This window comes from Cydia amplana, chromosome 26 (assembly GCF_948474715.1).
Source record: "Cydia amplana chromosome 26, ilCydAmpl1.1, whole genome shotgun sequence".
NCBI classification, from domain to species: Eukaryota; Metazoa; Arthropoda; class Insecta; order Lepidoptera; family Tortricidae; genus Cydia; species Cydia amplana.
This window is the reverse complement of record NC_086094.1, coordinates 5,201,814-5,326,674: the sequence shown is the minus strand read 5'-3', so window position 1 is coordinate 5,326,674 and position 124,861 is coordinate 5,201,814. Positions and strand designations below refer to the sequence as shown.

General features: G+C 38.5%; 6 protein-coding genes across 6 annotated transcripts; 3 read left to right on the top strand and 3 right to left on the bottom strand.

Moving 5' to 3' along the window:
• Window positions 1-12,563: 12,563 nt before the first annotated feature.
• Window positions 12,564-89,289, bottom strand: LOC134660234 (RNA exonuclease 4-like). The gene is made up of 4 exons (XM_063515979.1): window positions 88,974-89,289; window positions 60,668-60,796; window positions 59,500-59,678; window positions 12,564-12,574 (listed from the first exon to the last, which is right to left on the bottom strand). Exons 1-3 carry the CDS (start codon window positions 89,256-89,258, stop codon window positions 59,526-59,528), a joined length of 567 nt encoding a protein of 188 aa, XP_063372049.1. The 5' UTR covers window positions 89,259-89,289; the 3' UTR covers window positions 12,564-12,574; window positions 59,500-59,525.
• Window positions 29,152-47,220, bottom strand: LOC134660069 (uncharacterized). Its single transcript, XM_063515769.1, has 8 exons — window positions 47,167-47,220; window positions 45,887-46,000; window positions 43,487-43,588; window positions 43,191-43,286; window positions 41,100-41,216; window positions 30,653-30,878; window positions 29,955-30,078; window positions 29,152-29,698 (listed from the first exon to the last, which is right to left on the bottom strand). Exons 1-8 carry the CDS (start codon window positions 47,218-47,220, stop codon window positions 29,152-29,154), a joined length of 1,380 nt encoding a protein of 459 aa, XP_063371839.1.
• LOC134659945 (phytanoyl-CoA dioxygenase domain-containing protein 1-like) lies at window positions 82,508-86,520 on the top strand. Its single transcript, XM_063515642.1, has 5 exons — window positions 82,508-82,707; window positions 83,134-83,245; window positions 84,314-84,464; window positions 85,157-85,396; window positions 86,333-86,520. The coding sequence occupies exons 1-5, from the start codon at window positions 82,508-82,510 to the stop codon at window positions 86,518-86,520; spliced, it is 891 nt and encodes a 296-aa protein (XP_063371712.1).
• A 574-nt stretch (window positions 89,290-89,863) lies between the features above and the next one.
• LOC134659924 (mitochondrial ribosome-associated GTPase 2) lies at window positions 89,864-101,329 on the top strand. Its single transcript, XM_063515616.1, has 8 exons — window positions 89,864-90,152; window positions 90,746-90,872; window positions 92,491-92,618; window positions 94,254-94,332; window positions 95,252-95,359; window positions 97,711-97,797; window positions 99,364-99,509; window positions 101,170-101,329. The coding sequence occupies exons 1-8, from the start codon at window positions 89,883-89,885 to the stop codon at window positions 101,326-101,328; spliced, it is 1,104 nt and encodes a 367-aa protein (XP_063371686.1). The 5' UTR covers window positions 89,864-89,882; the 3' UTR covers window position 101,329.
• Window positions 101,330-106,922: 5,593 nt separating this feature from the next.
• On the bottom strand, window positions 106,923-117,785 carry LOC134660321 (uncharacterized). The gene is made up of 2 exons (XM_063516069.1): window positions 116,923-117,785; window positions 106,923-107,147 (listed from the first exon to the last, which is right to left on the bottom strand). Exons 1-2 carry the CDS (start codon window positions 117,745-117,747, stop codon window positions 106,965-106,967), a joined length of 1,008 nt encoding a protein of 335 aa, XP_063372139.1. The 5' UTR covers window positions 117,748-117,785; the 3' UTR covers window positions 106,923-106,964.
• A 728-nt stretch (window positions 117,786-118,513) lies between these two features.
• LOC134660305 (UDP-N-acetylhexosamine pyrophosphorylase-like protein 1) lies at window positions 118,514-120,249 on the top strand. The gene has a single exon (XM_063516051.1). The coding sequence runs from the start codon at window positions 118,757-118,759 to the stop codon at window positions 120,227-120,229; it is 1,473 nt and encodes a 490-aa protein (XP_063372121.1). The 5' UTR covers window positions 118,514-118,756; the 3' UTR covers window positions 120,230-120,249.
• Window positions 120,250-124,861: the final 4,612 nt, after the last annotated feature.

The following is a 124,861-nucleotide window of genomic DNA, read 5'->3' as shown; positions in this document are numbered from 1 at the left end:
TACGCCGCAATGAACTGGGTACAAAACGATTCACTCAATGAGAAATTTTCTCATAGTGCAGCAGCGATGTGTTCCGCTTGGATAGTGCTGTGCGGCACCTATAACACGTATCGATAAAACCAGCCCAGATGGTTACTGTCTTTAATATAATATATTATTATAATATTATTTAGTATACATTTTGTGCTAATAGTGATAAAAAACTTCGAGTGAATTTCGATATTTTAAAATAATTTTTAGTGCGAAATAATCCCTTTTCTATAGCAACGTACTTTAATTTAGTATAATAGGTACTTATCTATTGTGACGGCCGGTTTGGCGCAGTGGTACATTGTCTGCCTACTGTGCACGAGGTCTCGGATTCGAATCCTGGTAAGGTTGGACATTTATTTGTGTGACGAGCACAAATATTTGTTCCTGAGTCATGGGTCATGGATGTTTTATTTATATTTATCTAGGTATTAAGTATATCGTTGTTTAGTACCCATAACACAAGCCTTTCTGAGCTTACTGTGGGACTAGGTCAATCTGGTCAATTTGTGTAAGAAATGTGCCAAGATATTTATTTATTGCTATTTTAACCGTTTATTGAACGTACAGAAAATGCATCGTTCTTTAATCTCAATTGTGGAGTTATTTTTATTTTTTTAGTCTTTTATTTTTATTTTTATCGTATGCCTAAGGTTACCAAGGGTATGTATCTGGTATGTATATATGAATTGTATGGAATGTATATATTTTCCCGCGTAGAAATCGTATTTCGCATATCCCTCAGGAAATCCCCTATGTGTTAATAAAAAAATTAAATGCTGCACATTTAAAATTTGAACAGTAGATCGATAAGGTTAAGTTGGATAGCCAATAGGACCCATGACGTCGAGTTAGTATAGCGTTCTCTCTGTTTAATGACAATTAGCCGCTTGCCTTTACCTGCAAGTAAAAATGCAGATAAGAGTAAAAGATAAAGTAATAATTGCATTATTTGGGTTGGACCAGGTGCAAAAATACCACGTAACAATAATGTCCAATATCTAGTACTAACTCGATATCGTGGATCGAGTGTAATCTTAACTAATAATAAAGTTACTTTATATATATTCATAGATTTCCAAGTGATCCCACAATTAAAGAAAAATGGATAGCAGCCACATGCAGAGGACCTGTTTGGTGGCCATCAAAAAGAAGCACAATATGCTCCATACACTTTACAGAAAATCAATTTCGACCGTTGCCAAAAAGTCGCAGGCTTTATGACTGGGCAGTGCCGACGCTGAAATTGCCACAAAAGCCAACCGTATGTTAAAAATATGTAATTGAATTTAAATACGATAAGTACACCAAACTTCAAATGCCTTAACCATAACCATTTCTTTTCAGTCATCTCCGAAACATGAAATGGATTCGGAAACTGACGTACCCATAGATGCCTTAAAAAAACCATTTGATGTCGACCAACCGATTTTGCCTATGGAGATCGACTCTAACAAAACAATAGTTAGTGGTACGGTGAATCCCCCAGCGAAAATAGATTTGGTGAGAATATAGTTAATTTATTATACTACGTACTATATCTTTAAAATATGTCATTGAGTTTAAATACGATAAGTACACCAAACTTCATTTGTCTTAACCATAGCCATTTCTTTTCAGTCATCTCCAAAACATCAAATATATTCGGAAACCAAAGATGTACTCATAGAAGCCTTAACAGAACCATCCGATGTCGACCAACCGATTTTACCTGGGGAAATCGACTCTAACAAAACAATAGTTAGTGGTACGGTGAATCTCCCAGCGAAGATAGATTTGGTGAGAATATCGTTATCGTATATTATCGTTAGAATAAGATCGTAGTTATGTAAAGCGTAAACTTATTTCTAAAGCTTATTATACCTACCACAGTTACCACACAAGAGTACATGAATGATAAAACAACGTGGGGTTTATTTGATTAATAAAATTATGAGGAAATTGATATTCCGATGTATGTACTTCTTTTGTTTTTTTTTATTTATTTGTCATTCAGATTTTATTCTAGAAACATTCTAGACTAGTATTTTTTATACAATTTTTTTTCATGTTTGACGATCCTTTTGTGAAATTCTTAATTTTATGTTAAATTTGATTTGTATAATAATCCAATATTATTATGGAATAATAACACCAATAAATTGCTCTGATAATTAGCTTAAAATAATATATATAGTCCGTCAACCAAACCTTGTCAGTAGCAATGTAAAGCAAACTAAAGTAGGGCAACACTCAAAGAGCAGTATTGCGCTAAGAAAAGCAGCAATGTACATCGAACCAACAGATTTTTTTTTTCCGCTGAGCGCGCCCTGCGTACGTCAATTCAAATTATCACTCGCGGTTTATTGAAAAAAATTGAAACATGGACGGACAATTTAAAAGCGATGTTAAAACAATGTTAATCAAAATGATGAACAAATCTGAAGATATCAAAAACAACTGCTTATAATCTCTTTGTTCCCTATCTATGTCTTCTAAGTTTACTAAAATAAAATCATATCAAAATGCAGATAATTAGATAGTGCATATATTTGTTATTTACAATATAATATGCCACTTGTTAATGTAAATTAGTGTACTGTTCTGGATGAATATGACATACCTGTGTAATTTTTTTGATTGGTATATATTGTACAATATACATATTAAAAATAAAACAACTGATATTTGGGTGTTTATTTAATTTAAAGGTAGGTAAATAAGATAAGGGTCACTTTTCGACTTGGTTGCGTTGTACACGTACATAAACCGCCATAGGTAAGTATTGTCTGAAAAGATACTACCTACTACGAACGCCTTATATTGGGCAAGATTTAATCCTGCAACAAACATGTATGGATTAGGTAGATATTGCGAAAGAACGGCGATATAATCAAGGCTCTTAATACTGTTTAAAAGGTTTACCTTTGTAAATAGTCACAACTGATTGCTGAAAATATTAGACATGTGGGCCTATGGACGGTTTCCAGTACACAATTTATGGTCTTGTTGGATAGATTTAGGCATACGTTTTAATTTTATTTATGCCTTTTAACCCTAAAACAAACATAATCTTAAAAGTTCGAAAGAGTTCTTCCAGTACTTGTCATAACCTCAATTTTTAGTAATGTTTACCATCAACGAGCATGATTGTACATTGTAGGCCCCTTAGCTTTGCTTACTCTTATTTAATGTATTGGAATTTAATGGTGACAGCAGAAATATCTCTTGAAACAGAAACGATTCAAAATGAAAACCAAATGAAAACAAATAAGGTGACGGCTGTCATTCACGATCCACATTCCACAGATAAAACACAGATGACACGCGTTTTGGAATTATTTGAACACAGTGTTGCTAACCCGCGATTTTTCAAATTTGCCGCCTTTTACTACTGACAAGATTTGGTTGACGGACTTTATGTTACTATTCATAAGTGCTTGTCTAGGCCTACATGAATAAAGTATATTTTGAATCAAATCAAATATCGATATCACGGTGTCCCGGCTCAGAGCGCCTACCGCGAACCACGTTCAACGTGTTGCCTCTCTGTCGCACTTGTAAATTCGTACGTAAGAGTGACAGGGAGGTAACACGTCGAACGTGGTTCGCGGTAGGCCCTCAGTTCCCGTAATTATTGTTGTGTGCGTGCGTGATGACACGACTTACTGGCCTTACTGGTCGTTCGCATCCACGCATCAGGCTGACGCAACTAGGAACAAAACATTTTTTTGTATGGAAGTTGGTTCCCCGACCATAGCCAACAAAACAAAATAAAACATCAGTGCTATTTAGCTGTCAAGCAAGTCAACTGTCAGTCATATTGCTTTGCTTGTCATGGCGCCTTGCATGTGTTAATCGCGTATTTCTTGGAGTTTAATTTTCAAAAGCCTTTACCATCTTCAAATACAATCAAATGTGATAAAAACATATCGTGACTCTGACTCCATAGATTTTGTGTAAAAGCCACCGAAAATCAAAGTCTTTAAATGCGAAATATGTGGCAATCGCTACACTCGCGATGTTCCCAAAAAAAGAAAGTTCATGGCGAAATTTCCGTTGGATGAAGACCGGTAAGTATTGCTTTAGATACTTTTAGCTTTATTTTGGTGTATATTTCATATCAATTTTCCTTGTCAACTAGGGATGTACTACAAGTATCGATAACTGCAGCTTTATTTGTTTATCAATGTAAATAATATAAGTAGTAATATGAGTGAAATTTCCTGACAGAGTTTGGCCAAGAAAAGTCTGCAGCGATTTTGATAGCTCATTCGGTGCAAGTATTATTTTAAACGTCATAATTTCAAAGACGTTTGACGTTTAAAATAACACATGCACTGCGTGGGCTAGGTATCAAAATCACTGCAGACTTTTCTTGGACTAACTCTATCTTGCATGCGATATGACTATAACAAATTCTCCGAAAATTTTCCCAGATGCATATCTTCCTTGCAGGAAATTTTCCTTTTGCCATTATACCTTGTCACATAATTTCCTATTTTAAGAATCTCCCTTTTACGCTACAGTTTGCTTATATAACACATTTAGATGTTTTCTGTATGTTTTCAGGTGCAAGCAGTGGGTCAAATTAATTGGGAACGAAGACCTGTAATACCATGGATTGCGATTAAATGATTATGATTATGATTATGACCTTGGAAGAAAAGTTACATGTATTAAAATTTGTATGCGGAGACCATTTCGAAAATAAAGCTTTTAATAAAAAAAACGTGTCATTTTGCTCCATCCTACAAAATATTTCTGGTCCACATTTAAGTCCAACCATGTATTAGTCCACTCAAAGAACACTATATATAACGTAATTAACGTACGACTTAAATGTGGAGTCGATCCTAACCAGCGGGCTCAGCACGGTTCCATTTTTATCGACTATCACTATGCCCGTCACTTTCGCACTTACATACTTGTTAGAACGTGACAGGCATGGTGATAAACGATAAAAATGCGACCGTGCTACTAGGGCTGAGTACGAAATTTGTTGACAGGAGCCTATGTTACAATCATCCCCACATTATCGATATCGATAAAATATGCAATCGTGTAGGATGCTACACTATTTAAGTCTGTTATGTTGGTACTATTGTTCTTTAAGAGTTCTTTGCTGTACATGTTGGTAATGATTGGGGAACCAAACACACACAGGCTGCAAAAACTGATTCAAATCGCTAGTATGGAAGTTCCGTCTCTTAAAACGTAGTGATTATATTCTCTTTGGTCGAAATGAAATGACAAATGAACAATGATGGCGTCGTTTCGTTGTAGCGGCATGTAGAGTAACGTAGCAAGTTTTCTTTAATTTTTTTTACGTAATTCTCTTTAATGAAACTACAGGAAACAGCAAGAATGGAGAGGTTCACAATATCTAAGTCTGAAAAGCAGACAATTTATGAAATATACCGGGCGTGTCGGCTTTGTGGTGCCGGCGGAGGCTATCGAATGCCTATCATCCAAAACATAATCGATGTAGACAGTTCTGAACTAGAATTGAGGCAGAAAATACAGGAATGCTTACAATTAGAGGTAATCTATTTTATTCTAAATTATTAAAGAACGTTAACAAATTAACTTCTCACGTCTGAATCATAATACCTGTATTCTGGTCGCATTGTTATTTGATCTGTATTTACATTCAGAGGTAGTTGAAATCACGTAAATTACACGCTTTTACAATTCATAATGTCTATTCACTGAAATGATTTGTTTCTTGAAATTTGGACAAGCCTCGTAGCCCCAATGTACACTCAGTTACAATCTAATTAGACCCTTTCATAAACCGAAAACGAAACATCTAAATCATATACAAAGTTCTTACCCTTGACGTGTACAGTCAGCTGCAATAATATATCACACAACGAATGTTGCAAAAATATCTGACATGATCTTATTTGTAGAGCCATAAGAGCGTGTCACATATTTTTGCGGCCTTCGAAGAGTAACATTATTGCAGGTACTGTACAGTCAACATCAAAGACATCTGTTTAAATTTTTCGCCCTATTACAAAGGAGTAAAGTGGAAAGGAGAACATACCTTTGACGTCGACTGTACTTTACAATGTTTTATAATTATACTTGGTCAACCAGATCTTGACAGTAGAAAAAGGCGGCAAATTTGAAAAATGTAGGCGCGAAGGGATATCATCCCATAGAAAATTTGAATTTCGCGCCTTTTTTACAAGGTTTGGTTGACCAGCTATAGTATTGTTCATTCTAGGTGCGTCCTGATGACCGCATGCCTCCGCTCATATGCGAGCTATGTGTTGATAAAGTGAATGACTTCTACCAATTCTTGGAGTTGACTCGTCAGACAAATATCAAGACAAGGACCAGGCTTGGCCTTCCCATAATGGACACTAAAAAAGGAGAAGTATGTATGATCTGTACCTACACACAGACCACTTCAACTATAATAGAAGCGCTCCCATACAAACTTAGTTTCGATTTCAAAGCCTTTTATTATCAAAAATACAGTTAATAATATTTATTTATGTGGGAAGATGGACAGAAGACCTAAAAAAGTTTGCCAGCGACGACTGGGTAACAATAGCCCAAGACAGGGAAATGTGGAGTAAAATGGAGGAGGCCTTTACTTGTCAAGAGGTCCTTAATAATACAAACTAAATTATTGAATAGAATTTTACAATTTAAACTTGCATGTACATTAGTTTGATAATATTTAATTTAATTTAATAGTTTATTATTATTTAATTTAATAATGAAATATGTATATTTTTTATTAAGGAATTAAATGGCTTAAATAAAATAAATAAAATGTGTTTGCAACAACTGTCGGCTCGACGTGTCCTTTTGACACAAAGGCCTCCTCAATTGCCTTCCATGCCTCTCTGTCTCTGGCTAGTCGATCGATAATACAAGAGATGGTCAGATGATTTAAACTTTAAAGAAAACCACTGGTCCACTATGGACACGACTAGCCAGAAGCAAACTTTGTACGGGAGCGCAACTGCTGAATTCACTTCTGCCCTCAATTGTGATCAGTACTTATGTAAGTGAATAAAATGGTGTAGAACATAACTTAGTTTTGCTGCTTGTTAAATTAAATGTAAAAAAAAAAAAACAATGTATTAACCATTTATTTTTTCTTTTCTAGCCTGAACAAAGTAACTGTATCCTTGGCGTCACAGAGCCGGTATATACAAAGGATGACGAGCCAAGAAAGAAGAGCAAAGCGGGCCCCAAATGTACCAAGAAGATTAAGAAGGAACCGGGTGTTAATGTTAAGGTAAATTTATATTAGTCGCAAATTATTAGACAGATCTCTAGCACGTGCTGAACTTCCGAAAAATGTTTGCAACGATTTTACGTGACAGCTACTTCATGTAAAAAGCGGCCAAGTGCGAGTCGGACTCGCCCATGAAGGGTTCCGTATTTAGGGGATTTATGACGTATTAAAAAAAAAACTACTTATTAGATCTCGTTCAAACCAATTTTCGGTGGAAGTCACAGACAAGACATCCTCTAGACTGAGCATAGTAACGCTACCCCCTCTGCCACTTATACGGTAGTTTTACTCCATCTTCGAGTCAATACATAATTTTGATTTTTATGAGTAATCAAATATTTTTAAGCGACGCGATGCGATATTTATGTGGATACAGACTAACGATATTTTTGCCGGCCACAAAGCATCACATATTTTTACCGAGGTAGTGTCATATACTTATGGCTCCAATGGAGCATCAGATATTTTTGCATGGCTGCCCACTGTCATATATTTATGCTGGTGACTGTACATAGTTCATTTGATCACCGAGTGTCAACCCTGGCATAAATGTATGCGTGTGAGCTCGTCTCGTGTTTGTGTCAACAGTCAAGACCTCGCTGGAGTAATAGGTATATTATATGAAGGAATTTAAACCGGTCTCCTGTTGTGACTTGGGTCTAAAGTTCCGTATATACATATAGATGGTCAACCAAATCTTGTCAAAAAGGCGCGAAATTCAAATTTTCTATAGGACGATATCCCGTCGCTAGTGTTGAGTCGCTCACTCGTGAGGCACCTCATTTGTACCACTCATTTTGTTAATTTGTCGCAGTACTTCGTACCGCAAAAATGTCTTACTTCACTCCTCTATTCATTTTACTTGATTCTAAAATAATATTTCTCCTAAAAGTTCTATTCTTAACCTCCAGAATTGCACTCCAATTAAATGTTACTATTTATTTATTTATAAAGGAAGTTATGAATACATAAATATGTATATACATTAAATATTTTTGTCGCCGTTGGAATTAATGGAATAGTCGACGCTGAAAATATGCTAGTACCTCACCTCATTTGAAGTAAGACATTGTAACACCTCATATTAGAAAATGAGGTACTCATACAAACTCATTTTAAATTGATGTCCTACCCATCACTACCCGTCGCGCCTATATTTTTCCAATTTTCCGCCTTTTTCTACTGACAAGATCTGGTTGACCAAGTATATAAACATCATTCGTTTTCTTTTCATCATTTACAGATAGAGAACACCTCGGACTCATCCTCCCGCTCATCGAGCGTGTCCTCTCACGCCCCGCGCCCCTCCCGGCGCGCCCCCTCCCCCACCCCTGCCCCCGCCCCCGCCCCTCGCTCATCCCGTCGCGCCCCCTCCCCCTCCCCCCGCCGCGCCCCCTCCCCAGCCCCCGCCCCCGCTCGCCCGCGCCGCTCACTCCTTGAAGAAGCGCTAGGGGGCCGTAAGCCAGACCCGGCTAAAAGTAAAGACGCTAAGAATACGGAGACGAAACATAAGACTGAGGCGCCTAAGAAGGATACACAGGTATGACGTTTAGATACAGGTATTTTAATATAAGTACTTAAATATTGAGCCTCTTAGTATAATGCGTTATAACATTTGTTTTTTAACTCAAGGCAAAATCTATCCATAATACAAAGGACAACAGGACCGCAGTAAAATTTTAAATATAATTTTATGAAAATTTACAAAGAACATTTTTATACTCCATATACTGATAAATAATTAAATACATTATTTAGGGGTCACCAATAAATTTCTTCAGGGGTCCGGTACTTAAAATAACAACTCTGTCCATAGGACAGAAAGAAAATGCTTTTTAATTAATTTTTTTTTTACAGACACCTAAAGAAAAAAAGGCTACTCCTGCGAAGAAAAAGGGTGAATTGGAATCTTTACTAGAGGCAAGTACTTTCATTATGTATCCCCTTTGGCATAAGGATGTCTAAAATTATGCAGATTGAACCCTATCACTTTAAAATAAAGTTCAAAATCATAGTGGGAAATATATTCCCTCTGCCTTATAAACGTTGGTCGAATCTAACAAACCATTACTATTGGTCTGTCCCTTTCCTTCATTTATACACTTCTATTTGTTAGACAGAGACAAAATTTAAAGGTTACTAAGTTTTATGAATAAGGGCAGGCAATAAGGAGGTTAACCAATAAATATTGAACTTTTCTAATTAGGAAATACATCGACTTTTATAATACGTAGTTTTCGAAGACACTTAGCAACATTTGTATTGTATTGTTGTTGTTATGCAATTTTTTGTAACCACAGATTTGACAGTTAAAGTAGATGGCGCAATAGCAACCAGGGATGTTGCGGATGCAGATTTTTTGACATCCGCGGATGCGGATGCGGATATTTAAAGGCTCACATCCGCGGATACGGATGCGGATGCGGATGTCAAGATTGGGTACTTAGAAAACGTCAAATATTACATTTTTAGTATCTTTTATTAAAAAAAACGAGTCGTTTAGTATTTGAGCAAGAATATAGGTGCGTTATATTTAATAAACAGTAACTTCGCCGAATTTTCTGGATCTAGGCGATTTCGTTATAGGTAATGACGAAATTACCTAGCACTTACGCCACTGCTAAGACGTTCCTGTACCGACTGGTTCGACATCCGCATCCGCATAAGCTCCGCATCGATTTTATGCGGATGCGGATGCAGATGCGGATGTTGAAAATAATGCGGAAGTTCCGCGGTTGCGGATGTTCGCAACATCCCTGGTAGCAACCTAGAAAAAGACTGTCCAATTCCTATATTTGAACGTATGTTTGTTCATCCAGGACAGTATGAAGTTTGATGACAACACTTTGCTGATGCCTCGGTCATTAAAGAGGACTCGAGAGGAGCCCCCTAGGCCTGCGCTGCTGCCCAAGAGGGCTAGGTAAGTCTAAAGTAGCGGGTTAGGTTTTTATGGGTCGAAACTTAAGTGAATGGAAAGCTAAGTTTTTAGCTTAGCACTACTACAAACTAACCCCCCATATTAATATATATATGCAGGGGATATACATATTAATATGGGGGGTTAGTTTTGCTGACTACGTGGCCTTTCTTCGTGGAATACTTATGTCTATAGTTCGTTTTTTTTTAGCATTAGATATAAGGTAAACAATCTTGATGTGTCTTTTAATTGAAAAACACATTTTAAAAATAAGTTACGGCAAATATGTAACAATTATGAATCTAATACGATCATTTATATTCTTCTGCTTTCATAAGTAATAATTTTTGATTTTTAAAAAGCGTTTTTCAATTAAAAGACATGTCAAGATCGCTTACCTTCTTGCAAGTTCTTTCTAATGCTAAAAAAAACTAATTACATAACTTATCTTTATTTGTATATTATTATTATAATATGTAAACGTAAATGTATTACTTAACTAACTTATGACTTGTTTACCAGTCTTGCAAGATATTTAATGGATGCAAGGATAAGGTAATTAACTAATTACTTATTATTTTATAAAGAAATATATTTGTGAGAAAGAATCTTCTGCTTTAAATTCCATATTTCGATTCCTTGCTTGTTATAATTATATATTTTTTTTAATATTGCTACTGGGGGCTGTCCATAAATTACGTCATCTATTTTTGATGATTATTGCCCCCCCCCCCCCCCCCTAAAATCATCCAAAAATCAAGCTTCGAATGGCCCCGTTTCCTCCTACGTCTTGCTACCATCATCCGATGTCTAGACCCCCCCCCCCCCCAATTTGAAATGACGTAATTTATGAGTAGCCCCTTGGTCAAGTTTAGATCAATCTTAGTCTTAGTTTTTTATATGGCTAAGTATCTCAAAAACAATGAAAACTGGTCTTATAGCAATTCTATACAAAGCTCCATTTTAACTGCTCTTTTGTGTATTTGTGTATTTTCCCAGAAATTATCAAATAAAAACTTAAATTCTCTTTCAAAATCCACCAGGCCCATACCAACCAGAGAGCTCCTAAAAGAGCCTTCACCGCCCCGCAGACCAGGCCCTAGGTCCAGACAGCCGGTGAGAGAGCCTTCCCTGAACCCCAGACCCGGACCCAAGTCCAAGAAGGCCAGAGTCGAAGAAGTAAATATACCTGTACCGCTCAAGGTGCCTAAGTCTAAGGCTAAGCCGGAGACAATCAAGGTATGAACAGAATCACAGACTAAAAAAGAAGAATACATGTTTTTGCACCGCCTACAACTTATCTGCTTTGCCTAAAGGTTGATTGGTAGAGAATGCCTTAAAGCATTAAGTTCGGCCTTTGTACAGTGTGTTTTCTTATGTGCAATAAAGATTAAATAAATAAATAATAGTACTAGGTACAGAAGATTCACTCTAACAAAACGCGTCTATTACGACACAATGACCGCTAGGCATTGACATAGATATCTAGGGACTGGCTTTACGGGCAATAAAAATGAGGCATGACAGGGGCCAGTACAGCGGTGTGAAATCGCTACAACGCGATTGGTTGATGAGTTCGCATCACGCGCGCGATTGGTTGACGAGTTCGCAATACGCGCGCTATTGGTCGCAACTGGTTGCGTTAGACTGCACGATTGGCTGGAATTCGTGAGTAACACCGCTGAACTAGTACCATTCTTAGTGCCCCATTAGCCCGTCCTTAGATATTATACGTCAATGCCGCTAGGTGGCGCAAGCGCGAGCAGGCGTCCGTTCCGTAGCGGTGCGCGGCAACTACTATGGCTAGACACCAAAATTGGTGTGGGCCGCATGTACTTGTAGGTACTTGTAGCAACGCGACGAAATCGCGGAGTGAGCCACGTGTGACAGAAGTACCCGACCCCAGACCTGGCCCCAAATCAGTTGCTCAACGTTTGGAGCGTCATTGGATCGTTTGCGGCATTCTATACGCGACTCCCCCCGACCGAATAGCGCCATCTAGTTTAGCTGTTAATATCAGAATACGTTTTTTTCTTTGACTTAAGAGCCCATCGACGTGCACACTAGCGCCACTGCTAAAGAATCGTGATTATTTAAACTTAACGAAAGATATTTAAAAAGAGGGGGCCGCTACGTACTGTATCTTGTATTAAAGTACCTTTTGAATACATCAAACTAGTTTCCATTTTGCTGGATTCGTCAATCTATAAACTCAAAACTGCTACGGGTTGGCGGTGAGAATAAATGAAACTGTAGTTTTTAAAATAACGAACTAAATTTATTCTCCCTTAACTTCCGCCGCAAGCACACGAATACGTCGTAGGGTAGGGTACGTTCTAGGCCGGTACTGATTTTGCTCCGAGGACAGTTCCACCACGCAAGTACTCCCCTGAAGCTGCCGGAGCCACTGCGGGTTGGGAGACGGAGACGGACGAGCTGAGGGACGTCAGCTGGGGCCGCTCAGGAACTGCCGGACCGGTCTTCTCGGCTACGGTTCTAGCCGTAACTAGGCTCCCTGGAATTTATTTCCATTGTGTGAAGAAAAGTTCTTAATATGTCTCCGCTGACTGTACCCGGCACGGCAAGAAACAAAGCAAGAAGCAGTACTGCGTGATGATGATGGTGAAAGTTTGGTGATGTGCGGAATGGTACAGTCAGACGGAGTTTACACTTTGCACTGATGTTAAATTTAAAATAACAAGTTATAAAACAAAACTGAGTATAGGATCTAACGGTCAAATTTTGAATTTAATAATTACTGGAAATTAAATTAACTTATAGACTTTAAAGAAACACAATTTAGCAATTAAACAAGATGTAATAAGAGTGAAATGTATGCAAGAGTACTAGAATTAAGTGGCAAGAAAAATCACACAAAGAAGTAGCATAGCGAAATAGCCGTTACAAATAACATTTAAATCTACCTGCTTAGAATAAGCATAAGAAATGTTCAACACTTACCCAAAGGGGATTTTAAACACTAAAAAATGATTCCATTTGCACTAAACGAGTACAGTAACGGAATGAATAAATACAATCGAACATATTAATTCTCGCCGGGCACGACAGACGTCGCTGCGCGAAGGCAAGCGAGCGTGCGCCGGCGACGAAAGCTAGATCTGTCCTCCATCGAATCGCGCGCGGGCCCGCGCGGAGAGAGGGTCCGCGGGACGGGAACGCCGCTAGCCGGTTTACTTCGAACAAAAGAGTGTTGCACGAAGTACAGTGAGTCTCAATTAAAAGGAACAGTTTTGTATAAATAATATTAAAGTGTTATAAGTTATTTATAAATCTAATTTAATTTTATAAATGTAACCTAGGTTACGTAACGTATCTACGTTACAAAACAAAAACGGCCATTTTAACTTTGGACGCATAGATTGACGAATCCAGCAACATAGAAACTAGTTTGATGTATTCAAAAGGTACTTTAAAGATACAGTACGTAGCGGCCCCCTTTTTAGGGTTCCGTACCCAAAGGGTAAAAACGGGACCCTATTACTAAGACTCCGCTGTCCGTCCGTCCGTCCGTCCGTCCGTCCGTCTGTCACCAGGCTGTATCTCACGAACCGTGATAGCTAGACAGTTGAAATTTTCACAGATGATGTATTTCTGTTGCCGCTATAACAACAAATACTAAAAACAGAATAAAATAAAGATTTAAGTGGGGCTCCCATACAACAAACGTGATTTTTGACCGAAGTTAAGCAACGTCGGGAGGGGTCAGTACTTGAATGGGTGACCGTTTTTTTGCTTGTTTTGCTCTATTTTTTGTTGATGGTGCGGAACCCTCCGTGCGCGAGTCCGACTCGCACTTGGCCGGTTTTTTTTTTAAATATCTTTCATTAAGTTTAAATAATCACGATTATTTAGCAGTGGCGCTAGTGTGCACATTGATGGGCTGTTAACGTCTCTTCCGTAGTAACAGTAATTTTGAAACTAAGCCGTTTCTTTTTGCAGACTAAAGACCCGCCTAAGACCCCAGAAGAGGCCGCGGTAGCGTCCACGCCACCGTACAAGTGCATAGTATGCGACACGCAGTGCAAGAATTCTGGCGCCTTCGCGAGGCACTTGAGCGTACACGTGCCCACCTTTACTAAACCCACGTAAGTGTACCGTACACTTTGATTGTTGATCCATGTAAGGTATGAAATGTTCTAAGAAAAACGATAAATTCGGTGACTGTACAAGTAAAGATATAACTTTGCCAGGGCATTATTTGACGTCGAATGACAAATTTTAAAAAGTTATACAAATTTGACTCTGAGCAACTGTGTCTACAATAACTTTGCCTAATTTCGCGGTAGGTGGGCGTTTTTTTTTTGTTGTCCCAAACACTTTTTTTTCAAATTTGGGATTTTTTATGTTATTTCTACTCAGAATCACGAGCTCTTTCTATCCTAATAGGAGAAAAAAAAGTGTCCTAAGGTTTTTTTTCCATTCCGTCACCATTTTTCATAGACTTTGTATGGCGGTCGCGTAATGGAAAGATCGAAAAATGTATGGAAATTTTCGGACACTTTTTTTCTCCTATTAGGATAGAAAGAGCTCGTGATTCTGAGTAGAAATAACATAAAAAATCCAAAATTTGAAAAAAAAGTGTTTGAGACAACAAAAAAAAAACGCCCAGGTACCCTGCGTTTCTGTCATTCAAATACTCCAAGGATGTTAGAGATAGGTATCTACTGAGTTCTCTGGTTATCAACCTGGTTTTTAGGGTTCCGTACCTCAAAAGGAAAAAACGGAACTCTTATAGGATCACTCGTGCGTCTGTCTGTCTGTCCGAATATACCCCCGCCCCCCTTTAACTTGGCCGGTTATTTTTTTGCAGACACGCGTGCAACCCGTGCGGTAACTGGTACGTGACCGCCGAAGAGGCGGCGAGTCACCACCGCTACCACAGCGCCTCCACTTTCCCCTACCACTGCCGCCGCTGCTTTGATGACTTCCGCACTCTACAGCTGTATGACGAGTAAGTACCAAAATATGCTAAAGATAACGCGTAGTTACCAAGAAAAAAGTTGTCAATTGGCACATTTCGCCTTATAAGTTGCTATATTTAGCGAAATTATGACCTTATGCTTGGAAAAGAGTTGCCAATTGTCACATCTGGCCTTAAAAATTGCGAAATTTGGCGTGTATTTGACGTACTGCGTGAAAAAAGTTGCCAATTGGCACATTTGGCCTCAACCCGTGCGGTAACTGGTTCGTGACCGCTGAAGAGGCGGCGAGTCACCACCGCTACCACAGCGCCTCCACTTTCCCCTACCACTGCCGCCGCTGTTTTAATGACTTCCGCACACTACAGCTGTATGATGAGCAAGTACCAAATGTGCCAAAATACTTCTATGAAAAAAGTTGTCAATTGGCACATTTGGCTTTAAATGCTGCTAAATTTGGCAAAATTATAGCCTAATGTGCGGAAAAGAGTTGCCAATTGGCACATTTGGCCTCAACCCGTGCGGTAGCTGGTTCGTGACCGCCGGAGAGGCGGCGAGTCACCACCGCTACCACAGCGCCTCCACTTTCCCCTACCACTGCCGCCGCTGTTTCGACGACTTCCGCACTCTACAGCTGTATGACGAGTAAGTACCAAAATATGCTAATGATGACGAGTAGTTACCAAGAAAAAAGTTGTCAATTGACACATTTCGCCTTATAAGTTGCTATATTTAGCGAAATTATGACCTTATGCGTGGAAAAGAGTTGCCAATTGTCACATTTGGCCTTAAAAATTGGGTGTCAATATTACCTATTGCGTGAAAAAGTTGCCAATTGGCACATTTGGTCCCAGGCCGTGCGATATGTAGTTCGTGACCATTTAGTTAATTTGTGTAAGAACGTCCTATAATATTTAATCATGCAGAAACGTCTGCGAACGATACCATATACGAACGAACGATATTCGTTTGCATATATGGTGGAAATATTCGCTGTATTGGGTACTTGATAGCTCAGATGGCAGAGCACTGGGCTAGTGATCCAGTGGTCGTGGGTTCAAGTTCCACCCGAGACAGTGAATTTCTCGTATTTATTTCTAAGCTATATTTACTTTTATTTGAACCAAATTTGAACAATGTATTATTATTGTATAAACGTAATACTATGATTATAAATATAATTCAATATCATCATCAATCGTCAAAAAGAAAACAGATTATTATAATATTATACAAAGAAATAAGAAAACTTAAAAAATTAAACACAAATTACACTTTTACACTTGAACTAAATTAAACTAGCCGATAAAATCGCTCCGCGACCCCCCCCCCCCCCCCCCCGATGCAAAAGTGCCCATCACGCTCGCTGATTTCTAAGCTTAATATTTATTTATTGTTATTAAATTATACAACGGGACTTAATCGCCACTTAATCGGGGCTTTTTTCTCCGAGACCACGGGGACAACGCCGTCCTCGAAACGTCGGAGGTAAATCTTAAAACTTAGATACGCGATTAAGTCCCGTTGTATAATTTAATAATGTGTAAAAATCGTGAAAGTTTAAATCAGTGTTATTTGTTGTTTTTAGTCACATAGAGTCGGGTCTGTGCGTCGGAGACGAGCCGCCGAGCGTGAAATGCGAGGACTGCCTGGCGCTGTTTGCCGCGGAGGCGCTCAAGACGGGACATAAGTGCCCGGGCCGGGGACAAGGCGCCCGACCTGGAGGTGAACACATTTTTACAAGCTTTTTAGGGCTCCGTACCGACCCCGTAGCAACTTCTGCTGCTGACTGTACTAGGGACCTTACATTCTAACTATAGGTCCCGGATAACTCCGTTCAGGCGCGAAATATGACCTAGAATCACGTAGCAATACCGTATTTTTAGGGTTCCGTACCCAAGGGTAAAAACGGGACCCTATTACTAAGACTCCGTCCGTCCGTCCGTCTGTCACCAGGCTGTATCTCACGAACCGTGATAGCTAGACAGTTGAAATTTTCACAGATGATGTATTTCTGTTGCCGCTATAACAACAAATACTAAAAACAGAATAAAATAAAGATTTAAGTGGGGCTCCCATACAACAAACGTGATTTTTGACCGAAGTTAAGCAACGTCGGGAGGGGTCAGTACTTGAATGGGTGACCGTTTTTTTGCTTGTTTTGCTCTATTTTTTGTTGATGGTGCGGAACCCTCCGTGCGCGAGTCCGACTCGCACTTGGCCGGTTTTTACTAACTTGCAATGTACCTATGTATAGCTGGCCAAGCAAATCTTGTCAGTAAAAAAAGGTGCGAAATTCAAATTTCCTATGGGACGATATCCCTTCGCGCCTTTTTCTACTGACAAGATCTGCTTGACCATCTATATTCTATACATATATTACAGAAAGTTACGTACAGTCAGCAGCAGAAGTTGCTAAGCGGGCGAGGTGTTCAAAATTACGTTGACACGCTCTTATTCTCTCAACAGTAAAGTCGCGTCAAGATCATTTTGAACACCTCGCCCGCTTAGCAACTTCTGCTGTTGACTGTACTAGGCCAAATTGCATAATGAAACAGATTAGAGGTGGACCGAATATTCGGTAATTATTCGATATTCGGCGTATTTTTCAACTTTCGTATTCGGCCGAATAGTTTGGTTTGACCACCGAATATTTAAGATAAGATAAGATAAATGTTTATTTGCAAGAATGTAGGTACATACTTACAAGATGTCAGGGTGATAATTCTGGTCTCCATTTACATTCAGCCATTTATTGGCGTGCAAAATTCTGTCGCATTTTATACATATAGTAGAAATGTCAACATATTACAAAAAAAAACTAATTGGCAATCACAACCCTATCTTATACAAAATACATCAAATTTAATCTCAATTATACGTCAGAACCTGGTCAGAACACCAAATTTCAATTAATATAACCTTATCATAATACAAAATCCTAAAAATAGTCACAAAATATAATAATCGTAATCAAATATAAATTAAATGTAATAAAATGTTAATCTAATAGGAATTCCTTTACACTATAAAAACACTTATTAATTAACCACTTACTAAGTTCTTTCTTAAAGATTATTTCTGGTAATTCTTTGAATTTGTCCGGTAACTTATTATAAATTTTTATGCACATGCAGTAAGAATTTTTCCTGTAAATGTCTGTCTTCTGTAGACACAGTTACCGAATAAACAATTTTTTTAAGGGCGTCCGCTAGTTAGCGCGGATGCACTTCGCGATCAGGTATAGAGTCCGACCAGTGAGTAGTGTCACAAAAAAAAACGCGGGGATTTCAGTAAAAACCGCACCTGGCAATAAAATTACTATGAAATTAAATGACAGCTTATTTGATAGGAAAAAAAGGGGTCTCTATTGTTTCCCAAATAGTTTTAAGCCATAATGTATTGTTTGCCCGAATTTTCGTTAGTCATAATTCATTTGGTTCAGAAACGCGTCACTTTTCAGAATTGCCATAAAACACACCTAACCTAACCTATCTACAGGATAACCTAACGAAAATCCTGAAATGTTAACGCTTTCAGTTTTATGACTAATGATAATATGACAATACATTATGACTTAAAACTTTATGGGAAACAACGGGACCCCGAAAAAAAATGCCATATAAAGAATTTTTTCTACTCCCGTACTTTTATTTGTCATTTAAAGGGTCGTGCACACACCTTTAAAACCCTACCTTATAGTTGTCAAGACAAGTCTTTAGTCTATGCCCCAAAAAAGAATTTGTGCATACACGCAGTATCTTTTTGGCGATTTTACGATACTTCGTGTAATGACCACTTTAAAAATATTGAATGAAATACAGTGTTGCCAACCTTATTTTAAATGTCATCTCTGACAAATAAGTGAACCATAGACATGTTTTTTTTTTAATTTCATTTATTCATTCATTCTTTTCCCGCCCATACCCTCCATTTTTGCTACTTCTTGAATTAAAAATATTTGTTAAATTTACAATTTTATTTCAAAGTAAGTGCTTGGTCGTAGAAAAAGTATTGTATGCAACGTTGTTTAACAGAGTCAAAAAATACTCGTGGCGTCTTTATTAACAATTTTCGGCTTCGCCTCAAATTGTTACTCACGCCACTCGCCTTTTTTGACCCCTCTTAAACAACGGTTGCATAAAATACTATAAAAAAATAGCTTGTGACACGACTCACTGGTCTCCATTTCCTTTACTTTTCATAAACATATCCCGGTCGGTCGGGAGAAGGGTAAAACAACACGTTATGGGTGCAGACAGTTTTAGCCCAACCGAATATTCGGCTGAATATTCGGTTCGGTATGAGCTGAACCGAATATTCGGCCGAATGTTCGTATCCGGCAAAGTCCGTATTCGGCCCATCTCTAAAACAAACCTTTCTATTAACAGGCAAGTGCTCAAAGTGCTCCAAAACGTATGCGACCGCGAAGACCCTCAAGAAACATGAAAGCCAGTGTGGCCAGAAGAGAAAAGGTCAGTTTTTGACGCCAATTACCACCGTTTGACGACCGGTCTGGCCTAGTGGGTAGTGACCCTGCCTGTGAAGCCGCGGTCCTGGGTTCGAATCCCAGTAAGGGCATTTATTTGTGCGATGAGCACAGATATTTGTTCCTGAGTCATGGTTGTTTTCTATGTATTTAAGTATTTGTATATTATATATATCGTTGTCTGAGTACCCACAACACAAGCTTTCTTGAGCTTACCATGGGGCTTAGTCAATTTGTGTAATAATGTCCTATAATATTTATTTATTTATTTATTATTAATTACTGATATATCCGCACCATAGGTCACTCACTCCATACATCAGTTCAGACTATTAATTTCAGTGTCTACATCCAGCATCGAGTAGCGGAACTATCAGTACTGCTACTTGACAATAGATGTAGCACCGACCGGAAAGTCTTATCTCAACAGCATAAGACTTTCCGGTCGGTGCTACATCTATTGTCAAGTAGCAGTACTGATAGTTCCGCTACTCGATGCTAGATGCTAATAGTCTTTTTGGTACTAAAACTGATGTATGGAGTGAGCACTCTATGTATTTTTTTCTCTATGACTGAGTACTATTATTTATTCTGTGGTGATGTTTTGAATGGCAGGAGGGGAGTTGATAGCGGACCCTGACGTGCTGCGGAGACTCAAGCCGATGCAGGTCCGGATCACCAAGTGCGATGGTCTGCTGGCAAGGGACCACCCCGGGGACCATTACGACATATCCAGGGTTAAACCGGTAACTACTGTTGCCTACATTATTATAATAATAATATGAGCCTATGTCAGGGATGTTTTGAACATCCGCATCCGCATCCGCAACCGCGGAACTTCCGCATTATTTTCAACATCCGCATCTGCATCCGCATCCGCATAAAATCGATGCGGAGCTTATGCGGATGCGGATGTCTAACAAGTCGGTACAGGAACGTCTTAGCGCTAGGTAATTTCGTCATTACCTATAAGGCTATAACGAAAACGTCTAGCTAGATCCAGAAAAGTCGGCCAAGTTACTGTTTATTAAATATGATATAACGCACCTATATTCTTGCTCAAATACTAAACGTGTCGTTTTTTTAAATAAAAAAATACTAAAAATGTAATATTTGACGTTTTCTAAGTACCTAATCTTGACATCCGCATCCGCATCCGCGGATGTGAGCCTTTAAATATCCGCATCCGCATCCGCGGATGTCAAAAAATCTGCATCCGCAACATCCCTGGCCTATATGCGTCCCACTGCTGGGCACAGGCCTCCTCTCATGCGCGAGAGGGCTCGGGCTATAGTCCCCACGCTAGCCCAATGCGGATTGGGGACTTCACATACACCTTTGAATTTCTTCGCAGATGTATGCAGGTTTCCTCACGATGTTTTCCTTCACCGAAAAGCTAGTGGTAAATATCAAATGATATTTCGTACATAAGTTCCGAAAAACTCATTGGTACGAGCCGGGATTTGAACCCGCGACCTCCAGATTGAAAGTCGGACGTCATATCCACTCGGCCACCACAGCTTGCCTACATTAACTGACCATTTTTAAACATAATTGTAATTATTAAATTGTACAACGGGACTTAATCGCGTATGTAAGTTTTAAGATTTACCTCCGACGCAAATCTAAAACCTTAAAACTTACATACGCGATTAAGTCCCGTTGTACAATTTAATAATGTGTAAAAATCGTGAAAGTTTAATCAGTATTATTGTAATGACATTATATAAGATGAGATAATCTTTATTGGTACAATACAGGTACACGTCGGATACAATTATGTACAATATACAAAATACACATTACAGAGTATTTAGACAGAAATATACATGACACCGTAAGATTGTGAACCCGTTAGTTTATAATCTAACGTAGGTTAGGTTAGATTATAATCTCCCTACCGTCAGTTTATAATGTAACTAGCGAGATTATAATATGACGAGTGTTTACAATTTTACGGTGACATACACATAGTATAGAAAATTAAATAAAGATATACAATTATATTAAGTTACATAATACATAGTCATTGGTAGTTCCATTATTTCATTAGAAGTATAAAAGCTTTTTGTGAGCAGCCACGATTCTAAATTCCTTTTTTCTACTCCAGCACTTAAATGTGTCAATTAAATGACTGACAGTGATATCTAAAGCAATGTCATTTGAATGCTTTGTCTATAGGCTCATAAGATGACTGCTAGCAGTCATCTTATGAGTATAATACAACTGCTTTATTTTTTTTAAAGATACAAGTTCCGATCATCTTGATTGAAAGAGGTATGTTTTCATTTACAATAATAACTCTTTTTTTTTTATTTAAATAATAACTCAATTTTTTTTAAATAATAACTCTTTTTTTTTAATAATAACTCTTTTTTTTTAATAATAACTCTTTTTTTTAATAACAACTCTTTTTTTTTTTTTTTTTTTTTTGCTGCAGCTGTCATAGAAAAAGTAATGTATGCAACAGCTCATAATTGGTTCTTAAAATTCTCGGGTCTTTTTTTACAAAACTCGACTACGTCTCGTTTTGTAACTTCGACCCTTGAATTTTAAGAACCCTTATTATATCACTGTTGCATAAACTACTATTAAAGGATTGGTGAGACGGGGCGTCTCTTATGCTATCTTAGAGGTGAATTCGTGAATGCTACAGATCGTAGGTGTTTGTGGCCCGAACCGAAGGTGAGGGCCATAAATATGCGATCTGGGGCTTTACGAATTACCACCCGTTGTTTGTCTAAAGTTGTACGTCTTGCATTGACCAGGAAGTAAGATTTTCTCCTCGCGTAGCGCGTAGGGTGACGTAAAATATAAAACGCTCACGCCCCGCCCGAAAAACGCGCCTGTGTGACGGATCAAAACTTCTAATACACTCAATTTTTTCAGAACTACGGGCTAGCCAAGAACTACATCTACCCATACATGAAGATACCTCCAGTCAAGAGCGAGCCGCTCTACCGCGACAGCATGGTCGCCATCCCTCTCGCACTCAAGGAGGAGTTCTCTTTCACACACTGGGACAGCGACACTGATGTCGAAGAATCCATCATCAGAACCGTACCTACCCTCTCAACTCTAGCCATCAAAAAACTATTCTCTAAAAACCTCCTAGGTAAAGTACCTAGAAAGAGAAAGAAGGTTAAAAATGAGGCGTTTGATAATGAAAACGACTTCAATGACGTTAGTAAGGACATTAATGATATAATAAATAGTTTAGACGATATGGGAAACGGTAGTTTAGATAGGAAAGATTTGACAGCTAGAATTAAGGATATTATTGGGTGTTTTGATAGTGAAATGAGTGAAAGTGTAACGAATGAGGTCAAGACAGCTAATGAACAAGGCGAGATTGAAAATGTGGATGCTAATGTTAATAAAACGATTGATAATGATGGTGAAAAGGATAAAACGACATCTGATGAAAGTCGTTGTGAAACTGTTGATGGTAAAGAAACTGATGAAACAATAGCTGATGACAATCAAGGTGTACATGATACAGTAACACATGACGATAGTGCTAAAATGGATTTAGGAAATAATGAAAATTATGAAAGTACAAAAGAAAATGTAATAGAATCTAATGATAATGGTACTTGTGAAAGACACATAGATAAAGTATTAGAGAGTAACCAATTAAATGATGAATCTAAGGAAAATGAAATAATCAATAGACTAGATAGTGAAACTTATGATCATTCGGTTAGTTATAAGGAAATCGACATAAGTTTGCAAAGATCACAAGATGAAATCGTATCTGTTAATACTAATGTTCTTGAAAATATACCAGTTAATGGAATAAATACACAAAATGAAAATGAGAATGATTCTAAAATCAATCAAAATGAAAGTTCGGAAAAATATTCAAAAAACAATGACGGAATGAAGTCATCTATAAATAAAGAAAGTCCAATTAAGCACAGCATTGAAAACTTAATAGGCGAAACCGATAAGAATCCAGAAAAATTAATAAACGAAGTAATATCAAGTATCGAAGAACTGAACAGATGTCATGAACAGATCATTGGGCGGAATGCAAATGAAATTAATAATAGCAATCTAATGGATGCATTAGATGAACAAATTGGTGAAAAAAGACTCAGTGACCAAGATAAAATCACTTTAGAAGATCTATTGCCTAAAGGAGATAAGTGTGAAGAGTTGGAAGATATATCGGACGATGATTTTAATTTTGATGCCTAAAATGGTATATCTCACTAAAACGATTGACATAATCGTGACGAACAAAATAGTTATTTTCGATACAAGTGCGAAAAAGAGGAAATTCGAAACAAGTGGCGATAAATTAAAACACGACCGAAGGGAGTGTTTTAAATCGACACCAGTTGCGAATTACCTATTCGCACGTGTATCGAACAACGTTTTACAGTACATATGGTACTTTAAAGTTTCGACGTCGCACGAAAAGTGCTATTTTACGCACTAGTGCGGAAAAGTAGCGCCATATGTACTGTAAATAACTATTTCGCACGTGTATTGTACAACGTTTTACAGTCTGGCCCTTTAAATTTTCGACGTAGGCATGTATTGTGGTAATTACCGCACTAGGGCGGTAAATTAGCACCATATGAACTGTAAAGTAACTTATCACAATCAGTGTAGTTTTGTTTTTGTATATTCGATATCTTTTTAGGGTTCCGTAGCCAAATGGCAAAAAACGGAACCCTTATAGATTCGTCATGTCTGTCTGTCTGTCTGTCCGTCTGTCCGTCCGTATGTCACAGTCACTTTTCTCCGAAACTATAAGAACTATACTATTGAAACTTGGTAAGTAGATGTATTCTGTGAACCGCATTAAGATTTTCACACAAAAATAGAAAAAAAAAAAACAATAAATTTTTGGGGTTCCCCATACTTCGAACTGAAACTCAAAAATGTTTTTTTCATCAAACCCATACGTGTGGGGTATCTATGGATAGGTCTTCAAAAATGATATTGAGGTTTCTAATATCATTTTTTTCTAAACTAAATAGTTTGTGCGAGAGACACTTCCAAAGTGGTAAAATGTGTGATGTAACTTCTAAAATAACAGAATGATAAAAACTAAAAAAAAATATGATGTACATTACATATTACATGTAAACTTCCACCGAAAATTGGTTTGAACGAGATCTAGTAAGTAGTTTTTTTAATCATCATCATTTATTCAATAACAATATTGCATTGTGTTTGAAATCTTAAATCTAGGCACATGCATACAATAGTACATTATTGTCGAGGTTCGGAAGTAGCTACTTGCAGGCTGAGGATTCGTTTTAAACGGACGACCTTGGGAGTCCGTTTAATTGAATCCGAAGCCAGCAAGTAGCCTTCCAGCCGAGTCATATATAGTGCTTTTCTCAAAAATGGTGCAAGAAATAGAAATATTTTACAGAACTTACAGAAGCAACGTTCTAATTTTCCATTAATTTTCACAGAAAAAAATACAACCATTAAAAAAATTAGCTTGCCGCCTTTAAAAAAAAAGAAGTGTATTTTTCTGCTGAAAATACGCCAACCTATTTGAGACACGTAAATAGTCGCGGTACCAACATTAAGCCTGTAACAGACTATCGCACCGCACCGCGACCTTGGAGCGTCGCACCCATAAGTGAGAGCGAGAAAGAGATATCTGTTTCTCGCTCTCACTTATGGGTGCGACGCTCCAAGGTCGCGGTGCGGTGCGATAGTCTGTTATAGGCTTTATAATAATAAGTGCTGATCATCTGTTTGGCTGTTTAAGGGACCTATGCCTTCATTTGATATGGCCATTTGAAGTTTTAAAAAGTTTGGAACTCGTTAAATAATGGAATTTGTATGCGACATTGCAGTCCCGAAATCGAGACTGCAATGTTTTTAACTTTTTAATTTTTTGAATGACCATAAACTACGCACTTCGCGACCTATTTTTTAACCGGCAACGTCGACTTTGCCGTCCATTTTTGAGAAAAATATATTTACAAAACAACATCCACCAATTTAAAAATAATTAATAATACATCATCAAATAAAAATAAAAAGTCAAATAAATTAAAGTAAATGTCTCCGAAATTAAATAAATATAAATTAATAAATTAAACATAGTAAAGAAAAATGTCAACAAGTAAAAAGTAAAATTAAAAACCATTAAAAATCAATTACATATCGGAATAACAAGAAAAAAAAAATTAAGTAAGAAAAAAATGTCAATGAGTAAAAAGTAAATAAAAAATAATAATTAAGGTATGTCAGCATTAAAATATTATTATTAATTCCCTATATCACAATGAAAAAATTCTTCAAGAGTATACAAATATTTTTGAAGTAAAAATACACGTAACTTAACTTTAAATGTGTCGGGGCATAGAGAAATAAAGACAAGAGTGCTCACTCCATACATCAGTTCAGACTATTAATTTCAGTGTCTACATCTAACATCGAGTAGCGGAACTATCAGTACTGCTACTTGACAATAGATGTAGCACCGACCGGAAAGTCTTATCTCAACAGCATAAGACTTTCCGGTCGGTGCTACCATCTATTGTCAAGTAGCAGTACTGATAGTTCCGCTACTCGATGCTAGATGCTAATAGTCTTTTTGGTACTAAAACTGATGTATGGAGTCAGCACTCTATGTATTTTTTCTCTATGACGTAACTTAACTTTAAATGTATCGGGGTCACAAATAGATTTGAGCTCAACTGGTAATTTATTAAAAACTTTAACAGCTTGGTAGCGAGCACAGTATTCTGCTACTTTAATCTTGGGAGTAAAAGGGCGGTTTAGGTTCTTTGTCCTTGTTGCCAGCCTACGTATCCTAGCATCCTCTGTTTCACTTATTGCCAGAGATTTGACCAAATCCGTACAAAGTGTTAAAATGCTTGGCTTGGCACAGTCAGAATTTCCATTTTTGTAAAATATTCTTTCATAAAATACGTCATAAATCGCCTAAATACGGAACCCTTCATGGGCGAGTCCGACTCGCACTTGGCCGCTTTTTTAAATTGTAAGTTTCGAGAAGAATATTTGTTTTTAGTTTTTCTCGCATTGTATGCATTCTAAAAGTGTTGTAAAGCAGCTGAAATAGATGGCGCTGTACAGTTCTGTGTTTTTTGGTACTAACCGGATTTTCAAACGTTAACTTTGCCGTACGGCACCATTTACATCAGCTGTCAATTTAAAAATACTATTTGGGGCATTATCTATGAAAAGGGACCTTATTGTCGATGGCGCTTACCCCGCACGGCATCGCGTGGCCGCGTATTTATATCGGAGCATCGTTAAATATGGCGTAAGCGCCATCGACAATAAGGTCCCTTTTCATAGATAACGTCACATTTTTTCTTAAATTTTACATGTATCATACATTCAATGTCTCTTGTGCGCAATAATGTACAGTCAGCAGCAATAGTTGCTAAGCGGGCGAGGTGTTCAAAATGATCTTGACGCGACTTTATTGTTAAGAGAATAAGAGCGTGTCAATGTAATTTTGAACACCTCGCCCGCTTAGCAACTTCAGCTGCTGACTGTACCTATAAACATTATTAATTGTATCACATATGATACATGCCTTTTGAAATACGTTCTTATTTGGCATGTAAGTATTATAATTATGTATAATTAAGTGGTTAAAGCATGTACATAGTCATACTTAGAAATATACATATTACCTATGTTTATAAGAAAAATTGTTTTTTTTTCAATGTTCCATTATTACCTAAATCCATTCCATCGAAGCGTAAGCGGTATAAGCGTTAAGAGGTAACAGACAGACAGACTTACTGTCGACCGAGAGTTAGCGAAGGTGTCTGTTTCAGCTTGGGTAAAAATGCTTTCGTATGTCCGGACGTTCTCTACTGCAGGGTCATTTTTAGAGTTCCGTACCCAAAGGGTAAAAACGGGACCCTATTACTAAGACTCCTCTGTCCGTCTGTCTGTCACCAGGCATGTGTCTCATGAACCGTGATAGCTGAAATTTTCACAGATGATGTATTTCTGTTGCCGCTATAACAAAAAATACTAAAAAGCACGGAACCCTCGGTGGGCGAGTCCGACTCGCACTTGTCCGGTTTTTCTGTCTTAGTTTTTTTGGAAAATGTTAAAAATAGTGGAATTTCGCATAAAGGGCTTAAGTCACTTAAGTGCCAGTAGGGTCTATGGCACTTGAGACCATTGTGAGTTCGCTGTGATAATGACTCAAGGTTTTTTTTGTTATACCACATCGGTGGCAAATAAGCATACGGGCCGCCTGATGGTAAGCAGTCACCGTAGCCTGGACGCCTGCAACTCCAGAGGTGTTACATGCGCGTTGCCGACCTTTTTAAAAACCTGTACACTCCTTTTTTGAAGAACCCCATACTGTAGACCCTCGGGAAAACCTCGGAACGGAGCTCATTCCACAGCCGGAGCGTCCGCGGGAGGAAATTCCTCTTAAACCGCACAGTACGCGACCATTTAGGTTCTAGGGTGTGTGGATGAACACCCTGCCGATGGCGAGCGGTGCGGTGATAGAAAGCTGCCGTTGGCATCATGTCAAACAATTCTTCAGAGCACAGCCCATTGTACAAGCGGTAGAACACACATAAGGAGGCATCTCCTCAGACTTAAAGGTTCAATACCGCTTGTGAGTTTGGGATCATCGACGATTCGTAAAGCGCGCCTTTAGATTGAGTCGAAGGGTCCAAGCTGGCATCCAGGTGCTCCTGCCCAAAGGTGACAGCAGTACTCCATATGGGGTCAAGTATTTTTATTTTTACATAACTTATCACGAAGCCTACAGTTCACAGAGCCACTAGTATTAGTAGGGTTGAGTACAGTCAGCAGCAGAAGTTGCTAAGCAGGCGAGGTGTTCAAAATTACCTTGACACGCTCTGTCCTTAGTCCTTAACAATAAAGTCGCGTCAAGATCATTTTGAGCACCTGGCCCGCTTAGCAACTTCTGCCGACTGTATGTTGCAAAACCATAGGAACTAAAAAAAACTATGAAACCAACGTTTACAAAGGTCGTCGACTCGTCGATACAACTGGTGACCAGACCAGAGGGCTGGCAGCTTTCTCTCGCAGAGCATAAGTATTGCCATTCAGCGAGGGAATGCTGCCAGCATCTTTGGCACAATGCCGCGGGGGCCTTTAATAGATGTTTTTTTAATTTAGATTTAGAGAAGCGCTGGTGGCCTAGCGGTAAGAGCGTGCGACTTACAATCCGGAGGTCGCGGGTTCGAACCCCGGCTCGTACCAATGAGTTTTTCGGAACTTATGTACGAAATATCATTTGATATTTACCAGTCGCTTTTCGGTGAAGGAAAACATCGTGAGGAAACGGGGCTAATCCTAATACGGGCCTAGTTTACCCTCTGGGTTGGAAGGTCAGATGGCAATCGCTTTCGTAAAAATAGTGCCCACGTCAATTACTGGGATTAGTTGCCAAGCGGACCCCAGGCTCCCATGAGCCATGGCAAAATGCCGGGACAACGCAAGGAAGATGATGAATTTAGATTAGTTTAGTTTTTAATTTCATTATAAGTAGGTATTTAGTTTATTTTTAATTTTACATTTACTCATAATCATCATCATCAACAACACTTTCAGCAACATCTTCGACCAGTTCTCTTATCTTCTCCGACCGTTCTCTATACTTCTGCGCCCCCCTGTATACATTATTATACAAAATATTCAGCGTTTCTTGCACATCAACTGCCCCCCCATCTTTCCATATCTCCAAACGTTTCGCAATCTCCCCCCACTCTGATTTATTAGCCTCAGTAGGGGGCAAAGCGTCTTCTATAGCATCTAAAAGAGCGTGGAAAGATACCGTCCGTTTGACTGAATGTTCTTCAAAAGCATTTGCTTTATTTACTATCAAAGGTAAGTGCGATTGGCTTAAAACGCTGAACAATACTTCTAAGTTCTTTCTCAATGATCTAGCATCAATGTTTTCTAAAGAACGTATTGCTTTTTTGACTCTGTGGAGGGTGGCATAGGATGATATGAAGACTAATAAATCGGCGTCTTTTAGTATTTCTGTTGCTGCGTCGTTCGCCTGAAGTAGCTTGCTGTCTGGGAGTGAGAGGAGTGTTGATATGATGTTTCGTAGTACGTTTCTGAAATGGATATTAAATTTTAGGCTCCCATAAGCCGTGGCAAAACGCCGGGACAACGCGAGGAAGTGTAAGGCCTGAGTGGACGCTCGCTCGGCGGGGCGTGCAGCGTGGCTGTGGGCTCACGCGTGATGTGAGCAGCGTGCACTAAGGCCGCTCCTATACGTGCGCATTTGTTTAACATGCACGCCGCGCGCCCCGCCCCGCTGCACGCCCAACATGAGCGTCCACTCTGGCCTTACACTAAGATGAATTGTACCTGAATCCATTAGCACTACGGCAGATCCCAAACACTTTGCACGCATGCTCGTGCTCCAGCGATTTCACCCTGTCCACTTCTTTTTGGAGCTGGGACGCGCCGCCTTGCCTCAGCGCACTTGTACCTGTCAATATATTATTAATATAGGGTTAGACCAAGACAAGTCTGCAACGATTTTGATGGCACATGCAGTGCAAGTGTTATTTGAAACTTCAAACTTCTATGAAATGACATATAAACATTGACTTATATATACTTGGTCAACCAGATCTTGACAGTAGAAAAAGGCGGCAAATTTGAAAAATGTAGGCGCGAAGGGATATCGTCCCATAGAAAATTTGAATTTCGCGCCTTTTTGTACTGACAGGATTTGGTTGACCAGCTATAGCAGGACTGGCCTTACGGGCAATAAGAATGGAGCATGAATGGGGCCAGTACAGCGGTGTACGTGACAACGCTACAACGCGATTGGTTGATTAGTTCGCATCACGCGCGCGCGGCCTCGCGATTGGTCGCAACTAGTTGCGTTAGACTACACGATTGGCTCGAATTCGTGAGTGACACCGCTGAACTAGTACCATTTTTAGTGCACGTAAGGCCAGTCCTGTGATTTATATATGTCAATGCATTTAAATAACACTTGCACTGCGTGTGCTATCAAAATCATTGCAGACTTGTCTTGGTCTAACTCTACGTACCTTCGCCAAGCATATCAGTCTTCAGAAAATTGGCAATCCTCTCCAAGATTAAGTTGGACGTGTCTATGGTATGCAGGATAACGTTATGGGTTCCCTGTCTAGTTTTAACGTCTACATTTCTGGTATTTTCCACGAAATCCGTGAATTTCTGCTTGTAGGTGTCGGCCAACGCGTCGATCTTGGTTGCCGTGTAAGGATCCGTTTTCTTTTTCATCGATTCGAAAACCTGCAGTCAAATATGGTCAATAAAATCGGCCAGCGAGGACTTGCTAACTCTAACATTTACTTGATAAATATCTTGATAGTAATTTGGAACACGAAAGACGATTTCTTGAAATAAACTGATTTATTATAACTTGATAGGTGTGCACACTTATAGAGTAGCGAACGTGAATATATTGAATGCATGAATAGGTACTTATTGACTAATTACGAAACCTTTATATAAACAAATGCTGATGGGACAAATGAACAATATGATGCATGTGCAATTTACTTGTACATATTCCGGGGGGCGGTTGAGATGAGAGAAAGATGCTGCGTGAAAACTTGATCATACATTAAATCTAAGTAAAAGTAACTACTTTAAACGAAGGGGAAGTCGCTTTATCTACTCGCGAAGGATTTGTCTTCTCGCAGTGATCTTCGTCGCTGTGTTGGCGAGTCTCGCTGACTACTGCGAAGCGCGGAGACGCCCGGGGCGGGGTCGGCGTGGCGGCCGCTGGCTCCTCGACGACGGCTCGAGACGGCGTTGACGGCACTCTCCATTGAACCCGTCGTATTATGATAATCAGTGCTGTAGTTCCGATTACTCCGAGGATCACGTATATCATAGCGTAGTGATGAATATCGTGATATGATATGCTCTCGGAGTTAACTTCGGTGTTCTTCAACTCCTTGATCTTTTCTCCAAGATTGTTAGTTTCTGTTTGCAGATCTTCAGATTCGTTTTTGTGCTGTAGGTGAGGTATGGTGATGTTGATAACGTGATTTATCGGTGCCATAACTGGGTTGTATAAATCTGGTTTCATTTTAATTTCGGACCAGTGAGGTTTATGCGGGAACACCGAGAAATTATCGGTCTTAATAATGCAGCCATGACCTACATTTATAAGCCCGGCATTCGTCAGCTGGTGAGCGGTTACTTGATCCGCGCACAGTGTTCGAACTTGACACTGCTCACAACAAAAGTAAATATAGGTATTTAGTTCATTGCTCTCTATCCAGTCATTTATGCATGTTGTTGTGCTGTCACAACCAGACTTCTTCAGACGTCTTGTCTTACAGCCTGATTTGTCTGACTCACAAAAACTGTTGTCGCCTTTCAGTTGATAGACTGGTTTCTTGATGTAGCAAAAATAAGAGTCCGATGATATTGTACATGCTCTAATATCAGTTTCCGAGATAGGAATATACATATCTTTTTTCATGTTTATGGAGACATAATCTGATACAGGTATTACAGCGGTTATCCTGTTTCCAGCTTTTTTGGGTATCGGAATGACTTTTAGAAGTTCATAAACATCTCTGCTAATGAGAGGCAGCCTTATCTCGAAAATAAGGACGTCTTCCATCATCCTTGTCTTTACTTTTAGCAGGTTATATATCTTGCGGAGATCTGTGTGTAAGTTGTCGATTGGCAGGGAAACGTCTCTTGGTAGAATGCTTGATATTGTACTTAACTCATTAATAAGTTGTTCCGGAGTTAGCATGTGCAAATTGAAACGTCCTTGATAGATATCGGTGATGGTGTCTAATAACATGTCTTGCATTCCTTTTAGGTTGTGGAGCATATTACTTGCTATAGTGGCTCCTAAGTTGAAGTCGTTGATAATGTGGTTAGTTTCCACCTTTTGTTGTAACTTCTTGAAAGCGTCGTCCAAATAGTTCATATGTTGATGTATCATTTTATGTTGCTGATTCATAGTGTCCTCGGTACGTTTTAATAAATTATATTCCACTTCGACTATGGATGTTTGATTTTTCCAAAGAGATGCCATATGTTTAGCGTTGTCTCGTATAAGTGTAATATCTTTCTTATATTGTTCGGCGAACCTTTCATCCAATACGCCGAATAGACTATTAGCGATGTAACCGACACCGTTGGCAAGGCCGCGTCGGTGTCGTAGTACTTGTAGTGAGGTTTGTCGCGTGCTCGAATGCTGACTGAGTAACATCTGGTTATAGTACTCGAGTTCGGAGAATCCATGACGTAGTTGTAACGATATTATGTCACAATGGACTTGTGTCTTGATAGTTTCGCAGGTATCTTTTAAAAATCGGGTGTATTTTTGTAATGCGTTCGTTGCGTCCCAATAAGGCTCCATGTTATAATAGACGACTAGCTTCCATTCATCCCGAATTAACATCATGTCTGCTAATTTATCGAAGTATAGCCCCTGTGTTTCACGAAATGGTATTATGTTGACATCGCACTGACCGGTTGAGAGGCATGATAAAAATAATAACAGTGCAACGAACATTGATGACAGTGAAAACTTGGCCTTGTTTGCCTTTGGTTTTTGCGGACTCCTTGTTGAGTTTTGCTTATCGAGTTCTCGGTTATGTGGCGGCTTTCTCTGATGCATCTTAGGTAGTTCTTCTTCGGGGTGTTCCAACAAAATAGAGAGCTTGAGTACTGGACGCTTTAATGTGCCGTTTTTTGTTTTAAATGTAACGACCCTTACATATCCGTCTTGTCCCGGATGTAGCTCTATAACTCTGCCCATTGCCCATTTGCCCGGTGGCAGGTTATCATCATGAATGAGAACGACGTCATTAAGGCTGATATTGGCTAGAGGCTTTTTCCATTTACTTCTGGAGTTTAATAGTGCTAGGTACTCAGAACGCCATCTTTTCCATAAATCTTGAAATATTTTCTGAGTGAGTTGCCATCTTGTACGTAAGTCTCTTTCTGTTTCTATCAATGTTAGAGTTGGCCCGCTGCTTAGAAAGTGCGAAGGAGTCAAATAGTTGATGTCATCAGGATCTTCTGATATAGCGCACAGTGGTCTCGAGTTCATACAACCTTCGATCTGTGCTAATAAACTGCTGAATTCTTCATAAGTGAGTTTTTGATCTCCGATAACCCGTTTTAAATGGTATTTGAACGCTTTGACACAACTCTCCCACAAGCCTCCTGCTGTTGGCCATGCGGGTGCATTGAAGTGCCAGTAGATTCCCATGTCGGATATCGCACCCAGACACTCTGAATTCACGATGTTCTGGATTTCGAGGTATTCTTCCTGGAGTGTCTTGCTTGCTTTAAGGAAGTTTCTCCCATTGTCGCTGTACATGTGTAAGGGAGTACCTCTTCGAGCTGCCATTCTGCGCAACGCCGCTATGAAAGCTGATGCAGTCATGTCCGATACCAGTTCGAGATGTACAGCTTTAGTGGCCATGCAGACAAACACGCAAACGTATCCTTTAGTAGTCTTAATGCCACGACCCTTGTTGGCCTTGAGGAACACGTGACCTGTGAAGTCTACGCCAGTGTGTTCAAAGGGACGAGATGGATTGCTTCTTGATGCAGGTAAGTCTCCCATGATTTGATTTTTCATATTAGCTTTTTGTTTTTTGCAGGTCACGCAGTGCTGAATAAATTGCTTAGTAGCGCTGTTGCCTCCGACGATCCAATATTTGTTTCTTATGAAATTTAGGGTTAAGCGTGTACCGCCGTGTAGAACCATTTTATGTGCGTTATCGATGATAAGGCTAGTTAAGCGATGCTTGTGTGGTAAAATGATGGGGTGTTTCATGTCATACGCAATGTATGCGTTTCTCAATCTTCCCTTAACTCGTAGGATGCCCTCTTCATCTATGAATGGACACAGATCAAGTATGTTGCTTTTAGTCGAAATAGGTCGACCCTTCTTCAAATCTTGATATTCGTCTTGAAATTCTGTTTTTTGGACCCACTTGATAATTAAGGCCTTTGTTTCTCTTATTTCCGATAGATGAAGATATTTGCCAGTTTTTCTGTCTTGCTTTTTCGTGATGAATCTTCGGACCCAGGCTAGTACATGCACTAGTTTTGATAACGAACTATATTTGTCAATTAACTGGTCGATGATATTGGCTTCTGTTTCCGTGTTTACGGCGACGTTAACTTGTATAATTTTTTGCTCTTCGTTCGTAGTGTAGGTAATGGTTTTATCTTCACTTTCTGCTTGAAACGTCGGAAGCCAGGTGGGACCTTCCCACCATAAAGTATGTTGTTTTAGTTGTGACGCGGTAAGTCCTCTGCTCGCGCAATCCGAAGGATTCTCTGCCGATTTAACGTAGCGCCAGCACTCGGGGGGGATGACTTCTGTGATTTGTCGCACCCTGTTGGCGACGAATGTATTCCAGCGGCTAGGATCACCTTGTAGCCACCCCAAGACGGCGGTCGAATCCACCCAACCATAGATCTTGATATTATGGTCGGTTAAACATTGTTTTACCTTGATCGTCAGTTTTGCAAGAAGATGGGCTCCACACAATTCTGCTCTTGGTAGCGAGATAGTTTTGCTATTCGGCACCAATCTTGATTTTCCGGCTAGTAGTACAATTTTTGTTTGACCTTCTATATTTATTTTGCAATAGATAGCGCATGCATAAGCTCGCGGCGTCGCGTCGCTAAATGCATGTAACTCGATATCGCTGACAACGCCGGTACCGATCCATCGTTGTATTTTAAATGTGTTTATATTATTGTTTATATCTTGTTTAATAATTAACCATTCCTTATGCATATCGCTTGGTATCTTGTCATCCCATTTCAGAGGGGTTTTCCACAAAAGTTGGAAAAGCAGCTTCAAGTTGGTGGATATGGGGGTGAGCCAGCCCAAGGGGTCGAATAATTTGGAGATTTCTGATAGTAGTTGACGTTTGGTAGTGTTTTGCGGGACGTCCGAAACTATTTCCATTTTTGATTCAAAATGAAATATATCTTGAGAAGGGTCCCATTGGAGTCCTAATGTTTTTCTTGATTCCATTTCTTTAAAGTTGTAGTTGTTTTCATCAGACGTATCTTGATTGTCTGTTCTGGCCAGGTCTTGGTGATTTGACATCCATTTTCTTAAGTAAAAACCTCCAGACTGTAATAGCTTTTGCAATTCTTGCTGTAATTGCTTGGCTGATGAGACGGAATGGGAACCGTGGAGAAGGTCATCCATGTAGAAGCATTCTTCTAGCGCTTTTGTGGCTTCAGGATAGTTTGACCTTTCGTCATGGGCTAATTGCTTTAAGGTCATCATTGCTAGGAAGGGTGCCGCTTTTTGACCGTAGGAAACTGTTGTTAGTTGGTATTCTTGTAACCTTTCTTGTTGTGAATCTCTCCAGATAATCTTCTGCAAACTCTGATCATCTTGATGTATCCATATCTGCCTAAACATTTTCTCGACGTCGGCGATGTAAGCTACACGGTGCTGTCTCCACTTCAAAATAAGTGATAAAAGGTCCTTTTGAAGGTTAGGTCCTTTGTGCATGATATCGTTGAGGCTGACTCCTGTAGAGGTCTTTGCTGATCCATTGAATACGACACGAAGAGCTGATGTGCTTGACTCTCTTAAAACACAATGATGTGGTAAGAAGCACTCAGTCGTATCATGTGCCTCACGTGCCTTATTCAATTGTTTAGTCGGCGATATTGTCATATGACCCATAGATAGGTATTCGTGTATAAATGACTTGTATTGTTGCGCAATATGTTTATTGTTGATGAATTTATATTCCAATTGCCGGAATTGCGCCACAGCTTTACTTTTGGAGTGGCCTAGTTTCTGTAGACCATCTTTTTTCAGAGGAATCCGTACTTGATATCTTCCGTCTGCTAACCTTGTCGTTGTTTCCTTGTAGTATTTGACACACTCATCTTCTTCGTCGGCATCGAGTGTTTGTGTTGGTATATCTTCGATTTCCCAGAATTTCTGGATGTCTTCGATGTCATTTAACACCAAATTGCATTGAAAGCTTTGTGGTACTCTCCCGCATACAATCCATCCCAAGTGAGTCTCTTGTACGACAAGGGATGAGTTTTCATGCTTGTACATTCCATGCATTAAAATAGTTGCGTAAACTTCAGCGCCCAATAATATATCGATTTTGTTGTTGATATTATAATTGGAGTCTGCCAGAGGTAACGTATCCAAAATATCCCATCTTGGTTTGGGAAAGGTGAAATTGGGTAATTTTCTTGTTACATCCTTCATAATAAAGGCCTCGGTGTTGAAGGAATATTTTTCATCCGATGATAAACAGGTCACATACAGCCTGCCTTTACATGTGCTATCCGTAAGGCCCACTCCTGTGATCACTCCCTTTCTTTGCTGTCGTGGCAACCCTAGTTGTTGAGCGGTGTTTTCAGAAATCAAACACATCTGGGCCCCTGGATCTATTAAGGCCCGCATCGTACAGGGTACTCCATCATTTCCCAGAATCTTGATCATAGCTGTGGCTAAAAGGATATTTGGGTCTTCATAGTCGTCTTCACGTTGTTGTGCCACGTGAGTCCCAAATCCTTGTTGTCGACTTTGATTTCCGACCGTATTTAGCGACGCTGCATTTTGATTGTGAAATGACTCGTGCAAAAGTGTATTATGATACCCGTTGCATTCTTGACACCGTTTAGTAGAATGGCAAGGCTGGCCATTATGATTGTATAAACAATTACTACATAGATTAAGTTTTGTAATTGTTTTTCGTTTAAGTCCTGGAACCATGTTTTTGAACTCAGTACAAAAATATATACCATGATCTTGCTGGCAAACTGGGCACTTGCGCCGGTATTCGAGGCCTGTTTTGCTGGTTGGAGTCTTGTTGCTTGTAAAATACTGATTAAAACGGCTTGATTTGTATTGATTACTTGATGTAGATGGAGTATTGAAACTTGTTCGATTAACAGCAGCTTCTTGCTTGCGCCGTGATGACTCCATAGCGGTAAATTTGCCCTCCAAAAATGACAAAAATTCCTTTAATGATGGTAACTCTCTGGGCTGTTTCAGAGCCGTCATATATTCGTTGTGAGTCTCGGTGTCCAATTTCTGTTGCAATAAATGGACTAATATCGGATCCCAGGTGTCAATGTTGACTCCTAAGTTTTTTATACCGTTTAAACTTTCTATAGTGACGTCATGGAGTCGCTTGACGTGACTTGACGTAGCTTGTTGCATCACAGGAAGGCTTATGACGTTGTTTATGTGAGTCGTAAATATTAGCTTCTTGTTGTTATATCGATGGTTTAGTATTTCCCAACACGTATTATAATTTTCTGAACTGATGGGTAAGTGCTGTATGAGTCTTTCTGGTTCGCCCTTGATCTTGCTCTTCAGAAATTGCATCTTTTGTGCGTTAGATAAACATGGATTACTGTGGATAGCTTCGGTGAATAGATCTTTAAACGAAACCCATTGTTGATAGTGACCATGAAATACGGGGATGTCTAGGCGTGGGGTAGACTTTTCTCTGTGCGACGTTCAGAGATGCGAAAAATACTTTATAAAAAGTATTTAAATACAAAATACAAATACTTCCTTGATAATACTATTTCAAATGCAAAATACAAAATAGTTTTTGAATTTGTATTTAAATACAAAATACGAAATAGGTATTTTCAAAATACTTTTTTAAAATACAAATACTTTTCAATAAAAGGTATTCTGAGTAGTGAATACCTAGTCTGAATTAAGAAGTATTACTCGGAATTTCCGAGTTGAAAAGACTCTCTTTATTCTTTGAAGTCAATCCCATATCTAAAGTGCAAATTTCTAGTTGCTCATATTAACCGGTAGGATGTAGGTATGAATTGTTTTATATCGGCCAACTTTTAAAAGCATTACTTTGTAATGTTTCACAGCTAGTATAATGCCTCTCGTTAGTGTGATGAAAACGTCTCGATTGTGTTTCACCAGGGCAGAAAAGTTTGTTCTCCTCTCGTGCCTTGAAACCCTCCCAACACTCAAGATTACACTTTATGTGCGACGTTACTAAACAGATTCAACAGTTCCATGTTAAAAGAATGAGAGAGTTGCCAGGATTGTAACATCAGAAGAGATTGTAACTCCTACCTACATTACCTACCTACTATAAAGTATTTTGTATTTTGAAAATAGAAAATAGGTCCCAAAACTATTTCAAATAAAATACAAAATAGTTTTCTTCAAAAGGTATTTAAATACAAAATACAAAATAGGTATTTTGCATTTTGTATTTGCATTTTAAATACAAGTATTTCAAATAAGTCACATCTCTGGCGACGTTGACCACAACTTGCTGTTAATTTGCTTCTTCATTGCTGCATGCTCGTTTTCGTATTTTGTAAAGGTATTCTCGTAGTCTTCATCAGTTCCCCCGAGTTCACTATCTATTTCCCAGTGCAGCGAATCGATGGCAGCCCAGCGAGAGTCCAGAGATTTTATGATATCTTCAAGCTCCCATTTCTCTGCAACACTGTCTAGCTTGATATTAGCCAGTGTTCGGGCTAATGCCTTGAAATTGCTACTTTGCTTGCGTAACATTTCATCTAGCTTGCTGTTATTCCCTTGCGACGTAAACGAGGGTTCGGACTGATTTATCTCGCTTCCGGATGCTGGCAATGTCGTCTTGGCTGCTCCAGGTGGCTGTCTTGGCGTCGGTTTAATGTTGAGAGGGTTAGACTTGATCGGTTCCGTAGGCGCGGACGTTGAGGGGACTGACTTTTGAATTAATTCTCTTGTTTGCATGTAATTGTCATATGTATCGTCATAAAGATTGTTGCAGAAGTAGATGTGATTAGGATTGTCAAACTCACGTAACTTTTCGTCATTGTTGGTGAACTCCTCCCAGTGCAAGTCTAGAGAAGATAGCTTCCTCTTGATGTAATCTTCAGTCTTACGATCTTGGCTATCTTTCTTGAAGTTTATTCTTACTTGTTTGATTGCGGTTTGCAGTTGAATCTGATTTTGATACAGATCCTCCATTCTTGATAATTAGTAATATTGATAAAAAATAACTTGATAATGATAACTTGCTGGTTCTCCTCTCTTGATAAGTCGTGTTCACTTTTCTTGCTTTCTTGATTGTTCGCGTATGTATATCTGCCTTGTTGCTTAGTTGACCTTGTTGTCTTACTTGATACCTTGATGATTGCTTGCTCACTTGCTGGTTCAATGTTCTTCGTGCACTCCGCTAGATCTTCCTTCTCAACCCAGTCGGTGGAACCCGCTTGTGGGAAGCCAACTGAGTCGAACTGACCTCAAACTAAAGGAGCACAGAAGACGGAACTCGAAGGACCAATAATGTTAGAGTACTTGCTAACTCTAACATTTACTTGATAAATATCTTGATAGTAATTTGGAACACGAAAGACGATTTCTTGAAATAAACTGATTTATTATAACTTGATAGGTGTGCACACTTATAGAGTAGCGAACGTGAATATATTGAATGCATGAATAGGTACTTATTGACTAATTACGAAACCTTTATATAAACAAATGCTGATGGGACAAATGAACAATATGATGCATGTGCAATTTACTTGTACACACGTCCCTATTGTTCATTATTCACACCGTTTTGTACCGACTCACGCTTGGCCATTCTAATAGGTTTTCCTTTAATGTATGGGCACAGAATAAATAATAGTACTAGGTACAGAAGGTTCACTCTCTAACAAAACGCGTATTAAATACGATAGATATTGACCGCTAGGTGGTGCAAGGGCGAGAAGGCGTCCGTTCCGTACCGGTGCGCGGCAACTACCAGCATGGCTACTGGCTAGACACCAAAATTGGTGTGGGCCACATGTACTTGTAGCGACGCGACGAATTCGCGGAGTGAGCCACGCCTGGTATGGGTGGGAAGGAATCATCTATTTAATGCATTTTTGTTCCAAATTTTAGAGAGTATATATAATGCCTATATTTCATCAGAATTTGATTGACCAAACAATTTAACCTATTATCCTGTCACATTCTTCTGTTGTTTCTCCAATAAATAAAATAAAGATATACTTATTATACTTACTATATTTATTTTTCACCACACCAGCTCGGAAAGGCTTACTTTGCACTTCAAAAACGGATAGCAAAGTTGCACTTTGCTATCAGTAATTCACAAGTAATCAAATGCAAATTTTGAGTTGTTTTCTTATGTTTACTGGTAGAATTGACTTTTAAATTATGATTTTGGATGATAAATATTTAATAACATTAATTTGAATTTGATTTGGTTTGATTTTCTTTGATATTTTACATTTAATATTTGCTTCGGGTTGCTGTGGTGAAAAATTTTGTGTTTTACTCGGGGGCAAATTTTGTTTAACCGCTCGTGCCTGATACCCGAGCAAGCGAAAGATTCCAAAATTGAACCACGAGTGTAGCTTTGCCCCCTTGTAAAACAAATAACTATTCTATATTACCTTTCTTTGTTCTTTGGTTGTCAGGTGCAAGTAATTAGTCAATTTAATCGCTACAAGCGATTTACTGACCTTCAAACCTTGTTCGTACACATGCGCAGTAAACCTCTGTATCCTCTCATCGTCCCGAACCTTGTGCCTCTTGAATTCGGTCGTTGTGGGGCTGGTGACTGCGGTCGTGAGGTGGAACTAAAGCACAGTATAACTAGTAGTTCGCCCCGAACTGAGAACTCGCGGTTCGCCAAAATGTTAGATCATTATTTTAAAATTGTAAATTTAAAAACTATATTATAAATGTATAAGCCGAGCACTTTCATTTGATACCAAACTCGACCATACTTTCTTGCAAAAAAGGTGACCAGAATAGCAAGACCCCTCACAAATAGCGTTTTAGCCTTCTAAACTCTTCTAGCTCAATAACCCCTTGATCGAGCCTGCTCATAATTTAATGACTAAAATATAATGCCCTCAATTACACGTTTACCCAATTTCATTTAAATTAGAACAAATTTACTTAAGTTATTGTGTATCAAACTATCCTCTGATAGTTCAGCTTAAAAACATCGAAATGCCGGGACGTGCCCCTAGCCAGCCGTGTGCTCCAAGTTGAATGTAAGAACTTCGCTTCGCTTCGCTCGCTCGTTCGATAAAGAGTACTAGCATACAGTATGGACGCTCCCTGCCTCCCGTTGAAAGTGCCGCCCACCCGCTGAGACCCGCTCTCGGTTACCTCACAGTTACCCTACAATGTCTTATCTCACCCACACAAGCATGGTACGCGTTCACCTACACGAGCTTAGGCTGTGTGCGTAGGAACGCGTTTGTTTCATACATTTGATCGCCAGTATCCGAGGTGTGGCTAAAGAGATTAATAAGTGGGTCGTTATATTCAAAGTAGTACAGTAACTAGCGACCCGCCCCGGCTTCGCACGGGTTAACAAATTATACATAAACCTTCCTCTTGAATCACTCTATTTAAAAAAAACGCATCAAAATCCGTCGCGTAGTTTTGAAGATCTAAGCATAGGGACAGGTAGACAGCGGGAAGCGACTTTGTTTTATACTATGTAGTGATAATGATAATATTGAATTATTATAAGTTGTTGTCGGCCGACAACAAATTAATAATGGAAGCGGAGCGTGGATCTCGCGACCTTATCATGTAAGCGCCATTAATTTCACGGCGCTTACGACGTTTTGGTCCGGTGGTTGACGCCCCCATTGCGACTTCATTGTTTGGTATCGCCACAGAATAAATAATAGTACTAAGTACAGAAGACTCACTCTCTAATAAAACGCGTCTGTTACGATCAGCACAGATATGGCCGCTAGGTGGCGACAGCGCCACGCGCGGCTTATGGCTTTCCCCAAAATTGGGGTCGGAACGGATGTACTTTTAGCTACCTCTAGCAAAGCGACGAAATCGCGGAGTGAGACACGCCTGCTCGAGGCTTAATGCCTCAAAGGCGGCAAAGACGATTTCTTACATCCATACGCGTAAAATAAATAAATACAATTCTCAAATATAGTCGAGTCTTGAAGACTTACGAGTCTTCTTGAGGGCTCGAGTCTTTAAGCCTAAAAATAAGCGTTATTCACAACACTGAGTAACAAATAACTCAATAATGGGTAGAGTAGTTATTTCGGTAGTATCAGAGCGACTTTTGTATGATTCAAATTCAACATTGCCCATGCCCAAAAACTATGACTATATTTGGTGTTTATATTTATTCTGCATATTATAATTAATAATGGATTAAAGTAATTTTATTTAATAATTTTCCTGAATTAGCCGAATTAAGTTAAAAATAATAGTAATGTTCCTCTCTCTGCGGTCCTGACCACCGGTAGCTTTTGGGCCCTGCCCCGCTGCCGACGGCATCCTAGGTTAGGTTTTTTATAATGTGTTTATATGTGTTTTTTATTGTTGTGTAAGTGTTTTTATATTTTACTTTTATATTCATTTCATATTATAAATCACCTAGCCTAAGAGTTCAAGTAAATAAAGAGGTAATAAAAAACAGGATCCAAAAAAATGTATAGTCTGTGGTCTATTTCTTTGGTTTTGGAATATGTAACGGCACGATTTTAAAACGATTGCATCGCCATCTGTGTTGAGCTTTGTGCTATCCTCAGTAAATATATTATTATTACTTGAAATACCTGGGCTTCGGCAATATCGGATGTCTCATTTATACCGATTCTTAATGGATCACTGCTCTCTTCTTCCAATGTCGAATTCATCAAAGGGCCGTACATCTAAAACACAACATAATATAATATATTATCTGAAAAGCACTTTTATAAGATTCTTTAGAGAATTTAGAGTTATTCAAAATTAAGATTCAAAACACTCGAGTTCTTACCACTAAAATCCCCACTCTAGTTTTTAATAAATTTACTTATTTCAAACTATATTTTGCCATAAAATCCATAAACAATTAAACGTAAATACTTACTTTAGCTTGTATATCCTTAACTCCTATATTTAAAGAAATGGCCACAGGTTTGTGCTCCTCGTTTCTCACTTTACTCGTATTCTCAGCACTGCCGTCATCCATCTAAAACACATTCGCACATCTTGTAACTTTGCCCACCTCATTACAACTTTGCCCACCAATCACCACATTTACCATGTTAATATAGCGGCCCACTATACAAGGGAAATTGGCAATCGAATTTGAATCAATGGTATTAGAAAATAGAGTTGTTTTGTGTTGTTTTAAAATCGAACGAAACAAAACAAAAGCAACTCTGTTCCATTTACTTAAGGTTTAAATTTCATTGGAGATATTAGGACATTGAGACAACTCATAAAAGGGTCCATTTTTATTATGTAGGTAGTATTTTTACTTTTGTCTGATTTTGATAAAATTTGGTAAGTTTAAAGATGTTATTCTGAATAAATAAGTAATCTCAACTTGGGACAAAAAACTGTAGACTTTGTAATTTCCCTTGAGTTACAAAAAAAATCGTACGTTTTCGTAACTAAAAAAAGCGGCCAAGTGCGAGTCGGACTCGCCCATGAAGGGTTCCGTATTTAGGCGATTTATGACGTATAAAAAAAAACTACTTACTAGATCTCGTTCAAACCAATTTTCGGTGGAAGTTTACATGGTAATGTACATCATATATTTTTTTTAGTTTTATCATTCTCTTATTTTAGAAGTTACGGGGGGGGGGACACACATTTTACCACTTTGGAAGTGTCTCTCGCGCAAACTATTCAGTTTAGAAAAAAATGATATTAGAAACCTCAATATCATTTTTGAAGACCTATCCATAGATACCCCACACGTATGGGTTTGATGAAAAAAAAATTTTTGAGTTTCAGTTCGAAGTATGGGGAACCCCAAAAATTTATTGTTTTTTTTCTATTTTTGTGTGAAAATCTTAATGCGGTTCACAGAATACATCTACTTACCAAGTTTCAACAGTATAGTTCTTATAGTTTCGGAGAAAAGTGGCTGTGACATACGGACGGACAGACAGACGGACAGACGGACAGACGGACAGACGGACAGACAGACAGACAGACAGACAGAGAGACAGACATGACGAATCTATAAGGGTTCCGTTTTTTGCCATTTGGCTACGGAACCCTAAAAAGATTTTAAAATTGCGCTTATATTGTAGGTACCTACAGAATAGGAAATTCTATATATCCATGAAATCTTATCTAATTCTGATGAAATAAAACTCGGCCCAAAAAATAAATTACCTACCGTCTTTATTTATATTTTTATGAAAATAACCTGTAATTCTGACGAATCTGATGTCTCAATAGATTCTGCTCTTAATGTTTTGAGTGAACCATTTCTCTCCCGCTCCGACGATGGCATATGAAGCAATTCCTAAATCACAAAAAACAAATGTCACTTTCTCATCGAATAGTACATTTTGATTAATATACTATGTCAAAGTTTATCGATATCGACTTTTGCTTATTAACTTTTATTTGTCCTAGCACTATTTAACGTAAAACTACAGAATAAATAATATTAGTGGGTAAAGAATTTTCACTCTCCAACAAAACGCGTCTATTATCTATTACGACATATATGTCCGCTAGGTGGCGCAAGCGCGAGCAGGAGTCCGTTCCGTAGCAGTGCGCGGCAACCACTGGCTAGACACCAATATTAGTGTGGGCCGCATGTACTTGTAGCGACGCGACGAAATCGCGGAGTGAGCCACGCCTGGCTATGTTACGCTAAAATACAGTCAGCAGCAGAAGTTGCTACGCGGGCGAGGTGTTCAAAATTACCTTAACGCGCTCTTATTCTCTTAACAATAAAGTCGGGTCAAGATCATTTTGAACACCTACCGGCCTAGCCAAGCTGACAATCGCTATCGCTTCGACAACGAAACGCTTTGTGTCTCTCTATAACTCTTCCATATTAGTGCGACAGTGACAGTGCGACAGTGACAGTTGCGTTTCGATCGCTACGGAGCGTAAGCGATTGGCACGTCGGCTACGCGGCCTGGCCCGCTTAGCAACTAATATTGCTGCTGACTACAATGATTTATAACTCAAGATAGGTTATAGGCGTTCCAAAATTGAAGCGCTTACCTTGTGACAAATTGGACAAGTTGCCTTTAGTCGCGGCTGGACAAGCGAGAAATGTGCACGTGTTAACGAGCTCCCGCACACCGAAAGAGAAAGGATGAGCTTATGTTTAACAACGAGTGTGACAAAGATGGATGGAATGAGAAAATTAATCAAAAATAACAGATTTCTTCGTAGGCACAGAAATAAATATGGAAGTATTTTTTGTGTTCCTCAAGTATGAGTATAACCTATCTATGGTTATATAATATCATTGGCTGACTATCATAAAATACTAAAATTATACCATTACCGAAAACTCTCTGTTGTTCTCTTGTAAACTTGTGTCTTCTCTTACTGACTCGGTAAAATTATTGTCCTCCCTCTCCCTCACCATCTCAAACTTCTCTTCACTGCCATTAGGTATCTAGAAACCAATAAGTTTTGGAAAAAAAAAAACATTTTTGGTACAAGCGTTTATCGCTGACTGTAGCCGTAGCCAGACGAGCTGCGCAAATCGACCGATTTGATCAGGAAAATAATTGGCGCCAAACTCATCTAGCGTCCATACGTACACAATTTAATCACCAATTTGCATTCCATAGGTACTAACTTCGAAAATTGGCATTTTTGTGTCCGCACCTGCTGATTTGATCGGGGAATCAAATTGGCGTTTGCGTCCGCACGGCCTGATTCGATCGGACAATTTCATCAGATTGGCGAAAAATTGTCTCGTCTGGACACCACTTGTACTTTAATTATATACCACAGGCAACTAATACTCATCAAGACAATTCTATTAACAACACAATTAGTTTGTGTTGTTTTATCACAATTGCCACCTCCTGTCGCAATCATCAGCACCATGTCATCATAATATTGCTCATCCGATTCACATATGTAGGTATGCAAAATTTCAACTCATTTGACCCACATTAACTAACATGGCGAGTTAAATAAAAGCGTATAATAAAAAGCATGCAGCAACTTTGCACAATATAATGTGGCAAAAGATTTTAATAACTATAAACTTCATTCCGTGACACACAGGTGTAAAGTAGTTTACAGTACATATGGTGCTCCATTACGAAACCCTGTGCTACAATAAGGACATTACATAACTACGTCGAAAATTTAAAGGGAAAAATTAATAAAAATACATGAAAACAATTAAACAATGCCGAAAACGAGGGTAGTTTCTCGCCTCGCCTGCCGCCGCCGACGCCCGCGCCGTGAAATCGGCCGCTAATAAAGGTTACGGCTCGCAGTCAGCGGCGATCCGCCAACGCGTGTGGCTCCTGTGGAAGCTCCTCCTTATGGAGCAAAACATGTCTAGCAATCTTCGTTTTTAAAAACGTGAGTTACTTACCTTTTAGCGCCACTTGCACCATCCGATCCCACTTACCCTGGGTTAACCCGTTAACCTAGGGTCAAATTGTACTGGTAACCATGGTAACTCCAGGTTTAACCGGTTATTAACCCCGGGCACAGAATAAACCCCGGGTTAGTAGGATGGTGCAAGTGGCGCTTAATATATTGAATATGGAAAAAGTTATAAGAGTTCTGGTTTTCGGAATTGTCCGCCGTCCTTACTTCAGACACTTCAGTTCCTTTTTCACTCACTATATCGTCGTCTCTGTCTGGCATCGCATAGTCTAAATCACGAAATGAATTATATTAAAATGAGCTTCCATTCCAACTTCCAAGTATAATAATCGTAGAAGTAGGAGCGGGAGTCGAGGCGTGGCGTGGATAGTGGGATTAGTGGGAGACTACAATACAACAAGCGCGTTTTCCGGGCGGCGCGTTAAGCCGGCTTCCCACGGCCCGTTTTTTCACAGATCTGACCGCGCCTCTACAGGCCGAAGATCGTCGGAACGGTCGCATCCGACGAGGCCTGTCGTCACCCGTCCGATCCGTCGGGAGTCGGTAACTTCAAAGGCGCGTCGCGGCGCGGCGCGACGGTGCCTGTAGGGGCGCGTCTGCGTCGGTTCATTTCACCTGAAACAGCGCACAGGCCTCGTCGGATGCGACCGTTCCCACGATCTGTCGGCCTGTAGAGGCGCGGTCAGATCTGTGAAAAAACGGGCCGTGGGAAGCCGGCTTAATCAACCGCACAGGCATCCACAGGCGTGGCGCGATCCGGCCTGGCCTGTAATAAACACGGGCCGTGGGAAGCCGGCTTTAGCGGGGCGTGAGCGTTTTATATGTAAAAGCGGCGCGCCCCGCTCACGCGCCGTCCGGAAAACGCGCCTGTGTGACGAAGCCTTTATATGTAACTAGCTGTGCCCGCGGCTCCGCCCGCGTGGAATTCGGTCTGTGTCAGTAAGCTAATTCATCCCTAATTTCTCTTTCTCTCCCCTGGAGGCGGAACTTGAAGTAAAGTTGACAGATGGATACGATTAGCGGACTGAAGTCCAGATAAAATATTTTACAATTAGGTAGGTACTTACCACTAAACAAAACTACACTCCAAAACCAATAGTCCGCCCTTAGTAGTAGTAGTTCGCCCTTATTCCAATATTAGACGTGATTTAAACGACACAGAGTTATAGTAGGTGTATAACGGACCCCTGCGTGGGCGGGCGCGATGTGTAGCCAACGCGCCCAATGAGGTGAAGGGGTGATTTCCCCAAGAGTCGGGTCCGAGTCCGGACGGCCGCTGGCGAGGTTGCGGAAGAGTACTTCGGCGTTCCTTATAGCAGCGAGGCGGCAACAGAGGGGTTTTAGTGGGTAAACCTGGGGTCTCATTAGCTCACAACAGGGAGTCCCACATAACCATCCCGGCCCGTCCCCGCGCCGGGTGGTATGCTTAAAGCATTTCCCCTCTTAAAAAAAAAAAAAAGGTGTATAACGGACAATACAGTACTACTTTTGTATTTTTACGTTCTTGAGTGTACCTATCCAAAACATGTCCATAGCAAATATCATCCAATTCTGTCCTCCAGTCAAATCATTCTGAGCATGAAAAATTAAGATTTATACACATAGAAATCCATACTTCCTAACAAACTTTCGAATTTAGGTCTAATATTATATTAGTTAGAAGTAAGATTACAGGAAAGGAGAATATTATAAATATCAAAAACTTGAGGCCGAGTATTTACACTTTATTTACAGTTATGTTTATGTATGCACAACTAAATATCTATATATATAAATGCAAGTGTCCTGACTGACTGACTGACTGACTGACTGACTGATTCATCAACGCAGAGCCGAAACTACAAAAGCTAGAAAGTTGAAATTTGCACACTAGGTTGCATTTATAAAGTGTACAAGAGATAAGAAGCGATTTTGAAAAATTCAACCCCTAAGGGGGTTAAAAAGGGGATGAAAGGTTGTATGGGGTACAAGTTTTATTTTAAGCTAGGAATTTAAAACTTTGTAAAAATGTATTATATTAAAAAACAAGAAAACTAATTTCAGCGTTTTTGAAAATTCATCCCCCAAGGTGGTGAAAAAGGGGTTGAAAGTTTGTATGGAGATCAAATATTTTTGTGAGTGTGGGACTTGAAACTTTGTATATGGGGATATTATTATAAGACAAGAAAAGTAATTTCAGCGTTTTTGAAAATTCATCCCCTAACAGGGTTAAAAAGGGGTTGAAAGATTGAATCCATTACAAATGCTTTGAAACTTCTTAGAAAGGCATAATAGCCGATTACAAAATAAAGTAATTACGACGTTTTTGGAAATTCAACCCCTAAGGGGGTTAAAAAGGGGATGAAAGTTCGTCTTGGGGTGCAAATTTCATTTTAAGCTAGGAACTTGAAACTTTGCAAATAGATATTAAATTTAAATACAAGAAAACTAATTTCAGCGTTTTTGAAAATTCATCCCCTAAGGTGGTGAAAAAAGGGTTGAAAGTTTGTATGGATATCAAACATTTTTTCGAGCGCGGGACTTGAATCTTTGTATTTGGGGATATTATTAAAAGACAAGAAAAGTAATTTCAGCCTTTTGTAAAATTCATCCCCTAACAGGGTTAAAAAGAGGTTGAAAGTTTGTATGTGGTTCAAATTTTATTTTAAGCTAGGTACTTGAAAGTTCGTAAAAAGATATATTATTAAAATACAAGAAAAATAATTTCAGCGTTTTTGAAAATTCATCCCCTAAGGTGGTGAAAAAAGGGTTGAAAGTTTGTATGGATATCAAACAATTTTTCGTGCGCGGGACTGGAATCTTTGTATTTGGGGATATTATTAAAAGACAGGAAAAGTTATTTCAGCGTTTTGTAAAATTCATCCCCTAACAGGGTTAAAAAGAGGTTGAAAGTTTGTATGTGGTTCAAATTTTATTTTAAGCTAGGTACTTGAAAGTTCGTAAAAAGATATATTATTAAAATGTAAGAAAACTAATTTCAGCGTTTTTGAAAGTTCATCCCCCAAGGTGGTGAAAAAGGGGTTGAAAGTTTGTATGAAGATCAAATATTTTTGTGAGTGTGGGACTTGAAACTTTGTATATGGGGATATTATTATAAGACAAGAAAAGTAATTTCAGCGTTTTTGAAAATTCATCCCCTAACAGGGTTAAAAAGGGGTTGAAAGATTGAATCCATTACAAATGCTTTGAAACTTCTTAGAAAGGCATAATAGCCGATTACAAAATAAAGTAATTGCGACGTTTTTGGAAATTCAACCCCTAAGGGGGTTAAAAAGGGGATGAAAGTTCGTCTTGGGGTGCAAATTTCATTTTAAGCTAGGAACTTGAAACTTTGCAAATAGATATTAAATTTAAATACAAGAAAACTAATTTCAGCGTTTTTGAAAATTCATCCCCTAAGGTGGTGAAAAAAGGGTTGAAATTTTGTATGGATATCAAACATTTTTTCGAGCGCGGGACTTGAATCTTTGTATTTGGGGATATTATTAAAAGACAAGAAAAGTAATTTCAGCCTTTTGTAAAATTCATCCCCTAACAGGGTTAAAAAGAGGTTGAAAGTTTGTATGTGGTTCAAATTTTATTTTAAGCTAGGTACTTGAAAGTTCGTAAAAAGATATATTATTAAAATACAAGAAAAATAATTTCAGCGTTTTTGAAAATTCATCCCCTAAGGTGGTGAAAAAAGGGTTGAAAGTTTGTATGGATATCAAGCATTTTTTCGAGCGCGGGACTGGAATCTTTGTATTTGGGGATATTATTAATAGACAGGAAAAGTAATTTCAGCGTTTTGTAAAATTCATCCCCTAACAGGGTTAAAAAGAGGTTGAAAGTTTGTATGTGGTTCAAATTTTATTTTAAGTTAGGTACTTGAAAGTTCGTAAAAAGATATATTATTAAAATGCAAGAAAACTAATTTCAGCGTTTTTGAAAGTTCATCCCCTAAGGTGGTGAAAAAAGGGTTGAAATTTTGTATGGATATCAAACATTTTTTCGAGCGCGGGACTGGAATCTTTGTATTTGGGGATATAATGAAAAGACAGGAAAAGTGATTTCAGCGTTTTGTAAAATTCATCCCCTAACAGGGTTAAAAAGAGGTTGAAAGTTTGTATGTGGTTCAAATTTTATTTTAAGCTAGGTACTTGAAAGTTCGTAAAAAGATATATTATTAAAATACAAGAAAACAAATTTCTGCGTTTTTGAAAATTCATCCCGTAAAGTGTTAAAAGTTTGTATCCATAACAAATGCTTTGAAACTTCTTAGAAAGGCATGATAGCCGATTACAAAATAAAGTAATTGCAACGTTTTTGGAAGTTCAAACCCCTAAGGGATTTAAAAAGGGGATGAAAGTTCGTCTTGGGGTGCAAATTTTATTTTAAGGTAGGAACTTGAAAATTTGCAAAAAGATATTAAATTTAAACACAAGAAAACTAATTTCAGTGTTTTTGAAAATTCATCCCCTAAGGTGACGAAAAAGGGGTTGAAAGTTTGTATGGATATCAAAAATTTTTTCGAGCGCGGGACTTGAATCTTTGAGGATATTATTAGAAGATAATACAAGTAATTTCAGCGTTTTGTAAAATTCATCCCCTAACAGGTTTAAAAAGGGGTTGAAAGTTTGTACAGGGTACAAATTTTATTTTAAGCTAGGAACTTGAAACTTCATAAAAAGGTATTATATTAAAACGAAAAAAAAAAAAAAATTCAGCGTTTTTGAAAATTTATATCTCAAGGTGGTGAAAAAGGGGTTGAAATTTTGTATGGAGTTCAAACATTTTTGTGAGAACGGGCTTGAATCTTTGTACAGAGGCATATTATTAGAATACAAGAAAAGTGATTTCAGCGTTTTTAAAAATTCATCCCATAAAATGGTTAAAAAGGGGTTGAAAGTTTATATAGGGTTCAAATTTTATTTACTTCAAACTACGTAAATAGGTAGTTAGGTAGTAGGTCTTATTAAATAGAGGACATGAAAATCTTCTAAGGGGGTTGAGAGGGATTATGTCGAGAACAATTTTATTTAGTTAGGGGCTAGAAACTTCGTGGGTTGTGAAAGACAAATCTCATGCGTTGTATAATATTAATAATTAACCGTCCTACTGCAATATTTTGCTGTAGAATATATAACCACCAATATACAAATCCACGCGTACGAAGTCGCGGGCAACAGCTATCTATCTATCTATCTATATATATATATATAAATGCACGTGTCCTGACTGATTGACTGATTGACTGACTCATCAACGCAGAGCCGAAACTACAAATGCTAGAAAGTTGAAATTTGGACACGAGGTTGCATTTATAAAATGTATAAGAGCTAAGAAGCAATTTTGAGAAATTCTACCCCTAAGGGGGTTAAAAAGGGGATGAAAGTTTGTATGGGGTTCAAGTTTTATTTTGAACTAGGAATTAGAAACTATCAAAAGGTATAATATTAAAAAACAAGAAAACAAATTTCAGCGTTTTTGAAAATTCATCCCCTAAGGTGGTGAAAAAGAGGTTGAAAGTTTGTATGGAGAAGAAAAATTTTTTTGATTGCGGGACTTGAAACTTCATATATGGAGATATTATTAGAATACAAGAAAAGTAATTTCAGCGTTTTTGAAAATTCATCCCCTAAAAGGGATAAAAAGGGGTTGAAAGTTTGAATCCATTACAAATGCTTTGAAACTTCTTAGGAAGGCATAATAGCCGATTACAAAAAAAGCTATGGGACGTTTTTTGGAAATTCAACCCCTAAGGGGGTTAAAAAGGGGATGAAAGTTTGTCTTGGGGTTCAAATTTTATTGTAAGCTAGGAACTTGAAACTTCGTAAAAAGGTATTATAATAAAAGAGAAGAAAACTAATTTCAGCGTTTTGGAAAATTCATCCCTCAAGGTGGTGAAAAAGGGGTTGAAAGTTTGTATGCACATCAAATATTTTTTTGAGTGCGGGACTTGAATCTTTGTACAAGGGCATACTATAAGAATACAAGAAAAGTAATTTCAGCGTTTTTAAAAATTCATCCCTTGAAAGGGATTAAATAGGGGTTGAAAGTTTGTATGGAGATCAAAAATTTTTTTTGAGTGCGGGACTTGAATCTTTGTATAAAGGCATATTATTAGAATACAAGAAAAGTAATTTCAGCGTTTTTGAAAATTCATCCCCCAAGGTGGTGAAAAAGGGGTTGAAAGTTTGTATGCACATCAAATATTTTATTGAGTGCGGGATTTGAATCTTCGTATAAGGGCATATTATAAGAATACAAGAAAAGTAATTTCAGCGTTTTTGAAGATTCATCCCCCAAGGTGGTGAAAAAGGGGTTGAAAGTTTGTATGGAGATCAAACATTTTTGTGTGCGGGACTTGAATCTTTGTATAAAGACATATTATTAGAATACAAGAAAAGTAATTTCGGCATTGTTGAAAATTCTTCCCTCAAGTTGGTAAAAAAGGGGTTGAAAATTTGTATGCAGGTCAATCATTTTTTTGAGTGCGGGGCTTGAATCGTTGTATAAAGGCATATTATTATAATACATAATAAGTAATTTCAGCTTTTTTAAAAATTCATCCCCTAAAAGGTTTAAGAAGGGGTTGAAAGTTGGTAGAGAGTTCAAATTTTATTTAAAGCTAGGAACTTCAAACTTCGTAAATAGGTAGTTAGGTAGTAGGTTTTACTAAATAGTGGACTTGAAAATATGCTGGGGGTTGAGAGGGATTATATCGAGAACAATTTTATTCAGTTAGGGGCTTGAAACTTCGTAGCCAGGTTGTGTATAATAATTAACAAAATTAACTGCAGTCCCTACTGCTATCGTTTTCTGCATAATGTTCTAAGCTAATATAGAATATATAACCACCAATATACAAATCCACGCGTACGAAGTCGCGGGCAACAGCTAGTCTACATATATGTATGTACCGGGGATTACTTTTAACAGTGTAAAAAAATGTTTAATTATAAATTGGCCTAAGTCGTAGTCGCTTGGTAGGGTGCCCAGAATGCCATCTTTATTAAAGTAGGGCTTAACCCTTAAAATCGTATTAAAAACGCGAGCGCAGCGAGCGCGAATTTTTTTTGATAGAAAAATAATTGAGAGATGGGAGTAATGTTGTCAGGGACACAGCCGCAATGGTTTACGTGAAACGTTGGTGTGGATATCTAATGCGAAAGCCGAAGGCCGAGCTCCATGTAGGGCCGAAGGCCCGAAGCGTCCAGGCTGTCAGTACTTAAGCACAGAACAATAGTATCAGTATCTAAATGCGAAGGCCGAAGGCCGAGCTCCGCGTAGGGCCAAAGGCCCGAAGCGTCCAGGATGTAAGTGTTTAAGTCGTAGTAGTAGTCGCTCGATAGGGTGCCCAGAATGCCACCTTTATCAAATTAGGCTTAACCTTTAAAATCGTATTAAAAACGCGAGCGTAGCGAGCGCGAATTTTTTTTGATAGAAAAAAAATTAGAGAGGCTATGTCAGGGACATAGCCGCAGTGGTTTACGTGAAATTTTGGTGTGGATATCTAATGCGAAAGCCGAAGGCCGAGCTCCGCGTAGGGCCAAAGGCCTGAAGCGTCCAGGATGTCAGTGCTTAATCACAGAACAATGGTATCAGTGTCTAAATGCGAAAGCCGAAGGCCGAGCTCCGCTTAGAGCCGAAGGCCCGAAGTGTCCGTCGTAGTAGTAGTCGCTCGGTAGGGTGCCCAGAATGCCACCTTTATCAAAGTAGGCTTAACCTTAAAAGTTAAAAACGCGAGCGTAGCGAGCGCGAATTTTTTTGATAGAAAAAATTGAGAGAGGCTATGTCAGGGACACCGCCGCAATGGTTGAATTTTGGTGTGGATATCTAATGCGAAAGCCGAAGGCCGAGCTCCGCGTAGGGCCGAAGGCCCGAAGCGTCCTGGATGTCAGTGCTTAATCACAGAACAATAGTATAACTGTCTAAGTGCGAAGGCCGAAGGCCGAGCTCCGCGTAGGGAGGAAGGCCCGAAGCGTCCAGGCTGTCAGTGCTTAAACACAGAACAATAGTATTAATGTAGGTTAATGTGTGTGCTGGGCTCTCCAGTACCCGCTGATGCACCGCAGTACTTACCGTCGAGCGCGTCTGTCGTGCGAATCCGCTGAGCGGTCAACCGTTCTTCGCACTGCGTGAACGTCTCCGATTCTTCCTCAGATTCCTGAGACCGTGCTACCTTGTAACCTCAATACGTTGCGAGAATTTCGCGAAAAATTAGTTTTTTTCGGATAGGTATGGTAACGCGTTTAAAATGCAAGTCCCAAATTGTTTGACATTTACAATTACTTAATACCTATTTAAAAACTTTCGCGTTTCGAACACATATTAACTCACATTTATAGACGGGCGGGCCTATCTCGAAATTTATTTTATTACCTTTATTTACCGACGTTTCGACACAGGTTTCACTGGTCATGGTCGCGGCTAACTGATGTCCCAACAAAATGTCAAAACAGAGATTTGTGCAACTACCCGACGAAAAGTGTATGAAAAAGTTTGGGGTAGACATCATATTTTCAAACCACCCACTTCACATAATGTTAATTATTGTCAATAAACCCGCGCTAGACCCGTCTATAAATGTGATTTAATATGTATTTGCAAAGACGTTTGACATTGACTAAGAAAAATGTTGTTTTTTTTACAAAGTACATTCACAAAAAAAAGTGTGCACCACTTTCTTAAGTTAGCGCCATAAGATTCAGGTGCAAACATAACTTAATTGAGTGTAGTGGCCACCCCCCCTTTTAGGGGTTGAATTTTTCTAGCCTAAAATAGGGCCAGGGAGTTTCTTGACAGATTAGTAAAGTTTGCATCAAAATCCGTTCAGCCGTTTTCACGTGATGCGCGGTCAAATAAACAGACAAACAGATAAACAGATAAACAGACAAACAGACAAACAGACAAAAATTCTAAAAACTGTTGGAACGTGTTCTGTTATCGATTCTAAGTATCCCCAACCAACTTTTTTTCGAATATCTTCCATGTACAGACTTTCGACCCTCTTCAGCTTTATTATATGTATAGATACATGGTAATACATACGATGTGGTTGTACTTAAAAATAAAATAAAAATATGTCAATTACGCGCGTGCGATAGACATAGGAAAAGAGGGTTAAGTAGTACGAAATTCTTCGTTTTAAATAAAATACTTCGCCGAATATTTATTTTTGTGAAAATTATACTAAAACTTAACGGCGAATTTAATTTTCAATGAACTGCAACATTGGGGTTTGTTAATGAAGGCATTATTACTTTAAGTTAATGCCGGCTGTACACACTCGTCGAGAGCCTCTCAGTGAGAGTTTTGACAAATATATATACCTGACCCAATCGGAGATGGGAGCAGTATCTATCTATGTAATACCTACCTTTAAACGAGCAATTCTTGTTTATTTATTTATATGTACTTACATATATATATTTCGGGGATCTCGGAAACGAAACGGCTCTAATTTCGATGAAATGTACTATATGGGGGGTTTTCGGGGGCGAAAAATCGATCTAGGTAGGTCTTATCTCTGGGAAAACGCGCATTTTTGAGTTTTTATGTTTACGAGCTCGGTTGCCCAGATATTGTATGTTACACTCGATCTCGGGGTCTCTCGACGAGTGTGTACAGCCAGCATAATGAACCGCTCACCATTTTGAACTTCATTAATAACACCAAGGAACGGTTGACGGTCGAGTTCTTCTGGCAAAGCGTTCTGCTCGTTCGATCCAGACAGCTCAATCGATCCGCCAAACTTCAGTTTCAAGTGGTGATCGTCCGCTGGAGGGAAATTGAGGCATGGAGACCTATTATTCCAACAAATAACGCCTGTGCACACCGGATGCGTGTGCGTAGAAGTGCACGTGCGCGTTGTAGTATACAGGTCCTTATGAGAGACGGCACACCGCTTGCGTGACGTGTGCGTGCACGGCTCCAACATTTGGCGCACGTTTCATAAAATAAGTAAAAACAAATTTCTTTTGTTTTGACTTGTTTTCTAAATTCTATTGCCCTATCTCAAATAAACTAACATTTAGGTAATACCCATGATTTAATTTTTCTCACTATATTTTTAATTGCTTCAATTTGACATGCTTTTCTTTTTGCTAGTATGTACTCATTCGTTTTGATATTATCAGGGCTGTAGTCTTCTTTAGATTAAGTAATAAAATAATGTAAGTAGATAAACTGTATAGGTACCTGAACGAAATATAGTGTAATTTAACTCACTCCTTGTTAAAAACAAACACATGGAAAATATATAGTAATACACGATAACCACTCCATACATTGTGGCTTATCAGTACTATAACTTTATGTTAGTATAGGTATTGACCGCGACTTCGCTTGTGAAATGTGAACATACAAAGATCTCCCTATCTACGTTTTCCCGGTTGCATCCTGAGTCGTCTAATTATCTTAGTCTGTTCCAGCGATATTCTTCACCAATTAGACTTCTGCTCAGGGGGCCTACCCAACATGACAATCGTTTGCAGGAAACTATATTGTCTCTCTATCACTCTTCCATATTTCTGCGGTAGAGAAAGCTATAGCGCTTTGTTTCGTTTTTCTGCGAACGATTGTCATCTTGGCAAGGGCCCCTGATCAAATAGCTCAACGGTTCTTAATATGGGAGTAAACGCGACTTTATAATTGTATAGATAATGTCAGTCTTCTGAAAAAACCAGCATACAAACTTTTACAGCCCCTTGCCACCGTTTTATAATATAACAAATTTTATGGTTTATATTTTATCGATATCCGTAATTTCTTCAATGTAAAGCTATGCTACTTTTTATCAAATAATATCAAAATAACTTACCAACTGCACTAGTGGCTCAACGGCTCCGCCATTTTGAAATTTTTCGAAAAACTGTTAACAAAAATAAATATATAATTATCCAAAAAGGCTCACGAAATTTCACGAGAAACGGTTGAGAAATGCGAGCTGTAGAGGATACTGAGGACAGCCAGACATATGAAAATCATTTTTGCTCTGGCTGAAACGGAAGCCTTTGCTTCGCTCGGTCAATAAACTGTATTTTTTTTAAATAAATTATCTTCTTCAGTCGGTCCCTCAATACTGAGGATCGTGACATCATGTCCTTTTGTTGAAGACCAGCCAGCCTATTATGGATAGCTTTATCCATCTTTATCCACGTGATAAAATAACTGTCACTGTTTAACACCGTGGGAAAGAAAGTGACGGACACCGTTTTATCACGCTGTCACATAGACAAGAACGACCATCATATCCGTACAGGTTCCTCCATAGGGTTCTGTTCCCCGCCAAGCGCATGGCCTTGTGCAGACAAAATTATAACATAGTGTCTAGTGAGACAACTTACCGGTAACCGTAACTTTATTAATAACCGCAACCCTACTATTACTATGCTACTATTATATTAGATTAGGTATCCCGGCTGTTATTATAAAATAAATTACCTATAGATCAAATCAAAAATGACCTATAGGTCAAGCAAAACTTGTCAGTAGAAAAAGGAGCGAAATTCAAATTTTCTATGGGACGATATCCCTTCGCGCCAACATTTTTCAAATTTGCCGCCTTTTTCTACTGACAAGATCTGCTTGACCAGCTTTATATATTATTATTAAACACCCTCCCCGAAATAAAGCACTAAATACAGTAAAAACTATGGCAAAAACGTAAAACGCTTTGTCAGTAGATAAAGGCGGCAAATTAAAAAAAAATGCGTAGAGGGTAGGTATATTTTTGGGTTATAAGTTATAAAATAACAAAATAAGTTCACATATTACAACTTTATTTATAAGATAATAAAAGTTAGGATAACATACCGATAGCTTATAACTAACACATAAAACATTACTATATTTTTACTATATTGGTTTAAAAAAAAGCAATCCAATTGAGATTTTTGTATATAAATGAGCATGTAAAATAAGCGTAAATTCAAGTGTCGCTACTGACGAAAAATGTAGGTACTGCTAAGGAGTTGAAAATAGAGTTCCAGCAAGCGTGGCTCACTCCGCGAGTTCGTCGCGTCGCTACAAGTACTACATGTACAATTTTGGTGTCTAGCCATAGTAACTAGACACCACACACCACTACGGAACGGACGCCTGCTCGCGCTTGCGCCACCTAGCGTTCAATATCTGTCGTAATAGACGCGTTTTTTAGAGAGTGAACAGTCTGTACCTAGTACTATTATTTATTCTATAAAATTGTTGAGCATTAGAGTTTTCGTACCGCCGCGACATCTATTATCAACTAGTAGTACTGATAAATTCCCCTACTTGACGCTAGATGTCGACTACGAAATAACTCGCGTTTTGGTAAGAAAACGGACGTCAGGAGTTACCACTCTTTCTTTACTTATATTTCTCTATGCCAAAACTGATGTATGGAGTGAGCATATGCGTAGGTACTACATTTCTCTATGGCAGTACAAAGCTGTCGAACAGTCTAGTTTAGACTCTAAACTAAATGCATGGGGCCTGAGTAATAATATCATTGCGATACAGTCTTGTAAAATTTTAACTTGTAGCTTTATAAAATGCGGCTGTGCGGGTTTCGACTTTCGCTTCGTTTTCTCGAAGTAGCATTAAAACGCCATTTCTTTCTCCCATTCATTTTCAACCAGGCGGTAAAGGTCCATGGCTGCGCGCGCGTCCGTAATCGAGCAATGGTTGCCGACTTGTATATCCCTGTTCAGGTATTTCTTCGCTAAATACTTTAGACTAGGTTTAGTTGTAGTCTGGAACAAAAGATTTAGTTAAGTCCTTCTGCTAAAGCCACGGCTTTCAACCAAGCTTCCGACGGTCCACGGTCACTCTGACCTTGGTCGGATGCCTTGTAAGTTGGTGACCAGCCAACTACACGGTCGGAAACTACTTTAGGCTGGTTTTAGTGTCACGCGGACCGTCCATGCGGATCGCTCCGCACCGGACCAACATGTATTAAGTTCAGGGAGCGTTTCTGTGGTCCGCACGGACGGTCCGCGTGACACTAAAACCAGCCTATGGTCGAAAGCTTCGTTGCCGGCCGTGTAGAAGGCTCTTAACTTGTACCGAGTTGGTAAGCAACGGTGTGGTAGCGGCACCATAAACATTATTGTTGTATGGCGTGTTACAATTTTTTTCGACTTTACGTCACAGTAATATTTCGTCATCATCATTAACTTAAGAGTTAATATCTGGGTGACCGAGCTTCGCTCGGAAAACATATAAAAACTCGAAAATGCGCGTTTTCCCAGAGATAAGACCTAGCTGGAACGATTTTTCGCCCCCGAAAAGACCCACATACCAAATTTCATCGAAATCGTTAGAGCCGTTTCCGAGATCCCCGAAATATATATATAAATAAATATGCAAGAATTGCTCGTTTAAAGGTATTAGATTGTCTTGTCGGTGGAGTATCTTCCAGCATTCCCTATCTTGCGCCAGCTCTTTGACTTTCTGATACAACACGACCCCCACTTTCTCTTTCACTTGGTCTAGAATATTTACATGTACAAAATTTTAATCCGTTACCCACATAGGTTAGGAAAAGAAAGTATAACAGTTTTAGAGTTAGGTAAATGGGTCTTGTGACGCCCCCATAGGAAAGTAGGGGGGCAAAGTCGTGCAGGGTATTATATCCCTATAATAACTCATGATTTGGTTATAGTTTCAAACTTTAAACCTCGAGGGCAATTTTTCCATTCTATTAAGCGGATTCTACTGAATAAATAAATATGTAACTTACATATCTAAAAGGCTCGTACAAAGAGGTATCCCTAATATCCTTAGCTGGATGGGTCAAATCCAAAGCTTTCAGGTCAAACTGCAAATCATGGCCAACCAAAATGTAATCGTGAAGAATCCATGCCACATCCTGAAAGTATTTAATTGATTGTTATACACTTTTAGATAAATAAATAAATATTATAGGGCAATTTTGCACAGAGCAACCTAGTCCCACAGTAACGTCATTAAGGCCTGTATTGTGGGTATGAGTAAGTACTAGACAACTCCCTAATGCATGGAAAAGTACATAGTATAAAACAAAGTCTCTTCCTGCTGTCTGCCTGTCTGTTTGTATGTATGCTTAGATCTTTAAAACTATGCAACGGATTTTGATGCGGTTTTATTTAATACATCGCTTCCTGCTGTCTGTCTGTCTGTATGTATGCTTAGATCTTTAAAACTATGCAACGGATTTTGATGCGGTTTTATTTAATAGATAGAGTGATTCGAGAGGAAGGTATATGTATACTTTGTTAACCCGTGCGAAGCCGGGGCGGGTCGCTAGTGTAATATATAAGATTTAGCTGACTTTGCACCAGATTAAACAGGACAAAGTAAGGGAGTGTCATCACAAACATTCTATTTTCGACATCGCCACTCTGCCATTGCAAATGCCATGCAGAGTTAGCTTCGTCTGAGTCTAACATGGAGCCGGTCTGATAATCAGAGCTTGGAGGGGTGAGCTATTTACCTTATAATTTGACATGTCTCACGTCAAATTATAAGGTAAATACCCCTGCCGAGCTCTGCATTATCATGCATTGAAAGGCTGACAAGAAAAAATAAACACAACGCAACCACTAATTCAGGCTCATTAGATAGAATTGCCTTGGGTCCTTAAAAGATTCATGTGCAAAGGACTGTACAATCAAGGTAAAATGCAATGCAATACTTTAACATTTTCAAGGGACTAAGGAGAAAAAAAATGTTTAGTAAAGAAACACTAACCTTCCTGACATCATCAAATGTCTTATAAGCCTCAGCGAGATGATCTTTACGTATACCACTCCATTATTTATTTTATTTATTTATTTAATTAATAAAGTACAGTGATATTCTTAACTATAATCATAGCCCCGCAAAACTCAACAATGAGTTTGACTGTGGGGTCATCAGTCTCTGGTTAATATGTAACTTAATGTAACTTAAAGTAGGTAAATTAATTACTACAATGTGTCATGGTAATGTTTTTTTAACATAGATTTAAATTTGGACTTCTTGTTTTCGCGTCTTATAGCTTCAGGCAAACTATTGAGTAAGTATGGAATTCTTTTTCTAAGTGTTCTATCCCCGTAGTAGTTATTAATTCTAGGAACGGATAGTTTGCCTGTAGTCACAGCCTTTGTGATGTATGTATGATTAACTGGTGTTAAGGAATCCGCTGAGTTAGACTCTTGGTAGCTATGGTTATTGATCGCGAGTAAGTATTTATGTTTTAAACTAACTGGTAAAATATTGCAAATTTTAAATAGTAGTCTGTAGTTACCTTTACATTTGAGTTTAATTTTATGGTTGACAAGTAATTTTAAAAATCTGATCTGCATAGTCTCTAGTTTATCGATATTGGTCTTAGTTGTGAGCCCATAGCTGTCAAGAGCATAACTCAATATTGAATCTACAAGTGACATGTATAGACATCTAAGTGTGCTAATAGGAACTTTGAATTTTAAGTGATAGAACTTACCTAATAAGACTCTAAGTTTTTCATAAATAGAATTAACATGATACGACCAGGATAGGTGCTCGTCTACTTTGATTCCAAGGTAAGTAATACATTCTACTTGTTGAATAGGTTCACAGTTACAGTTATAGTTGTTAAGGTGAAAGCAATGGAAAGTATGGGCATATAGTTTGGAAGGGATATTCTTAATTGGTAAGTACGGTGAATGAATTAGCAAGAACTTGGTTTTATTGGAGTTGAGAACTATTCCATTGTCGTGAGACCACTTAATGACCGAGTTAATGTCTTGCTGAACTAGACGGAAAGTGTCCTCAAGGTCAGTGCCCGCGCGCAAGGCGCATAGGTCGTCTGCGAACATGTGCGCTGAGCAATGCTGCAGCACACCGCACAAGCTGTTAACGTGCATCAAGTAGCAGACAGGACCACAGCCCGAACCTTGAGGCACCCCACACTCCACGGCGCACTCACGACTATAGGAGTTCCCGACCCTGACCTTGTAGGAGCGCGAGGCGAGATAGTCGCGGAACCATGTGTTCAGCGGCTCGCTCACTCCGCACTCGTGCATGGCCTTCAATAAGGTGTTCGATTCTAAAGTATCGAACGCCTTTTTGAAATCAAAGAATACGGCTAATACAATTTTTTTATCATTCAGGTAGTTATTAATTTCATCTGTGAAATTTGACAATAAAGTTGAGGTACTTTTTCCTCTTTGAAAACCGTGTTGACTGGGAGTTAAAACATCATTTTTACTAAGATAGGTACTAAGCTGGTCGGTTATACATTTTTCCATAATTTTATCAATGCTGGATAATATTGCAATGGGTCTATAATTAGAAAAAGATTTACGATCTCCTTTTTTGTAAATTGGACGAATTATAGCTTCTTTTAGCTTACTAGGGAATTTATGATGTTTGACAGATAAATTAATCAATCTGGCAAGAATAGGACTTATTTTGTCTGCGACGAGTTTTATGTCAGACATGCGTATCAGATCGCTGCCCGGAGATTTGTTTGCGTTCATGTTTTTGACAGCTTTTCTAACTTGGTGACTCTTCACGGGCTGCCATCTCATGCACACGTCTGACTTTTTAACATAATTATCCCTATCAATCCAGGTATCATTACACATATGTTTAATCTCTTTGCTATCCTTCCATTCCTAGCATGGCGTTCTGTAGTCTGTTACCGGCCTAAATGGTATAACATATTCATCATAAATAACTGATCCCTGTTTATCGACAATTGATACTCTTGCAAGTATATTCACAGAGCCCGTAGGGCCCCCGCCAACACTTTCTGTATCAATGGCTATAACTTGTTTGGCCGGTTTGGCCCTCCTTATGCAAGTTTGCCTGTCTCTCGAAGAATAATAGGAGCTTTCATTAAAATATGTTTGTGTAGGAACATAATATACTTGTGGAGCACTGAACAAACAAGACCATATGCTTGACACACATTTCATGAATAACCAAATCACCGTTATGACTACACTAGTAACTATGATAAGAGCGATATTTTTCTCAAATTCCTGATTCGTCATTTTATTTGCGTTGCACTGTCCAGTTGCACAAAACTTAAAATTTCGATTTTACTATAAGGTAACAATCTTTTCAGTCAAGTCCACGTTTTGACAGCAACAAGCATGAGGCCTTGAGGCCAATGAGTGACGAGTGACCGAAATAACTTTTTAAATATCAGTTTGACCCATAGAAATAGAAGGTAGGATCGTATAGAAGTGGTGTACGCGTGCCTCCGTGATGCCGGCACAGACTACATATATACAGACGCTGCTATCCCATACATTCAAATGTGACCGCCTAAAAGCGCACCATTACCAGATGGCGTCACTGAAAAAGCACTGTTGCCTATCATGGATACAAGATGGCGCTGTGTCACATCCAAATCATAGAATTCCTAACGACATCTATACGTCTTCATTGAAAGTTAGTAGACATATGTCGTTGCCAACGATTAGAAGTAATCAACAGATGTCGCTTTATAGCGTATTGAATAAATCATGAATCTAGTTTAAAACTGGATCAAGCATGAGGGGTGGAAGGAAATGACCGAACAGGATAGTCTTATGTATCTTTCAGTATGAGTAAAGAGAGTTCGGGCACTTAAGGAGTACAGGGAGGGAAGGGAGAGGCAGGGTACAGAGAAATAGCGTAGCCAAACGGTATAACCATAAAGTAATTTCGGAAAACGATACTGTGGTGATGATAATATTTATATATTATAAGAATGCTACATAAGTCTTGCCGAAACTATTTAAACCGGCTGAAAATAAATACCTGTCATAATAATTTTGCGCATGCTACCATTGGTGCATGGCAAAAGGATTAGACATTACTACTGGCGTAAGTCCGTCTATATGCCACCATGCCACTGGTACTTGAGCGTTTCTTTATATTTTTTTAATCCAATTGCTCAAAAAGTTTAGTTTTTGTAGCTGCAAATCGTGCGTAAAGTTTGATTTTTTTACACTAGTGCTAAAAAGTAATCTGATTGATACATTTTAAATAAATGAGTATTATGCGAGACCCGCTTATAAATGACCCACCTGAACAACGCGCGATTGGGCATAAAGGAGTATTATTCGAGACCCAATAGTATTACTTGAACAGCGCGCGACAGAATGAAGCTGACGTTCGTACAATACACTTTATACACTTAATATAAATGTAATTAATTAGATATATATCAATATAATGAAATAACAAAAGATTCATGTTTTTTTACATATAGCTGGTCAACCAAATCTTGTCAGTAAAATAAAGGCGCGAAATTCAAATTTTCTATGGGACGATATCCTTTCGCGCCTACATTTTTCAAATTTGCCGCCTTTTTCTACTGTCAAGATCTGGTTGACCATGTATAATTATATGTTCTGAAAATTAATTTTATTAATTTTAATAATACAATTTCTCTTCAATTGGCATAATGCTGACAACAGTGACAACAGAATCCACATTGAAAAAAATGGCAATTAAAAGTAAAACTTTTTTTATTCCCTTCCCGCCTTTTTTATTCAACATTTAAAGTGATTTATGTTTGTAAGTAATTGCCAAGAAAGCATAAGTTATTAAATAAAAATGAGTGATTCAGACGATTTTGGAGTTAATTTAACGCCACCAGATATCAAAGCAAAGGCATCCGTTGTAAGTGACAGGGCTATAACCGCGAAAATCGAATTTTGCAAATTGCGGGCATTTTTCTCTGTCACTCTAATTACGCCTGCATTGGAGTAAAAGAGAAAGATCCCCGCAATTTGCGAATTTCGGTTTTGGCGGTAGCCCCTCAGTATATTTCCGGAAAAATCGAAAGCTCGGTACTCGTGCAAAATGACATACTTCTCGCACTTATATCGAAAACTACTATTTTTTGCCATTTTTTATATTGTGATCTTTTTTGCCACTTTTGTGTTATTTGTACTCAAATTCACGAGCTCTTTCGATCCTAATGAGATAAAATACCTCAATTCATGCTCAATTCACTCTTATCGTGCCTTCTAAAAATTTACGATACAAGTTGCATTGCAATAACTATAAAAAAGTAACTGATTTGACTAGTACGAAAATACCCTATTGTAACAATACGATGCGACGTTGTCGAGTTAAACTGGACTCGCTTCGCAGTAACTCATAGCAGTTTGGCAACGTCGCGTCGTGCTTTTATTTTTAAGCAACAGATTTGTACATGATTTGTACCATCTTAGTACCTATACATACAAAGATATGTTTTCATAACGTTCCTTTTCAACTTCTCCCATGGCAAAACCCGTACCTATCAAACCTGAAATTATTATACAAAAGCATTTAATGTTTGTTTTAATAAACTTTTTCTGTTATAATTAGAATAAATATATCTAATTTTGCGTATATTGACCAGGCAGGTGTTTGTATCACTAATTATGTGACCTATAAGTATAGACAGACAACAGCGTGCACAGAAACGTCAAAAACGGCATCAAGTAATGATTATTGCTATTTTAAAATTAGTCCCCTACTTCAGGGTAATGTTATACGCCTGTTCCTTAAAAAAGCTGAGGGCCTACCGCGAACCACGTTCGACGTGTTGCCTCCCTGTCACACTTACGTACGAATTTACAAGTGCGACAGAGAGGCAACACGTCGAACGTGGTTCGCGGTAGGCCCTCAGAAATGGACACTGAGGCATAATTATCATTATTTTGGAATTTAAGTACTATATAATATTATTTGTAGTCTTTTGGAATATCATATTTTATTTGAACTAATAATATTGTATAATAATAAATCATAAAAGCTCTATTTAGGGACAAGAAAGAACTTTCAACGGCAACACTAAAAATAAACTGTCAAATAGTCAAGTCGCCACAAAGCGGCACCGCGTTTGTTGGTTGCCTTTGCTTTGTTTCTGTTTATACAAACTTATTAATTTCATATTATAGCTTCATTTGAACTATAGTACAAGTACGTGAATAGAATACCTAGACGTGTCTTGCTTGGTGTAGTTGCGTAGGTATGCTAAAAGGAAAGTTGGAAGACCGATGTGGCGCTTTAAAGACTGTGCTAAGCGTGACATGTGTCCAAAATGTGGGAGGTCGTGCCGCTCACGCATCGGCCTCCACAATCACCAAACCCGTTGTCTAAACAGCAATGCATAAATCGTCTGCAATAGACGAAAAGACCTGTGATGATGACGTGAATTGCCGATGTAGTAACGGAACACTACTAATGGTAAAACCTACATATTAATCTGACAGTGTCTACTGTTTGCCAATAAATGATAAAATTGATAAAAAATTAACACTTCAGGTAAGTTTGTTTTGAATACAAAGGTTAATTAAATAATTTATCACCACACCAACTGGTAAAGGCCCCCTTGATTGTTCAAATACTAATGAGAAAATTGCATTTATGATTTATCCCACATGTGGGGCAAAGTAATCAGATCTAAATTTTGAGTTTCCTTATGTTAGCTGGTAGAATTTACTTTTAAATGATGATTTTGAATTATAAATTCTTTATAATGTTCATGTGGATTTGATTTTTTTGGTATTTTATAGTTGGTATTTTCCCTGCATTGGCATGGTGATAAATTCTGTGTTTCATTAGGTGGCAATGTTTGTTTAACCCTCGTGCCTTGAATTCTCACAACGCTCAAGATTCCACTTCTCGAACCACTCGCTACGCTCATAGTTCAAATCTTCTGCTTGCCCTGGAATCAACATTAGCATGAGCGGTTAAACAACTGCTTTGCCCCCTTGCCCACTAATAACTATTGTCAAGTTTTATTTTAACCCCCCATGCTAATATTGATACCCGAGCAAGCAAAAGATTCCAAAGTATTTAGAGTTAGAGCAAGAAAGAAGAAAGGTACGTCATAATTTCAAAGATGTTTGACATTTAAAATAACACATGTACTGCGCAGGCGATCAATATCGCTGCATACTTTTCTTGGTCTAAATCTATACAATGGTTAGTGTTTGCAAACAGACTCCAATGTGAAGGCAATGTGTATTAAACTTTATTGTGATATTATTACATTTTATATATAAAAAATATGTTTCTGATTTCAGGACCCAGCCTCTAGCCACTAGAAGTTACAATGTATGCAACAAGAGAGTGAAGATGAAATAGTCAATGCATCTCTGTACAGTCGCCATCAGATATATCGGAACGGCCAAGGTGTTCACAATATCTGAACACGCACTCTAACGCCCTGACAATAGAGGCGTGTTCAGATATTTGTGAGCGCCTTGGCCGCTCCGATATATCTGATGGCGACTGTACCACAAGTAAAATATTTTGAGTGGAAGATGGTTGAGATTGATTCCTGTTTCAACGGACAGACACATGCTATGAAGATTCTCTTAAAAATAATAAAATACAATTAATAAATTCAATGTTTAACATGATAGTGACTTTATTTTGTCTACCCACTAACAACCAATTTGTTCAATGCTGGCGGGCAATGGCGGTAAACTTAAATATTTGATGTGGTATGAAGCTAAATGTTTTGAACATAATGGCAAGCCACTAAAAAGTTTTAATCCTAGATTAGCCATTAAACTGTGGCTGCCAGTCTGATTTGTTAATTGTTATATAAGTACAGTCAGCGTCATATAGTAGGTAGCATCCAAAGTATTCAAATAGTTCGGTACACCATATTATTTGTATGGCGTACTGAACTATTTGAATACTTTGGATGCGACCTACTATACGACGCTGACTGTACTTAATTTAAATATATATAAATTGTATATTATTTCTACGGCCTCCTAGCTAGTCAGTAGTGACAGTGACCCTGCTCTGCTATGTGCTATGAAGTAGGAGGTCCTGGGTTCAAATCCTCATAGGACATTTATTTGTTTTTTAATTGTGTGTGTATATATTAATGGTCTATATCTATTCCCATCTGTCCACACCTCTTGTATGGCGGCGGGGACAAATGGGCCACCACCATGGGACACCATATTAATACACTTTTAGGGGGATCCGAACCTAGGACTTCCAGCTTTGATATGATCATAAAATATAAGATATGTATGTATTTACATTTACACATTGTATTATTGCTCTCATACATATAGGGATATTTTTTTAAATGTCGGATGTCTCTTCTCTTTTGAGCATGAATAGAAGCAGGGGATAACTGACAGAACGGGATAGTCTTATGTATCTTTCAGTAGGAGTAGCAGCGAAAGCGCTATTATTGTTTGTCCTTGTCACAGTCTCACATCTTGTTTTATTCCCCACCGTAAATTGACCACCGTGATTGGTCGAATTCATTTGTTGCCCACCATAACAAATAAATTCGACCAATCATAGCGGCGCAATGCGACGCTATGATTGGTCGAATTTACATGTTTTGTCCCTCACGGAGGCACGCGTACACCACTTCTATAGGATGCTACCTTCTATGCTTTTGAGCAAGTTTTTGTCACCTGCCCTGCTATTCAAACTACTCAAGAATTTACAATGTTTTGTTACCAAGTAGGTCGATTAGTGTAAGACTGTCCTAAAATATATGTATAGCTATATGAGGACAATTTTGTAATGCGTAAGGTTAAGTAAATTAATATACAAACAGCAACACTCCTAACTGTACATCGGTACAGTTAACACTTAACAGTGTGGCTGATGATACCATGTAGGTTTAATATATTTTAATTATTATCACGTTTCTAAGAACAATAGTACATTATTGTCGAGGTTCGGAAGTAGCTACTTGCAAGCTGAGGATTCGTTTTAAACGGACGACCTTGGGAGTCCGTTTAATTTAATCCGAAGCCAGCAAGTAGCCTTCCAGCCGAGTCATATATAGTGCTTTTCTCAAAAATGGTGCAAGAGATATTTTACAGAAGCAACGTTCTAATTTTCACAGAGAAAAGTAAAACCATTAAAAAGATTTGCTTGCCGCCTTTAAAAAAAATAGAAGTGTATTTTTCTGCTGAAAATACGCCAACGTATTTGAGACACCTAAATAGTCGCGGTACCAACATTATATTAATAATAAGTGCTGATCATCTGTTCGGCTGTTTAATGGACCTATGCCTTCATTTGATATGGCCATTTAAAGTTTTAAAAAGTTTGGAACTCGTTTAATAATGGAATTTGTATGCAACATTGCAGTCCCGAAATCGAGACAGCAATGTTTTTAACTTTTTAATTTTTAGAATGACCATAAACTACACACTTCGCGACCTATTTTTTAACCGGCAACGTCGACTTTGCCGTCCATTTTTGAGAAAAATTATATTATTTATTACTTAATAATGTTGATATGTTGTCTGTGATATGATCATAAAGTATGAGGATTTACTACAGTGACATCTATTGATAGTCTTTCTCAAACAATCGAGCTATTTAGTGTGTTACAACGGCAAGAAACTAACTGTCTAGTAATGCGATAGATGGCGCTTAGAATAGTTCATGCCATTATTTATTTATTTTTTTCTGCGTCGATTTACTATGTGTAAATGGATGTTTTAAAAGGTTTTTGTTGTAATATGCTAAATAAATTAGAACTATACATGTTAATTTAAAAATTGGCAAGATTTGAAATAACACAAATATATATTTAGGCCCAATGGTGCTCTGAGTGACATCTCTTGGATTTTTGTGGAACTAAGCGAGGCTTGTATGGGCCGATTACTCTATACTATACTTACTTTATGATGCCGGCTACACACGTAACTATAAATCGTAGCGATTAAACTGTGCAGTCCGACTGTGCAGATAAATCGAACGTTCCTAGTGCCTCCACACGCCTCCGATATCGGCGTCGATCGTCAGTTCTCCGCAGAAGCTCACGCAAGAAACATGTTATCCATGTCATGAAAGTTAATATGGTAGTTAAGTTTTCTTAAATTTTCTAATGTTCCGCGCAACTTTCTTATTTTTTTTTCTGTTATAAGAAACTTCTCCTGACAATAACTAACATATAGACAGTAAAGCAAATCTATTCAGTAGAAAAAGGCGCGAAATTCAAATTTTCTATGAGACGAAGTCCCTTTGCGCCTACATTTTTCAAATTTGCCGCCTTTTTCTACTGACAAGATCTGCTTGACCAATTTTAAGACAAAAAGAATTAGCGAAATTGGTCCAGCCGTTCACGCGTGATGCCGTGACCAAGAGAAATATGGATTCATTTTTATATTTTTCATTATTTACTTGAGGAACGAACATGCGCACACAAGCAAGCTACATGAAGTACTGCCGAAATGACCGATCGCCATCCACACGCAACGATAAAACTGTGCAAACGCATCGACAACGATTTTTCTAATATAATTTGCAACTGCCACCGATCAACGATTTATCGTACGATTTGTCATACACACGGTTCGATTTATCTGCACAGTCGGACTGTACAGTTTTATCGCAACGATTTATCGTTACCATAAAGTAAGTATAGTATAGAGTAATCGGCCCATACAAGCCTCGCTTAGTTCCACAAAAATCCAAGAGATGTCACTCAGAGCACCATTGGGCCTAAATATATATTTGTGTTATTTCAAATCTTGCCAATTTTTAAATTAACATGTATAGTTCTAATTTATTTAGCATATTACAACAAAAACCTTTTAAAACATCCATTTACACATAGTAAATCGACGCAGAAAAAAATAAATAAATAATGGCATGAACTATTCTAAGCGCCATCTATCGCATTACTAGACAGTTAGTTTCTTGCCGTTGTAACACACTAAATAGCTCGATTGTTTGAGAAAGACTATCAATAGATGTCACTGTAGTAAATCCTCATACTTTATGATCATATCACAGACAACATATCAACATTATTAAGTAATAAATAATATAATTTTTCTCAAAAATGGACGGCAAAGTCGACGTTGCCGGTTAAAAAATAGGTCGCGAAGTGTGTAGTTTATGGTCATTCTAAAAATTAAAAAGTTAAAAACATTGCTGTCTCGATTTCGGGACTGCAATGTTGCATACAAATTCCATTATTAAACGAGTTCCAAACTTTTTAAAACTTTAAATGGCCATATCAAATGAAGGCATAGGTCCATTAAACAGCCGAACAGATGATCAGCACTTATTATTAATATAATGTTGGTACCGCGACTATTTAGGTGTCTCAAATACGTTGGCGTATTTTCAGCAGAAAAATACACTTCTATTTTTTTTAAAGGCGGCAAGCAAATCTTTTTAATGGTTTTACTTTTCTCTGTGAAAATTAGAACGTTGCTTCTGTAAAATATCTCTTGCACCATTTTTGAGAAAAGCACTATATATGACTCGGCTGGAAGGCTACTTGCTGGCTTCGGATTAAATTAAACGGACTCCCAAGGTCGTCCGTTTAAAACGAATCCTCAGCTTGCAAGTAGCTACTTCCGAACCTCGACAATAATGTACTATTGTTCTTAGAAACGTGATAATAATTAAAATATATTAAACCTACATGGTATCATCAGCCACACTGTTAAGTGTTAACTGTACCGATGTACAGTTAGGAGTGTTGCTGTTTGTATATTAATTTACTTAACCTTACGCATTACAAAATTGTCCTCATATAGCTATACATATATTTTAGGACAGTCTTACACTAATCGACCTACTTGGTAACAAAACATTGTAAATTCTTGAGTAGTTTGAATAGCAGGGCAGGTGACAAAAACTTGCTCAAAAGCATAGAAGGTAGCATCCTATAGAAGTGGTGTACGCGTGCCTCCGTGAGGGACAAAACATGTAAATTCGACCAATCATAGCGTCGCATTGCGCCGCTATGATTGGTCGAATTTATTTGTTATGGTGGGCAACAAATGAATTCGACCAATCACGGTGGTCAATTTACGGTGGGGAATAAAACAAGATGTGAGACTGTGACAAGGACAAACAATAATAGCGCTTTCGCTGCTACTCCTACTGAAAGATACATAAGACTATCCCGTTCTGTCAGTTATCCCCTGCTTCTATTCATGCTCAAAAGAGAAGAGACATCCGACATTTAAAAAAATATCCCTATATGTATGAGAGCAATAATACAATGTGTAAATGTAAATACATACATATCTTATATTTTATGATCATATCAAAGCTGGAAGTCCTAGGTTCGGATCCCCCTAAAAGTGTATTAATATGGTGTCCCATGGTGGTGGCCCATTTGTCCCCGCCGCCATACAAGAGGTGTGGACAGATGGGAATAGATATAGACCATTAATATATACACACACAATTAAAAAACAAATAAATGTCCTATGAGGATTTGAACCCAGGACCTCCTACTTCATAGCACATAGCAGAGCAGGGTCACTGTCACTACTGACTAGCTAGGAGGCCGTAGAAATAATATACAATTTATATATATTTAAATTAAGTACAGTCAGCGTCGTATAGTAGGTCGCATCCAAAGTATTCAAATAGTTCAGTACGCCATACAAATAATATGGTGTACCGAACTATTTGAATACTTTGGATGCTACCTACTATATGACGCTGACTGTACTTATATAACAATTAACAAATCAGACTGGCAGCCACAGTTTAATGGCTAATCTAGGATTAAAACTTTTTAGTGGCTTGCCATTATGTTCAAAACATTTAGCTTCATACCACATCAAATATTTAAGTTTACCGCCATTGCCCGCCAGCATTGAACAAATTGGTTGTTAGTGGGTAGACAAAATAAAGTCACTATCATGTTAAACATTGAATTTATTAATTGTATTTTATTATTTTTAAGAGAATCTTCATAGCATGTGTCTGTCCGTTGAAACAGGAATCAATCTCAACCATCTTCCACTCAAAATATTTTACTTGTGGTACAGTCGCCATCAGATATATCGGAGCGGCCAAGGCGCTCACAAATATCTGAACACGCCTCTATTGTCAGGGCGTTAGAGTGCGTGTTCAGATATTGTGAACACCTTGGCCGTTCCGATATATCTGATGGCGACTGTACAGAGATGCATTGACTATTTCATCTTCACTCTCTTGTTGCATACATTGTAACTTCTAGTGGCTAGAGGCTGGGTCCTGAAATCAGAAACATATTTTTTATATATAAAATGTAATAATATCACAATAAAGTTTAATACACATTGCCTTCACATTGGAGTCTGTTTGCAAACACTAACCATTGTATAGATTTAGACCAAGAAAAGTATGCAGCGATATTGATCGCCTGCGCAGTACATGTGTTATTTTAAATGTCAAACATCTTTGAAATTATGACGTACCTTTCTTCTTTCTTGCTCTAACTCTAAATACTTTGGAATCTTTTGCTTGCTCGGGTATCAATATTAGCATGGGGGGTTAAAATAAAACTTGACAATAGTTATTAGTGGGCAAGGGGGCAAAGCAGTTGTTTAACCGCTCATGCTAATGTTGATTCCAGGGCAAGCAGAAGATTTGAACTATGAGCGTAGCGAGTGGTTCGAGAAGTGGAATCTTGAGCGTTGTGAGAATTCAAGGCACGAGGGTTAAACAAACATTGCCACCTAATGAAACACAGAATTTATCACCATGCCAATGCAGGGAAAATACCAACTATAAAATACCAAAAAAATCAAATCCACATGAACATTATAAAGAATTTATAATTCAAAATCATCATTTAAAAGTAAATTCTACCAGCTAACATAAGGAAACTCAAAATTTAGATCTGATTACTTTGCCCCACATGTGGGATAAATCATAAATGCAATTTTCTCATTAGTATTTGAACAATCAAGGGGGCCTTTACCAGTTGGTGTGGTGATAAATTATTTAATTAACCTTTGTATTCAAAACAAACTTACCTGAAGTGTTAATTTTTTATCAATTTTATCATTTATTGGCAAACAGTAGACACTGTCAGATTAATATGTAGGTTTTACCATTAGTAGTGTTCCGTTACTACATCGGCAATTCACGTCATCATCACAGGTCTTTTCGTCTATTGCAGACGATTTATGCATTGCTGTTTAGACAACGGGTTTGGTGATTGTGGAGGCCGATGCGTGAGCGGCACGACCTCCCACATTTTGGACACATGTCACGCTTAGCACAGTCTTTAAAGCGCCACATCGGTCTTCCAACTTTCCTTTTAGCATACCTACGCAACTACACCAAGCAAGACACGTCTAGGTATTCTATTCACGTACTTGTACTATAGTTCAAATGAAGCTATAATATGAAATTAATAAGTTTGTATAAACAGAAACAAAGCAAAGGCAACCAACAAACGCGGTGCCGCTTTGTGGCGACTTGACTATTTGACAGTTTATTTTTAGTGTTGCCGTTGAAAGTTCTTTCTTGTCCCTAAATAGAGCTTTTATGATTTATTATTATACAATATTATTAGTTCAAATAAAATATGATATTCCAAAAGACTACAAATAATATTATATAGTACTTAAATTCCAAAATAATGATAATTATGCCTCAGTGTCCATTTCTGAGGGCCTACCGCGAACCACGTTCGACGTGTTGCCTCTCTGTCGCACTTGTAAATTCGTACGTAAGTGTGACAGGGAGGCAACACGTCGAACGTGGTTCGCGGTAGGCCCTCAGCTTTTTTAAGGAACAGGCGTATAACATTACCCTGAAGTAGGGGACTAATTTTAAAATAGCAATAATCATTACTTGATGCCGTTTTTGACGTTTCTGTGCACGCTGTTGTCTGTCTATACTTATAGGTCACATAATTAGTGATACAAACACCTGCCTGGTCAATATACGCAAAATTAGATATATTTATTCTAATTATAACAGAAAAAGTTTATTAAAACAAACATTAAATGCTTTTGTATAATAATTTCAGGTTTGATAGGTACGGGTTTTGCCATGGGAGAAGTTGAAAAGGAACGTTATGAAAACATATCTTTGTATGTATAGGTACTAAGATGGTACAAATCATGTACAAATCTGTTGCTTAAAAATAAAAGCACGACGCGACGTTGCCAAACTGCTATGAGTTACTGCGAAGCGAGTCCAGTTTAACTCGACAACGTCGCATCGTATTGTTACAATAGGGTATTTTCGTACTAGTCAAATCAGTTACTTTTTTATAGTTATTGCAATGCAACTTGTATCGTAAATTTTTAGAAGGCACGATAAGAGTGAATTGAGCATGAATTGAGGTATTTTATCTCATTAGGATCGAAAGAGCTCGTGAATTTGAGTACAAATAACACAAAAGTGGCAAAAAAGATCACAATATAAAAAATGGCAAAAAATAGTAGTTTTCGATATAAGTGCGAGAAGTATGTCATTTTGCACGAGTACCGAGCTTTCGATTTTTCCGGAAATATACTGAGGGGCTACCGCCAAAACCGAAATTCGCAAATTGCGGGGATCTTTCTCTTTTACTCCAATGCAGGCGTAATTAGAGTGACAGAGAAAAATGCCCGCAATTTGCAAAATTCGATTTTCGCGGTTATAGCCCTGTCACTTACAACGGATGCCTTTGCTTTGATATCTGGTGGCGTTAAATTAACTCCAAAATCGTCTGAATCACTCATTTTTATTTAATAACTTATGCTTTCTTGGCAATTACTTACAAACATAAATCACTTTAAATGTTGAATAAAAAAGGCGGGAAGGGAATAAAAAAAGTTTTACTTTTAATTGCCATTTTTTTCAATGTGGATTCTGTTGTCACTGTTGTCAGCATTATGCCAATTGAAGAGAAATTGTATTATTAAAATTAATAAAATTAATTTTCAGAACATATAATTATACATGGTCAACCAGATCTTGACAGTAGAAAAAGGCGGCAAATTTGAAAAATGTAGGCGCGAAAGGATATCGTCCCATAGAAAATTTGAATTTCGCGCCTTTATTTTACTGACAAGATTTGGTTGACCAGCTATATGTAAAAAAACATGAATCTTTTGTTATTTCATTATATTGATATATATCTAATTAATTACATTTATATTAAGTGTATAAAGTGTATTGTACGAACGTCAGCTTCATTCTGTCGCGCGCTGTTCAAGTAATACTATTGGGTCTCGAATAATACTCCTTTATGCCCAATCGCGCGTTGTTCAGGTGGGTCATTTATAAGCGGGTCTCGCATAATACTCATTTATTTAAAATGTATCAATCAGATTACTTTTTAGCACTAGTGTAAAAAAATCAAACTTTACGCACGATTTGCAGCTACAAAAACTAAACTTTTTGAGCAATTGGATTAAAAAAATATAAAGAAACGCTCAAGTACCAGTGGCATGGTGGCATATAGACGGACTTACGCCAGTAGTAATGTCTAATCCTTTTGCCATGCACCAATGGTAGCATGCGCAAAATTATTATGACAGGTATTTATTTTCAGCCGGTTTAAATAGTTTCGGCAAGACTTATGTAGCATTCTTATAATATATAAATATTATCATCACCACAGTATCGTTTTCCGAAATTACTTTATGGTTATACCGTTTGGCTACGCTATTTCTCTGTACCCTGCCTCTCCCTTCCCTCCCTGTACTCCTTAAGTGCCCGAACTCTCTTTACTCATACTGAAAGATACATAAGACTATCCTGTTCGGTCATTTCCTTCCACCCCTCATGCTTGATCCAGTTTTAAACTAGATTCATGATTTATTCAATACGCTATAAAGCGACATCTGTTGATTACTTCTAATCGTTGGCAACGACATATGTCTACTAACTTTCAATGAAGACGTATAGATGTCGTTAGGAATTCTATGATTTGGATGTGACACAGCGCCATCTTGTATCCATGATAGGCAACAGTGCTTTTTCAGTGACGCCATCTGGTAATGGTGCGCTTTTAGGCGGTCACATTTGAATGTATGGGATAGCAGCGTCTGTATATATGTAGTCTGTGTCGTTACGTATGTGGCCAGCATGAGGGACACTGTGATTGGTCGAATTCATTTGTTGCCCACCATAATCCATACTAAAAAAACGGTGGGGAACAAAAAATATGTGAGACTGTGACAAGGACAAACAATAATAGCGCATTCGCTGCTACTCCTACTGAAAGATACATAAGACTATCCTGTTCGGTCACTTCTCGCCACCCTCATGCTAGATCCTTTTAATACTAGATTCATGTTTGCAGGCCAATATTGCCATTATAGTAGGGGATTCCCCCGCTTTTCTAATTCTGTCACTTCGTGGTTTGTTACAAAGAGAATATAATCACTATACGTTTTAAGAGACGGGACCTCCATACTAGCGACTGGAATCAGTTTTTGTCAGTTTGGTTCTCCAACTATTACCAACATGTACGACAAAGATCTGTCAAAGAACAATAGTACCAACATAACAGACTTAAATAGTGTAGTATGCTACACGCTTGCGTATTTTATCGATATCGAAAAATTGGGGAGGGTTGAAACATAGGCCCCTGTCAACAAATTTCGTACTCGAAATCAGGTTGGAATCGAGTCCACATTTAAGTCGTATGTTATATATAGTGTTCTTTGAGTGGACTAATACATGGTTGGACTTAAATGTGAACACGATTTTTATTTGTTAAAATAAAAATATGTAAAAGGATTTTTATAACTAATTTAATATCAGTAATTTAAAATACATCCAGACGGTTCGACGGTCGACAGGTAACAGAGGAAAATATATGTTCACCTGTGTCAAAATTGCAATGTGTAAATCTAACTTAAGTTATTTTTTTTATATAATTATATTCTTGAATAATAATACTAAGTCTTCCTTAACAACTTATTTGACCCACTGCCTGCATCTGAAAACATTTAATCATTAAAACAGACACACACACATTTACTTATATTTTAGGTTAAAATCTTAAATAATTACTAGATTCCTAAAATATATAATATAATGTCCATTCTATTAATGCACAGATGATAGATAATTTTCCACTAAAAATATTCGGCGAAATAATTCATCACCATCATCATCATCATAATCGTTTAATTATAGTCATGTTGCATGCAAGTTATCAGGAAATTCACTCAATTTATTTTACTATTTACATTGATAAAAAATCGGACAAGTGCGAGTCGGACTCGCCCACTGAGGGTTCCGTACTTTTTAGTATTTGTTGTTATAGCGGCAACAGAAATACATCATCTGTGAAAATTTCAACTGCCTAGCCATCACGGTTCATGAGATACAGCCTGGTGACAGACGGACGAACAGCGGAGTCTTCGTAATAGGGTCCCGTTTTTACCCTTTGGGTACGGAACCGTAAAAATTAGGCTACAGTTATCGATACTTGTAGTACATCCCTAGTTCACAATGAAAGTGAATATGAAATATCTAATTTTCGATGTGTTTATAGCCTGCTACACCAAAATAAGGCTAAAGGTTTCTAAAGCAATAATTACCGGTCTTCATCTAATGGAAATTTCACCATAAACTTCCTTTTTTGCGATTTTCGCGAACGTATCGATTGCCACATATTTCGCACTTAAACAACTTAATTTTCGGTGGCATTTAAACAAAATCTATTGACTCACTGTACGTTCTTATCACGTTTGACTATTTTGGAAAATAACGAAGGCTTTTAAAAAAGAAATTGCAAGAAATACGTAAGTAAAACATGCGAACCGCCATGACAAGTAACAAAGCAAAGTGGCTGACAGTCATGAATCTAGTATTAAAACAGTTGACTTGACAGATAAATAGCACTGACGTTTTATTTTGTTTTTTTGGCTATGGCTATGGCTAGGTCACCAAATTCCATACAAAAGCTTTTTTGTTCCTAGTTGCGTCAGCCTGGTTGCGTCACCCTGGTTCGGTTCAAGGCTTGTTCGAGAGTGCCGATTCTTAAAACGTAGTGATTTAATTCTCTTTTATCTTAATGATGCCACACGCTTTACACGTAAGTTTCATTTCTATTACTTCTTTGTTTTGTGGATAAACATTGGATAAATGACTGTCAGTGATAAGTAGATATCTATCAACTTCATTATAAGATTTATAAGCGCGGCGCGTTGGGCGAGTTGGTCCATAGAATCATAATAGCAGTGTTATTATGAATTTAATAGGTGTATATACTGCTGTCTTAGAAAAAATATTGTTTGCAACGGTACATAGTTTAATTAGGTCTTAGGTCAAGATTTATGTATATAGTTAAACATCCGGGGTCCTAGCCAAACAATTTTTACTTTGTAATAGGCAAATGCCTATTACAAAGTAAAAATTAGCTGATAGACGATTATCATCTTGGCTACGGCCCCACGTGTCGGTTTCGTCACTTGAGCCATAGCTAGGTGTTTGAAACAGCTTTGGATCAGAGGGGCTACCGCGAACCACGTTCGACGTGTTGCCTCTCTGTCACAGTACGTAAGTGTGACAGGGAGGCAACACGTCGAACGTGGTTCGCGGTAGGCCCTCAGAAGGCAGCTGCCGCGACTAGACATGGGTAACTCAGGAGTGATAGATAAAAAAGATATATAGGTATCTTTCTCGTTTCATGAATCACTCTTCTTGTCTTTACGAATCCGAATGTATCAGTATATCCGTACCTCTCACTCCCTCGGCAACGATTTACTAAAGCGAAAGCGATAAGCGATGTCTAAGTCGCGCGACTCGCGCGTCGACTGAAGTAACATGAACGAGCGACAGCGTTCGTACGGGCGGATTCCATGGTATAATAATATACTCCGCCTGGTACTCTATTCCGAGATTCACGAATGACCTAACTGGCACTTGCCTACGTCATCATGCTGTTTACAGGTTCTCAAACTTTAAAATGTGGGAGAATTTTAACCAACAGTGAAAATTATTTTAACGGCATTAATTTTAAGTTATTCATGTAGAAACATAGTAAAATAAAACAAATCTATACTGCACTTTTCACTCCTACTCTTACAGTTCCGAATAGAGCAGCCAACCATTTTCGTAACAAAACATTAATTACGAAGCTTACGACGTGAAAAGTTTGGAAAACACTGCGACTGCTGACACTGAGCGAGAAGGAAATAACAATTAACACGCGTTCGACAAGGACGATCGGTCAGGGACAAAATGGCGGATTGTCAAATGTGACAGCGCTATCCTGTGTTGCCAGTAGTGTAAACAGAATTACCCGAACGTCTGAAATTTCTTTTGTGAATCGGAAGATATTGCTAACGAATAATTAAAAATGACGTGTTATTGTAAAATTTAAGATAAAATACATATAAATGAAAATTATTAAATTAAAGTCCGTCAACCAAATCTTGTCAGTAGTAAAAGGCGGCAAATTTGAAAAATCGCGGGTTAGCAACACTGTGTTCGAATAATTCCAAAATGCGTGTCATCTGTGTTTTATCTGTGGAATGTGGATCGTGAACGACAGACGTCACCTTATTTGTTTTCATTTGGTTTTCATTCTGAATCGTTTCTGTTTCAAGAGATATTTCTGCTGTCACCATTAAATACCAATACATTAAATAATAATAAGCAAAGCTAAGGGGCCTACAATATACAATCATGCTCGTTGATGGTAAACATTACTAAAAATTGAGGTTATGACAAGTACATGGAAGAACTCTTTCGAACTTTTAAGATTATGTTCAGTTTTTTTTTGTTTTAGGGTTAAAAGGCATAAATAAAATTAAAATGTATGCCTAAATCTATCCAACAAGACCATAAATTGTGTCCTGGAAACCGTCCATAGGCCCACATGTCTAATATTTTCAGCAATCAGTTGTGACTATTTACAAAGATGCAATAGAATACTACAGAGTATTATGCTTGGTTGAAGTGACCCGGTAACATTGGTAACTTCATTATATTTTTTCAATTAATGACCTGTATTATAGTGTAAGCTAAAGTGACCCTTATCTTATTTACCTTTAAATTAAATAAACACCCAAATATCAGTTGTTTTATTTTTAATATGTAATCCTTGTACAATATATACCAATCAAAAAAATTACACAGGTATGTCATATTCATCCAGAAGAGTACACTAATTTACATTAACAAGTGGCATATTATATTGTAAATAACAAATATATGCACTATCTAATTATCTGCATTTTGATATGATTTTATTTTAGTAAACTTAGAAGACATAGATAGGGAACAAAGAGAATATAAGCACTACAATAGGGAGTTGTTTTTGATATCTTCAAATTTGTTCATCATTTTGATTAACATTGTTTTAACATCGCTTTTAAATTGTCCGTCCGTTTCAAATTTTTTTCAATAAACCGCGAGTACAATTTGAATTGACGTACGCAGGGCGCGCTCAGCGGAAAAAAAAATCTTTTGGTTCGATGTACATTGCTGCTTTTCTTGGCGCAATACTGCTCTTTGAGTGTTGCCCTACTTTAGTTTGCTTTACATTGCTACTGACAAGATTTGGTTGACGGACTATATAAAGAAATAAATTAACTTATTAACCATAGATATAATGTACCCATGTAACATGTTATGTTGAAATAAAGTAGCAATGTTATTGTGACGTAGGCAAGTGACACTCTGGGAAGAGAAGACCATGTTTTATTAGACCATGGGCGGATTCGGAGTTTCGGACGCGTCATTCGCTTCGCTATTCCGCGGGAACGAGAAGTCTGTCTCTCTCTCATTCATAAGATGACGCAAAGTCAGCAAGTGCCGATACAGTTGTGAGCGGGGCAACTGATACGCACGGATATAAAGATATAAAAGAGTGATACATATCCCAGTGATAAAAAGATATATATCAATCTTTTCCCTCTACTGACACATTTCGCCCATGTCTAGCCGCGACGGTACTGAGGTTGAACGTTTGCAGCTGGAGCGCGACGGGTTCGCGGTGGTGGAGGGGTTCCTGCGGGACGCCGAGTGCGCGGAACTGGTCGCCGCCGGCCTGGAGCTCACGCGCCACCTGCCCGATGCGCCGCCCACGGTCTTCACCACCACTGAACACCAGGTACTCAACCAACTATACTTTATTTAATGTAAAGAAATTGGTCAAACACACGGAGAAAAATACTTAAATTACCGTCCAGATTCTTAAGCCCCGTCTCCATATCGCGCGGCAAGCTATCGAACATTGGCTCGCGCGGCAGCCGCGCGCAATGGATACCGTGCTGCCGCGCGAGCCAACTCGCTCGCTCGCGAGCCAGCCCAGGGCTTAACAATAAAAGACGAATTAAAAGTTGACTCTATCAATGTATAAACCTATGCCAAAAAAGTTACTACTTAAATACTACCCCCTTATCATTAAAATATGTTAAGTTTTAAATAGGTCTGGTAGGCTGATAGTACAAACGAGTATATACAAATTCTTCCTCAGGAACACATTCTAAATTGTAACGCGATGGTGTTAGGTAATGAGAATGACCCTATTGTGTTTATTTATGTTTACAGCAATTAAAGGACAAGTAGGTACTTTATGGAAAGCAACGATAAAATCAGCTATTTCTATGAGAAAGAAGCGCTCGATGACGATGGAAAGCTTCAAGTTGACCCAAGCATTTCATTAAATAAGGTTGGTGAAGGTGTGAAATAACAAGGATAATTAATAGTATGCATGTCTTTAAATTAGTTTATCCTAGGACGAGCGAGTAACTGAGTGGAGTGAGTTCGCCTTTGTACTACCTATACTGTGTCATATATAAATTTGTGTTTTGTACTATAAAGAGTTTATACATACATTTTTTTTTTTAATTTTTTATTCATGATAAACTAACATACATTTTATAAATTACATAAAACTCGCCAAACTGTGGAGTTTGATGGCGAGGTACGCTCTTTTTTTATGCTAATAACTTAACCTATTTGGGTCAAACCCGTTTTATAGTATGGTATGGTTACCTCGTTCCATACCGTACTATAAAACGAGTGTACCCTGCAAGCTAACCTAAAGCCCCGTCTCCATATCGCGCGGCAAACTATCGAACATTGGCTCGGCTGCCGCGCGAGCGATATGGAGACGGGGCTTAAGGTATGTATCTAAGAGGGTGCGTATAACTTGCTTGCCCAGCAACAACAACAATCTAGAGCAACACAGAATCACTTATTCTGTGGGATCTAGCAGTAGTAGTAGCCCTTTGAGTAATTTGATGACATGGCTGATTGCAGGTGGTATTAAAAGAAAAGCCTGTATATAGGGCTTGGCAGTGGGTGAATCCCTATTGGTGCGCATTTAAGTAAAACAAGGAAATATTAACAGCACTGAATTTATTGATGAGCCGTAGATTAAATCACAGTTTAATTTCGGACTATCGGACTAATTATGATGCATGATCGCATGGTCATTATAACAGATAGCCGTAAGCCTAATTTATAATTAAGTTAGATTTAAGTTATATTGCAGTGCCCTACAGGGTTTCATAGCTGAACCAATAAAATGTACCAATCTGTATAACCTATGAAAGCAATAAACACACTGATTACTGATTACTATCCACTATGGATTTAATGAAATAATTAAATAAGAATCTTGAGACAAAATAATGGATGCTTACAGTTCAGTCTCTTTGAAAGGAAGGGGGGAGTTGCCAGCATGCAAACGCTAGTGTCGCATTATGAGCATACCATATGTAAAAATCAACAGGTGGGGCACGCTCTGCACCTTCTGCACCCAATCTTCAGGTGCTACACGTACAGCGAGCGCGTGAAGGCGCTGTGCCGCGCGCTGAGGCTGGTCGAGCCGGCAGTCGTGCAAAGCATGTACATCTACAAGAACCCGGGAATCGGAGCCGAGGGTAGCTTGTTTATTTATATTTATACCACCCTAGCGGCAAACAACCATTATAACCTGACCACCTACTACTCCTAGGTCAGATAGTATCAATCAATTTCTGTGTATTATGGCTCCATCAGGGCTTGATGACTCCGCCAGTGTCGAGGTTGGATAACACAGGTCAGATAGTAAGCAATTAGCGTTTAAGGTGGATTTATACAGCTAAAATTTGTTTGCATACTGAGGTATATCCATTACCCACCTTCCCCAGGTCAATTTGTATTTTTTTGTCACTGTTTAATTTCAAACTGGCGACATAACCAGGCAACGGCAATCGAAAATTTACTCTCCCCTTAAAAAAAACTACGATATATTCTGCCAGTTTATTAACATAACTATACCTACAGTTGAACATAAATTTGTTATAGTCACATTATCAGTACTAACTATAAGTATTATGTAGGCGTGTAACTAAACCTATCTATAGAGAAACCTGAATATAGATCGAAACACATAATAGTGCAATAGTACCTACTCTGAAATTGTTGCAGCGTTATCACGGCATTTTTTGCACTCCTTAAGTCCTTACTCGATCCACACACAATGTATCGAATTTGTCCCGCCATCTCCGTTTGGGTCTTCCTCTGCTCCTGCCATGTTCAACATTTTTTTATATAATATATATAGGTGTGTATCTTTATATCTGTTTTTCAGTGGTACCGCATCAAGATATATCATATTTGCACACAGAGCCAATTCCACCAATAGGGTTTTGGATAGCTCTAGAAGACGCGACGATTGAAAACGGTTGCCTTTGGATGGCTCGCGGGTCCCACAAGTCGGGTATCCACAGACGGATGATCCGCAGTCCTGAAGATAGAAACAAGTGTATCTACGACAAGCCCCCGCCCGTGTACCCGGACTCGAGCTTCACCCCCCTCCCAGTCAGTAAAGGTAAATCCGGGTTATTCCCACTAGTTACCACCAAGTTCTTACCAGTGGTAACTACTGGGAATTTTTTTCCCACCTTTTACCATTTTGTTAGAGTTAAATACTAATAAAAACAGTATAAAATAGTATAGTATAAATTAGAGATGCACCGGATATCCGGTTACTATCCGGCCGTTATAATTTTTCCCAGTAGTTACCAGTGGTAAAAGGTGGGAAAAAAATTCCCAGTAGTTACCACTGGTAACAACTTGGTGGTAACTAGTGGGAATAACCCGTAAATCCAAGCAGTTATTTTACCTATGTACAGTCAGGTTTGTCAGATTTGTCAAAATTGTTTGCGATTGATATTTCATATTAGATTCGAATAAAACGTCATCTCGACTAATATTCGATTAGAGGTATAGGTACCTAATAACATTTCTAACAAAGCAGTTCATCTTATAGGCCAGTCAAATTAGATCCAAAAAAAGCGTTTTGAGGAATTAATTCCCAGCAAGCTGGAAACCATTTTAATATCTTCATTTGGTCCTAAATGTGTATAATCCTAGTTTGCCCCATCCCAGGAGGTGTGGTTATATTTTGGGAACCTTGGGAGATACATTTTACCTTGGATTGACAAAACCACTCGATATAGAAGGAAACCACCATCAATTACAATGCCACTACCAGCAAGGTTGTTGTGGATCAGACACTGGTGAAAAAAATGCCGAAGGGTGTGGTGTTTCGGCGGTACCGGGGCAACCTGTCGAATCCTACGCCGAGTCAGACGACGCAACGGAACCACGCTGTTACGTCGTCGCCCAAATCTAATGTTTAATTTGTCTTTGGTTTTTATTTGTAGTTTTAATGTTGTTTTCTTGTATTCTTATTTTGTAGTTTCACAGTGGCTTAGTTTTTACTGTAATGTTGTATTACTCTAAATTGGATATACATTTACAGGGACGTGCGTATTGATCCATGGGAACGTGGTACACCGCAGCGCGGCGAATAGTAGCGCGACGAGCCGGCACGCGTACACCTTCCACGTAGTCGAGAGGAAAGACAACAACTACTCCGAGGACAACTGGCTACAAGAAGGAGAGAATGCCCCCTTTTTGAATATTTACACGACATCTGAGATGCTATAATCAAATCAAATCAAATATCATTTATTATCAGGCAACTAAGGCCCATAGATACATACCTTACAAACTAACATACATACATACATACAATAATAAAAATCTTACAAGCTAAAAGATATTTTATTTCGGCGACACGGTGGTTTTCTGTTGTGTCGCCTGTTCCGGTGTAGGATTTGGCAGATTCCCACGGAAGATTCCTATAATGTTATAGGTATTGCTATGACTGTAAAGACGAAAGGGAACGAGGTCAGGTGATCGCTTTCCATACCAATTTAGTACCCAGTTTCATCTCTGGACAATTGGACATTCACATTAGGTACTGAGAATATGTTAAAAAAGAAACCAGACAAGTGCGAGTCGGACTCGCCCACCGAGGGTTCCGTACTTTTTAGTAGGTATTTGTTGTTATAGCGGCAACAGAAATACATCATCTGTGAAAATTTCAACTGTCTAGCTATCACGGTTCGTGAGATACAGCCTGGTGACAGACGGACGGACAGCGGAGTCTTAGTAATAGGGGCCCGTTTTACCCTTTGGGTACGGAACCCTAAAAATGATGCATTCGAATATTACGTAACCCTTTCATTTGAATTTTTATTTGAATTTAACGTAAATAATAGTATTTAATAAGCTACCGAACAACATAGTAAATTTAAAAGAGGACTTTTTCAATGGCTGCTGGATTCGACATTTTATTCTATTAATGAATACCTAGTTAATCAACAATCTAGTTATGACAATTAAAGTAGTTTTGTTTGAGATATGTGATATATTATTATTTTCATGACTGACAGTAGGGGGCTGTCCATAAATTACGTCATCTATTTATGACGATTTTTGACCCCCCCCCCCCCCCCCCACTCTAAAATCATGCTTCAAATGACTCCGTTTCCTCCTACGTCTTGCTACCATCATCCGATGTCCAGTACCCCCCCCCCCCCCCCAATTCGAAATGACGTAATTTATGAATAGGCCCTAGTGACAGTGTATTTTTATTTTTACTTTATTTTTAATATTGTTGATATTTTACAAAACAAGCTTAAATACTTAGGTTAAGTTAGAAATATATTATGTATACTAAGATTTGCATGCTGCATAGTCAGTTAAGAAAAGGTTAAGAAAGATGGGAGTTGAAAATGTATATTTTAAAGAAAGAACTTGTATATAATCTTTTTTAACGCAAATAAATGATTAATGCAAAAATTATTCAAGAGGAAGGTTTAATGTATAATTTGTTAACCCGTGCGAAGCCGGGACGGGTCGCTAGTTTATTTTATAAAGTGCGCCTCAGCAGGGTTTTGCTTCGTTATCTCTACGCCATTTCTTTCTCCCATTCATTTTCAACCAGCAGGTAAAGGTCCATGGCTGCGCGCGCGTCCTCAACCGAGCAATGGTTGCCGACTTGTATATCCCTGTTCAGGTATTTCTTCGCTAAATACTTTAGACTCGGCTTAGTTGAACGCTGGAAAGCAAAATATTAGGTAGTTTTTTTATAGCTCCATCTCATGAAATAAAAAAGGAAAATACAAAGTGAGACCAAGCTAAGTCTGAAACTATTTTAATAATACAGACTGCGCAAGTGTTATTTTAGAGTCCCCGCCCACAGAAAGCGGTCTGGAGTTCCGCGTTCTGTTGACCGCTGACCGCTTGATTTAGGAAAGCGTTCTATTAGCGCACACAGAGTAACGTCCATGGTCCAAACCAAAACTTTTCCAACGCTATTCTGCTACACCACACATGTTATGCTCCGGTGAGTAAGGTTGCCAGAACTCAACGGGGGTGCGGAGTGTTCGGGTCGGCAACGCGCATGTAACACCTCTGGACTTACAGGCGTCCATAGGCTACGGTAACCGCTTATCATCAGGCGTGCCGTATGCTTGTTTGCCACCGACGTTGTTATAAAAAAAATGCAACTTACATAATTTCTAAACGGCCCGTATAAAGAGGTATCTCGAATGTTCTTATCTGGATGGAACAAATTCAAAGCTCCAAGGTCAAATTTTAAATCGTGGCCGACCAAAATGCGATCTAAAAGAATCCTTGCCACCTCCTGAAAATAGGTATGAAGTGATTACTTTACTACACTTTTAATAAATAAATGTTCCCACCTAACAATAAATATGCAAATCAATATAGGTAACAAACCACCACCAAAAGAACAAAATCGACATGTACATGTTTGGCCTCTCAGTGGTCAAATGGTCGCCATATCATATTTATACCTTGACCACTCCCCTTTATCGACCATTTGAGACCGACACCAACCGACACTGAAAATGCCTCGTAGAGAGGCGAAACATTCATCACATTGTAAAGCCGCGGAGGGACGGACAGGCAGACGGACATAACGAAACTAGGGTTCCCTTTTTGGCTACGGAACCCTACAAACAAGGATAATTGGGTAAATTGTCCAATCACACTGTTATTCTAAGGATAAATACTAAAAAAATACTTACCCGTCTGACTTCATCAAAAGTCTTCTTGGCTCGAGCGAGATCTTCTGGACGTACTCCACTCCATGGCGTCCTATAGTCCGTCACCCGCATATGTGGTTTAACATACTCATTATAAATAACTCTTCGTGTATCGACGATGGACACTCTTGCTAGCATGTTGACAGAGCCGTTAATGCCCCCGCCGACACTTTCCGTATCAATGGCTACAGCTCGTTGAGAAGAATGCGATCTCTTAAGCAACCAAATTATTGTAAGAGCACCACCAAAGATTATATATGGGAGCATTTTTTAAGTCACGGTTAAGTTGAGAATGTGAACTGAATAAGTCTTTCAGAATAACAAGGTTAAGGAACTTTCTTTTTTTATACCCGTCGAGAGTCCAGGCACAAACTACTAAAAAGATTGCGCCCCGCCCACGGCCCAGTAGGTGACTCAGACAAGTTATTAAATAGGTTTTTCATATTTATACCGCGTCGCCGTTTTGTTTGAGCATTTGTGGATTGCAAACACGACAGCAATGTCCTCTGATTGGTTGATTTTGAATAGGAGTTGAAAAACGCTTCAGTGTTTTGACAGGTTTATTTTTATACGAGAGTATTGCCATATTAAGTGGGATTCCCCCAATAGTATCACGTCTATCATGTGCAGAATAGGGTATTTAACTGTATTTAAAATATATTATTTCACGCCGAGCATGAAATAAAGCATCAGATAATTATTAGAAAAACATAGATATCAGTTATTTTTAAACACAAGTTCTATTTAATAAATCGAATCGGCTGCAGGACCTAAGGAATTTCTAAACGCAAACTGTCACTATCACATATTAAAAAAAAAAAAACAATGACATAACCTCAAAACAAACTTAAAAGAGTTAAAAGTTGTTTTAAATCGTTTATTAAACTAAAAATGAGGCTTATAAACTTGCTGAAAACCCTAAAGATCACGACTATAGCTCCAAAAAGATTGTACTCTCAAGAGTTCATCCCTAAAGCATTGCGTAGTTTGAAAGGGAAGTCAACTAGGAACACTGTGCAGTTCTATGTAGATTCCTTCAGAGTTAGGACTGTGGGTGGGAATGGGGGGAACGGGTGTATATCGTTCCTGAGTGCGTGGTGCAAGGAGCATGCAGGGCCGGACGGGGGAGACGGGGGTCACGGGGGACATGTCATTTTTCAGGTTAGTATTTCCCAGGTACTGCTAACTTTTAAATGTTCTTTGTTTTAGGTTCCCAGCACAATTCCTATACCAAATTAAAATTATTCACCGAACATTCTTATCGTGCATGGTACGTCTTAAAACGTCGTCATTGGCAAAATCCCTCCTGCCAAAACCCACAAGAGGGGAAAGCCATATTAAAAAAAAAACTTTTACTTGTACAAATTCGTTTATCCCCGCTCCATCTCTAGTGATACAGATAGACGCAAAGTTCCCTGAAGGCCACCAGTAATGCCTGGTTTTGCTGTTCAATGAGTAGTTTATCATTGATTTTGAATATTATGGAATAATCTTACACAAATCGACCGAGTCCCACAGTAGGCTCAATAATGCTTGTGTTGTGAGTACTAGAAGACAATATACACAATAGATAGATAAATTAAGATAAATGTGTATACATAGAAAACATCTATAAAACTCACGAACCAATATCTGTCATAAACACACCAATAAATGCCCATACCAGGATTGGGACCGTGGCTCTATAGGCAGAGTCACTCACTACCAACTATGCTAGGAGGCCATAATTAATGAAATGGTTAATTGACTTTCAGGCTACCCATACGGTGAAAAGTTTGAACCATGTGAAGGCAGTCACACAAGCGCAGCACGGGGTACGAGGGGATAACAAAGACAGACACGGGAAGAACGCTTCACATATTGTGGTGCCTGTGCCACTGGGTAAGTTTTTATTATAAACTGAAAGAAGAAAGTGACCACGCCCTCCGGTGGCTGACCCGGAATTAGATTAGCGTAGCGGTAGGCCTAGAGTTGAGGGTGCTAGCCGCGTAGGCTAAAGGTGCTGGTTCGATTCTGGCCTTAGTCAATACAGGGCTTGGTCACTTTTTCTTTAGTATATATTGGTATATACAACATTTATTTCACCTTATAATTTCTGGCAGCGATTTTGGTAGCACAGACTGTGCTAGTGTTATTGTAAAGACCATAATTTCATAGAAGTTTGATGTTTAAAATAACACTTCATCAAAATCGCTGTAGATTTAGTAGTGTGACTATGACTACATAAAAATAGTTGTGTACGTATTTGTAATGCTCACAATAAATAAACTACCTATGTACATATGACATCATGTAACACACTGTTAAAGGGGCCCACTGATTAACAGTCCGCCGGACGGTATCGGCCTGTCACTTAGAACAAATATTTGACAGTTCCGAACAACTGACAGGCCGATACCGTCCGGCGGACTGTTAATCAGTGGGCCCCTTAAGAGTTGTTACTGTATAAGGATGGTATTCCACCTGTCCAATTTATTGGTCCAGTGTCATTATCATAGAGAAATATAAGTAAAGAAAGAGTGGTAACTCCATACATCAGTTTTCTTACCAAAACTCGACTACGAAATAACTCGCGTTTTGGCACAGAATAAATAATAGTACTAAGTACAGAAGACTCACTCTCTAACAAAACGCGTCTGTTACGATCAGCACAGATATGGCCGCTAGGTGGCGACAGCGCCACGCGCGGCTTATGGCTTTCCCCAAAATTGGTGTGGAACGGATGTACTTTTAGCTGACCTGTAGCGAAGCGACGAAATCGCGGAGTGAGACACGCCTGGTTTTGGTAGGAAAACTGATGTATGGAGTTACCACTCTTTCTTTACTTATATTTCTCTATGGTCATTATGCGTCTCACTCTCTCATTAAGCAAAATGTGGGACGCAAATACACATTGGACAGGTGGAATACCACCCTAAGTCTATTATCACATTCAGTGCCAGCGCGAGGTACGCGCTACTAGCGTAGCCGTTAAGGGGTCATCCATTAATTACGTCACACGAATTTCTAGGTTTTTTGACCCCTCCCCCCCTCCTTGTCACACTTGGTCACATTTGGCAAACCCCTCCCCCCTAGTGTGACGTCACATTTATTCTACGAAATCGCCAAATCGAATTAAGTAAGTACCTAAGTATTATTAATATTTTATCAAAATATTTTTGACGATATAAATATTAGTAATTTTATAACCCAACTGCTTAGGAAAGAAAATTAAACGAATAATAATGATTATCGTTTTAAAAACTTGTTATTTAAATGTACAGCGAATAAATAAATTTTCGGTTACTGATGAAGTTAAAGTGACGTCACAAAGTTTGTGTCTCCCCCCTCCCCCATGTCACAATATGTCACATTTTCTTGACCCCCTCCCTCCCCCTAAACGTGTGATGTAATTAATGGATGACCCCTAACACGGGAAAAACCGTATGTAGCGAATAGCGCCTACGGACAGTGAAGTCCCGTAGCGAGTCGCTGGCAGTTAATGTGTTATTGTTTACAGGGACTATTGTCCGGGACCAATCAGGAACTGTTGTGGGGGATCTCAGCGCAGAGGGCACGCTGTTCGTGGCGGCACGGGGCGGCGCTGGCGGCCGCGGGAATAGGTTCTTTCTCACAGACACTGCACAGGTACAGTAGAACCTCGATAACACGAATCACAAGGAAAATTTAAAAAAATATTTAAGCGATCTTGACGTGTTTTTTAATGGGGTTGGCAACTGTCAAAGCCTTGCATAGATGGCGCCATCATAGCTTGCCCCTTTTCTATGAGATTTGGCTTAAAGGGCTGGCATACAGGGCATTAAAAAAACAAGCATTTGACACAATTCTGGGGATTGACAGGGCAAGCTATGCTGGCGCCATCTGCTAAATACTTCGACCGGCCAACCCCATTGAAAAACGCTTTTTAAAAATCAGTAACTATTACTTATGAAAGCAAGTAATCGTATATGATTCATAATTGTTACATATCTGCCGTGACTTATTTTTCAAAAGTGTTCTTCAATAAAAGGACACGTCATGATTGTTTACCTTTTTTCTAATACTAAAAAAAAAACTATACAGTCAAGTAGCGGTACTGATAAATCCACTACTTGCCGCTAGATGTCGACTACGAAAATAAAATCAGCGTTTTGGTTACGCGCTAGTGTTGATTGGCGGTCTAGTGTTATTTAGGGCTCATTTAGACGGTGCGACAACTCGCATGCGAGTTTCATTACATTGCGTTATTTGATCGGTCGGCTGAATTGATGTAACCTCAATGGTCCGCGATGTAACTAAAATCCATGGTCTAATAAAACATGGTCTTCTCTTCCCAGAGTGTCACTTGCCTACGTCACAATAACATTGCCACTTTATTTCAACATAACATGTTACATGGGTACATTATATCTATGGTTAATAAGTTAAAATATTTCTTTATAATTTCCATTTATATGTATTTTATCTTAAATTTTACAATAACACGTCATTTTTAATTATTCGTTAGCAATATCTTCCGATTCACGAAAGAAATTTCAGACGTTCGGGTAATTCTGTTTACACTACTGGCGACACAGGATAGCGCTGTCACATTTGACAATCCGCCATGTTGTCCCTGACCGTCATCCTTGTCGAACGCGTGTTAATTGTTATTTCCTTCTCGCTCAGTGTCAGCAGTCGCAGTGTTTTCCAAACTTATCACGTCGTAAGCTTGGTAATTAATGTTTTGTTACGAAAATGGTTGGCTGTTCTATTCGGAACTGTAAGAGTAGGAGTGAAAAGGGCAGTATAGATTTGTTTTATTTTACTATGTTTCTACATGAATAACTTAAAATTAATGCCGTTAAAATAATTTTCACCGTTGGTTAAAATTCTCCCACATTTTAAAGTTTGAGAACCTGTAAACAGCATGATGACGTAGGCAAGTGACAGTTAGGTCATTCGCGAATCTCGGAAGAGAGTACCAGGCGGAGTATATTATTATACCATGCTAAAATCGTATACGAGTTCGCGCGCCGTCTAACTGAGCCCTTAGTCTATGTCAGGCGTGTCTCACTCCGCGATTTCGTCGCTTTGCTACAGGTAGCTAAAAGTACATCCGTTCCACACCAATTTTGGTGGCTAGCCATAAGCCGCGCGTGGCGCTGTCGCCACCTAGCGGCCATATCTGTGCTGATCGTAACAGACGCGTTATGTTAGAGAGTGAGTCTTCTGTACGTAGTACTATTATTTATTCTGTGTCTATGGTATCGGTCACATTTGTAGTATGTATGTCTGTTACAGGCGCCTGATATAGCGGAGCTCGGCGCTATCGGAGAGACTAACGTTTACATACTAGAAGTGCGCTCTATGGCGCATATTGGTAATTATTTAATTTATTTGGCACATTAACAAAATATGTCTAAAGTAATCTTTTCCATAAATATATGTCATATACGTAAGAAAATGTGACTGACGTCTCCAGTGCCTAGGACCTAGGGGATCGACATAGTGTTTTATTGCAAGGTTTATTATAGACCGTTGAAATCTAGTGTCTGAACTGAACCTTTATTGTTACATTGGTTACTGAATAAATTCAGAAAGTTACGAATATTGCCCTCATATACATTATAAATATAATACCTACACCGTAGTTTTTTTAAGTCCATTAATTTTAAGGGTGCATTCCTGAGCTTAAATTAATCAACTTTCTTAAGAAACTAGTATTCTAATTAACTCCACATTGGAGATAATCAGTGATTTATTTTTAAACTTTTGTCGTCTTTACACTTGGTATGACGCCCCAAACTGTTGCTGTGAAGTAATATGTGTACGAACCAGGGATGTTGCGGATGCCGATTTTTTGACATCCGCGGATGCGGATTTTTAAAGGCTCACATCCGCGGATGCGGATGCGGATGTCAAGATAGGTACATAAAAAACGTCAAATATTACATTTTAGTCATTTTTATTCCATAAAACCGGCCAAGTGCGAGTCGCTCGCGAACTCGCGTTCCAAGGGTTCCGTACATTAAGTCCCACTCACGCTTGACTGCTAATTTCTAATAGGTTTTTTTGGCTAATGACTAAATTACCTAGCAGTCTAGCACTTACGCCGATGCTAAGACGTTCCTGTACCGAACTGTTCCACATCCGCATCCGCATTAAATCCGCATCGATTTTATGCGGATGCGGATGTTGAAAATAATGCGAAAGTTCCGCGGTTGCGGATGCGGATATTCGCAACATCCCTGGTACGAACCCTAAACAATAATGTGATGGATGTTTGGTGGCACTGGCAGGGCTGCTCGGGTTCCCGAACGCGGGCAAAAGCACGCTGCTGCGCGCCCTGACCCGCGCGCGGCCCACCGTGGCGCCCTATCCCTTCACCACGCTGCGACCGCACATCGGTAACCCGTCAACATTAATCTAGTCATCTTCCTCGCGTTATCCCGGCATTTTGCCACGGCTCATGGGACCCTGGGGTCCGCTTGGCAACTAATCCCAGTAATTGGCGTGGGCACTAGTTTTACGAAAGCGACTGCCATCTGACCTTCCAACCTAGAGGGTAAACTAGGCCCGTATTGGGATTAGTCCGGTTTCCTCACGATGTTTTCCTTCACCGAAAAGCGACTGGTAAATATCAAATGATATTTCGTACATAAGTTCCGAAAAACTCATTGGTACGAGCCGGGGTTCGAACCCGCGACCTCCGGATTGCAAGTCGCACGCTCTTACCGCTAGGCCACCAGCGCTTCCAACATTAATCTAGTATTTTTTTTTATATAATTTTTAGAGATGCAACGGATAGTTGATTGGCCGGATACCGGATACCGGATATCCGGCCTGGACACTGGCCGAATATCCGGTATCCGGCCGCCGGATATTCGGCCGGTGGAACTATACCTATATTTTGAGTTTTGCAGGTGCGCGTCGTGCAGGTTTCGACCTGTTTCGTAGTGAACGTTCGCGCGGACACATTTCTAGGATCGTAACGAGTTTTATCATGTCATTACGTAGTAAGTTCGTTTATAGTTACAAGTGCGCGCGCGTATTTTTGTGTAAACAAATAAGTGTATTGTGTGACATTGATTACGTATTCATTTCTATTTACTGTGTCGTTAGCATTATGACCGTGACTGTTTTTTAGATTCCATTTTTTACCCCAAAATGTGTTAATTTGACTATCCGGTATCCGGCCGGATAGTAGGTCACTATCCAGTATCCGGCCGGATACTGAAATAACGGCCGGATAGGCCGGATACCGGATAGTAACCGGATATCCGGTGCATCTCTAATAATTTTTATTGAGGCTTTGGACACTCTAGGTGAACATGTCAGCCTCATGGGTGCTTACATAGTTCCCTACTCAAGGGAGACATCAATAAAGTGGTATACACTGATTGCTTTGTCAGATAAAGGCTCTGCCAACCAACAATTGATCTGTCCATTGTGCATGGAGCCCAAACTACCAAAAAATCTTTTTCTCAAGTCCGAATTCTGGACGCACTCTAACAACACGTGATTCACGTCATCAGTCATCTAGACCCCGGATTCTTGTCGCGATCACGTGACAAAAGGGTGATTTGGGGAGTAAATGGAATGGTAGAACAAGATAATACTTAAATTATAAGATAACTAATAAACTTTTCAAATATGCTCCGTTAACATCTGTCCCAGTGGAAAGAAGCTTTTCTTTTTTGAAGTGGATATATTCTGCTAGAAGACGTAGCCTAACCGCAAGTCATTTAGAACAACTGTTGATCTGTTACAGAGAGTCCGTTAACAATAGAGCGACGTCGACATTTTAATCTTTTTTTTTTGTATTATCTTATCTTAATAAATCCGTATTAATTAATAGGTACTGTTCCATTTACTCCCCAAATCACCCTTTTGTCACGTGATCGCGACAAGAATCCGGGGTCTATGTCAGTATCTAGTATTTTAAGAACCACTACCGGTTAAACCGTTAAAGGCTTCGTCACACAGGCGCGTTTTCCGGGCGGCGCGTGAGCGGGGCGCGCCGGTTTTACATATAAAACGCTAACGCGCCGCTCACGCCCCGCTAGGATAACGCGCCTGTGTGACGAAGCCTTAACTCAGTGTCAAATTGTACTGGTAACCATGGCAACTCCAGGTTTTACCGGTTAACCCCGGGCGGATGGACCAAGTGGCGCTAACTGGATCAGGCATGAGGGGTGTGGGGAAATGTCCGAACGGGATAGTCTTACGTATCTTTCAGTAGGAGTAGCAGCGAAAGCGCTATTATTATTTGTATTTGTCAAAGTCTTTTTTTACTTCCCACCGTAAATTTAGTATCCATGAATTATTATAAGCAAATAAATTCAATCAGTTATATGTAGTGTCGCATTGCGTGTGTTTTGTCCCTCACGGACGCACATCTACCTAGGTAGATAACTCTAGAGTTAGTTCGGAAAGAGAAGAGTCGTTTTATTTATGTTATTACGTAAACATTCTTAATGACAAAAGAATCTGCTTACCCAATGAACGACCCCTAATTACGTATAAATTCTGTTAAAAAGTCAATCAGTGACTCAACCTAAGTGTAGAATTGTAGATATGTCACCGTAAAATTATAAACACTCGTCAGTTTATAATCTCGCTAGTTAAATTATAAACTGACGGTAGGGAGATTATAAACTAACCTAACCTACGTTAGATTGTAAACTAACGGCTTCACAATCTTACGGTGTCATAATACGAGATGACGTGATATCTATATCTTTCTTTTTTTTTTCAGGAATGGTCCCCTACGATGATTACGAGCAAGTGGCGATAGCGGACCTGCCGGGTTTGATTCCCGGCTCACACAAAAACTATGGCTTGGGTAAACATAAGTGATTTACAATATTACAATGTGCTTTTTGGCAACTGTTCGTGAGTATTTGCATTCAATTTCCATTCTGATATTTAACGATAATTTTACCTAAGTTGTTAATTGAAAGGTATTTTCATTAATTTTCCATTCTGATATTTAACGATAATCCTAAACCTAAATTGTTAATTTTTTTTTTAAACTCATGTATTTTACTTTCCTCGTATTCGAAATGAAAGTAGAGTGTTAAACTCGGAAAGGCATAATTTCACCCTCTGACTATTGATGCTCTCACTGCGTTCGATCACCTAACTACCTCGATTGAAATCAGTGCCTTTCAGCCCTTGGTTAATAATCTACTATTCCCTCTGTGACAGCATAGAGAAATCTAAGTAAAAAAACCGGCCAAGTGCGAGTCGGACTCGCGCACGGAGGGTTCCGCACCATCAACAAAAAATAGAGCAAAACAAGCAAAAAAACGGTCACCCATCCAAGTACTGACCGCGCCCGACGTTGCTTAACTTCGGTCAAAAATCACGTTTGTTGTATGGGAGCCCCACTTAAATCTTTATTTTATTCTGTTTTTAGTATTGTTATAGCGGCAACAGAAATACATCATCTGTGAAAATTTCAACTGTCTAGCTATCACGGTTCGTGAGATACAGCCTGGTGACAGACGGACGGACAGCGGAGTCTTAGTAATAGGGTCCCGTTTTTACCCTTTGGGTACGCAACCCTAAAAACTGATATATGGAGTTCCATACATCAGTTTTCTTACCAAAACGCGAGTTATTTCGTAGTCGACATCTAACGTCAAGTAGCGGACATTATCAGTTCTGCTAGTTGACAATAGATGTCGCGGCAAAGAAAAACTGTAATGCTCAACAATTTTCAGCTAATTTTATAACCGGACGCACCGGAAGTCTATTTTCAACTTCTTCTGCATATAATAAGTTGTAAAATTTTTAGTAGTACCATAGAGAAAAAAATACATAGAGTGCTCACTCCATACATCAGTTTTAATACCAAAAAGACTATTAGCTTCTAGCATCGAGTAGCGGAACTATACTTGACAATAGATGTAGCACCGACCGGAAAGTCTTATGCTGTTGAGATAAGACTTTCCGGTTGGTGCTACATCTATTGTCAAGTAGCAGTACTGATAGTTCCGCTACTCGATGCTAGATGTAGACACTGAAATTAATAGTGTGAACTGATGTATGGAGTGAGCACTCTTGTCTTATTTATTTCTCTATGGTAGTACATTTTTCGTCAGTAGCGACACTTGTGACATCTGGTGTCAAGTAGCGGTACTGATAATGTCCGCTACTTGACGTTAGATGTCGACTACGAAATAACTCGCGTTTTTATAAGAAAACTGATGTATGGAGTTACAATACAATACAATAGAATAGAATACAAATACTCTTTATTGCACACCTCATTACAAAAAACAATACAAAGAATACAGAAAAGAAGAGGGTAAACAACAGGCGGTCTTATCGCTAAAAAGCGATCTCTTCCAGACAACCTCCACTCCACCAGTCTTTGTTTACTTATATTTGTCTATGGTGACAGGGATCCAGTTTCTCCAGCACGCCGAGAGGTGTCGCGGCCTCATTTACCTCTTGGATGCCACAGACTCGCCTCTAGAACAGCTAGAACACCTCACACACGAACTGACGCACTATAGCGCCGAGTTAGCGAACCGACGGAGTTGCGTGGTAAGTCTACTAACAAAAACACTGTTTTTAGGCCTCGAAAGGAAAAAAGGAACCCTTATGGGATCGCTTTGTTGTCCGTCCGTCTGTCTGTCAAGACCGTTTATCTCAGAAACGCGTGGAGATATCGAGCTGAAATTAAGACCGCTCAGGTCTACAGTACCTTGAAGCTGTGGCTGTGAATCAAACTTCTAAGTTAACGTAAAAAACAGATACGGCCGTTTATGCCGCAAAAAACGTAGGTATATTTCGATACTCAAGGGAATTAGAAATTTATAGGGTACCTAATAGCACAGAATAAATAATAGTACTAAGTACAGAAGACTCACTCTCTAACAAAACGCATCTGTTACGATCAGCACAGATATGGCCGCTAGGTGGCGACAGCGCCACGCGCGGCTTATGGCTTTCCCCAAAATTGGGGCCGAACGAATGTACTTTTAGCTACCTGTAGCAAAGCGACGAAATCGCGGAGTGAGACACGCCTGCTAATAGTTCTAGGTCAACGGGAAGTTGACCTAGAACTATGAGATTTGGCAAGTAATATCGTCTTACACTACGAAGACAGGGGAAAATATGAAAACTGTAGTGAAAAATTCAAAAATTGTTTTTGTACGGAACCCTCGGTGGGAGTCGTGGGAGAGTCCGACTCGCACCTGGCCGGTTTTTTTTTTATTACTAAAGAAAGGAATGTCAAATGGTTTAAAGGTTATTAAAGTAGCCGGACTCTAGAATACAATCACTATCACTACATAGTATATAAAACAAAGTCGCTTGCCGCCGTCTGTATGTATGCTTAGATCTTTAAAACTACGCAACGGATTTTGATGTGTTTTTTCTAATAGATAGAGTGATTCAAGAGGAAGGTTTTTGTATAATTTGTTAACCCTTGCGAAACCGGGGCGTGTTGCTATAGTTCGTTTTTTTTAGCATTAGAAAGAAGGTAAGCGATCTTGACAGGTCTTTTTGAAAAACGCTTTTTAAAAATTAGTAACTTAATACTTATGAAAGCAGAAGAATATAAATGATAGTATTAGATTCATAATTGATTACATATTTGCCGTGACTGATTTTTAAAACATATTTTTGAATTAAAAGACACATCAAGATTGTTTAACTTTTTTCTAGTGCTAAAAAAACGAACTATAGTTAAAATATAATTTACAGTACATATGGGGCTACTTTTCCGCACTAGTGCGTAAAATAGCACTTTTCGTGCGTATGTCGAAACTTTAAAGTGCCATATGTACTGTAAAACGTTGTTCGATACACGTGCGAATAGGTAATTCGCAACACGTGTCGATTTAAAACATTCCCTTAGGTAATGTTTTAATTTATCGCCACTCGTTTCGAATTTCCTCTTTTTCGCACTTGTATCGAAAATAACTATTTCTACTTTATTTCTCCCTGTGTCTGCTGTGTGTTTCTGCCTGTGAAGCCGCGGTCCTGGGTTCGAATCCCAGTAAGGGCATTTATTTGTGCGATGAGCACAGATATTTGTTCCTGAGTCATGGTTGTTTTCTATGTATTTAAGTATTTGTATATTATATATATCGTTGTCTGAGTACCCACAACACAAGCTTTCTTGAGCTTACCGTGGGGCTTAGTCAATTTGTGTAATAATGTCCTATAATATTTATTTATTTATATTTATTTATTCTAGGTCCTGAACAAAATAGACCTGCCGGCCGGGCGCGCGGTCTTCGAGACCATCAGCAAAGAGCGAGAGGTGCTTGGCATTTCTGCCAAGACAGGGCTTGGCCTGCAGCGGCTGCTAGCGGCCGTTAGAGACATGTATGACAGCGGAAGCACTGAGACATAACAAGAATGACATAAGACTTGATCATTTTTAGGGTTCCGTACCCAAAGGGTAATAAGCAGTGATCGGCACGACCCGTGTCGCACGGTGTCAATGACCCCAATCATTATGTTAACATGGATATGCCCCGAGATTTCGGTCTTTTTAGGAAGTCAGTATTTCCGATTGTAGTACATAAAGGTATTCCACACAGGAAGATGAATGATTTTTACCATTAAATAAAACGACATCAAGTTCAAAATAGGTATATAATCACACAGTAATATATCAATTTTTTATTTAATAATTAATTATACATTTTATAAGCTTATTTAACACTTTATCGTATATTTGAAATTATTCTATTTAACAAAATCACGGAGTTATGTTATAATCTAATCATGTCCATATTATGATTTCTGCTCGCAATCCCGCGGTGCGTCACGGGTCGTGCCGATCACTGGTAATAAGGTTTTGGCAAATATTTCATTTTTGGTACACGCTTTTATCGCTGACTGTACTTTTCTTACGACAGACAACTAATACTCAACGAGACAATTCTAAAAACCCCTAACACAATTAGGTTGCGTTGTTTCATCGCAGAGTTCCTATGGCCACCTCCTGTCTCCATCATCAGATCAGCTCGATGGTACCATAATATTGCATTGTCACCCGACTTACATGTGTATGCAAAATTTCAGCTCAATCGGAAACCGGGAAGTGGATCAAATTTAACTTGCAAGATTCCATTACATTTTAGTTACATACAGGTCGACCTAATAAAAGCGTGTTAAAAAACGGGACCCTATTACTAAGACTTCGCTATCCGTCCGTCTGTCACCAGGCTGTATCTCATGAACCGCGATACCTAGACAGTTGAAATTTTCACAAATGATGTATTGTATCTCTGTTGCCGCTATAACAACAAATACTAAAAATAAAATAAATATTTAAGGGCGGCTCCCATACAACAAACACGATTTTTTTGCTCTATTTCTTGTTGATGGTGCGGAACCCTCCGTGCGCGAGTCCGACTCGCACTTGGCCGGGTTTTTTCTACTAAGGAGAGACTAAGAGCTCCACAGTACTTACATAAATACATATATATAGGTGCGTAGCCAACGTGCGAATCGTTAACGCTCCGTAGCAAACGAAACGCAACTGTCTCTCTCGCATTAGTATGGAAGAGTGTTAGAGTGACGCTGATGACTACGCTACGAGGCGTAAACGATTGGCACGTTGACCTCAGCACCCTTGTCACCACAATGATCTTTATTAAAACGTGCGAATTGATCCAGAAAGCGTTTAGCTACTCGCATTTATGGCCAGTGTTATGTTTGTAAATAAATTAGTTAAGTAGTCTTGGTTGTTTTATTTCATAATTTAAAGTTTTTAGCAAGAGATATTTCGCTCCCATCCCAGTATGACAGTACGCAGCGAAATCGTTGCGCGCTCGCAGCGAAATCGTTGCGCGCTCGCAGCGAAATCGTTGCGCGCTCGCAGCGAAATCGTTGCGCGCTCGCAGCGAAATCGTTGCGCGCTCGCAGCGATATCGTTGCGCACTAGCGGCGAACAACACTAAATCGAGACAAGTTGCGAATTTACTTATTCGCACGTGTATCGTACGTTTTACAGTACATATGGCCCTTTTTAACGTGTATCCTACGTTTTACAGTACATATGGCCCTTTTTAACCGCCAGCAATTTTAGATCGAGCGTGCTCGTGTCGCCACTGACAGTACGCAGAGTAAGGTTGGCATAGTTACGGGAGTTATAAATGTGCTGTAAAAACCAAATCAGATCTGTCTTATTTATCAGACAGTGGCGAAATGAGCTGGATATGTAATGTCTTACCCCCGGTTTAAACTCTCGCGCGAGCCACGAGACGAGCCGCGAGCCGCGCCACGAGACGCGAGTCCACCGCTTACACTCGCGTTCGGCTTGTCATTCGGTTATAAACCTTATGCCGTGCCGTTAGTGTTTAAATTATATTAGCTCGACGAGCTTGCGAGCCACGAGACGAGCCGCGAGCCCACCGCTTACACTCGCGTCTCGTGGCGCGGCTCGCGGCTCGTCTCGTGGCTCGCGCGAGAGTCTAATTCGCCTATTATATATCAGACTCTGGCGGTTAAAGGGTTAAACTTTCGACATAGGTACGGAAAGTTTTTATTCACCAAAGAAAGTAGCACCATGTGTAGGGTACCTACTAAAAAGTAAATAAACAAAACCACGTGACTCCTTCATTCGACAATCGTACAAACATTTCGTATCTATGGTGATATTTCTCATTGGCCGAATGACTGAATCACGTGATGTTTGTTTACATTTTAAAAACTTGCGTGCTACGAGAATCTAAAAGGTAGTAGGGTCAGGGGGGTGTCACTCCGCAGTTTAGGTACATTTGGCCGGCGCGCCCATCGGACAGGCGTATGGCAGTGGGCTGCCGCTCGGCGTGCACGATAGTCGTGTCACGTGGCGCTCGCGCAAAATTGAAAATACACAATGGCTTCGAAACTTACTTCCGTGAGAATCAGACATACTATCTCCGGATAAAAAATGTATGTTTACATAATCAACGTTTGTAATTCCTACATATTTATCTTAAAAATAATAAATCGGTGGGTATAAAGTCAATTTTTTTATTCGGTAGACTAAAATGACATTTCATAGTATGAAATGACACATGATGTTCATACTATGAAATGTCATTTCAGTCTACCGAATAAAAAAATAGACTAGGTATAAAAACTTGTCAAGTGATAACCCCGTGCCGACACTCACAGCTTGGTCATAAAACTCATAAAACTGCGGCGCGCAAAGGAGATTCACGGTTCGTGCGCGGTTATAAGTTTCAATTTTGCTTGCAGGCGGCGATATAGGTGTAATTTTATACCTAAATCTGACTTTTGTGAAGGAGTGAATTTTCTGTACGGTAGTACTATTAGTTATTCTGTGGTAGGGTAATTCGCCAGTAACTGGCCACTCTAAACTAAAAATGAATTCTATTCACATATAAACAGAATTAATTTTAGTATAGGTATACTAAAATGAGTTCTGTTTATAGGTGAATAGAATTCATTTTTAGTATAGGGTGGCCAGTTACTGGCGAATTACTCTAGGTAGATTGCACAAAAATAAACACTCATGTACATAATAAAGAAGTTTGATTTATTCGACATAAAAAGTTAAAAACTATAATTTACGATGTTCTGTTTATTTGTTATTTTATCAATATTGGCCCATCTCTTATTTATCGCCAGTAAGTAACCCAATATTGTACAATAAATGTGTTGAGTCAATCAACTATTTCTTGTTGTTATTCCGTCCCATCAGCGAGGAGACAATAGTAGCATAGATTGTTAGAAGAACTGCTGTACCATGTTCTACTAACATGCTCAGTAGATGTCCCATTATGGAAAGGTCTTATAACTACCATAAAATGCAAGTTTGTTTCATTTAAATACGAAAAACCTAGAATTTTAAGAGTGGCTCAGGAGACCGTAACCATAGCTACGTGTGACAAGGAAAAGTTGATTAACCCTGTTGTAAGAAAATCTTAGCTTGGTACAAACAATACAAATTATTCACAAAAAAGAAAAGATCCCTTTGACATATTTTCAAAACAGTTTAACACACTTTTTGCTTTGTATGTCTTGTTGTAGATGGGCATTTTCACTTAACTGTGCACCTTTTGGACGCCAATGACCGATATATACGCACCGCACGTCCAACGCCAAAGACGGATTAATTGGTCATAGACCACAGAGCAACATAGACCTAGGTGCATATGCATAAAGTTCAATTTCAGTTTTCACACTTCGGTGACGTGGCGTCTGAGTGACAGCTTTTGTGTTTGACACGGCGTCGAAAAGGTTAACGGCCGGTTAGCAATCGTTACAAAAGTGACGGTCAATGTCAGATCCCATACATTTTGTCAGGAATGTAATGGTTAGGTTAGGTTAGTCGTCACTGAAACGACTTAAGTCGCGCTTTAAGGTGCACAATTAAGTGAAAATGCTCAGATAGCTCTAAAGTAACAACTACAATTTTACAAGTCCAGTCAGCACTTGCACATTGTACAGATGTAGTGCATAATTGTTTTCCATCGTATTTTCTCGGAAACATTCGTATTTGTCATGCTACCTCACCCACCTCAACTTCAGTAGTTTTTGTACCGAGACTGACTGAAATAGCAAGACACATTCGTAAGTTTCCGTGAAAATACGACGGAAAATAATAGGGATATTTCTTGTACTTACAATAAATTATTTCAAACCGTGCACGAAATAAAGCACCAGATAATTATTAGAAAAACAAAGACAACAGCTATTTTTAAACACAATTTGTATTTAATAAATCAGATTTAAACATAAAAAGTAGGTGAGTTTACCGTGACGTCACTACATTCGTTTTCATATAAATTCCATATTAGCAAATCGTTTTGACAGTTCTAAAAAAGAAGCTGATTTGACTAGTAGGAATATAGCCTATTATGCACTACATCTGTACTTGTAAAATGATGAATTGAACTGCAGATCTTGTTTACTGTGTTTGCTGGATCAGCAGATGGATTACTTGTCCAAAATATATAAAAAAATACATATTCTAAAAATAAGAAAAAGAAGAAAAGCTGTATCTAGAAAAAGGTTTAATCATCTCCACAGTCCTAACCTGTAGGAATACATTGCAGTTTTTTTAACAGAAAAATAAGTAGCTGTTTTTTTGAAAAAATACAATTTATGCCTTAAAGAATGTTATAACCAATTAAACACAATTTGAAAGTTGATATTAAATCTACTTTAACAACTCAAAGTTTAATTATTCAAAATCGATTCCTCACCTGAAATGACAATATATTTAAAAAGCACAAATTATGATTCCATTGGTAAAAAAAGAAATAAGGGTTAGATTTTTATTTTGTTGTCAAATGCGCATATTATTTACAGAATAGGGAACTATATCAACCAAATTTTATCGAAATCAGACATAAAGAAAATCGACAACAAGAGTAAAAAATCTACCCATAAAACGACTTAAATAAAGTTATTTCATTCCATTTTGTTTCCATGCACAAAGACTGTCTTATGAAGACTTAGAAAATTTAACAACCAGAGGAGGAGCACGTCGAATGTATGGCCATTTGAACGTAAAGTAAAGAGCGAGGTTTTCGACAGAGGGGGTAAGCTCTTAAGAGGCAACAGGAGTGGTCATTTCTCCATACAAACGTACTCGACTGTTTCCTCCCTGGGTTTTGAAGCTAGAGCAATGATTTTTTCAACACAGATTAATATTGTCAATATCTGTCGGACCGTTTTGCTTTTTTTGATATTTTTGTTTTTTAAGGCGCTATCAATTAGCCAAAAAAGCAAAACGGTCCGACACAGATAATTTCATAATCATTGAGATTTCCAAATTTGGTTACGATTGGTTAAGTTTTGGAGGAGGAAACAGTCGAGTACGAAACCACGATTTTTGAGATTTTTACGCAGGATTTTTCGCCTTGTCCTTATTGCACTAGTTTTAGAAGCCGCTTCCGTTAGCAAGACGGGTATATTTACCTAAAATATTTAAATCTCAGCTCCTGTTTCGTCTTAAAGGCAACTCTGGGTGTTAAATTCTCTAAGGAAAAGGGTATACTAAAACAAAAGGCAACCTTAACATTAAGCCTCTTTCCTATAACCTCTCTTCTCGCTGTTCATTCTCTCCCACTCCTTAGCAACCGTGCAGTAGAGCTGCATGGCCGCTCGGGCGTCTTCCACGGAGCTATGTTCTCCGTGCTGAATCTCTATGCCGAGGATGTCTTTTGCTAGACGTTTAAGGGATGGCGTGCTGCCTTTGGTTATCTAAAAATGATTGGGTGATGTTACTTGACAAATGATGATAGAATTTTTCTAATTTTGGTATTGATTTAAATATGTAGGTCTGAACTGTCTATGGGATCACCCTCGAAATCATAAAAAAAAATTTCATGCAAAGTAGTTAGACAGACAAGTGGTGAGACTTAATTCAGTATAGGTAATATGACACATGAAAAGAACACCTCACACATACTAGTGGAGATGTTAGATAGATGTAGTGTAGGGATGCCCGGCCGGAAGCAGGCGGGCTGTCGATCGCGTGTCGCGTTCATTCAGCCGTTCCCCGAGGTTGGAGCTGCAGGTTACTGTCCCGGCGGCATTCCCATACTATTCTCCTAGTGGAGATGGTTGTTTTTGTAAAAACTTCATAAATATGAGACTTAATATGAAGAAAGTAAAATAAGTTTTCACATGTCAAGACAAGAATGGAAGAGAATGTTGGACAAATACTTAAATATATTAGTAAAAGGCGATTCGGAAGAGGCCTAGGTCAAAAAGACCTTACGAACATGCATGTAGAAATATATATACACATATGATGGTTAAATGAAATGTTAACAGTTCGTATAAGAAAGGCTTTAATAATAATAATAGGTTGCCGGCTTCGGAGAGAGGGTGAAGTCATTTCTCACCTTCTGTACATGGATGACCTCAAATTATTTGCACCAAATAACCAAGACTTGTTGGACCTACTGAAAACTACCGAAGTCTTCAGTAGTGCCATCAACATGGAGTTTGGTGTCGATAAATGTGCGGTTATACATGTAGAGCGGGGGAGGGTTGTAAATTCAACAAATTTACAACTCTCTGAGACAATGGCTTTCAGATCTATCTCTGAATCAGAAACCTATAAATACCTTGGTATGTCACAGTCGTTGGGTATTGAGGACGAAGGTATTAGACGGTCGGTGAAGGAGCGCTTTTTCAGTCGGCTCACAAAAGTCCTTAACAGTCTTTTGTCAGGAGGCAACAAAGTGCGCGCCTTCAACGCCTGGGTAATGCCCCTACTCACATACTCCTTTGGCATACTAAGGTGGACTCAGACCGAGCTGGACGCCCTGGATCGGAGGGTCCGATCACTGCTTACCGCACATCGCATGCTACACCCACGCTCGTCAGTTATGAGATTGTACATCCCACGGAAATGTGGAGGCCGAGGCTTCCTAAACGCCAAAGATCTCCACAACCGCGAGGTGTACAATCTCAGGAATTATTTCCTTAACAACGAGTGTGGGATGCATCGTGATGTGGTGGCAGTAGACAGGAACCTCACGCCGCTCTCCTTGGCAAACGAGAACTGGCGCAAACCTGTGGTACTAAGTACTGCGGATCGCAAGGCGGCATGGGAGAGTAAGGTGCTACACGGGCGGTTCTACAAGGCCCTCACGGGACCCGATGTGGACCTGCTCGCGTCGGTGAACTGGCTACGATTCGGGGACCTCTTCGGAGAAACCGAGGGTTTTGCCTGTGCAATTGCGGACGAAGTAATGATGACGAACAACTATCGGAAATATATCCTGAAGGACGGTACGGTCGACATTTGTCGGGCATGCCGCCGTCCCGGAGAGTCACTCAGGCATATCATTTCCGGTTGTTCTCATCTTGCTAACGGCGAGTACTTGCACAGACATAATCTCGTAGCCAGGATTATTCACCAACAGCTTGCTCTTCTATACGGTCTTGTGGACCGCGAAGTACCGTACTACAAGTATTCACCTGTGCCAGTTCTTGAGAATGGTCGTGCCACGCTCTATTGGGATCGATCTATTATCACTGACAGGACTATTGTAGCCAATAAGCCTGATATTGTGATAATAGATCGAGCGCAACGCCGGGCCGTGCTCGTTGACATCACCATCCCCCATGATGAGAATCTCGTGAAAGCCGAGAAGGACAAGTCCAGTAAGTACCTAGACTTGGCTCACGAGATAACCGCCATGTGGGATGTTGATTCGACGATCATTGTCCCGATAGTTGTTTCAGCGAACGGTCTAATAGCGAAGAGTCTCGACCAACATCTTGAGAGACTCTCGCTAGGTGGTTGGATCAAGGGCCAGATGCAGAAGGCGGTGATCTTGGACACGGCGCGGATAGTCCGCCGGTTCCTCTCTCTGCGGCCCTGACCACCGGTAGCTTGGGCCCTGCCCCGCTGCCGGCGGCATTCTAGGTTAGGTTTTTTATAATGTGTTTATATGTATTTTTTATTGTTTTGTAAGTGTTTTTATATTTTACTTTTATATTCATATTATAAATAACCTAACGTAAGAGGAAAGATAAATAAATGAATAATAATAACATGTCTAAGAAGTGGAATAAAAACACTGGGCCTTGAATCAGCTTTACGTTAGCTCAGCGGTCGACCTTTTAGCAGCCAAGGGCGAAGTTGGCGCGGGCCGCACTATGTTAATATTTATGACTAGACTAGACATTGTAGTTTGTCAATATTACATACAAAATAGCCAGACAGGCTCGCGAGCCGCAAGTGACAGGTTCACGGGCCGCACGGGTTGCCGACCGCTGCTTTAGCTGATCCAGAGCAGGGATGTTGCGAACATCCGCATCCGCAACCGAGGAACTTCCGCATTATTTTCAACATCCGCATCCGCATCCGCATAAAATCGATGCGGAGCTTATGCGGATGCGGATGTCGAACAAGTCGGTACAGTAACGTCTTAGCGGCGGCGACAAGAGTGCTCACTCCATACATCAGTTAGACCACAGACTACATATATACAGACGCTGCTATCCCATACATTCAAATGTGACCGCCTAAAAGCGCACCATTACCAGATGGCGTCACTGAAAAAGCACTGTTGCCTATCATGGATACAAGATGGCGCTGTGTCACATCCAAATCATAGAATTCCTAACGACATCTATACGTCTTCATTGAAAGTTAGTAGACATATGTCGTTGCCAACGATTAGAAGTAATCAACAGATGTCGCTTTATAGCGTATTGAATAAATCATGAATCTAGTTTAAAACTGGATCAAGCATGAGGGGTGGAAGGAAATGACCGAACAGGATAGTCTTATGTATCTTTCAGTATGAGTAAAGAGAGTTCGGGCACTTAAGGAGTACAGGGAGGGAAGGGAGAGGCAGGGTACAGAGAAATAGCGTAGCCAAACGGTATAACCATAAAGTAATTTCGGAAAACGATACTGTGGTGATGATAATATTTATATATTATAAGAATGCTACATAAGTCTTGCCGAAACTATTTAAACCGGCTGAAAATAAATACCTGTCATAATAATTTTGCGCATGCTACCATTGGTGCATGGCAAAAGGATTAGACATTACTACTGGCGTAAGTCCGTCTATATGCCACCATGCCACTGGTACTTGAGCGTTTCTTTATATTTTTTTAATCCAATTGCTCAAAAAGTTTAGTTTTTGTAGCTGCAAATCGTGCGTAAAGTTTGATTTTTTTACACTAGTGCTAAAAAGTAATCTGATTGATACATTTTAAATAAATGAGTATTATGCGAGACCCGCTTATAAATGACCCACCTGAACAACGCGCGATTGGGCATAAAGGAGTATTATTCGAGACCCAATAGTATTACTTGAACAGCGCGCGACAGAATGAAGCTGACGTTCGTACAATACACTTTATACACTTAATATAAATGTAATTAATTAGATATATATCAATATAATGAAATAACAAAAGATTCATGTTTTTTTACATATAGCTGGTCAACCAAATCTTGTCAGTAAAATAAAGGCGCGAAATTCAAATTTTCTATGGGACGATATCCTTTCGCGCCTACATTTTTCAAATTTGCCGCCTTTTTCTACTGTCAAGATCTGGTTGACCATGTATAATTATATGTTCTGAAAATTAATTTTATTAATTTTAATAATACAATTTCTCTTCAATTGGCATAATGCTGACAACAGTGACAACAGAATCCACATTGAAAAAAATGGCAATTAAAAGTAAAACTTTTTTTATTCCCTTCCCGCCTTTTTTATTCAACATTTAAAGTGATTTATGTTTGTAAGTAATTGCCAAGAAAGCATAAGTTATTAAATAAAAATGAGTGATTCAGACGATTTTGGAGTTAATTTAACGCCACCAGATATCAAAGCAAAGGCATCCGTTGTAAGTGACAGGGCTATAACCGCGAAAATCGAATTTTGCAAATTGCGGGCATTTTTCTCTGTCACTCTAATTACGCCTGCATTGGAGTAAAAGAGAAAGATCCCCGCAATTTGCGAATTTCGGTTTTGGCGGTAGCCCCTCAGTATATTTCCGGAAAAATCGAAAGCTCGGTACTCGTGCAAAATGACATACTTCTCGCACTTATATCGAAAACTACTATTTTTTGCCATTTTTTATATTGTGATCTTTTTTGCCACTTTTGTGTTATTTGTACTCAAATTCACGAGCTCTTTCGATCCTAATGAGATAAAATACCTCAATTCATGCTCAATTCACTCTTATCGTGCCTTCTAAAAATTTACGATACAAGTTGCATTGCAATAACTATAAAAAAGTAACTGATTTGACTAGTACGAAAATACCCTATTGTAACAATACGATGCGACGTTGTCGAGTTAAACTGGACTCGCTTCGCAGTAACTCATAGCAGTTTGGCAACGTCGCGTCGTGCTTTTATTTTTAAGCAACAGATTTGTACATGATTTGTACCATCTTAGTACCTATACATACAAAGATATGTTTTCATAACGTTCCTTTTCAACTTCTCCCATGGCAAAACCCGTACCTATCAAACCTGAAATTATTATACAAAAGCATTTAATGTTTGTTTTAATAAACTTTTTCTGTTATAATTAGAATAAATATATCTAATTTTGCGTATATTGACCAGGCAGGTGTTTGTATCACTAATTATGTGACCTATAAGTATAGACAGACAACAGCGTGCACAGAAACGTCAAAAACGGCATCAAGTAATGATTATTGCTATTTTAAAATTAGTCCCCTACTTCAGGGTAATGTTATACGCCTGTTCCTTAAAAAAGCTGAGGGCCTACCGCGAACCACGTTCGACGTGTTGCCTCCCTGTCACACTTACGTACGAATTTACAAGTGCGACAGAGAGGCAACACGTCGAACGTGGTTCGCGGTAGGCCCTCAGAAATGGACACTGAGGCATAATTATCATTATTTTGGAATTTAAGTACTATATAATATTATTTGTAGTCTTTTGGAATATCATATTTTATTTGAACTAATAATATTGTATAATAATAAATCATAAAAGCTCTATTTAGGGACAAGAAAGAACTTTCAACGGCAACACTAAAAATAAACTGTCAAATAGTCAAGTCGCCACAAAGCGGCACCGCGTTTGTTGGTTGCCTTTGCTTTGTTTCTGTTTATACAAACTTATTAATTTCATATTATAGCTTCATTTGAACTATAGTACAAGTACGTGAATAGAATACCTAGACGTGTCTTGCTTGGTGTAGTTGCGTAGGTATGCTAAAAGGAAAGTTGGAAGACCGATGTGGCGCTTTAAAGACTGTGCTAAGCGTGACATGTGTCCAAAATGTGGGAGGTCGTGCCGCTCACGCATCGGCCTCCACAATCACCAAACCCGTTGTCTAAACAGCAATGCATAAATCGTCTGCAATAGACGAAAAGACCTGTGATGATGACGTGAATTGCCGATGTAGTAACGGAACACTACTAATGGTAAAACCTACATATTAATCTGACAGTGTCTACTGTTTGCCAATAAATGATAAAATTGATAAAAAATTAACACTTCAGGTAAGTTTGTTTTGAATACAAAGGTTAATTAAATAATTTATCACCACACCAACTGGTAAAGGCCCCCTTGATTGTTCAAATACTAATGAGAAAATTGCATTTATGATTTATCCCACATGTGGGGCAAAGTAATCAGATCTAAATTTTGAGTTTCCTTATGTTAGCTGGTAGAATTTACTTTTAAATGATGATTTTGAATTATAAATTCTTTATAATGTTCATGTGGATTTGATTTTTTTGGTATTTTATAGTTGGTATTTTCCCTGCATTGGCATGGTGATAAATTCTGTGTTTCATTAGGTGGCAATGTTTGTTTAACCCTCGTGCCTTGAATTCTCACAACGCTCAAGATTCCACTTCTCGAACCACTCGCTACGCTCATAGTTCAAATCTTCTGCTTGCCCTGGAATCAACATTAGCATGAGCGGTTAAACAACTGCTTTGCCCCCTTGCCCACTAATAACTATTGTCAAGTTTTATTTTAACCCCCCATGCTAATATTGATACCCGAGCAAGCAAAAGATTCCAAAGTATTTAGAGTTAGAGCAAGAAAGAAGAAAGGTACGTCATAATTTCAAAGATGTTTGACATTTAAAATAACACATGTACTGCGCAGGCGATCAATATCGCTGCATACTTTTCTTGGTCTAAATCTATACAATGGTTAGTGTTTGCAAACAGACTCCAATGTGAAGGCAATGTGTATTAAACTTTATTGTGATATTATTACATTTTATATATAAAAAATATGTTTCTGATTTCAGGACCCAGCCTCTAGCCACTAGAAGTTACAATGTATGCAACAAGAGAGTGAAGATGAAATAGTCAATGCATCTCTGTACAGTCGCCATCAGATATATCGGAACGGCCAAGGTGTTCACAATATCTGAACACGCACTCTAACGCCCTGACAATAGAGGCGTGTTCAGATATTTGTGAGCGCCTTGGCCGCTCCGATATATCTGATGGCGACTGTACCACAAGTAAAATATTTTGAGTGGAAGATGGTTGAGATTGATTCCTGTTTCAACGGACAGACACATGCTATGAAGATTCTCTTAAAAATAATAAAATACAATTAATAAATTCAATGTTTAACATGATAGTGACTTTATTTTGTCTACCCACTAACAACCAATTTGTTCAATGCTGGCGGGCAATGGCGGTAAACTTAAATATTTGATGTGGTATGAAGCTAAATGTTTTGAACATAATGGCAAGCCACTAAAAAGTTTTAATCCTAGATTAGCCATTAAACTGTGGCTGCCAGTCTGATTTGTTAATTGTTATATAAGTACAGTCAGCGTCATATAGTAGGTAGCATCCAAAGTATTCAAATAGTTCGGTACACCATATTATTTGTATGGCGTACTGAACTATTTGAATACTTTGGATGCGACCTACTATACGACGCTGACTGTACTTAATTTAAATATATATAAATTGTATATTATTTCTACGGCCTCCTAGCTAGTCAGTAGTGACAGTGACCCTGCTCTGCTATGTGCTATGAAGTAGGAGGTCCTGGGTTCAAATCCTCATAGGACATTTATTTGTTTTTTAATTGTGTGTGTATATATTAATGGTCTATATCTATTCCCATCTGTCCACACCTCTTGTATGGCGGCGGGGACAAATGGGCCACCACCATGGGACACCATATTAATACACTTTTAGGGGGATCCGAACCTAGGACTTCCAGCTTTGATATGATCATAAAATATAAGATATGTATGTATTTACATTTACACATTGTATTATTGCTCTCATACATATAGGGATATTTTTTTAAATGTCGGATGTCTCTTCTCTTTTGAGCATGAATAGAAGCAGGGGATAACTGACAGAACGGGATAGTCTTATGTATCTTTCAGTAGGAGTAGCAGCGAAAGCGCTATTATTGTTTGTCCTTGTCACAGTCTCACATCTTGTTTTATTCCCCACCGTAAATTGACCACCGTGATTGGTCGAATTCATTTGTTGCCCACCATAACAAATAAATTCGACCAATCATAGCGGCGCAATGCGACGCTATGATTGGTCGAATTTACATGTTTTGTCCCTCACGGAGGCACGCGTACACCACTTCTATAGGATGCTACCTTCTATGCTTTTGAGCAAGTTTTTGTCACCTGCCCTGCTATTCAAACTACTCAAGAATTTACAATGTTTTGTTACCAAGTAGGTCGATTAGTGTAAGACTGTCCTAAAATATATGTATAGCTATATGAGGACAATTTTGTAATGCGTAAGGTTAAGTAAATTAATATACAAACAGCAACACTCCTAACTGTACATCGGTACAGTTAACACTTAACAGTGTGGCTGATGATACCATGTAGGTTTAATATATTTTAATTATTATCACGTTTCTAAGAACAATAGTACATTATTGTCGAGGTTCGGAAGTAGCTACTTGCAAGCTGAGGATTCGTTTTAAACGGACGACCTTGGGAGTCCGTTTAATTTAATCCGAAGCCAGCAAGTAGCCTTCCAGCCGAGTCATATATAGTGCTTTTCTCAAAAATGGTGCAAGAGATATTTTACAGAAGCAACGTTCTAATTTTCACAGAGAAAAGTAAAACCATTAAAAAGATTTGCTTGCCGCCTTTAAAAAAAATAGAAGTGTATTTTTCTGCTGAAAATACGCCAACGTATTTGAGACACCTAAATAGTCGCGGTACCAACATTATATTAATAATAAGTGCTGATCATCTGTTCGGCTGTTTAATGGACCTATGCCTTCATTTGATATGGCCATTTAAAGTTTTAAAAAGTTTGGAACTCGTTTAATAATGGAATTTGTATGCAACATTGCAGTCCCGAAATCGAGACAGCAATGTTTTTAACTTTTTAATTTTTAGAATGACCATAAACTACACACTTCGCGACCTATTTTTTAACCGGCAACGTCGACTTTGCCGTCCATTTTTGAGAAAAATTATATTATTTATTACTTAATAATGTTGATATGTTGTCTGTGATATGATCATAAAGTATGAGGATTTACTACAGTGACATCTATTGATAGTCTTTCTCAAACAATCGAGCTATTTAGTGTGTTACAACGGCAAGAAACTAACTGTCTAGTAATGCGATAGATGGCGCTTAGAATAGTTCATGCCATTATTTATTTATTTTTTTCTGCGTCGATTTACTATGTGTAAATGGATGTTTTAAAAGGTTTTTGTTGTAATATGCTAAATAAATTAGAACTATACATGTTAATTTAAAAATTGGCAAGATTTGAAATAACACAAATATATATTTAGGCCCAATGGTGCTCTGAGTGACATCTCTTGGATTTTTGTGGAACTAAGCGAGGCTTGTATGGGCCGATTACTCTATACTATACTTACTTTATGGTTAGACTATTAATTTCAGTGTCTACATCTAGCATCGAGTAGCGGAACTATCAGTACTGCTACTTGACAATAGATGTAGCACCGACCGGAAAGTCTTACTTATCTCAACAACATAAGACTTTCCGGTCGGTGCTACATCTATTATCAAGTATCAGTACTGAGAGTTCCGCTACTCGATGCTAGATGCTAATAGTCTTTTTGGTACTAAAACTGATGTATGGAGTGAGAAATCTATGTATTTTTCTCTCTGATAGTAGTCTGTTCGGAAAGAGAAGAGTCGTGGAATGTATTGGGCCCCATACATTCCGCGACTCTTCTCTTTCCGCACAGACTCCTCTCTATTCACTCTATTCTATTCTATTCTGTTTATTGGTGCGTTATGCACCTATATTCTTGTTCAAATACTAAACGTTTCGTTTTTTTTAAATAAAAAAAAAACTAAAAATGTAATATTTGACGTTTTCTAAGTACCTAATCTTGACATCCGCATCCGCATCCGCGGATGTGAGCCTTTAAAAATCCGCATCCGCGGATGTCAAAAAATCGGCATCCGCAACATCCCTGATCCAGAGTATAACAGTAGTTTATTGTTTTGTTTGTTTCAATCAGGCATAATATTAAATAAACTCATAAGTATAACTCACCTTTCTAAACGGTTTGTATCTAGACGTGTCTCTGATACTCCTTTTAGGGTGCGAGAGGAATAATACACTCAAATCATGCTTCAAAGAGTGCCCAACTAGAATCTTGCCCCGGATCATCTCTGCCACATCTTTCTGCACTTTGGCAAAGTCTTCACCGTTAATTAAGTCCTCTTTTCTGACTCCGGACACACTTGTTCGGTAATCTATGATCTCTTCCCTCGGTTTAACAAACTTATCATATATACAGTCACCGAATTTGTTCACTAAAGACACTCTGGCTAGCATGTGGTCGCTTCCATCGTATCCTATACCCACCATTTCACAATCTATAGCTATGAATTTTGTTAATTTGTTTTTACTATCCTGTTTTTTAGGAATTGAATGTTCGACATCAGCTATATTATCACTGTTGCTAGCTTTAACTTTAGTTTCTTTAGTGATATCAAGAGTTTTTAGCTCGTTTCGTACAAGGACCTGGGTTTTTGCTTTCTTCTTACGTGCGCGTCTAAAAGTTCCTGTAAAGTGATCCTTTGAGTTTTCTTGTAAAGGTTTTTCAATTTTCTTGTCCGAAATTAGGTTGCTTGATAGAAATTTCTGCCAGTTTGCGCTGATAAGGCCTCGGTTTGCAATAGTTGGGTTATTGCTCGGGTCGTTGGCACGTTTGCCGTTTTTCGTCGTTTCCGTCATGTTCACATTAAACAAACTTCTTAGTATTAGCTCTAAGACCACGAATAACGTGTTACTTACACCGAATATTATTTTGAGCAGAAATTCAACGATAATCAGTAATAAATAAATTATGTTTCCTGAGTAACCATTTGACATCTTCTTTTGACGTACCTAGCGCATGGCTGCCAGTTACGGGCAATAGACAAATTGTGGCGTATGTTCAAGGAGATTTCTTTATTTCGCGTGAAATAAAGTTTATCCGTATAAATAACAATTGATATAAATATGATTAAAGTATGATTATATAAGCCCGAAAAGACATCAATAATTTAATTACAAAACAGTATTCTCGAGGTATAGTGTGTCAAAGGATTGTCTTATTTCAAACATAGACTGAAATAATCATACTATCTTTGTCTTACACTAGTACTAGCACCCAAAAGAAAAGGATAAAAATAGTTTTTTTTGTTCCTATTTACTGACAAATTGGTTTGACCAACTATATCTAATATTCCATAGACAAAATGAATTCTTCATGTTCAAAAACTCTTTAAAATTATACAGCAAAACCAGAAACGAAATATTTAAACGTTGAGAAATCCTTAACCTTTACTTAATTAACTTAGGGATAATTAACATCTGTATTTCAACATAACATTTGTACATCATATGTATAAAATATACTATAGTTATAGAAGATAAACTTAATGTTGTATGATAATCTAATCCAATATTCAAAGGTTTCAGAACGTTAACGTTTTGACAGTCAATGTCACTGTCAGTGTCTCATTTACTAGAGTGTTATTCCATTTAATCCTAGTTTGAAATCTTTTAAATTATTTTAATACATTGCGTCTTTTATTTACATCTGATGTTGTTTTGCTGCGGCAAAACGGCAATGAAGACTTAAGTTTGCTAATAAACATTTGACAGCATGCAACATTGTAATAGTAGTAGTAGTACTTCATTTGTAAATATTAAAAAAATCGCGAAAATGTCAGCTGGACGCCGACGACGTGTTTCCAACAGTGGTGGGAGAACCCAGAAATGTTTCCACACGCTTTGCGGACTGCTAGTCAGTATTCACTTTCTAATCGCGCCGATCGCACTCGATAAGATACAATAAATCTATTCGGTTCACTATAGTCCCAAACTCCGTATCACGATGTCTTACGAAGACTTGTTTTCCCAACTTAAGTGTCATGGTCAAGAACACCTGATTAAATACTGGCCGGAAATAGGTGAAAATGAGCGCGAACAATTGGCGGGAGAGCTCAGAAAAATCGACTTTGTGGAAATGAATGAGATTTTCCACAGAGCCATGGATTCGTCGAAAGTTATCGCCGAGAAACTGGATGACGATTTGAAGCCGATTCCTCAGTCCCATTACGAAGCCGTGCCGAGTTTGAGCAGGGAAAAAATAGAGGAGTATGAGAACATAGGCTTTAGAGAGATTTCCGAGGGAAAAGTTGGTGTTCTGCTGCTGGCTGGCGGGCAGGCTACGCGACTTGGTTTTGGACACCCCAAAGGAATGTACAACGTCGGGTTACCGTCACAAAAAACCCTGTTCCAAATTCAAGCTGAACGGATAGTACGGTTGCAGAAAATGGCCGAGGAAAAGACTGGAAAAGAAGGTAAAATCACTTGGTATATCATGACTTCGGAACATACTATGGCTCCCACAGCGGAGTTCTTTAAGGATCACTCATTCTTTGGCTTAGAGGAGGAAAACATTGTGTTTTTTGAACAGGGAAGACTACCGTGCTTTGATTTCAACGGTAAAATACTCTTGGATGAGAAATACCAATTAGCCTCAGCCCCTGATGGAAACGGGGGTCTGTACCGTGCCTTAAAAACCCAAGGAATGCTAGATGACATTTCACGACGAGGTGTCGAACATTTACACGCACATTCAGTCGATAACATCCTCATTAAAGTTGCCGATCCAGTGTTTATTGGATACTGCTTGAGCAGAAATGCGGACTGTGCTGCTAAAGTTGTCCAGAAGTCTTCACCGAGTGAGGCTGTTGGAGTTGTGTGCAGAGTCAACGGACATTACAAAGTGGTTGAATATTCGGAGCTCAGCGACGAAGCTGCTGAAAGGAGAAATCCTGATGGAAGACTCACATTCTCTGCCGGTAACATCTGTAACCACTACTTCTCGTCTGAATTCTTAAAGAAAATATCGAACTTTGAAAGCAAGCTAAAGCTCCACGTTGCCAAAAAGAAGATCCCGTACGTAGATGAGAATGGTGTCCGTCAGAAGCCGACAGAACCTAACGGTATTAAAATGGAGAAGTTCATCTTTGATGTGTTTGAATTTGCTGAGAAATTCATTTGCTTAGAAGTAGCAAGAGACGTTGAGTTCTCCGCTCTGAAGAATGCCGATTCAGCTGGTAAGGATTGCCCGTCGACGGCTAGGCAGGATCTTTTAAGGTTACATAGAAAGTACATCAGGGAGGCTGGGGGCATTATCAAAGATGATGTCGATGTGGAGATATCACCGCTGCTTTCTTACGGAGGTGAGAATATTGAGGACCTGGTGAAGAATGAGGTGTTCACCATCAGCCCGTTCCATTTGAAGAGCATGGTAGAGTCAGCTACCAACGGAGTCAACGGAGCCAATGGTAAACATTAATTTTCTGTTCAAGCTCAAAGACATTTTCGTGGAATTTCCAAAAACTTCTGTTAAGTTCTGTTCTTAGACAGGTATCCTAAATAGATTTTTTTTTAAATCTGTATTGAAATTAAAACAGCATATTTCATTAAACAAGATACTCCCAGATGATTACTGGTATAAGATAACATTTTTATTATCAACACAACAAATTATTTTTATACAAATAATGATGAGTATAAAGTGAAATATAATTAAATAGTCATATTTACCTATTAAAACTACATTAGTTAATGTACTTTACATACTTTGTTTAGTTATGGGCTTAACTGCAAATAATTATCAATTTTCAAACACTTTTAAAGATTACAAATTACATTCTAGAAAATTGTAATCAACTGTCAATATGATTTTTTCTATAGGGTAAAACTACCTATATTTGGCACCACTTCAATTATTGTCATTTTGGTACCTATTTACTACTTTTTCCAATATAGTATCAACAATAAAATTTTAATAATTGATTGTTTTGGTGCCTATCTATATTACTACTGTTTGTAAGTTTTGTTCTTTTATGTTAGTTTTATATTATTATATACACATGTAAATAAAACGTAATGCTATTCAATACTTATGGCGCTACTAATGAAACCGACATCACAAAACACGGTAGCGCGAAAATCGAAAGCTTTTCGGCTATTGCGGTAAGCCTAGTTATCATATTTCGAAAATTAAAAAGTCAATGAATTTTACAGAATAAAATAACCCATAAAAAATACACATACGTGTACCTATTTAAAAAAATTATAAACTTCGTAATTCCAATCTTTTTAAGTTATTATTTAATGATCTCTAATTTGTAACTGCCTTGGATAATAATAGAGTGAGGCAAATGGTAGGAAACTAGGAAGAAATAAAGTAAACATTGCAACAAGCAAGATTAACTTAACCAACATTTATAAATATGAAGATATATATAATCCATTCGAGAAATTCTTAAGGGGCCCACTGATTAACAGTCCGCCGGACGGTATTGGCCTGTCAGTTGTTCGGAACTGTCAAATTTTTGTTCTAACTGACAGGCCGATACCGTCCGGCGGACTGTTAATCAGTGGGCCCCTTTAAGGGTTAAGAGATTGAGTCGTTTGAGGGAAGTATACGAAACTTATTGCTAGTAAGTATAATACATCAGCGTTTTTACTTATTTGATTCACATTTCTAAGATCCGAATGCTGAATCATTATAATGTCCCCTTTTTTTTGGCGAATATTTTAAGATACGGGAAAAACAGCACTGCATTGTACATAAAATATGCCGTTCCGTATAAAACGGGGCCTTACGACGATTGGTACTTTACAGAAGTGGCGATGCAAATTAAAACTATTAGAAGACTTCTCAACATAGCGAAAGTGAAACTACCTTAAGGTTCCTTTTCATACGAAACGACATATTTGTAAGTTTAAGATATGTAAATATAACTTGTTACGAGAAGCGTTGACTGCGGTCAATGTGAGATTTGAATGTGGGGTCTGATAAAAATTGTATGGTTCATGGACCCGATATAAGACTATAACTAAATATGTATGTACGCCATTCCAATATTAAATTTTTGTTAGATTCGCGCATAGATTTGCCATAAAATTATATGCCGGAATGTCAGAGAATTTCGCGCATTAAGTTACTACATGTATAGCTACATCTAGTAACAAACATACCTAGGGGTATCTTAATATGTATTTTAATCAAAAGTTTGTAGTTTGTACAACTACAAATTGTATAAATCGTAACAAAAAAAAATGTGTACCTTAAACGCTGTTCTTGGCCAAATATGGCGCGTTAAAGCAATGTGTAAATATATTTTGAAAGCAATAAATTGTATGTATGCCTACATACCTACTCATAGGCCTAAACGTAACTGGCAATGTCAATATAATATAAAATATAAAACATTCTAGCCTGAACACATCAAGACGTATGGCTACTTGTAAATTGGTCCTTACGACGTATTCCATAAAGCTGATATTTCTTCATGCTAAATGATTGCAATTAATATTTTACTGTCAAGCCACTTTGTCTCGGCGTAAAATTGTAAATATATTAAAGTAAAATAAGTCATAATCATAAGTCAATAATTCAATAAACATGCCTAATGTTTAGTTTCCTAGCTTTTTGCTAAATAACGTTAAATGGGTCGATTTGTATTACGTTGTCGATTGTTTTTTCGTCATTCTTCGATAAAATTCGATAGTCAGAGCTCCCTATTCTGTTCATACCAAGCACAATTTCACCGTATGCCCTAAAAAATCTTCCACGGAGTTACGAAAACGTATGCTATTTTCGTAACTCTACGGAAAATTACATACAATTCTTTGTTCCAAATTTGGATTTTGTATTTATATCACCCAGCTCTTTAAACCAGCCAAATTTTATCCAAATCTAACGAAAAAAAATTACAACAAAATATAAACCGGCCCATATAAGAATTAAAAAGTGGTCCGTATGTGCAACTGAACGAAACAATTTACTACTAATGTTCAGCAAAAATATAGGCCACTTTTATTAATATGAATATTATATAGCAATATTAATAATGTATTATTAAGTTAGTTGCCTTTATAAAATGTCCCGAACGCAGGGATGTGGTAAATATAAAAAAGACCCACACGATTTGCAAGTTGTGACATCACACTAAATTGTCAATAATCATATGTGTCAATATGATACGTATGCTGATGGCCAATTTTAAAATATATCACTATAACAAAATAATTTAAAAGAAAACAAGTTGATTAAGCACCTATATATCGTTTGTATGTAAAGCTGGTCAAGCAAATCTTATCAGTAAAAAAAGGCGCGAAATTCAAATTTTCTATGGGACGATATGCGCGCCTACATTTTTCAAATTTGCCGCCTTTTTCTACTGACAAGATCTGCTTGACCATCTATAGATACATATTATACAAATACATGAAGTCTTGATTTGTTCGTGATATCGGTAGATATAGGTATATATTTCAAAACTGGCCGTCTCTTTAATTTACGCTCTCCTGCTTAATTTGTTATGTAAATCAAATATAGGAATCTAAATTCTACGCATATATGTAGAGTTTGTTCGGAAAGAGAAGGGTCGTGCAATGTATTGTACCCCATATATTCCACGACTTTTCTCTTTCCGCACAGACTCTATTATAATATATACTATACATTACAAAAATGATTTTCTAAAATTATTGTTTATTTATAATTTATACTTTACATCACATAGATTTATTCAAAAAATTTTTTTGTTTATGTTTGCTTAAGTCATAATAAGATTTTATGTACTTACTTAATAGATAGTCATAATAAATGAGATTTTTATATTTACGTTCCTTATACAATAAAGTATTTGAAATAATGTTATCTTTGCGTTAACCCTTATACCCTTAACAGTAGTAGTAGTAGGTAGTAGTAGTGTAGTCAAGGTCGCCCCCCATCAGCCGGCGACGCTCTCGGTTTAAGCACAGATTAATAAATGGGCGTTTTTTTTATTGTCCCCTACACTTTTTTTTGTTGTCCCCTACACTTTTTTTTCAAATTTGGGATTTTTTATGTTATTTCTACTCAGAATCACGAGCTCTTTCTATCCTAATAGGAGAAAAAAAGTGTCCTAAGGTTTTTATTTCCATTCCGTCACCATTTTTCATAGACTTTGTATGGCGGTCGCGGAATGGAAAGATCGAAAAATGTATGGAAATTTTGGGATACTTTTTTTCTCCTATTAGGATAGAAAGAGCTCGTGAGTCTGAGTAGAAATAACATAAAAAATCCCAAATTTGAAAAAAAAGTGTAGGGGACAACAAAAAAAAACGCCCAAGGTTACACTGCAATATTAAAGCTGACGATTTATTTTGCAAATTCCGATTTTAGTATTCTTATTTTCCTGGGTTTAGGTTTTCACGTTGTAACTTTATTTAAATAAACAGTGATAAAGTATCGTAGGTATAGAAAATGACAAAAAAACATCAGCAAATAAGTGTAATATACTTTTTTCACCTTGGGCGTTAACTTAACACTTGGATCTCTCACTACGCCTCAGGATTATATTTTAGAATCCTTCGCTTCGTTCAGGATTCAATGAACGCCCTCGCCGTACATATGTCATTTTGCTTCCTTGTGACACAATCTACTATCACTAGCTTCCTAACTCTTTTTCGACAATAAGTATTAATACTGGTGTCGTTAATAGGAACATTTACCTCACGACTTTGGCCTTTTGACAGACAAACGTCTCATGCAAAAGGTCACTCGATCACCTTTTCTAACGCCGTTTGAGATTTCACACACCCATGATATCTATTTCTTGTTGTATTGGTCAATAAGGTCGTGTAGGTATATTATTGGAACTTTGACATACCTACCTATTTTTGACGCGGTAGGCCCGTACTTACTTTATAAGGCTTAATTTCAATTTGTCCCTTTCTTACACACATAAGTCACAATGACAGATTAAGACAAACGATTCACAGCTTATTGAGGCACTGATTGAAGCTTATAACTTGTTTATGAACTAGCCACCCGCCCCGGCTTCGCACGGGTTAACAAATTATACATAAACCTTCCTCTTGAATCACTCTATCTATTAAAAAAACCCGCATCATAAGCCGTTGCGTA

Coding starts and splice junctions, on each gene's coding strand:
- LOC134660321 (XM_063516069.1), bottom strand. CDS start 117,747: ATGTCAAATGGTTACTCAGGAAACATAATTTATTTATTACTGATTATC. Junction 107,148..116,922: donor GATACAAACCGTTTAGAAAG/GTGAGTTATACT, acceptor AATCATTTTTAG/ATAACCAAAGGCAGCACGCC.
- LOC134660069 (XM_063515769.1), bottom strand. CDS start 47,220: ATGCCAGACAGAGACGACGATATAGTGAGTGAAAAAGGAACTGAAGTG. Junction 41,217..43,190: donor CCGATATTGCCGAAGCCCAG/GTATTTCAAGTA, acceptor ACTGTGCTTTAG/TTCCACCTCACGACCGCAGT. Junction 30,079..30,652: donor GACTGATATGCTTGGCGAAG/GTACGTAGAGTT, acceptor ATATATTGACAG/GTACAAGTGCGCTGAGGCAA.
- LOC134659945 (XM_063515642.1), top strand. CDS start 82,508: ATGTCTAGCCGCGACGGTACTGAGGTTGAACGTTTGCAGCTGGAGCGC. Junction 82,708..83,133: donor CTCAACCAACTATACTTTAT/TTAATGTAAAGA, acceptor CAGCAATTAAAG/GACAAGTAGGTACTTTATGG. Junction 84,465..85,156: donor CCCGGGAATCGGAGCCGAGG/GTAGCTTGTTTA, acceptor TCTGTTTTTCAG/TGGTACCGCATCAAGATATA.
- LOC134659924 (XM_063515616.1), top strand. CDS start 89,883: ATGAGGCTTATAAACTTGCTGAAAACCCTAAAGATCACGACTATAGCT. Junction 94,333..95,251: donor GCGCTCTATGGCGCATATTG/GTAATTATTTAA, acceptor TGGCACTGGCAG/GGCTGCTCGGGTTCCCGAAC. Junction 97,798..99,363: donor ACACAAAAACTATGGCTTGG/GTAAACATAAGT, acceptor CTATGGTGACAG/GGATCCAGTTTCTCCAGCAC.
- LOC134660234 (XM_063515979.1), bottom strand. CDS start 89,258: ATGCTCCCATATATAATCTTTGGTGGTGCTCTTACAATAATTTGGTTG. Junction 60,797..88,973: donor CTTTTGATGAAGTCAGACGG/GTAAGTATTTTT, acceptor AAATACTTTCAG/GATGTGGCATGGATTCTTCA. Junction 59,679..60,667: donor TGTACGAGCCTTTTAGATAT/GTAAGTTACATA, acceptor CTTTTGTTCCAG/ACTACAACTAAACCTAGTCT.
- LOC134660305 (XM_063516051.1), top strand. CDS start 118,757: ATGTCTTACGAAGACTTGTTTTCCCAACTTAAGTGTCATGGTCAAGAA.